This window comes from Cyprinus carpio, chromosome A1 (assembly GCF_018340385.1).
Source record: "Cyprinus carpio isolate SPL01 chromosome A1, ASM1834038v1, whole genome shotgun sequence".
NCBI lineage: Eukaryota > Metazoa > Chordata > Actinopteri > Cypriniformes > Cyprinidae > Cyprinus > Cyprinus carpio.
Genome location: NC_056572.1, coordinates 7,392,284 through 7,536,462, shown reverse-complemented (window position 1 = coordinate 7,536,462; position 144,179 = coordinate 7,392,284). Strand labels below are relative to the sequence as shown.

The 144,179-nt window shown below is 35.6% G+C and overlaps 11 protein-coding genes across 14 annotated transcripts in view; 9 read left to right on the top strand and 2 right to left on the bottom strand.

Moving 5' to 3' along the window:
• Window positions 1-2,852, top strand: part of LOC109085054 (tripartite motif-containing protein 2-like) — an 11,585-nt gene extending 8,733 nt beyond the window's left edge. Inside the window, exons 6-12 of the mRNA XM_042733096.1 lie at window positions 1-93; window positions 699-802; window positions 896-1,063; window positions 1,159-1,327; window positions 1,493-1,563; window positions 1,699-1,839; window positions 2,087-2,852. The exon at window positions 1-93 is cut by the window's left edge and continues 670 nt beyond it. Of these exons, the coding sequence (XP_042589030.1) occupies window positions 1-93; window positions 699-802; window positions 896-1,063; window positions 1,159-1,327; window positions 1,493-1,563; window positions 1,699-1,839; window positions 2,087-2,239 (899 nt within the window). The 3' untranslated portion in view covers window positions 2,240-2,852. The remainder of the gene's footprint in view (window positions 94-698; window positions 803-895; window positions 1,064-1,158; window positions 1,328-1,492; window positions 1,564-1,698; window positions 1,840-2,086) is intronic.
• A 2,101-nt stretch (window positions 2,853-4,953) lies between these two features.
• Window positions 4,954-13,401, bottom strand: LOC109085058 (RING finger protein 175-like). Its single transcript, XM_019099696.2, has 9 exons — window positions 13,250-13,401; window positions 11,538-11,575; window positions 10,966-11,107; window positions 10,710-10,864; window positions 9,464-9,571; window positions 8,736-8,856; window positions 8,065-8,198; window positions 6,332-6,433; window positions 4,954-5,557 (listed from the first exon to the last, which is right to left on the bottom strand). Exons 1-9 carry the CDS (start codon window positions 13,268-13,270, stop codon window positions 5,437-5,439), a joined length of 942 nt encoding a protein of 313 aa, XP_018955241.2. The 5' UTR covers window positions 13,271-13,401; the 3' UTR covers window positions 4,954-5,436.
• Window positions 13,402-16,834: 3,433 nt separating this feature from the next.
• LOC109085056 lies at window positions 16,835-32,080 on the top strand. Of its 2 annotated transcripts, XM_042732906.1 has the most exons (21): window positions 16,835-17,268; window positions 17,718-17,818; window positions 17,996-18,062; window positions 18,358-18,488; window positions 19,342-19,430; window positions 19,541-19,640; window positions 22,221-22,264; window positions 22,571-22,648; window positions 23,296-23,492; window positions 23,975-24,039; window positions 24,182-24,288; window positions 24,475-24,577; window positions 25,237-25,336; window positions 26,067-26,106; window positions 26,220-26,271; window positions 26,674-26,794; window positions 29,465-29,548; window positions 29,941-30,064; window positions 30,574-30,664; window positions 31,544-31,647; window positions 31,784-32,080. In XM_042732906.1, exons 1-20 carry the CDS (start codon window positions 17,019-17,021, stop codon window positions 31,616-31,618), a joined length of 2,019 nt encoding a protein of 672 aa, XP_042588840.1. In that variant the 5' UTR covers window positions 16,835-17,018; the 3' UTR covers window positions 31,619-31,647; window positions 31,784-32,080. The 2 variants fall into 2 exon arrangements, with proteins under 2 accessions (XP_042588840.1, XP_042588771.1); XM_042732837.1 differs by having other exon boundaries at window positions 16,836-17,268; window positions 31,544-32,080.
• Window positions 32,081-34,020: 1,940 nt separating this feature from the next.
• Window positions 34,021-37,401, top strand: LOC109085059 (lecithin retinol acyltransferase-like). The gene is made up of 2 exons (XM_042732732.1): window positions 34,021-34,556; window positions 35,580-37,401. The coding sequence occupies exons 1-2, from the start codon at window positions 34,029-34,031 to the stop codon at window positions 35,730-35,732; spliced, it is 681 nt and encodes a 226-aa protein (XP_042588666.1). The 5' UTR covers window positions 34,021-34,028; the 3' UTR covers window positions 35,733-37,401.
• Window positions 37,402-37,852: 451 nt separating this feature from the next.
• On the top strand, window positions 37,853-39,127 carry LOC122138707 (lecithin retinol acyltransferase-like). The gene has a single exon (XM_042732615.1). It carries the CDS (start codon window positions 37,961-37,963, stop codon window positions 38,474-38,476), a length of 516 nt encoding a protein of 171 aa, XP_042588549.1. The 5' UTR covers window positions 37,853-37,960; the 3' UTR covers window positions 38,477-39,127.
• Window positions 39,128-42,000: 2,873 nt separating this feature from the next.
• Window positions 42,001-48,982, top strand: LOC109111928 (probable RNA-binding protein 46). 2 transcript variants are annotated; one of them, XM_042732514.1, is made up of 7 exons: window positions 42,001-42,169; window positions 42,810-42,974; window positions 45,274-45,611; window positions 46,161-46,290; window positions 47,168-47,454; window positions 47,569-47,974; window positions 48,420-48,982. In XM_042732514.1, exons 2-7 carry the CDS (start codon window positions 42,830-42,832, stop codon window positions 48,611-48,613), a joined length of 1,500 nt encoding a protein of 499 aa, XP_042588448.1. In that variant the 5' UTR covers window positions 42,001-42,169; window positions 42,810-42,829; the 3' UTR covers window positions 48,614-48,982. The 2 variants fall into 2 exon arrangements, with proteins under 2 accessions (XP_042588448.1, XP_018980474.2); XM_019124929.2 differs by having other exon boundaries at window positions 47,168-47,974.
• Window positions 48,983-79,000: 30,018 nt separating this feature from the next.
• On the top strand, window positions 79,001-82,943 carry LOC109088135 (neuropeptide Y receptor type 2-like). 2 transcript variants are annotated; one of them, XM_042732358.1, is made up of 5 exons: window positions 79,001-79,218; window positions 80,096-80,794; window positions 81,253-81,409; window positions 82,283-82,613; window positions 82,704-82,943. In XM_042732358.1, exons 2-4 carry the CDS (start codon window positions 80,157-80,159, stop codon window positions 82,610-82,612), a joined length of 1,125 nt encoding a protein of 374 aa, XP_042588292.1. In that variant the 5' UTR covers window positions 79,001-79,218; window positions 80,096-80,156; the 3' UTR covers window position 82,613; window positions 82,704-82,943. The 2 variants fall into 2 exon arrangements, with proteins under 2 accessions (XP_042588292.1, XP_018948170.1); XM_019092625.2 differs by having other exon boundaries at window positions 82,283-82,622.
• Window positions 82,944-102,989: 20,046 nt separating this feature from the next.
• LOC109088130 (eukaryotic translation initiation factor 3 subunit F-like) lies at window positions 102,990-110,464 on the top strand. Its single transcript, XM_042732107.1, has 8 exons — window positions 102,990-103,150; window positions 103,309-103,379; window positions 103,628-103,707; window positions 108,358-108,495; window positions 108,590-108,681; window positions 108,828-108,964; window positions 109,799-109,912; window positions 110,351-110,464. The coding sequence occupies exons 1-8, from the start codon at window positions 103,039-103,041 to the stop codon at window positions 110,426-110,428; spliced, it is 822 nt and encodes a 273-aa protein (XP_042588041.1). The 5' UTR covers window positions 102,990-103,038; the 3' UTR covers window positions 110,429-110,464.
• A 146-nt stretch (window positions 110,465-110,610) lies between these two features.
• LOC109077144 (palmitoyltransferase ZDHHC3-like) lies at window positions 110,611-116,380 on the top strand. The gene is made up of 9 exons (XM_042732023.1): window positions 110,611-110,889; window positions 111,356-111,444; window positions 112,126-112,199; window positions 112,454-112,566; window positions 112,792-112,853; window positions 113,284-113,404; window positions 113,483-113,555; window positions 114,441-114,585; window positions 114,864-116,380. Exons 1-9 carry the CDS (start codon window positions 110,765-110,767, stop codon window positions 114,953-114,955), a joined length of 894 nt encoding a protein of 297 aa, XP_042587957.1. The 5' UTR covers window positions 110,611-110,764; the 3' UTR covers window positions 114,956-116,380.
• Window positions 116,381-116,762: 382 nt separating this feature from the next.
• LOC109088132 (type I phosphatidylinositol 4,5-bisphosphate 4-phosphatase-B) lies at window positions 116,763-124,806 on the top strand. The gene is made up of 7 exons (XM_019092874.2): window positions 116,763-117,005; window positions 118,106-118,287; window positions 118,424-118,530; window positions 121,786-121,891; window positions 122,011-122,063; window positions 122,171-122,261; window positions 122,361-124,806. Exons 1-7 carry the CDS (start codon window positions 116,903-116,905, stop codon window positions 122,502-122,504), a joined length of 786 nt encoding a protein of 261 aa, XP_018948419.1. The 5' UTR covers window positions 116,763-116,902; the 3' UTR covers window positions 122,505-124,806.
• Window positions 124,807-125,865: 1,059 nt separating this feature from the next.
• Window positions 125,866-140,699, bottom strand: LOC109064567 (FERM domain-containing protein 7-like). The gene is made up of 12 exons (XM_042731966.1): window positions 140,220-140,699; window positions 136,049-136,153; window positions 135,155-135,197; window positions 134,442-134,520; window positions 134,265-134,362; window positions 130,665-130,779; window positions 129,864-130,011; window positions 129,672-129,767; window positions 129,002-129,165; window positions 128,460-128,528; window positions 127,067-127,142; window positions 125,866-126,992 (listed from the first exon to the last, which is right to left on the bottom strand). Exons 1-12 carry the CDS (start codon window positions 140,346-140,348, stop codon window positions 125,946-125,948), a joined length of 2,169 nt encoding a protein of 722 aa, XP_042587900.1. The 5' UTR covers window positions 140,349-140,699; the 3' UTR covers window positions 125,866-125,945.
• Window positions 140,700-144,179: the final 3,480 nt, after the last annotated feature.

The following is a 144,179-nucleotide window of genomic DNA, read 5'->3' as shown; positions in this document are numbered from 1 at the left end:
GCCGGCAGAAGGGTGTCAGACGGGGAGGAAGCTTGTTCAGCACCCCAAAAAAGAAAGTGAACCCAATCGAGGATGACCTCATTTTTAGAATAGGTACATGCAGGAAAAGACTAACCCGCATGGTTGAATAAATCACTAACTGCTTTTTTCCAACACCCTCACTAGTTTTGCTGCCTCTCCCGTCTAGACTAGCACTAAACAAGGTCTCTGCAGTTCTTAATACATCTTAATTCTCATTTTCACAAATTAAGGCCTTAAAAAATATACTCTTATAGTCTTAAATAATAAAGTCAGGGCATTAAATGTTTCTCTGCCTCAGTATTTTTGTTTCGTTTTCCAATACAAATATCTAACAGTCCTTAAATGAAGATATATTTAACTGAGATGCAATTGAAGGTGTGAAGTTTTGTTTTCTGATAAATGGAACCAAATTAAATGAGTTTATACTTAAACAAGAACAGATATCTGTTAATTGGGTATTAAAACTTGTGTTTTCTTCGAATTAAGTGTATTTTTCTGAGCCCACTGGCAGATATTTGTTCTTGTTTAAACCATAAACTCAGTTAATTTTGATCAATTTAATGCATCTTTGCTGAATAAAAGTATTTATTTCTTAAAAAAAACAACCAATCAATCTTACTGACTCCAAATTTTTGAACAGTAATATAAAAGTCTTTTACACAACATCTGTTTTATAGGAACAAAAGGGAGGAATAAAGGAGAGTTCACTAACCTCCAGGGAGTAGCAGCTTGTTCAGAAGGAAAAATCTTAATTGCAGACAGTAACAATCAGTGCGTGCAGGTAAGAACGCCCTGTCATCATCCACTATTTACAAACATGGAAACTGTAGGTACAGTATATCTGAATAACTGACCTCAATCCTTTGTTGATCAGATATTTTCAAACACGGGAGAGTTTCATAGCCGGTTCGGGGTACGTGGCCGTTCACCGGGGCAACTGCAGCGGCCCACTGGAGTAGCTGTGCATCCAAATGGGGACATCATCATTGCTGACTATGACAATAAGTGGGTTAGCATCTTCTCCAGCGAGGGCAAATACAAGGTCAACTGCTTCATTACTAACTAGAATAAAATGCCTGCTTCTTGTCTCTGGAAATAAACTTTAGTTTTATTGACAATATTCTAATTTTTCTGCAGGCTAAGCTGGGCTCAGGAAGGCTGATGGGTCCAAAGGGTGTATCAGTGGATCAGAATGGTCATGTTATCGTTGTGGACAACAAGGCTTGTACTGTTTTCATCTTCCAGCCCAGTGGGAAACTCGTCACTAAGTTTGGCAGCAGGGGAAACGGCGACAGACAGTTTGCAGGTAGGTACAGGTCTACAGCATCTGATGAAGGGCTGCAGACTGCATTGTAACATACAGATACAAATGATATAAAATTTAGCTTTATGATTTGAGTTGATACAATAATGTAATGTAATCATTCAATGGTTCTGTATGAATTTAACCTAGACCTTCCTTTCCATGTAGGCCCACACTTTGCAGCTGTCAATAACAACAATGAAATAATCATCACAGACTTCCATAACCACTCTGTTAAGGTAAGCTTAGGCATGCTGCTTTCTAACAGTGTCAATAGTCAACACAAATTTTTCCATGGTGTTACATGAACAAGCAATAATATTCTGTCATCTATATAATATTCCTATATATTATTACTTCAAACTCTCTTATAGGTATTTAATGCAGATGGTGAATTCTTGCTAAAATTTGGCTCAAATGGTGAAGGGAACGGTCAGTTCAATGCTCCCACAGGGGTTGCTGTGGATGTCAATGGGAACATTATTGTGGCAGACTGGGGAAACAGTCGGATACAGGTAATGAATCCTTGTGAAGCCCTGTATTAACTTTGACAGACACAAGAGTTAGTCAATATGAACTCTAACTGCCCTCTGTCTAGACAATCTAGCCAGAAACATTTATCTGGCACCTTAAAATCTAGTGTATAGATATAAAAAATTACTTTTTGAACAGTACTGTATAGTTAAATTGGGTATTGTAACATGATATACATGAATTGAATAAACACAAACATCATTCAGAGATCATTCTCACATTTCTCAGGTGTTTGACGGGAGTGGATCGTTCCTGTCCTACATCAATACAGCGGCCGACCCTCTCTACGGGCCGCAGGGTCTCGCTCTGACCTCGGATGGCCATGTTGTGGTGGCTGATTCTGGGAACCACTGCTTTAAAGTGTACCGCTACCTGCAATGACTTCAGAGAGACTCTGATCTAAGATGGAAAGAGAATCAAGGTCATACTGTATGTGTCCAAATCTTGCACTTAATGTAATGTAATGGTATTCTATCTCCTTGGTTTTCACATCTTTTTGAATTTGTTACTACTGTTGGAAAACTCTCCTAAGAAGACTAAAGCTTGTTAACACTGTTTATGGGATGCCTTTGCCAAACCTCCACACTGTGGAAATACTGACACATCAGAATGCATTGGTGAGTGAACTACTACTCAAGCTGAAACTCTGCTCTTATGTGCTGCATGTGTGGACCATGCATGCGCTGCCAACTTTTGGACACATCCAAACCCCATCTGACTTCTAGGATGCTATTAGAACTTCAACACTTTTATGAACCTTTTGATGAGTTACTGGGATGCTCATAACTGATGCAGCCAAGAGAGAAGAATCGTTATCTGTCTTCAAGCTTTAGCATTCCTTCTTTGACCTGTTGGCTCCATTGTTCATGCATCTTACAGTTGACTAATAAACTATTGGTTAAAAGTTTGGAATAATTATTTTTTTAATGTAAAGAAGTCTCTATATGTTCACCAAGACTGCATTTATTTGATCAGAAATACAGTAAAAACAGTACTATTGTGAAATATTATTACAATTTAAAATAACTGTTTTCTATTTGCATATATTTTAAGATGTTATTTATTTATAGCAAAGCTGAGTCTTCAGCATCATTACTCCAGTCTTCAGCGTCACACAATCTTTCAGAACTCATTCAAATATGCTGAAACATTTATTATTATCATCAACGCTGTAAACAGTTTTTGCTCTTAAATATTTTTGTGGAAACCGTAATACACTTTTATTCAGCAAGGATGCATTAAATTAATCAGAAATGACAGTAAAGACATTTAAAATGTTACAAAAGATTTCTATTTCAAATAAATGCTTTTAAAATGGAATCCTGGTTGGAAAAAAAAAAAGTATCACATTTCCATAAAAATATGAAAAACGGTTTTCAAAATTAATAGTAAGAAGAACCATTATTAATAAGAATTTAGCATTAATAATAACTGAGCAGCAAATCAGCATATTAGAATGATTTCTGAAGGATCATGTGATACTGAAAACTGGAGTAATGATGCTGAAAATCCAGCTTTGCATCACAGAAATAAATTACATTTTAAAATATATTCAAAAAGAAAACTGTTCCTTTAAATTGTAATAATGTTTTACAATATTATTGTTTTACCGTATTTTTTTTATCAAATATATGCAGCCTTTGTGAGCATAAGAGTCTTATCAATAACATTAAAAAATCTAAATTATTCCAAACTTTTGACCAGTAGTGTATGCCTGATGATAGTTTCACAAACGCTGATCATATTCCACCCATTCCGGTTTAATTCATCAGTCCAATCAGTGCAATTGCAATAAGCAAAATGACAGTGTGGTATTGAAACATCACCAATAGCATTTGAATCATTGTTGTGTGTAATGACATACTGTGTGTATGTGTGTAAGAGACTAACAGTAGATTACATGATGCACTGTTACCTTGCATACTTATAGAATAAACTAGCAGCATTCAGGCTCTTTATTTATAAAAAATTAGGACTCTCTATTTTCCTTACAAATATTATTAAAAACTGGAAATATCTATATTTGTGTATTTATCGTAAAATAATGTTTCAAAGAAAGGATGTTTGGGTTTCAAGTACAAACGTAGTTAAAAGCCAAACATTTTCAAGGAATTGATTTTGATTTGTCGATCATGTATCCCAGGATTCTTAGAGGCATGATTCATATAGTGGAGTTGTAATGATTTCATACAGATTTCTTCATAACTGAATGGCACCTGTATTTCATCATCACAACGTAAAGGTAAATGTTTTTGTTTTGGTTTGGTACAGTGAGTCGGTACTGTAAATTGTTTTGCATATGCATAATGTGCTGATTTGCTTTATTGCTGATTGCAAGTAAAGAATGTTTTGTATGTTCATCAGAAAATAATTGGACTTGAATGTTACTGTTTCATGTCTGTACAAAAAAAAAATAGCCTTACCATTTACATCTTGCAACATTTAGAATTGTTTTTACTTTATTGATGAAAATGGTTTCAATAGAATATTTGATTTCATTTTGTTTATCTAGTTGATGTGTGCCTGTTTACGACTTAAAACAATAACCCTGCTGGGACTGTGTTGAGTTTTCTAATATTGCTATCGCTTCATATGATCATGCTTATCATGAGTAAATGTACAGTGCATTAAAAAGTGACTTTGGAAAAGCTTCTTGTCCTGTTTTGAATAGGATTATCAGTAAAAATCATAAGATAAGATTTCATTCATAAATTTTACTATATAAATATATTGGCACTTTAAAACGTCAATCATGAAAAACTACATCACAAAACAGGTCAAGAAAATAGCTGTTTTCTATTTGAATATATTTTAAAATGTAATTTATTTCTGATGCAGAGCTGAATTTTCAGCATCATTACTCCAGTCTTCTATGTCACATGATCCTTCAAAAATCATTTTAATATGTTGATTGGCTGATCAAGAAAGATTTTTTATTATTAGCAATGTGTTATGATGCTTTTTTTGTGGAAACAGTGATAGATTTCAATTTGCAATGAAGGCAAATCTAAATTCAGCCTAAAATTTTAGACTAAATTCCTAATTTTTGCAAACTCATTATGCTTTCTATTTAGCACAATCAGTAACCAAATCAGTAACCACATAAAACCGGTTTTATTTTCCACAGAGCGGGTCGCATCACGGGGTTTGACATCTTGACCAGCTTAATGTTAAACAAACCAAAAAAAACAATGATTTTGCGATTTGATCATTCCTCACCCCTCATCATTTTACCCTAATAAAAACATGACCACTCAATTTCCACAACTACATAAAATCCACCAATAAAATGCTAAACGTTTAGACAGACAAACAGACTATATGAGGCACAGTTCTGATTAGGTGTGATAGACAGCAGCTTTAGAGGGGCTTCTGTACGTCTCTGATGTATCAGCGTAGGTCACTTCTGAAGGAGTTGTGTGTGTCTGAATGAATGTTTCTATCTGTCTAATAAATTAAAAAGCAAAAGCAGCTGTTGGATTTATATTATAAAGTGTACAGTTTGTCCAATTTACAAATAAATATTCAAAAAGGTCAACACATGCACAGTTTTAAAGAGAATCAAATACTGTAGGTGTTTATTCAAGTCCAAGTGAAAAATTTATTCCGTGTACGATTCCAATTATGATGGGTTGCCAGGCTACCAGGTACCTCAACCAATCCAGAAGTTGTCCATATAGAACATGTGTTCTCTCCCAGCTGATGCTCAGATTTAAGGTGTAAATATTACAAATTGCAGCCTGAAAACATATTAACATTTCAGAAACATTCTCAGCTGTTTGCATTTAGATTATATACCCACATCAGACCACCAATCTTTTTCAAACCGGGGTCTGCAAGGGAGACTAGAGGGTCAAATGAAAATATTACATTATTTTACAGTATGTATTTTAAATCAAAGAAATGAAAACAAATTTTTATACAGTACAATGTTTTTCCCCAGATAATGTTTGTTTGTTTATATATACATATCAAATTTAGAAACGGGGTAACTTGCAAGTCAATCATTATATTATGGGGTCATTAACAATAAAATATTTGAAAACATTTTAAATAGTTTATTTTATTCAGCAAGGATGCATTTAATTGATCAAAAGTGACAGTAAAGGCTTTGCTTCTATTCTTCTGAAAATTATATTCACCAAAACATTTGATGATTTTTTTTTTACAACGGTTTCCATAAAAGTATTAACCAGCACAACCTTTTTTTTAACATTAATGTCATACTTTTTTTTTAAATATATTAAAATAGAAAAAAGTCATTTTAAATTCTAATAATATTTCACAATATTACTGTTTTACTGTATTTTTGATCAAATAAATGGAGACTTGGTAAGCATAAGAGGTGTATAAAAAATAACATTTTTAAAACATCTTACCAACCTTAAACTGGAATGGCAGTGTTAGTGCTCTAGGAACACTAATTATTTAACTGAATGTCATGCATGTAAATTATGATAAATTTAAGGATACGGGTTATTCATCATCCTTTTGAGGTCCACCTTCTCATTGCAGTATGGACATGTCTGCTTTTTTCCCACGATGCACCAGCCACGAATACAGAATTCATGAAAGCTGTTGATAATAGGCAGTTAAGGATAAACAGACTAAATGGACTGCTTTTAAAAACAAGCAAGTGTTTGCAGAAACTTCTATTTTATACTTCCTCATAGGGGTGTGCCATATCATACCTTCCACTATAACAATTTTTACATGAAAAAAAGTGTCATATCACAATATCAATGATATAGCGACGTAATAGGCTTGTTTGAGATGCGCCTCACCTGAAATGTAGGTGAGCCCAATGGCTGTAGTGAGGGGATGAGTGAAATAAGCGCAGTCAAGACGGACAGTTCTGACCTCTCGAAGTGGAGCAGATACCAACAAGATCAAAGGCAGATATCGCGTTATTTACACTCACGTGCTGTGTTGCTAATAAACATGAAATAATTTCAGTTCTGTTGCTTTTATATGAAAATAAATATGATGAACAAGACACTCAAAGTGCTTGCTATTTAATTCCATACGAAAGGCGTATTTATCATCCATTTTTTACTTTAATACAAACATGTATTTTAGATTTTTATAGAAGTACGACAACAGTCACATATCTCACACAGAGATTGCACTGTTAAAGTGTTTAGGAATATTCATGCATAATTTAAATACATAATCACATGGAACCAGATAAAAAAAGTAATAATTTTAGAAGAGAAAACATCACGGTTGTCTGAACCAATGAGCATTAAGCTGGGTCGTCAGCCAGTCATTTCCCATCATGCTTTTGGTCAGCGCAGTCGGTGGAGAGCAACTGCACTCGACTGCACATTCCGACACAGCCTCCTCGCCACCGCGAGAGTTTTTTGGCACATGCCGGTGATCAGTTCTGCACAGATTTTGCTCATCTCAAACAAACCTAATAACATATGGCGCATTTACGTTCCCTAGTGCGTTCGACTTAAAGCAGCGCTGCGCAGACTGATCGATGTATGAAATCAATGTATTGTGAGAGCGGTTTTAGAGCATATTCGAGCGCTCACATTTACCGTCAAAATTAGGAGAGGCGCCTATCTTTAGCGAAGCAACGTGGAGAACAGCTTCTGAAATGTGCTGCGGCGTGGCTGGTGTAAACACAAGCATTGACTAGTGGCGCCGCAATCAGTTCTGGTGGCCGTATCAAGAGCCGTAACACGCCGCAGACGCGTGCAATAAGGTGTAAATAAGGGGTAATAAGGTAATTTGACGTCATACACCGATCGGTCTGCTTCAAGTCAAACACACAGCTGCTGCTGCCACCTTATGACAATAGATTTACACTTCGAATTAGGAAGTCTGTCATCGATGACAGTAGCTCATTGGAAAAGGATGGAAAATGCCCTTTGTTTTGTTTGCACTAATACATGCTGCAGCCTGCCAACTGCAATCACCAATAAAACATTGTTCCATACTTTTCTTTTATATCGTCATAAATATCGTTATCGCAAATATTCTTCAAATAACATTATATAATTTTAAGGCTATATCGCCCACCTATACTTCCTCATATAATAAATAAAATGAAAAAAAAAAAAAAAAAGATAAATCCCTTCAAACACACATCAATTAAATGAGCCAAGCATGTACACAATTTTTTATGTAACAAAAAAACATCTTGTTTCCTGTTAAGAAAAACATAACAGTCGAGGTTTTGGGGAAATGAAGGATACATGTGGTTACAAGAGAGCTGGTAGGTGTCCTCAATGATGCCTTCTTCATCTACATCCACAAAAATCTTCTGACCACACACAGCACACACATCATCACTAAGGTTTCGGGATGGCATACCACCCATGTTATAGTACTGAAAGTGGCAGACAGAAAAGAAACAAAGAGCAAGCCCAAAAGAGAGTTACTGGGAGAAATTATGTAAATATATACTGGGTTTTGAATTTTTTTTTTTTTTTTTAACTGAACCATTTTTAAAGGAATAGTTCACTCAAAAATTTCTTGAAAACATTCTAACCCTCAGGTCATCCAAGATTTATACGAGTTTGTTTGTTCATTGTTCATTGGAACAGATTTGGAGAAATTTAGCATTACATCACTTGCTCACTAATGGATCCTCTGCGGTGTATGGGTGCCGTCAGAATAAGAGCTCAAAGGATGCTAAATTTTTCCAAATCTGTACCCATGAGCATACAAACTCATCTACATCTTGGATGGCCTGAAGGTGAGTAAATGTTCAAGAAATGTTCAATTTTGGCTGAACTATTTTTTTAAACATCACAAATAATATTGCAGCATATCTGAGAATAAATTTATTGAAAGTATAAGAATTACATATTAATAAGAGCATGTCTGGAAATTTTCATATAAATACTGCAGTACATATATTTACCCCTATAGTGGATGCCATATAGTCTGAGCAGATTTCAGCAAAGTCACGTCCCATTACCCCATAGTACAGACCGTAGAAAAGCATGATCACACCAACATCCATCGAGTCCTCGGCTTTAATCCTGAAAAAAGAAAAACCCAAGACATACATACATTGTATATATGCGTGTATAATATATATATATAGGCTTTATTTGAAAAATATGATTCCCAATGCACACAAACTTCCCAGAATACAGAGTGCCCTGTTGGTTACAGTGTTAACTTGCTTTTTAATTATATTTTTTTTAAATATTACTTTATTTGTGAAAAAGACTTTGTCATCTAAAGTATAAGTATGTTTATTTTACACATTTATTTTTTAATCCATTGTCAAATGATTTCAAATTACTTAAATATTAATTAAAAAAAATTTAAAATTATATCGGCCCCCCTGCTTTCCAAGATATCAGCATCAGCTGTCAAAAAACCAATATCGGTCGACCACTACCCAGAAGTATGCATTCATTTCTTTTCAAAGTCACCAAGGGAGTAATTCCTTCCAATTAGCATGCCATTTTGTCAGCACTGCCATGGAAACAATGAACGGGGGCTTACTACTGACTCATTAACTCAGACACAGCCAAAATCTGTGTTTAGGATTTTAGGGTCAGGATAAAGGCACTGTTTCACTTCTAAGCAAATATGTCAAGTAGCATCTTCCCACTGATAATGTTAAAGTTCACGCACCTGAAAAAAACGTTGAATCCAAACATGGTAAACATGATGGCGAGATATCCAATCACACCCACAACGTAGCTCAGCTTGTAAATCAGGAGGAACCACTTATAGACCATCCTGCAGAAGTGAAAGAGGCTTTATTTTAGTATGTATTCTATTTAACACTGCTAAGGCAACACATTCTGAAAAGGGGCTTACACATCTTATAACACACTCATAAAACTAACTTACATAGGTGCTGTTTTTTATATATGCTTCAGTTATATTTAAAGCCATCATTCTGTACCTTTCTGACTCAAAGGCCCCACTATATTGTCCAACACAAGACAGTACTTAAAGCCTACATACCTATAAAAGCCTATAAATTATTATTTGGGTTGTTTCTGTTGTAATAATGACAAAGCTGTTTGTTTTCAGACTTCTTATAGATATATTTAAATGGTTAATTCCAGAACTATTTTTTTCAGTAATAATAATAGTTATTGTGGGAAAAAATACAAATAAAAATAATAATAATAATATATATATATATATATATATATATATATATATATATATATATATATATAGATTTTGTTTTTATGTATTTAATTTAAATCAGAGTTAGATTATTTACAATAAGGTTCCATTTGTTAAGTATCTTTAACGCATTAACTAACTAACTAACAATGACCAACATATTTGATACAATATTTATTCATCTTTGTTAACGTTAGTTAATAAAAATTCAGATGTTCATTGTTATTCTATGTTAGCTCAGGTCCATTAAATAACATTAATAGATAAGACTTTTGATTTAATAATGTATTATTATTAAATGTTGAAAACAACAATAACTAAGATTAATAAATGCTTTATGTATGTTAACTAATGTATTAACCTAATGTTAACAAATGGAACCTTATTGTAAAGTGTTACCAAAAACTTTATTATTTAATTTATATTTAAATTATCCTGTGGTCCCCTTGGAAGTGTTCTGAGGCCCCCTGGTCAAGAACCACTGCTTTAAGGTAAAAGATCATCCAAAAATGTATCAAAATCAAAACTTCTTTTATGCTGTACAACACAAAAGATTATATTTTTAGGAATGTTACAGTAAACCAAAGATGATTTTTATGGTTTATAGCTTGATGACCTTTTTTGTGTCCAACACAAGATAAAAGTTATAGAACATTTTGGAACAATACACGGGGTAGTGAATTAAAACAGAACTTTCACTTTCTCTCAAAAAAAGCAAAGCATTTCCATGCATTACCGTGGCGTTCTGCCGGAGAGAGGTTTGCGCGTGGCTCTGAATATGACATAGCTGGTGATGACGGAGAACATGCCCCATGTAGACAGGAAACGCCACCAGTAAAGCTTAATGGTGAAGTACAGTGGAACCACCCACATCTGCAATAGTGTGACCATCTACAAAAGAAATAATTTTAACAATATTCATTAACTTATTTATATTAAAGCACAGTAAAGAGTTAATGTTAAGAGTCCTTAATTTATAACATGCCACTCACATTGTAGGATCTGCAATGTCTTTGTTTCCACTGAACCAGGACAATCTGAGCGACCACTAGCGTGGCGATGAGAATAAGAACCATCTCGGCATGCATGGCCTCATGACCTCTGTGCTTTACGTGCAACCTCTCGTGCTGCATCCTGAAGTTACACACACACAAGTGTTTGGACAGATCAGAAACAATCAGAGAATGTTTATTCTGTGAAACCTAAGCTAAAATAGAGACCAGCATTCCTAAATGCACTGATTTCACAACTAGAAGCTAATGATACAGAAAATTAGGTCAGGAGGTTGAGAAAAAGCTTTTGTTCATTTTGCAGGATAATACACGAGGACAGACCTACTGAGGCCACCTGCACAACCCTGCCGGTGTTCACTTATAATAATGACACATATATGCTCTAGAAACTATTTTTACACACAAGGTGACAATCATATGATTGTCTAAGACGAAAAAGACAGGTTGTGAAAGTTTAGAAATGCTGAACACTCATTTACAACAACTTTTGCCTTTGTCCATTCTTATTCTAAACAACAATGACATAAAAATTACTGATCATGAGTACTTACTTCCAAGTTTCTCCATGGGACATTTTCAAAAGATCATCCTGTGAAGAAAGAACTGGGCTTAGAAACTACAAAATTAACAATGCACATGAAATTTTGAATTGGGCAAAGGCAGGACTGCAGTTTTATATGCTTTATCAATGTTTAATTTAATCAGCATGTTTAAAATTATTGAGCTTGTAGATTTTATGACCATATAAGGTATCGCCCTTCAGGTTAGTAAAAGATCGCTGGTCTGAATTTATTTTGCCATGATTTATTGATTTCTCCCTGAACAATGGTTATTACTGACCACTACTGACCAATCAGAATCCAGTTTTCCACAGCGTCTCATAAAAGAGTGCAACAGTCAGGTCCCAGAAGTAAAAATGTAATGATTCATTTTCTCCATAAACAATTTGATTTTTAACTTTTAAACCTTAAAAAAAAAAAAAAACACCTTCTGTGGGACCTACGAGGTTGTTATCCAATTGTATATATGGTTTTGTTGAATACATCAACCAGCGTTAATTTAACTTTTTTATATATATAATCATCTTTTTATCCTGGTGAAAAACTAACCATGATCCTGCAGAGAAATCACCATAAAATCACACCAAAAGAACAATTTCATTGAATTTATACTTTCATCTTTTTGTCAGATTTTTATTTTTTTTCCTTAAAATTACATTTTGTTATAATGCTATCCACCTCGTAGCTTGTTGATATAAGAAGGACTTTTGTAAAATCCCTATGGTAGAAAAAAATGGGACAAATACTTCTGGAACCAAGGCAGCTACAAAAGTGGGCAGGCAATAATGCACTCCATGAACATAAAATAAACAGCAGAATGTAGCAAGTTGTCAATCTGAGTCAAGTATTTCAGAGATAAATAATAATATTTGAAAGACTACATGGAATAAAAAGAATTTTATTACAACAAGACTATTTAAATAAACTGCAAAAAGAAAAAGGTGATTAAACAAGGTGGAAATCTTTCCCTCACACATTTGAATCTATGTCTAACCATCTAAAGCACATGTTCTGATGCTGGCATCCTCTGTATGTCATATGAGCGCGAGATAAACATGGCCATGCCATCCAAACATCTACACCTCTCCAAGACGCTTTAGCTGACTAGAAGTGAGCTTGTGTGGCTCTAGCAGTCAGCTGGCCTTTTATACAAACTACATACATACATACATGAGTATCTTTCCAACCACAGTCTTTATATCACGGTATATATAATAAAAAAGGGGCAGTAGGCATGCATTTATTCATAAATCAGACGTGCATGTTGTGATTTTCCAGACTGCCCTATGATTCATATTTAATAAAACAGGCAGTGATATGCGTGATAGGCTATGCATTTTTTCATTACAGTACCACCGAGAAAATCGAAGTCATATGATATGACTATCGCAATATACAAATAAATACATGTATAGACAAACAGACGTTACTGCCACGTTTACAGGCGTTCTCCTCGAAGCCAGTTTGCACAACAAACGAACGAACGACAAACTAAACTATTATAATTTATTATAATCAACAAATCTATCTACAACACAAGCGAGTGTGTCGATTAAACAGAGATGTAAACAGACTAGTTCGTTTTAATGGCAGCGTACTAGCTAAATAGCTTAGCCAGTAGCGTAGACCACAAATTCAGGGCGAAACATCAAATGTTTTAGTTGTCTCGGGACTATCTATAGATAAAATACTGAATCGAGTACCTGGGGCTGTAGGCCAGCCATTATTAATATCGGTCTAGATTCCAGTCATCTATTAATGGCTCCGTATCTACCGGCAGACATCCTATTCGTGTTCCGTTCCGTAAACGAATCTTACTTCTTCCCTTTTTTGGCGGAGCGCACCAATTTCGCGCGTTACCGCCACCTACTGTGAACTCACTCCGAAGACGTGACATTTAAAATCTTTAATGACATTTACCCATCCAATTGCTTTTTACGCGAGAGATTTAATTGGGAGAACAACTCGTGTGTTTTTTGTAAAAAAGAAACTGAAACGATAGAACATATTTTCTTTCAATATGAATTTATACAGGAATTTTGGCTTTCATTTCAAAGTTGGATACAGTCTAAGTGTATTGCACTATTTGTATTGGTGTTTTTGAAAGATAAGAACTTAGAATTTTTTATAAACAACCTGATTGTTCTAGGTAAACACTTTATTCACAGATGTAAATATTTAAAGGTGAAACCCCATTTCAACCAATAGAAGAATGATTTGAAGTTATTTGTAGAAATCTATAGTAAATCTATGCATGACAGACAGCGGACATAAATGCCCTGAAACTTTTTTTGTTTTGTTTTGGACTTGTTTTCATTACTTGAATGAGACACTCACCATTCCCTATTTTTATTTATTTATTTTTATATACAATTACTATTGATTTATATATATATATTATTTGCTTTATTAAAATGCTTTATCAGCTGCAAAAACATATGCATTGTAGTTGACATATACCATAAATGATTGTATTGGAATTCTTTTGAGCATAAAAAGAAAAAAGAAAAAACGTCTTGGGTATTCTGTAGTCTGATTTCAGTGAGCATATGATGACGTAATCACGCCATAACATGAAAGAATCACTGGATGGTTTTACCCAGGTATTTGAAGTGCACTGTTCAAAAGAACCGACAGACTTCCTGTAATCCATAGGTCTTCAACCCTGTTCCTGGGGACCCACTGTCCTGCAAAGTTTATTTCCAACCTGCTTCAGTACACCTGGAGTCCTGGACTGTGATTTTACAAGTGATCCTGAAGACTTAGTGTTGGAGCTGATCTCTGCAGGACAGTGGGTCCCCAGGAGCAGGGTTGAAGACCTATGATGTAATGTGTTCATGACGAATCTGCGCAGAAGCAATCCTCACACACACGGCTAAGGGATTGACTCTACTATGGCTCAAGACATTAACTGATAAAAGGATCAGTTTGTTTAAAGTAGGGTGATTTATATAAATAATGCTCAGAGAAATCACATTTTATCAAACCTTTAGACAACATATATTTTTTAAAAAGCACTTGCACATTCAGAGGCCCAAACTGAGCAAAAATATGCAATTGGTGCACTTGCTAATGTTTATATGGCTAAAAAGTTAGATGAAATGAGTAAGTGTTCATCATGAAACACTAAAAATACAAATGTATTCTTACATTTACTTTTTTAAAAATATGTAAAGATTTAACAGCACAAATAGAGGCATACCACAACCTGATGCAATGTAGTCAGATGACAGGAGGTATGAAGTAGAACAGGTTTTTCAGAAAAAGTTTGACATTTTTAACATTTTGTGTATCAGATACCCTATGAGTTTAGGGTAAATACAAAGCTATCAATACTTTTACAATGATAGGTAAGAGTGATTGAGAGCATTATATGCAGATTTAACAGAACATACTGTACTTCTCAAACATAGATCCTTTCCTCTTTAATGTTAATAAATAACCTTGAAAAAGTAAAAACCATAATTTTTTCACAATTGGGTTGTCATTTTGCTAAAAATGTCATGTTTTTAATGCAGTTTGTACACAAATTATACTGGGACACTAGAATTCTTTATTCATACACATATTTTGTATAATGTATAGTGGCAGGCAACTCAGTTCAAATGCTGCCAGAAGTGAGGCTTTCATTCCAAAATCTGTCCTGCCATTGTACATATATATAATACAGTATATATTTACATTCTGTATTATCAGCCACAGAGTGTACCCGCTGTATTGTTTGTTTAATATATGCAGCTGCATACATTGATTGCTTCATGATTATTTATTATTGCTTTGTTCGTGTCATTTCTTCATTTCCCAAAAATGATGCCGCCCCTGAACCGATTACCAAATGTCACATCTCGAGAATTAAAGACAGCGCTGCAGTCCGTCCTGTTCCAGTGTAGAGGGGGCATCTGGTATTAATTCTGAGAGATCAGCACTGAATTATCTACAGCTGAAAACCTCACTTTTACTGGAACTGAAGTGTGAGCTACAAAAATGAAGCTTCACTTTTTACTTTGCCTGTGTGTTGTTGGAGCTTTTGCTTCAGAGTGACTATGATGACGATGATGGAATGGTAAATATAATTTATTATAATATTGTATGGAATTATAATGTTACATTTTGATAATATAGTGATTATTTTTTGCTTTCTATACTGCTTTTTTTTTTAGGAAGTCAAACAAGATGTAAGTCTTTTTTCAAACTCACTTCCAGAAAAGTAGTAAACAATCAATTAATATCATATACTGTATAAATCATAGAAAAATGATACACACACATATGTCATATGTGAATATATAGGACATAGGACCTCAAATCATGTGATTTTTTGCAAACATTTGCATTAAAAAAAAAATTGAACTGATTTTAGCCTAAAGAAATCCTAGATCCAAGGGGTCATCGTCCTGTCAGTAGAGGTCATGAGATGTACTCTGCAGGCCCAGCTGGGGGCGTTACTGTGGAAGACCAATTGCAGCACCGGTGGGAAAACTTCTGCAGGAGAAGGAAGAGCTGCTAGAGTCGGAGTAGGAGTAGGAAAACCCTCCAGAAGCAAGAACGTAACGTGAGGCCAACTGTAGATCAGCTCAAAAGATCTGTGGATCAGCTGACCCAGTCCACCAACTCTGTCTATGGCTAGGTCTTGGATATGACCGCAGATGTAGCACAAAGACAAAAAGTCAGCGAGGGTAACTATACTTCATAACAGAGCTTCGAAACTTTTATATCTGCAAGTAATAGTCTAGTGATCAGACAAGAACGATTCTTGATTAGCGTTCCTATAGCTCAACTGGTAATGCTGAGGACATGGGTTTGATACCCAGGGAACACAAAATCTGATCAAAAATAAAATATACATTAAGTCAGTAATAATAAAAGAATATCTGCCAAATGCATATTTGTTGTCTTTGTCAACCCATTTTTCATTTTTATTAGACATTCTCAATTATTAAACATCCCCCATAGGCAGTGTGTTCTCTCATAGGCAGTATTTTGGATACCAAACTTTTAAACTACAAACAGAATCTTTAAACATATACATATATATATATATATATATATATATATATATATATATATATATATATATATATATATATATATATATACATATACATATATGAACTATATATAGATAAATCTTAAGGTGACATGTTTAGTTGTCTCATATATTGTTTCATATAGGTCCTCAGACCTCTTTTATGAATACCTTAAGATTTTTTTTTTTTTTTTTTTTTGTTATGTTATGTTTTTGAATAAAAAATTTCAGATGTTTGAATAGAATAATCTGTAGTGCATTAAATGCTGGGATAGGGCTGTCCTTTGTAGGAACCACGATGACTTGATTTTGTCCTACACGGATGAGATTGTGTGTAGTACGAAATTGTACTTTTGACTGTCAAGTTTAGTAGTAAGTGTGTAACGAGTCTGTCCACGGAAAGCGGAAAAATTAAATAAATTCAACAAGAAACGCTTTTGCCGAGCATGACGAATCTCACGCGCACATCCGGGAGTTTGCGTCGGTTGACAGTGAGACTTTGGTCAACCTCACCGCTGCCTTCCTACAGAAATAATGTGTTATATTCACACAGTTTCAGTAAATATGCAACTACCGTCAGATGTTTTACAAGCGACTCACGTCACAGAAGCAGTAACAGACATTACGCCTCTTCAGCGCATAAAACTACACGTATCGGATGCGCGTCGGGGTTTTGGGGTGATACTGCAACGTCAGGTATTTGAATAAAATTATTTTGCATTAATTATAAGTTATTTATCCCTCTGCACAATAGTTCTTGACAAGGACGGAATTACACAGTACAAGCGAACTAAAATCCTGCCCGTGTGTAGTTCCTTCTATGACCACTAGATGTCACCAAAACATAACATCACGTCTTTTCACCCTTTCTAACCTCTCTGAAGCCACAAAACTCTTCAATTTTAAACATTTTCATCCAACTGATCCCAAGCTCATTTTAGTGGCTGCTCATAAAAGACGCTTTACTAACGTTTAACAACCGCAAAATTTCCATGCATTTTTGTTTTCATGTTAAACGGTCGTTTTACCATTTAAAGAAATTCCTACATTTTGTGGCTTACATGTCCAGCTGTTTGGGCTAGTATATGTCTTGATGAAGCTGTGTAAAAACAACCATCAAACCTTGAAAAATCTCTTCCATGCAGTTCCTCAGCTCATATATGGTGGGAAATTGGACTTCCTTGTGTTTGATTATCTATCTGAAATCACCATGTCACTGCTTTCAGCAGCCAAAGCTAAAGCACCTGTAAGTTATTCCTTCATCCTACAATTTACATTTACGGGTTATTTATACCTGATGTCACTCATAAAACTGCTTGTGTTGTTTATGATGATAAATTCAGGGTGCTTTATTCCCTTTTTTCTCCCTTTTTTTGTTATAAAACACACTTGGATTGACTCTAACAATGCTATTTTCTTTCAGAATATGGGATATGCTCCTGATTTTGTCCTTTCCCTTTCTCCATTTATTAAGGATATCAGCAAAAAAGGTAAAATTATGATGAGAATGTGACTTTTATGCAGACACATTTTATTGAGGTTAATTAATGTTTGTCTATGTTGTTTTATGTTCTGATCTTAATATAATATATTATTATATTATATAATTACACAAAAATGATAAATTAATGATTCTAATATTTTAAGTAGATACTTTTTAGATTTTGCATTTTTAGCACCATTGATAATGTTCATCTAAGCACTTTAGTCATTTTAAACCATCAGTTTAGTCATTTCAGACCCATTACAGATGTTTTTGGTGTCATACTTTGTTGTGTCCTGCAGGTATTCGTGTGGTCAGTAACGCTGGAGGGGTCAATCCTCTTGGCTGTGGAGCAGCTCTACAGGAAGTAGTTCAAAAGGCGGGGCTTGACTTGAAGGTAGCTGTGGTTACCGGTGATGACCTGATGCCACAGGTAATTGAGCTCCATTTATGCTTTTGTAATTCATCTCATGCAAGCTGACATGTTGACATCAGATGACCAGGCGAATACTACTGATTTCAGCTTAGTAACCACCCCATTATTGGACACTTTCACTTAATAAGATAATCATGTCTGACTGTAAATACCACAGTCTAGAATAGCATTATCAGATGGAAATTTTTGCGTTTGCATGATGAGCCACACCACTAGGTGTCAGTATAGTCCAAGAGGAAAATCATGTCAAAATCACATTGACTAATTATAATATTTATGTGCATATGAGTCCACCTTTAAAAGAGAAAGTGTTTATTGTCTTAGCATCTATCACATTGACTAATTATAATATTTATGTGCATATTTAGTGTCTAGAGTTCTACAAAATGTAAATGCTATAATAATTATTCTACCGTAAACTGATTAAAATTGTCAGTAAAAACATTTATGTCACACAAGATTTCTCTTTTAAATAAATGCTGTTCTTTCGCAGTTTCTATTTGTCAAAAAATCCTGAAAAAAAATGTATTACAGTTTCCACAAGAATATGTTTCTTGAGCAGGAAATCATCATAATAGAATGATTTCTGAAGGATCGTGTGCTACTGAAGACTGGAGTAATGATGCTGAAAATTCAGCTTGGCAAGTAGTGTATAGTTAATATTTTAATTCTACTTTTTGCAATAATTCTCAGGGGTTTGTTCAAATTCCTAGGCTAAGTATGTGTGGTCGTAGTAGTGATTTCTATATAGCCATATCACTCATTATATTACATCCTCTACCCTTACTGAGAAATGTTCAGACAGTATTGAAATCCTCCCTGTGATCTTCTGGATTGTTGTTTATCCTAGAAAGACTCTTTGACTGAACTCAGGATGGCTGATTCAGAGGGAAAGAAACCACTTCCAAAAACCGTCCACAGCATGAATGCATATTTGGGGTATGAAGTTAATTACAGCGTGTCATTGGTGCTGTCTGTTATTCGTGTCTGGAGCCGGACTGGTGGTTTGCTCATATGAGATTCAGCTTTCTTGTGTCTGTATCTCACAGTGCCCTCCCTATTAAACGGTGCTTGGACCTCGGGGCTGATATTGTAGTGACGGGACGCTGCGTGGACAGCGCTGTGGTTCTTGGACCGCTGATGCATTCGGTATGGTTTGTCACGCAAGAACATTCTTCAGATTTATTGCGCAACAGTTCTTGTGTCTCATTCCTCCTCTGTGACGATGTGTTGGTAATTTTAACCTCCTTCATCAGCACAAAACAAAAGCAGAAACAAGTATCACACCAGCAGTATGTCTTTTAAGAAAGAGACAAATTTACTTCTAAAGGAAGAGTTTGAGACTTAATTCACGAAGAAATTCACATTCAAATTCAAACCAGCTTCCTCCGTTTTCTTGTTAAACTTCTATTGTTGCAGTGGTTTTTAACAGTATTACTGTACGTATTTGTCATTCACAAAAAGTGCATATTTTGCATCCACAGGACCTCTTCTCAGTCTAGCATATTAATCTGAAACCCAAACTATTTCTTGACTTTATTTAACTTTATTTTAAATTTGAATATTTTGAAATCGGTCTCTTATAAATAAATGTTTACATCATTTATATAGTGCGTTTTCTATATAAATTCTGATTACAGTCATTTTAATGCTTCGCTAATATTTTTCATTCCCAGTTGCATTAGATTCTCATTATTTATACACAGTTATATTTGATATGTACAGGTGCTGGTCATATAATTTGAATATCAGCAAAATTGATTTATTTCTCTAATTCCATTCAAAAAGTGAAACTTGTATATTATATTCATTCATTACACACAGACTGATATATTTCAAATGTTTATTTCTTTTAATTTTGATGATTATAACTGACAACTAAGGAAAATCCCAAATTCAGTATCTCAGAAAATTAGAATATAAATTAAGACCAATACTAAGAAATGATTTTTAGAAATCTTGGCCAACTGAAAAGTATGAACATGAAAAGTATGAGCATGTACAGCACTCAATACTTAGTTGTGGCTCCTTTTGCCTGAATTACTGCAGCAATGCGGCGTGGCATGGAGTCGATCAGTCTACTCAGGCGAGTTTGCTGGCCAATTAAGAACAGGGATACCATGGTCCTTAAACCAGGTACGGGTAGCTTTGGCACTGTGTGCTGGGGCCAAGCCCTGTTGGAAAATGAAATCTGCATCTCCATAAAGTTGGTCAGCAGCAGGAAGCATGAAGTGCTCTAAAACTTCCTGGTATACGGCTGCGTTGACCTTGGACCTCAGAAAACACAGTGGACCAACACCAGCAGATGACATGGCACCCCAAACCACCACTGACTGTGGAAACTTTACACTAGACCTCAAACAACATGGATTGTGTGCCTCTCCTCTCTTCCTCCAGACCTTGGGACCCTGATTTCAAAAGGAAGTGCAAAATTTACTTTCATCAGAGAACATAACTTTGGATCACTCAGCATTAGTCCAGTCCTTTTTGTCTTTAGCCCAGGCGAGACGCTTCTGATGCTGTCTGTTGTTCAAGAGTGGCTTGACACAAGGAATGCGACAGCTGAAACCCATGTCTTGCATACGTCTGTGCGTAGTGGTTCTTGAAGCACTGACTCCAGCTGCGGTCCACTCTTTGTAAATCTCCCCCACATTTTTGAATGGGTTTTGTTTCACAATCCTCTCCAGGGTGCGGTTATCCCTATTGCTTGTACACTTTTTGCCACATCTTTTTTCTACCACATCTTTTCCTTCCCTTCGCCTCTCTATTAATGTGCTTGGACACAAAGCTCTTTGAACAGCCAGCCTCTTTTGCAATGACCTTTTGTGTCTTGCCCTCCTTGTGCAAGGTGTCAATGGTCGTCTTTTGGACAACTGTCAAGTCAGCAGTCTTCCTCATGATTGTATAGCCCAGTGGTTCCCAACCACGTTCCTGGAGGCCCCCCAACACTGCATGTTTTTCATGTCACCTTAATCAAACACCCCTTATTCAGATCATCAGCTCATTAGTAAAGACTCCAAGACCTGAATTGGGTGTGTCAGACAAAGGAGAGATGCAAAATTTGGATGCAAAAAAATGTTGGGGGGGGCCTCCAGGAACGTGGTTGGGAACCACTGGTGTAGCCTACAGAACTAGACTGAGAGACCATTTAAAGGCCTTTGCAGGTGTTTTGAGTTAATTAGCTGATTAGAGTGTGGCACCAGGTGTCTTCAATATTGAACCTTTTCACAATATTCTAATTTTCTGAGATACTGAATTTGGGATTTTTCTTAGTTGTCAGTTATAATCATCAAAATTAAAAGAAATAAACATTTGAAATATATCAGTCTGTGTGTAATGAATGAGTATAATATACAAGTTTCACTTTTTGAATGGAATTAGTGAAATAAATCAACTTTTTGATGATAATCTAATTATATGGCCAGCATCTGTATGTGTGTGTGTGTGTATGTGTGTGTATGTATATATATATATATATATATATATATATATATATATATATATATATATATAAAATATATAATCAAAAACATGAAAAATATCTGTTATATATGAAAATTATTTTTAAAAAATATATTTTAAAAAAATGATAAAAACTGTATTTATTATATACTCATTTTTAGTTTTCAGAAAATAGAACTCTTATGAATGTATAAATGATTTATATAACTTTATTCAGTGTGGAAAAAGGAATATTATAGCTCTTTGTTTGTTTGTTTGTTTTGACAGTTTGCATGGGACTGCAATAACTATGACCTGTTGGCTGCTGGAAGGTACTCTAAACTGTACTATGAGCTCTTGAAACGTATGCATCCACAAACACACACACACACACACACAAGTGCAATGAATCAGACAAGTTTGTCTGCTGAAAACACAGATTAGTTGACTTAGGACAAACATAAGGTGAACATAAGGGCAGACGGCCACACATGATTCATTTGTTTTTGTTGCGTGGTGTGAAGGATTATTCAGTGTAAGATTATTTGTGGTTAAAACCCACATATGTTATTTAAGTTCTGGTGTGGTTTTGGTTGCTGTGAAATTTCATGAGAAATTCAAATTTTTCTCTGTTGTAGCCTTGCTGGTCATCTGATTGAGTGTGGCGCACAGGCCACAGGAGGAATTTTCACGGACTGGCACACAGTTCCTGACTGGTAAGCACTCAAAATCTGATATATTCATGGCACATTTCACCTCAAAGTCAAAAGACAAAAAATACATTGAGACATTTTCATGACAGTTAAGCACATTTTCTTATTACAGTAATTTGTTTTGATGTTTCATTGATGTTTCACTTTTATGGGTTTTTTTTTATACATGTTTACAGTTGCATTAAATTCTCTTTATTGTAATGATATAAAAATACGAGTAATATATACACACACATATCAAAATATATTTTTTAAAATGTATATAAAAAATTATATTATAAATATGATTATATATATATTATTATAAATAATAATAATTTAATATAATCTTCAATGAAAAACAGTAATATTATGAAATATTACAATTTAAAATAGCTTTTTATTTTAATATATTTAAAAAAAAAAATGTCAGTGCAAAAATCCTAATGTTCCTGAAAAAGGCTTCCTTCTCTTTAAGCAAAATACAATTTCTTAATTCATTTGGTTTTATGGGTGAAATATGATACAGACATGTTCTTGACCCTTGACACTTCAGATGTCTTTTATCCTTTAGATCACTTCTTTTCTTTTACAGTAACTTTAACTTAAATGACTTCAAATAAACATACTTGATATATGTGCATTCTCACGTTCATTCTTTTCATTTTCAGGGATAACATGGGCTTCCCGGTGGTAGAATGTTCTGCTGATGGCTCATTTACACTGTCCAAACCTCCAAAAACCGGTGGGCTGGTTTCATTTGGTACAGTGGCAGAGCAGTTAGTGTATGAGATCGGAGACCCACAGCGTTACCTCCTGCCTGATGTCACATGTGACTTTTCCAATGTCACCATTACTGAGATATCAGGTCAGTCGACTTCTACTGGATCGTACACGCATGATTATTTATGATATCCATGCAGTGGCATATTTATAGATATAGTAGTAGTAATATCTTCAAACCAAAGCTGGCTGATGACAGGTACTTAGTCCAGTAAAATGTCCTCATGCAGTGATCAGATGGTTGCTTCTTTATTATCTCTAAATGTCTGACTCAGAGACGAAGCAAATTGACTTTACACCAATTGTCTAGACTGGCTACCTAAAAGCTGGTCCCAGCTATCTGCTATAACCTTTGCAACCTCTTTCATTTAACTAATTTTATTTTCTTGGTCACAAAACAAATATTTTCTTTGTCCCCTAAACTTCCATCTCATTGTCTGTGTAATCAATAAGCTAATGTATGTACACTAGCTTGATTTGATCTGAAGAAAAACTGCTGAACATTCAAACCTCCAGGGCAAATCTGATACCTCACAAATTCTCTGCCTGGGCTTTATATGTGTGTAGATGTGGATGGTGGAGCAGTGAAGGTAGGTGGTGCCAAAGGATCACCCCCATCAGGTGATTACAAGGTTGGTCACCATTTCTGATTTGGTTGGTTCAAGTCAGTCATTTCAGTTTAAGTTAAATTTTTCTTTTTACGCAATAATCAAAAATAAATAAATTAGCTACTTTTTTAAAAAATGGTTATGTTTTATATTTTGTCCTCTATAGGTTTGTGCCACATATATGGATGGGTTCAGGGCGACAGCAGTTTGTCCTGTTGGTGGTCCGAGAGCTGTAGAAAAAGCCAGAAGAACAGCAGAGAGCATTATCAAAAGGTTAATCACTTATTCTGAGTGATTTTATAGGTCAAATACTTTATATAATTTATTGTTGAAAAAAAATTTTTTTGCAAAAAGTTGGTCGATTGAGACAGCTAAGATTAAATATCCTAAATAAAGTTTGTTAAATACAGTGTTTATAAAGTGTAGGTAATATGAAATTGCATCATGAAATATGTATAGGACCCAGCAAATTTTCAAACAACTGGGTTTTGAGGACTATGCTGAAGTCAACATTCAAGTTCTGGGTGCTGAGGACACATATGGACCACATGCCTTCAGTGTGGTAGGCTGTCTGTTTCTGTTTTCTGTTAAAAATCTGAAGACCTGGCAGGCAAAACATCCATAAAACTGCAGCACAAGTCAGTCAATTTTCTATCTGTTCCAATCCAAAAATATTTAGATCACCTCTCAAAAGTATAAAACAAAGATATGTGAACAAAATGCAAGGCCATTAGTAATCCATATGAAGCACCCGCCACAATATTTAAATCACTCAAACCAGCAGTACATTCTAAAACGTTTAGACACTTAAAATGCCTTTAAAAGATCAAATTCAGAACAGACTTATTGATGATGCGTGCTCTGTACAGGCAAGCAAATGAGCCTGGAATATAATGGTTAAGTGTTTTCTTTATAATGGTTTGCTATGGGGAAACATTTAATTTTGAACTCTGTGCATTGCGTTTATATTTTGGGTTCATCTGCTTGCCTGTACAAAGTATGCATCATCAATAAGGTGTACACTGAATTTGGCCTTTAAATATCACTTTCTTACTACATTACTACTTAATGCCAACCTCGTAAAAATAACTGGCGTTCAGTGGAGGAAAGCCTTGTTTTACCCTCAATGTGGGCGTTCCTGTAAGCGTGTGACGTCACATGAAAACTATGAATTGTGTAACAATTGGTAAACTGTCCTTAAGGCTGTTCTTTATTGTCCAGAGTCCTCGTGAGGCTGTGGTTTGGATGGCTGTCCATCACAAGCAGAAGAAAGCACTAGAGTTTTTCTCCAGAGAGGTGGCACCAGCGGGTACAGGCATGGGTGAGTAAAAACCTCATCTTAATTTTATTCTGCGTTTCCAAATCACTTTAGTTAAGGTCACTATTCATTTAAAGGGATAGTTTAAATGAATAGTGAAAAAATGAAATGAAAACGCAAAAATGAAAATTACCACATTATTTACTCACCATCAAGCAATCCTAGGTGTATATGACTTTTTTCTTTCAGACGAATACAATCGGAATTATATTAAAACATGTACTGGCTCTTCCAAGCTTTATAATGGCAGTCAAGGGTGGTCAAGATTTTGAAGTAAAATAAAGTGCATCAATCCATCGTAAAAAGGATGTAGGTAGGATGTAGCGCAACCTCTGGTGAGAATATTCTATTCTCGCCAGAACCAAGTTTTATTTGTCTCCTCTTTGCTTATATTGAAATCCTCTGACATTTTTCTTTACAAAACCGGTGTTTTTGTTTTAAAGAGGGATTTTATTAACCACCATGTCGAGTACTTTTAAGATGGATGGATACACTTTATTTTGCTTCAAAATCTTGACCACCATTCACTGCCATTATAAAGCTTGGAAGAGCCCAGACATTTTTTAACATAACTCTGATTGTATTCGTCTGAAAGGAGAAAGTCATACACACCTAGAATGGCATGAGGGTGAGTAAATCATGGGATAATTTTCATATTTGGGTGAACTATCCCTTTAAAGTCAAAGTACATTTGTACAACTTAGGCCAATATGCAATTTCTTTCTCTCTTCAGCTCCAGGACTCACAGCTATTGTAGGAGGGCGACCCAGAATGTAAGTATTAGTAAGTAGTTCTTTAAGTACAGAAAAACTGTTTAGAACTTCACGTAAAAGTATCTCGCCAAATGTTGCATGTGTATTATTTAATGTCTGTTTTCTTTTTCTAGATCACCAGTGCTGAAGCCTTTCTTTTTCCTGCATCCCAAAGCAGATTTGGAGGTAGTAACATTATTTTTTATGACTTCCATGATAATACCATGTTTATTTATTTATTTGTTTTTATTTATTTTTAAAAAATTGTTTAAAATGTAACATGCTAATACTGTTATATTCCTTTGGAGAATCATTTAAATACTATATTGCATATTTTGAATATTGAAATACAGAACCATAGCAAATGGTGAAATCAGGTAAACTGGCTTAGATTTCTTGTTAAGATAAATGGGAAAAAAATGGCCTGATTATCCCGAATTCATGCTTTATCAAATTCCATCATTGTATACAACAAATCAAAAAGCTTATTAACATAAAAGGAGTATTGGACAGAATATGGAAATGGACCATTTGAATTATACATATGGATGATTGAGTGAATGAATTAATCTTAATTGGGGATTTCAGGTGCACATTTATGTGAATGGGGAGCTTGTGGAGACACACCGAGAGGCAGTATCAGACCCTTCATTAACTGAAGGACACGACCCCTTCCTCCCTTCAGAGGAACATAGCCCAGCACCCACAGGTACCCTGCTGATTATACAGTACAGTACCTGGACTACAAAATGTAAAGTGTTCATGAAATAGTTCACATTAATATGAAACTTACACTATTTTATACTTACTACTTCAAAATTAGGGGTATTTTTTTAAAGAAATTTAAAAAAGGGGACAGAATAGACATTAATAATGTTACAAAAGCTTTCTATTTTAAACAATGTCGTTTTTAAAAACTTTGTTTATCAGAGAATCCTGAAAAAAAATGTATCCTGGTTTTCACTGAATATAAAGCAGCAAAAACTCTTTTCAACATCATAATAAAAAATGTTTCTTGAGCACCAAATCTGCATATTAGAACATGTGACACTGCTGAAAATTCTGCTTTGCCATAGCAGGAAAAAATTACATTTGAAAATATATTAGCATAGAAAAGCTATTATAAATTATAATAATATTTCACAATATTGATGTTTTTACTGTATTTTTTTATCAAATAAATGTAGCCATCAAATGTTCACCTTACAATTGAAACCTATATAATGACAAAAAGGATTTTTTGTTAGATAATGTCCAAGCTGCTCTTTTCCACACATTGAAAAATGGTGCCAACCCTGACTGTCAAGTTCCACAACAACACACCACTTCTAAAGGACATACAATACACTTTTAATTAAATATCCATAACAATATTTAATTTAATAACAATTAAATTAGTTTATGATAATTTGTTCAAAATGAGTCTGAATATGACATGGTTAATATTGCATTTCTTCTTTTCACAGATGAGTTATTCTCTGTATATTTTTCTCAGAGAACATTTTTCATGCTTTGTAAACTTTTCAGCACTATTTTTCCCCTAAATTTTCCCAAATCAGCACATAATGTGATCTTACTAATGATAGACGCTGTTGTGTATCAAAACATTTGAGACAAGCAATTCAGTGTTTGATATGACCTACTTCAAGGCGGAGGTGGATAGAATGTTTAAGCAAAAAACTCAACTGAAAGAAGTAGGCTTAAGCCTTCTTTTAAGAGCCAGTGTGATTGTTCTACCGAGAGAAGGTTTTATAAGATCCCTTGCACCGTAATCCAGGGCTGCTTGTTTTCCCAGAGTCCTTTTGCTTTAGGTTCTCTGAAAGGCACAACCTTTGTGATGTCCTGGGAGTGTTTGCTTGAGTCTTTTTTTTATCTATCTGCCACTTCTCAGTTGCCCTAAACAAGCGGCTAAACCCTTTAAATAATCAGGGACATCCTTTCATTGGATCTAGTGTTTGAACACATGCAAGCGCAGACTCTCATTCAAACACTTGCATTCATTCACAAATACACAAGGGCCATGCACACAAACACAGAAGGTCTTAAATACAAATGAACACAATATTAAGCAACACAGTCTCTGCACTTTTTCTTTTCACTTTGTTTCACCTTCCTTCCCTCCCAAATATGCACAGACACAAACAGACAGAAGAACCTGGAGCCACGGTCATTAGAGCATCACAGAGGGCTGATTGTAAGAGAGGCTTCTAATGTTTCTGGAGCCCAGGGGCTTTTTCTGAGACTGAAAAACTGATTAAATGATGATAACCAGATAAAGCAATTAGACCGACAATGAGCTGTGTTGAACTCCAAAAATGAAAATGATTTCATCATTTACTCACTATCATGTTGTTCCAAACCTGTATGGCTTTCTTTCTTTTGTGGAACATGAAAGGACATTGTTTTGAAGAATGTTCATGCTGCTCTCTTTTCTGCATTGAAGGTACTTAACAAAAGCATCATAAAGCAGTCTATATAGCTCATGTACTGTCTCCTCAAAGCATAAAATAGCTTTGTATAAGAAATAGACAGAGTTTTATTGTTATTCATGAAAAATCTTGCTTAACAGTTGTGGCCACCATTCACTTACATTGTACGGAAAAGAGCATTTTGGACAGTCTACTTTAAATATTTGTTATTTCACAGAAAGAAAGTCGTACCAATTTGGAATGACATGAAGGTAAGTAAATAGATTTTTTATTTTTATATTTTGGGGTGAACTATTCTTTTAAGGCTATGTGTTTAAAAAAAAAAAAAAAAAAAAATCATATCTGTGAACATAGAGACTTTGCATTTGTTATTTTTTAGACTTGAGGCAATAAGCAGCTGCTCAAAACACCCTAAGAACTGCAACCCTGGTACTAGCATCATGGCAGCCTCTTAAAATCTTCAGTAAAATATACACTACTGTTCAAAAGTTTGAGGTCAGTACGATTTTGTAATGTTTTTGAAAGAAGAGTCGTACGCTGACCAAGGCTGCATTTATTTGGTCAAAAATACTGTAAAACAGCAAGATTTCGAAGTAATCACAATTTAAGATAACTGTTTCCTATTTTAATATATTTATTTAAAATTGTATTTATTCCTGTGATGCCAAAATAGAATTTTCAGCAGCCATTACTCTTCTTTATTATCAAAATAATAATGATGAAAAAACAAAAATCTTAATGACCCCTAATTTTTAAGTGAAAGTGTAAATTCTTATTTATTTTTTGTAAATGCTTTGTTTGCTTATACCAAATTTAAATGATCAATCAGATCAAGGAATCTGTTAGTTGACTGGGAGAAAAATGGTCTTTATAGGTTCAGATGCTCGCTGTTAGTTCAACCTGCAAACTGCTGAATCTAATTACGCTGAGAATAAAATTGTCTCTCTCAGATCTGCCCTCTGGCCCACATACCTTCAGACTGGAGGAGTTAGCGTACACGCGCAGTGGAGACAAAGGGGACTCCTCAAACATCGGTAAGTGTCTCCCCATGTGCTTTCACACGCAGTGAATAATATTTGAATGAGATAGTTTGCTCATTGTATGTCACTGTCATACCAAAAAAGCCATTCTGGCAATAAATGCTGGGAAAATGCTGGGTCAGACCATGTTCTCTGACCAGAAACCACAAATCACAGCTCACTGTCTGTAGCCCAAAAGGCAACACTCTCATGTGATGTGGCAGCCTGCCCTAGTCTTAACTTTATCTAGATGTGACAGGTGGTTATGTATTGTCCACAGTAGACTGGGGGTAGACATGGGAGTTTTCTCTCTCTCTCTCTCTCTCTCTCTCTCTCTCTCTCTCTCTCTCTCTCTCTTTGTTGATCCATAGATCTAAAAATCTAATATGTATAACTTCTGATTTTAGGGGTTATTGCAAGACACCCGATGTATTTCCCCTACCTGAAAAAGTTTTTAACTGCTGAAGTTGTGGAACAGTATTTCCAACATTTGATCCGAAAGGATCAGACTGACCTACCCTCTGTCATACGGTAAGAAGAAAAAAAAAAATTTGCTAGCAGACCATGTCTAGCGGTGAAAGACATGTATGGTGTTAGACTGTGTTAACATGTAGTGGTTTGATGAAGTAAAAAGCAAAGATGGACAATCTTTAAAATAAATTATCCTACAACACAATATATTACTTTGTTAGTGACCTACTTTTAAGGAAATCATTAAAGTCTGAAGCTGTAAGGAAGTTACAGTCACGCAAAATAAACATTGTAACACCTTTATATTGAGCTACTCCACATCTGTAGCCTGTGCAGCTTTTTTTAAAGACCTGTGTGTGAGGGAGAGTCCATGCATGCAAGCCTCTTGTTTTATGGGTTGGGGAAAACTCCTTTGGTGCCGCTAATGAGGACCACCTCATGCTGAGGACCGACATGTCTAGGTGCCTGTCTGTATGAGAGTGTGGTGTGAGCTAATGCACAGATGTGTGAAAACAGGGAGGTGATCTCAATTAAAATAATCTATTTCACATGTTTTCTGTGGCTTCCAGGTACGAACTGCCTGGCATTAATGGTCTGAACTTCATTCTTCAAAACTCACTCGGAGGGGGAGGGGTGGCGTCACTGCGCAGCGACCCTCAGGTAATACGGACATACGCAGACAGTGTGGCACACATTCATTCATTCAAACTCGCAAAATTGATGTAGACACCGTGACGTCAACCAATGTGGGTTTCACAGAAAGTTTAAAGAATGATAATTAAACTTTAAACTTTGTTGTAAGGAAGAAAACTATTTACTTGATTACTTGTAAATAAGATTTACTTGTGAGATTACTTGGATATCTAGATATTTACAACCTTAAAGAAATGGTTCTAAAAATTTTAATTATTTATTCACGCTTGTTTTGTTCTGAACCTGTATGTTAAGGTACAAAGGTTGGAGTCAATAAGTTTCTTTTTTGTAAGAAATTAGTACTTTTATTCAGCAACGATGCATTAAAATGATCAAAGGCATTTATAATGTTACAAAAGATTTCTCTTTAAATAAATGTTCTATTCATCAAAGAATCCTGGAAAAATTTAACGGTTTCCACAGAAATACTTAAGTACAACTGTTTTTAACATTTATAATAATAAGAATATTACATTTATAATAAATAGAATGATTTCTGAAGGATCATGTGACACTGAAGACTGGAGTACTGATGCTGAAAATTCAGCTTTGCTATCACTGGAATAAATTACATTTCAAAAGATTAAAATAGAAAGCAGTTATTTGAAATTGTAATAGTATTTCACTATATTATGTGTTTCTCTGTATTTTAATGAAATGAATGCATCCTTGGCGAGCAGAAGAGACTTCTTACAAAAAACATTTAACATTTTATCAACCCCAAGCTTTTGAATGATAGTGTTTATTATAACCAGCATTTAGATATTTACCAGTTATATAAATCCCTCACAACATAGTGTTACATCATGTGTTTAGTGTTACTAAAATTGTGTTGTTTTTCTGCAGGGAAAAGCTTATGGGCAAATGCTGCTTGACTACAAACTGAAAGGCCTTCCTAATTTGAAATCACTGGTCGGTTAATAAAGGACAAGGACTAAAAGATGTCAGGGGTGTGTTGAGATTTCACATTTGAAAACTGCTTTAAATGGATAATGTCAAAGAAATGTGATTTTATAATGTTTGAAAATGCCCAGATGGATTATATTATGAACTTTGTAGAATGTAAACAGTGTTTTCCATTTTTAGTTTGTGTCTACTAACAGTTCCCAAACACTGTTGTGTTGAGTTGATCACGTCTAACAGGCGATGGCAAAACAATAAACCCTTGAAGTCCAGAGCCACAACGTTCTCTCATTACCTCTGACCCCTAACGACACAGGAAGTGAGAGAGCAAAAGGTTTTTCCTCTTCTTATGACTGAATTTCTCTTTACCGTTGAGGAAATACGCATGTATTCTAAGAAAGAAGAGAATTTGTTTTAATGATGCTGGAAAAACAGTACTTATCATTAAAGAATGATTGTCAAAGATGTTGCAAACTCAAATACTTCATGCATTTTTATTCACTGTGACGTTAACACATTCCTTTGTCAGGTTTTATGGGAAATCGTTCAAACTGTGATGTTCTGACCCGCATTAGCATGCACTAACAGCATGACCTCAGCGGCGCAGAGTGATCAGTGGGAAGTGGACGGTGAGACGTGTGAAGAGTTCATTTGTCAACGGCTGACAGAAAGATCCAGCAGTTCTTCATTGTGCGCATGCAGAGCTCCTTGGCTTCATCTTAATGCAACAGTGTGTCATTCACAACACATACACGGTCACATAAACCGAAATCACTCTCATTCAAAACTCGCACATTTATCACAAGCGCATTCAGCTGTCACATACAGACATTGGGATGCTGGGGGACAAAACAGAGAAGGAAGATAAATGGCTTATCATTTATCACCCCGCTATCTTTCAGTGCTCCACTGCTGTTCAAGCAAGCAACAGCCCTGAGAGAGAACCGAATAATCACTAATCACTCAACATTCAGCTTTTGCCCTCACTGGGACACCTTTGTTACCACTGTGACACTGATTTCTCCTCCTGTCCATCATCGCTGTCCCACAAAAGTGAACCTCAGGGGGAGGGCGGCTTTTTGGGGCAGCTTTAATCCTTTTCTTTATCTCTGAGTTAAGACTGTTTTGCATCATTTTGCTAACACTTTACCACTTAATGTCCCGTTAAGCTCAGTGTGGGTTTTATAAACTTTGCATTAAGGATTGTATGGAGCTGGACTATTTACAAGACAATTAGTTGTTTTCATTCCATTGACACTCTTTGTTTAGACCATTAGTGCTATTGGTATTCACTACTATTCCTACTAAACTCAATAAAAATCCAACCCTCTCCTTCTTTACAAACGTGATGGCTGTATTTCTGAGGACTTTTAATACAGTGCTGACGTGCTCGGTCTGCACGTCCCGCAAACTGGTCTATTGGTAAAAGGAGCTCTTGTCTGGTGCGGTCTGGGTGAATGTATTGAGGACTTTAATTATTGCCATATGGCATGAACTAGCTCTCAACTTCAAACCACCGTTACCCAAACTTTCTGCTCTCACTTTTTCCACATTCATCTACCCTGTACATACCTACATCAGAGAAAGTCCAGACACTTCTGGAGCTCAGAGACCTTCTGTTTAACTAGTTTGTTTGTTCATTTTTGACCAATAGCTATAAGAACAAATTAAATAGATTTGCAGTACAAAGTTTGAGTTCAGAATGAAATTATTAAAACATAAATCAATAGACAAATTAAATATTTATATGTAAAAAAAAAAAAAAAAGTTCATGGTTACTTGCCATTTCTTTGTAATTATTTGCAAAATTTACTAACAATTTCTCAGTTATATAATCTCATATATATATACACACACACACAAACGCAGTACTCAAATTGGGATAATGTTTTGAGTGTATTCTTCATAAACATGTATTCTTCATACTTTACCAGAATTTTTGTGTCAAAAATAAAACCGTATAAGCATTACAGGATGGCATTTTACTTCTAAAATTAAAATTAATGAGTACTTTCATCATGATCAAGATTTTTATTCAGGTCCTCATAAATTCTAATAAATACAAAGTTATACATAAATACTATTTATACATAATTTCACATATCAACTGAAAAGGGTGTAGACTGGAGCCTACCTTTATTTCATTTTTTTTATATAATAAGCGCTACTTCCACTCATAAATTTAATCTATACAAAAATAAAAAACAAACACAAACTTAGTTAAGGCAACATTTCTTATATGTGTCCAAATTATAGGCTACATTTTACGATAAGGTAACGTACACTTACATTAAACCATTATTATATTATTTTTCTTCCCTGTTTACAGTCGTTTACATTTTTACAGCTCTTCCTCCAACGCAGTGACGCAATGACGGACCGCTGCTCCGAATAAAACGAAGCGGGGAAGTGAAGCCTGAGCAGCAAAATGTTAGATTGCCTTGCGTTGCTGTTGGAGAAAACCTTCTTTCTTGCACATTTGAACTTTTTCAGCACAACTTCATCTAAACAAGAAAAATGCCCAACACGCCGCGAGGAGAGCACTTATTTCCAGCGCGGGGATCTGCTGGAGGTTCCTCGCACTTTGTTCACTCATTTTGGGATTTATCTCGGTGACAACAGAGTTGCACACCTCATGCCTGACATTCTGCCGGTTCTGACGAGCAACACATCTCAAATCCAGAAAGTTGTGACTAATATGAGATTGCTGCTCGGTGTGATCTACAAGTATGCCTCAATACGGGTCGACACGGTGGAGGATTTTGCCTACGGATCTCCTATTTTGCTCAACACGATGGATACTACCCTGAGAAGACCGCCGCTGGCCGCCGAGGAGGTCGCCAGAAGAGCTGAAAAACTTATTGGTCATATTCCATACAGTCTTCTGTGGAATAACTGCGAACATTTTGTCACTTACTGCCGCTACGGGACAGCGGTCAGCCTGCAGACAGAGCAGGTAAACGCGCTTGGTTTCTTCTGCACACTTTCCTTGTGAATCGACGAGCGCATACTTCAGATCCACAGCCTGTAGAGAAACTTAATTTAATTTAATAATTAAATGTTACCGATTTTTTTTTTACTTTATTCTTTTGATGTTACGCACAGTTATACATTAGCAAGATTCTTTTAAAAATAGGTTTAGCAAGAATAAAATATAAAAATACAGATGAAATGCAAGTTTGCACACGGCCGATAAGAATTTTCTTTTTTTTATTATTACTTTAAATATTTTTAAAAGTAATATATGTAATATATTAATTACTTTATGTAGATTATATATCTCAAAGAAATTAACGTTAAAAAGAGTCTAAAGACATTCTCAGAAATGTAATATTATACACTTTTGAAAAACGTTTATGTACCAAAAAATATTTGAGCTTAAAATGTCAAAAACGTTAGAAAAATAGTGTAACAAAATAATTTCTTGTTTGTTTGTTTTTACAAATATGATTTTTTCTTACTTTTTTTTTTAAGTTTGCTTATTATTTTGCATTATTATTATTTTGCTTTTTTCCCCCTTAAATTAAAATTGTATTTATAACTTCGGCAGTCCGATCTTTCTTGTCACATGACAACAAAATGGCTTCCTGCATTTTGTTTTCGTCACCTGACTTTAAATTTGCAAACGAACGTTTTTAATAATGTTTAATAATAATATTTGTTTAAAATAGCTTCACTGTTATTTGTAATATTATCAGTATGAACATTTTTAGAAAATTCAAATAGCCTAATAAGTAAAGATATTGCCAACATTTCTTTTTTTTTCATTCACGTTTTTTTTTCAATGCCAAAACATTTACCACAGTTAGCTTTCTATATATTGTTTACTTTAAAAACAAAAATGTACACCTTAATTAATTTATTTAATTATTTATTAATTATTTATACATAGCAGCACGTCTGAGATGCAAATGACTGTGTTTAGGCTGTTTGTTTTAGCGCCTCGAATCTCATCTGTGCCATCTCTTTCCCTCAACAGTTCTGTGAAAGTTTAAAATCAGTAATCCGGGACCAGAGGAGTGTTCTTCTGACCACTGTCATCGGAATGCTTTCCATGTTTTTCCTTGGAATAGCGCCGTCCACCGCACTTCCAACTTTTATCATTCCTTTCATCTTGTGGATGGCTGGATGAGAGACACTTCAAATCTAAAAATACAAACTTTTGCTACGTTAAATTGTTCGTCCCTTACAAACAATGTAACGTAGCAAAAGTTTATATTTTTAGCTTTATTATAGAATGTCACTGCATTGTTGTCACTGACAGTTGTATTTTTTTGCTATTGATAACTTAATTTTTTCATTATTTTTACCTTCATATATTAACATTTTACTTTGGTGTATATATTTTATAACGCCCTTTTTTTAAAAAAACATACTGTACAGCGTTAACAAGTAAATAAATGCACATTCAAATGATAAAATGGTGTTTTATGTGCTCTTGCCTATTTCTAGCACAAATACAGGCTGATGTGCACCGCGGTGCACGCCCTTCAACGAAATTGGAATTGCTCAGTTGTTTATTATTGTTATTCAAAATTAATCGCATTTTTTAGGGCTTAAACATGCTCAAAATCTTTGCACACACACCTGAAGTGTCGAAAATGTATGTCTGATATGGGTTTCAGAAGGGGGGAGGCAAAATGGCTCGATAGCGCCACCAATACACTTCAATGAAGTGCCCCTTGAGCAACATTTTACATACAAGTATGACATTCAGTGGAAACATGTAACGTCCCAATACCTACAAAAAGTCTCTTGGAACAAAACCTGAGACCCAACAGGAAATTAGTTATCAAAAGCCCTTTGTAATGTTAAATTGTGAAGATCTTGAGTTTTTGTTAAAGGACGCCGCGTGTCCGTGGCAGCCTGATGAATGTCAATGTGTCACCATTTTTATAACTCAGGCCAAACTTCACATGTTTGATATGTTTGATAAAACTCCTGACCTGAAGAGTTCTACATGCCAATATTCAGCTACAGTCATAGTGGCACCTGTTGGCAACAGGAAGTGACATGTTTTACGCTGTAACAAACTCCTAGAGATTTAATGACAACAACATAATATTTGGTCAGTCTAATCTTAAGACCTTTATGATGTTAAATTGCGAAGATCTTACGTTTACGTTAAAGGGCATATCCGTTGCGGCCTGACGAAGTTCAGTGTTTTGGCATAGAAAAGGAAGTTTTTTTAATATGCCCTAAACTTCACACGTTTGATAAGTGTCCCGGCATGAAGACATCTACGTGACAATATCCAGTTATAGGGATAGCACCGCCTGTTGGCAACACGAAATGGAAACTAAAACATGCAATTTCCAATCTGCCCCAAATTTCTTGTTTGATAAGTCTCCTGGCCTGAAGACATCTAAAGGCCAACATTCAGTTATAGTCATAGCACCACCATCTGCAGCAGGAAGTTTGGCACATATATAAATGACTTTGACACATTCTTCCTATATTTACCACTTTAAATCCATATTTTCCATCATTCACTGTTTTCCTAAGGCCACTGAGTGAAGGTGGCTTTGGGTGCGAGGGCACTTTGCAACGCTGCTTAATATCTTTTTTTCATTTTGATACATTTTCATACGTGGAACCTCTTTTTATAAAGTGGAAAAATGTTCTTTAGATTATTAAAATGTTCTTCAGACTAAGAAATAATTATAAACTATTCACTGAAGAGTTCTTTGGGGAGCCCAAAAGGGTTCTTCTGTGGCACTGCTGTGCACCCCACCCCCCTTTGGAACCTTTATTTTTAAGGTTGTGCAGTAAAAATGAACATAAATTAGACTTTTTAATAAGATTAATTAATAATAATATTTTTTTTGCCTACCAAATAAAATAAACAACATTTTTACCAAAGAAAAAAAACAACATTTAAAATAAAATTCAATTTTTTAAAGTTCAGTTTACAACTGAACTTTTATTTTTACAATTTAACTGAATTTTTTTCAGTGGTTTTTGAAAATTGTTAATTTATGTTTGTCTGTTCAAGCATAAGAGTTGATTTTATTTAACCAAGGAGAATCTTGAAAAGTTCTATAATCAGTAATTCATATTAAGGAATTATATATCGTCATTGCCGCAACATTTGTTCATTATATAACGAGCATGGCTTTCTTTGTTACAGAAATAGAAAACCTTAGGTAATTTAATCCACAAAGTGTGAGAAAGTCACTGGGTAACTATGAATTGTTTGTTTCATTAGGCATGTAATGTGTTGTTTTTTTCTGAAAATAGCTCTGGGTTTGTAATCCTCAAGCCCCTCCCCAGTCTGCCTCAAGTGGGATAAAACCTGCAGGTGTCAGACCATCTACAATCTCACCATATCTTCAGTTCCTCAGCCTGATTTACATTGCTATGGCCACAGACTTTGAAAAAAAGAAAAAGCAGCAGCAAGTGGTCCAATATGACATCTCCATGTACAAAAGAGGAGATCTGCTAGAGGTCCCTCGCACTTTCTTTACACATTTCGGAATTTATCTGGGGAACAACTGTGTGGCTCACCTCATTCCTGATATCATGCCAGTCTTGACCACTGAGAAGAACGCCCTTGAGAAAATGGTGAATAACAACAGGCTGATGTTGGGTGTGATAGCAAAAAAAGCAGGTGTCCGTGTGGACTTAGTGGAGGACTTTGCGTATGGAGCAGAAATTCTGGTCAACCACATGGACAAGGTGTGCATTAGGTCTCCATTTGAGGGTGAGGAGGTCGTTAAGAGAGCCGAGAAGCTCTTGTCTGTGGTTTACAGTCTGCTGTGGTACAACTGCGAGCATTACGTCATGTACTGCAGATATGGCACAAGCATGAGCATTCAGACCTACCAGGTGAGATTTTTCAGGAGAGAAAAAGGGAGCAAAATCAGCAGTCTGTGATATTCTATCAGTCAGTAAATGTATAAATCAAAGAGGTTAATTTGCGTCATAAATTGTATCAGATATTATTGAAATAATTCATCTAAGCTCTGTGGTATTTGTAAATCTTTACATTTTATCAACAATTTCAGTACCAAGAACTTCAGTATTCAGTACCAGATTTGACTTTCTTATAGGTTGGGTTGCTAAATAAACATGTATTTTCTAATGTTAGACCATGTCAACATGAATTTATGTAATAAAAGTAATCCAAAGTAAGTAAGGAGTCTGAAAATTCATTAAGCATATAGTTCTTTGCCCCATTTGCTACTTTTGTATTGCTACTTTCAATCATTTCATGTGTGATGTGACTGAGGATACTTTTTCAGCCACATTGCATCGACTATTTACCTGAAACTCTTGGAATTAGGATGAAAATACATTAATTTGCATTGTAATGTTGACCAGCTGGTGAACTAGGTTAAGAATGTGGCAACAGCACTAATTCCATTTAAAAATTAGATTACATGGAAAAATCAGGTTGAGAAATTTACAGCAATTGAGAAATACACCTCTTTTGTAAGGTTGGTGAATGACTGGTGAAAGTGCAGGGCTGAAGTAAATGTGAATTGGAATAAATTAGTCAAATACATCTGTTTACATAGTATATATAAAGAGTCATTCAGGTCCACAAAACTTTCAGTTCACAAACAGGTAAAATTTATATATATATATATATATATATTCATGTGAGCTGGTTTCAGTATATTCAGTTAAAAATGTTTAAACAATGTTTAATGGTTCATTTAATGTTTTTTTAATAAATATCTGAATGTTTTTAAATAAATACCTGAAAATTCAATATGATAACCAAGATGTGGATGAGGGCAGACAGACATCATTCATGCATTTGAACTATCTGACCATTGACTTTTGTGGTACTTTTATTATATTTATTAATATTTTGATTGAGTTGCTCCAGCTGGTTTTGAGCAAGAATGTTAATCTGCAGATTCCAGGGAACAGGCTGTAATCTCTTTGAAACTCTTTCAATGGACACACACACACACACACACACACAAACACATCATCTCGATTCATATATATATATATATATTTTCTTTTTTTTTCAGTCTAAAGAAAGATGATGATATTCCAACAGCATGCATGAGAAAAACTAACCACTCTACAACTGTGGTGAAAGCATGACTTTTCCACAAAAATTTAAAACAGGGTCATCAAAGGAGAATTTTTTTTAGGCTGTGCAAATGATCTGTTTTCCATTAGATGAAAATTAACCATGGAAATCATGAAATCTGTGGTTGTACTTTTCAAAAATTCCACCCAAGCAGCACCAAAAAAATATTACTGTCATCTAGTAGGGCTGTGATCTTAGACAGCGAATCAGTTCGATTCATGATTCCTAGGTTTTCGATTAGATTCAAGAACGATTTTTGAAAACTAAGAACGATTCAATTCAAATCGATTTGATTCACAATTAAATTTGATTTGATTCAATTATTCAACCCTAATTAAACACACCTGATCTACCTAAGTCCTTCAGGCTTATTTGAAAACTACATGGTATGTGTGTTGGAGCAGGGTTGGAACAAAACTCTGCAGAGCTCTGGCCCTCCAGGAACTGAGTTTGGCACATCTGCTTTAAGTGCATTCACAGGATTATTTAAATGCTCTCCTTAATCAGGGGTGCTCAAACTTGGTCCTGGAGGGCCGGTGTCCTGCAGAGTTTAAGAGCTTGATTAGCTGGTTCAGGTGTGTTTAATTGGGGTTGGAGCTAAACTTTTCAGGACACCGGCCCTCCAGGACTGAGTTTGGACACCCCTGCCCTAAATTCTTTAAATGCTTAGTCAGGGGGCAAATTACACAGCAGCCTTTATGGTTAGAAAACCATAGGTTAGAGAGAAAACAAAACAAAAGACTTTTGTCCATTGTTAGATGCTAGTTTAATGATGGTATGGCATGGCATATGTAGAAATTTATGTAAGCCAATACTTTAAAAAGGAGTTTTTAAAAAGTATTATAGGCTAACATTTCGTCACAGGGGCATAGCCATCCCTTCAGAAGTGGGATTTGGAGAGACACTGATTTGGAGAGACACAGAGGAGAGGAATTGTTGAATTAAGTCATTATTTTTTATTTCTTTGTGTACAAAAAGTATTCTCATTGCTTCATAATGTTACGGTTGAATCACTGATGGCAGATGGACTATTCTGACGATGCTTTTCATACTTTCCTGGACCTTGACACTGTTATTTACTTGGCAGTCTATGGGACAGTCTCAAGCCTCCCTGTTTTCATCCAAAATATCTTAAATTGTGTTCTGAAGACGAACAAAACTTTTACAGGTTTGGAACGACATTTAGCAGAGTATCCCTTTAAGTTACTCAGCTGACATTTGTCATTTTAATTTTTTATTTTATTTAAATTTTTTAGATTCTTCTGAATGCAAATGCAAAAATTTTTAACTTTGGATTTCTTTGTTTTCTCCTCAACAGTTTAGCAAAGCCGTGTGCAAGATCATGTGCAGCAAGACAAGCTCTCTTCTAAGCTTTCTAGTGAAAGTGAAAGTGAAAGTCATGACATTTGTCAAGTATGGTAACCCATACTCGAAATTGGTGCTCTGCATTTAACCCATCCAAGATCACACACACACAGCAGTGAGAAGTGAACACACCGTGAACACACACCCGGAGCAGTGGGCAGCTATATCCAGCGCCCGGGGAGCAACTGGGGGTTCAGTGCCTTGCTCAAGGGCACTTCAGCCGTGGGTAATGAGGGTGGAAGAGAGCACTGTTCATTCATTCCCTCCCACCTACAACTCCTGCCAGCACCGAGACTCGAACCTGTGACCTTGCTGGTTACAAGTCCAAATCTCTAACCATTAGGCCACAGCTGCCCCTATTCTATTGTGCTCGTTCATCATGTTTTATATGGAGTCTGTGTCCATCTTTGGAATTTTACCAACTCTTATCATCCTTTTCATTATTTGCATCCTGAAGTGGACATTTTATTTTATTTTATTTTATTTTATTTTATTTTATTTTATTTTATTTTATTAATGAGTTCAAAATTGTGCCTTATTATCCTGGGGCACCTCTTGGGCCATTAAAAAAAAACAACAACAAGATAGTAACTAAATGAAAACTTATCAGGAAAAAGGAGAATTTTTGATTAAACCCATAAGGATGTGAACTTTCCAGTGCTGTCATGTTAAGGTACATCAGATAGATCATTTATTTTCTTACTGTTTGATGTGACTAAAAATAATGCCATATCAGTAGGCCTGTTAAAAAAATTAATAATTATTAAGAATTAAAGATGATCATGTACTGTACATGTTTATTTATATAATACTTGAAGGTACTTTAAAGAATTCCATAGTATATTTTGTAAAGCCATGGTATGTTAGTTAATGTAAATAAATAAAGACTAAAATAAATAAATGCCATATAGCCTATGACATTTTTGTTCAAAGTGAAAAAAATATCCCTGCTCTTCCTCAGTTTTGATGACCACTTTTCCTCTTGAATGTTGAAAAGTTAATAGCAAGTGTAAAGTGTAGATCAAATGAAGCCCTTCTACGGAAATACCCTAAATATCGTTTGACATAGTCAACAGCGTCGAACCGTCGAGCGTCACACGAAGTTATCCCCATATTTTTATACGTTTGTTAAATCATTGAGTGGCCAAAAGGTAAGAAAAGCGGTTTAATTACATAAATATGAGTTTGAAGATTAGTTCCAATGATTTTCACAAGAGCTTGGTAGATATCTGTCACACATTACTCGGATCATAATATTATTCCCATGCAGCTTGGCATATAAAATGTAATCGACTAAAAACACTTGTTTTGGTCGTTTTAACAGGTTCTCGCTCGTTTAAATGGTCTGGCTGTCCTGAATATGACGAACGTTGTTACCTCAAAATTTTGACTTTGATTTTTGTTACGAGTATCGAAGTTTTTATATATGATAGTGATGAATTAAAATAGGTTGTATTGTTATTATCATAAATAAATAGACATTAAATGAATATAAGAGCGTATATGTTGTTACGTTGCTTGACGTGTATAGTTATTATGCTAATTGTGTAATTATGCTAACGTAACTTAGCTGAGCTGCAAAGCTGCGTTCCTACGTGAGCCTTGAATCTCATAACTCATCACATTTTATCATTAAATAGAGACATTTGTATGTAACACCGTGAAGGTTTCCTTCAAAGTCCGCTTGTCTACAGAATATACGTAACGTTACGTCATTTGAAGTGTGATAATTGAAAGGCCTCGAATATGATAGATTTGAGAAAAAACTGACACAAAGATTTTATTTGGTAGCACTGTTTTCTGAAGTGGTCATGGATGAAGGCAGCACCAGTCAGCAGTCTTATAACAGTAAGATGGACAGCTCTAAAGAAGCTGCTCTTTTGGCCCTGATGGACAGGACAGGCTACAGCATGGTTCAGGAAAATGGTCAGAGAAAGTTTGGTGGTCCACCTCCAGGTACACTAAAAAATCTACCTGTACATTGCATTACATTACATTAGCTAGTTTTCTGTGTGCTGTTTCTATATGTTCATAGGTAAGTAAGTAGGGTAAATTTGTATCTATAAATCTGTATATATTGTATATATAGTCCACGTGAATACTGTATTAATAGGTCACATGGACAGGGAAAATAATGTTAAATGGATAGATATCCAAAAAAAATAAAAATTCTGTCATCATTTACTCACCCTCAAGTTGTTTCAGACTGTATAACTTTCTTTAATGGAAGTTACATTGAAGAATATTGGCAACCAAACAGTTTCCCATTGACCAAAAGGTTCCCATTGACTTCCATTGTATTTTTTTGTCCAATCAATTGATGTCAATGGGAACTGAAACTGTTTGGTTTCCAACATTCTTCAAAATATCTTCTTTTGCGTTGCACAGAAGAAAAAAAGTCAGCCAGGTTGAGACATGACAGTAAGTAAATGATGACAGCATTTTTATTTTTGGGTGGACTTTCCCGTTAACCAGTAGTTAAATAGTTATGAAGGCATTATTTTAGGCCAGGGGTTTTCAAACCTGTTCTGGAGCCCCCCCCAGCTTTGCACATTTTGTGTAACTCCCTCATCTAACACACTTGATTCAACTCAGCAGCTCATTAGTAGAAACCACAAGATCTGAATTTGGTGTGTCCAGTAAGGGAAATATACAAAATGTGCAGTGCTGGGGGGCCTCCATGACAGGTTTGAAAACCCCTGTTTTAGGCTACTATTGTAGTTACATTTGTCTTTCTAAATCTCTAAATCCTGGGACAAAGTATTCACAATTAACTGCAAATTCACAATAAGCTTAAAGGGATAGTTCACCCAAAAATGAAAATGTTTTCATCATTTACTCACCCTCATGTTGTTCCAAATGGTAAGAAATTCTTTCTTCTCACACAGTGAGATATTTTGGCAACCAAAGTTGTTGGTAATCATTGACTTCCATAGAATTTTTACCGTACCATGGAAATCAGTGGTTACCTGCAGCTGTTTGGTTACCACCTTTTTCAAAATCCAGTCAATTCAAAATAGATAGGTTCAAGCTCCAACACATGCTTTTTCTTGATTAATACCACTACATATCATATTATGGTCCTAAAATGACCTGGAAATGCCATTCCACGTTGACTTTAACAGTTTAGATTTAGATTGATTCATAAGTATATGATTTGCAAGTAGCCAAAGTTTAAAGATTCTTATCTTATCTTACAAAATTATATCGTATGTCTAGTTAGGAAATCTTAAACCGCTCGATCGAGTTAGATACTGACAGGTCTGTTACCAAGCAACCAGCTACGCGCAAGCGGCTGCTAAGGCAAGCATAAAATCAAAATGGAGAAACAACGGCCTGCTTTTAACTTGCAGAATGACTGGTAGTGCTCTGTGACAGCTCATGGGACTCTGTAATGTTTGTCACAATTTGTCAACTCTATATACTGTATATAGGCTCTATGTATATATATGTTTATAGGGTTATATCTATCTGTCTTTATGTAGCACTGTGGTCCTGTGAGGCACAACATTTGTTTGTCTGCACATATGGCGGATTGGCAATCACTTGATCTTGAACTAACTGGAAAATCATGGTGGTAGGAGTTTGTAATTATTTACAAGTATTTTATCATCAAAGAGCAACACATCTTTTGGGTCCTTCAAAAATATCTCCACCATCAAACTTCGCTTCTCTTCATCTTGTATGATTAATAAATGTTGTGCCATTCTCAAAAAGGGCTAATGTAACGTGTTGTTTTACAGTTGGTTTACAAAACGGGATTGAAGGTGTGAAAAAAAAATATTTCAATTTAACTTGCTTTCCATTTATTACCACAGCAAATACTACTAGATTAACTATGAAGGTTTAAACATGATTTAAGAGACAAGAGAACAGCCAGTAAAAATAAGAACAAATGCACAAATTACACGCATAGATGAATACAACAGAATATGTTACAAATAAAATAAGGTTGGTAGTATTCAAATACAGAAATGTAATAATTAGGGAAAATAACACTGCATAGTGTTCATTGTCTAAATTAAATATAGATCTTTATTACAGCTGTTTTGTTGTTTGAGGATCATTAACGGATCACGGATCAACTATGAACCGTTTAACCACTAGTTAAGATGCCTCTGTAATATCGTAGTCAAGATAAGATAATACACTTTGGAAATGGTGTTCTGTAATAGCTTTTGTCCTAACTAATATTGCCATGGTTACCTAACAGATAAGATTCTAAAGTTAAGATCTTTCTGTGATACGCCCCCAGGTTGGGAGGGCCCTCCTCCTCCAAGAGGTTGTGAGGTGTTTGTGGGTAAAATCCCAAGAGACATGTATGAGGACGAGCTGGTACCTGTTTTTGAGCGGGCTGGTCGCATCTATGAGTTCCGTCTGATGATGGAGTTCAGCGGGGAGAACCGTGGCTACGCCTTCGTCATGTACACCACACGCGAGGGAGCCCAACGAGCCATCCAGCTCCTAGACAACTATGAAATCCGGCCCGGAAAGTTCATAGGAGTATGTGTGAGTCTAGACAACTGTCGCCTTTTTATCGGCTCCATCCCGAAAGACAAGAAAAAGGAGGAGATCCAAGAAGAGATGATGAAGGTCAGTATATCACACAACTGTGCATATTAGAAACTAAACAGAACTTGTGGCCTAATGGTTAGAGAGTCAGACTTGTAATCCAAAGGTCACGGGTTCGAGTCTTGATACAGGCAGGGATTGTTGGTGGGGGGAGTGAACGACCAGCGCTCTCTTCCACCTTCAATACCATGACTGTGTTGAGACCCTTGAGCAAGGCATCGAACCCCCAACTGCCCACTGCTCAGGGTGTGTTTGTTTGTTCACTACTCACTGCTGTGCGTGTGCACTTGAATGGGTTAAATGCAGAGCACAAATTATGAGTATGAGACACCATACTTGGCCACAGGTCACTTCACTAAAACAATATGAAAGATATTGATACAATATGAAAGGAATAAAATAGGAAAGACATTGTGTTACACTATCTAGCACCGTCTAGTGGGGAAAAAAAACACACAAAAAACAAATTGACCTTGATTGAAATTGACTAATTACATCACGGAAACAATAATAAAACAGTTATTTATAAACTAATGTTTAATCATTTTTATATTGCAATCCTATGTCCAGGTGACTGAAGGGGTCGTGGATGTGATTGTGTATCCCAGTGCAATGGACAGGATGAAGAATCGTGGCTTTGCCTTTGTTGAGTATGAATCCCACAAAGCAGCTGCCATGGCTCGCAGGAAACTCATACCAGGTGCAAAAGCACAGTAGAAATATATATATATATAAATACTTTGTGTTTCTTTATATGACAAGCATCACTATTTCTATTGCTCATACTTTTGGGGTTGTATTCGTGGTATAAAATTTGTCGTATAAAATGTTGTATAAAAATATCAAGCAGCACAACTGTTTTCAACGTTGATAATAATAAGAAATTCTTCTTGAGCACTAAATCAACATATGATTTCTGAAGGATCATGGGACACTGAAGAATGGAGTAATGATGCTGAAAATTCAGCTTTGCCATCACAGGAAAAAAAATACATTTTAAAATATATTCAAATAGAAAAACTTTTTTTGTACAATAATTTCGCCCAATATCACTGTTTTGGATCCAATAAATGCAGCCTTGGTTAGCATAAGAGACTTCTTTAAAAACATGAAAAAATCTTAATTATACCACACTTCTGACCACTAGTGAATGTAATGACAACTTTTCACAATTCAGATTTCAGATTCCGCAGTCTGTCATTTTTATATTTCAATATATCTTAGTTGATTCAGGATACACCAGATTATGGAAGTAAAACAAGTGATCTTTGCTGTGAAATCCATGGAAAATTAATTGAAATAAATCATGTATGTGATATTTTGTAATCAGTTTTATTTCAGACAGATAGGTGGCTGGAGAAGCATGACAAGATACTATTCTGGGTGTATTCTGAGTTATTTTTAGTTTAATGGACAATTTTTACCCTTTTTCTTCTGAACAGGAAACACATTTACAGTAAACAAACTTAAAATGAAAACCTAGAAAGCAAACAAGCAGCACTTGAGGGCCTGACAATGACACTGTCTTTTCACCAACATGCAACTTGCTGTGTGTCATTGTCATCTTGATGTTTCAGGAACATTTCAGTTGTGGGGTCACACCATCCAGGTTGACTGGGCCGAACCAGAAAAGGAATTAGATGAGGAAACCATGCAGCGAGTGCGAGTCCTCTATGTTCGTAATCTCATGTTGAGCACCACGGAGGAGACGCTTCGCTCTGAGTTCTCACGCATGAAGCCTGGCTCTGTGGAACGGGTTAAGAAGCTGACAGATTATGCCTTCATCCACTTCTATAACCGCGAGGATACCCTGACAGCTCTCGAGTCCATGAATGGGAAAGTTATAGATGGTTCGCCTGTTGAGGTGACTCTTGCTAAGCCTGTCAGCAAAGACGGGACTAAAAGATCTGGGTTGCGGAATAGCTATGGTGGAGCGGCAGCTGCTGGAAATTACAGTGATTCCAACTTCTCGTTCCAGAGCAGAGATGACATGACCATCGGCTTGGGAACAGGAGCAGTAAGTGATGGGTTAACCGTGCGGCCTGTCAGCCTGCCGCCTCACTTGAGCAGCCCGTATGCAGTAGACTTAGATAGCTGTGTGTATCCGTTCCTACCCGGATCCACTTTGGTCCCAGTCAGCCTGAATTGCCTGAAGCCTAGCCAGCTGAGCTCAGCTGTATCATTGCTTGATTACTACTGCCACAAGAATGACTGGTCTCTGCCGGAGTATCATCTCTACTCCCTAGCCGGACAAGAGGGAAAAATGCTGCTCATCTACAAAGTGGTTATCAGCAGCACCAGGAGCAGCTTCATGCCTGATAAAGCCTGCACCATACTGGAGGACGCCAAGGAGCTTGCTGCCCAGAATGCACTCTGGAACCTGGGTTAGTTTATTTCAATTGTTTTCTGGTTTCTGTAGTTTTCGTTCCTGTGCAGCATTCTATACAGATTAGGAATGCACTGACATTAAAATTCTGGTTGATGCATACAGTATAAGATGATAATTACTTTAATGTTATAGGCTGATAAATGGATATTTATTTTAAGATTAATTATTAGTGCTTTTGAAGTTGTCAATTTTGTTGAAGCGGAATGAGCATGCACAATTATAAAACTTGGGGTCAGCAAGTTTTTAAGAAATTAATACTTTTATTTGGGAAAGACAATAAAATGGATCAAAAGTGACAGTAAAGACATTTACAGTGTTACAAAAGATTTTTATTTCAAATAAGTGCCATTCATCAAATTTCAGCTGATATATATCCAAAATTGATGTGTTGCAGATGCACATGCTAACAGTTGTTTTTTCTGTGTGTGTTTGTGTAACAGATTGCTCTGTCAGTTCCCCCGGCTCCCCCGTAAATGTTTCTCCTCCTGCACCTTCTGGCTCTGGTTTCCTGTCCTTTGGATGTAGGTCTGTGCCTTACCCAGCATACCCCATGGCCTCCATCTCACCTCCCCTATCCATCTCCTGCTCTTCTGCCCAAAGACTCTTCATTCCCAACCAGTCATCCTTCCTGTAGTCAAGCCATCCAGTATTTGTGAACTTACTTTTACTGTGTTTCTAAACGTTCATATGAGTCGTTTTTTTTTTTAATGTTTCACTGACTTTTTTGTTTAGTGCTGTTTCAGCAGGATGACTAGCAGCATTGGCAAGATTTTTTTCTCCATTCACATATTATTACATTCAAGCCACTTTTGTTGTTTCTTTACCTAAGTAAGTTATTTACTTGTGTTAAACAGTGTTTGAATAGAAACAAAATATATAACCTGTTATGCTATTAAAACGAAGAAAATGGATGCATATTCTTAATAATGCGACAGTGGGTTGGTAATGTTGCGCGTTCAACTTTGTGTTACATTTCCCTTGCAGATTAAATCTCATAATTCCATTTTGATTGTTTATTTTTTATGGACGTAAAAAGAATGTTAATGATAATGCTATAATGACCAAAAATGTTCAAACATCATAACCACTTAGGCAGACATTACATTAAGTTAATACACTTTTGATTTGTTTATTTTGCGCTTGGCCTGTTTGGCAGTCATCTTTGAGTTGTACAGATACATAACAACATGAATGCAGTATCATGCAGAAGCAAAACTCTTCATTATGATCTCAACATGTCTGCCTTCATGATGTGACCTGCTCCAAGATAAAACGGCTTTTTTTTAGGCTTTTATCATTTTAAATCTTTTCAAACAGTTCCTTATGTGTAATACTTTGAAGCACTTTTGAGATATTGTAAGTATTTCAAACTTAATTATTTATCCAAACAGTATAAAATAATACATCTTTTAAAATTTCCATTAAGTTTTGAGAATACAAAATTACATTTTGACACTAGGATACAGGCAACATTAATATATGGCTATGTTTGCATTAAAGTAAGAATATCCAATGACTAAGAAAAAAAAATATATATGTACAATACTGTAAATTGTCCAAATTCTATAAATAACTTAAAAGGTTGTGTACATTTTAGTATAACAAATTAGTGTAATTGTGGCAAGCTCTTGGCTTGACTCATTGCTGTCCTCTCCTTAATTGGATAGCCTTTGCTATGCTGCTATGCGACAATTGTAGACCACCTTAGTCAGAAATAGTTTAAATTAGTTATGGAAATGCTGTCTGTTGTGTGCTGTGCTGGGCCTTTCTTCCAGTCTTGCTGTTCACAGAATGGACCAATATTTAGTGGGGCCATTCCAGTAATTTTTTTTTGATGAGATAAGTATGATGAGTAAACAAGTACGGAGGATGAAATGAAGAAACACAGAAAGCTGTAATGATAGGAGCTGTAGAAGGTTTGTAAGATGTTTTAGAACACCATACAAGTTGTTTCTTAACAAAATATAGCCATTAGCGTACTGTTTGTGTATTTTTATGGTTTTTCTTTACACTGTCTCTACAGGACAGTGGAAAGAGACAGGAAAGTCATGAGATCTGGAAGTGCAGACTCAACCTGAACTTTCATTGTGTAAGTTGTGAATTGAGTTGAGTGTATATTTGGAATATTTAATTAGAAATGGATATTAATTTGGAGTCTTATTGAGAATGTATTGTACATATTCCTTTACCATTACATTTCAAATCCTCAGCCTCTGTTTTTAATGATGCCCATAAAGGACCAGAGGGACTGTTACACCAGAGAAGCAGATGTTTGAAGAAGCTTGGGGGATATCTGTGACTTCAAATCAGGCATGTGGTAGCAACTCTTCCAATTTTTTTTTTTTCAGTCCACTTGGGACATCATTGGTTTATTAGAGCATTTTTATTATTTGCCTTTTTGGAAAGACAGAACAGATTCATTGAATGGCCATCGTTGTCATCATCTGGTGTACAGTAACAGTAAAACAGGTGCTTTTTCCTCCTGGTGCCAGGTATTGGAACTATCGTGAAACTTCACATAGGTTGTGATTTAAACAGACCAACAGTACAGGCACTAAAACTGACAGTCATACCCCAGGTCTACTAGTGATTACTTTTTTTGCAGCTGTTGTAAATTAACCTGCCCATGCTGAGTGCTGATAAAAGTGCTTTCAGCCTAGAAGCTCTTTTTAGCATTTCAGACTGTGAGACAATTCACCTGTTTTGCATTACTCTGGCACTCATTTATGTCACATTTACTTCATTTGATTCAAAGGAAGTACTCCAGCTTTGACAGTTGTGAAGGGAACCGTGAAGGAGGCCTTTTTAACATGACATCTTCAGAAAGCCCACAGTAACCTAGGAAACCACAACCAAAAGCTGTGTTGCTAGAGAAACAAACCATTTCATCCCTTCTCAAAAGGTGAAGACAACCAGTTTATTGGAAGGAAAGCTTTGCCCACAACTTGAGAGGTAATATTAATTAAAACATAAAAAAAAAAAAATAATAATAACAATAAATTGTCAAATCCCAATATTAGCTTTAAAAACAAATTATGTTTGTCCCAAAGAATATGATTTCCATGGTAAAAATAAATAAATAAATAAATAATAATAACAATTGGTGGCTTAGAAAACAATTCAGTTCACATTGTTGGACTATAAAGGTCTTTAGTGTGTATCACTAGGGGGCAGTGCAACTCTTTGTGGCTCCAGAATGAATTTATGTTGAAGTGGTGGCTTGAGTGTTGTGCACTCTTTCCTTCATATTCACATCTCAGTTCAGTATGCATTATGCAGTTCACTTATATGGATGTATAATCATTACACTCCCCCTTCTTTAGTACTACACACACACACACACACACACACACACATTTATATATATAACGTGATCTTATATAACTTTGATTCCAATTACATAGTGCACCTTCAACATGATTAAGAATGAATGTTAAGGTTTGTAGTTGTTACTCTTGTTTAGTGAATGCATCATCTAGTTTCATCCTAAAGCGAGTTGCAGAGGTCACATTGTGGTAATAGTATTCTACAAAAGACTGTAGTGTCCTGCAAAATGACACGTGCAGGTCCTTAGCGCAAGAAGCAGATGAATATGCATTCACTTCATATTTCAGCAGCATCTTAGTGCTTACAATTTTAAGATTTTGTTTCTAGCTAGAGATTGAGAGTGCCCAAAGCAATGCCTCATTTTAACTGCCAATTGCCAAGCATTTTAAATTCAGAGTAAATCTTATTAATAAAGTCGAGGGCTTCAGTGCTTGGTTATGCGTTATAAATACAGTCCAATAAAACAAGCACACACAAACATGCAATCTCCTGCATGAAAAATGGATAAGTTAGACAGATGAGGTCAAGCATCAGTCTCAAGAACGGATTTAGGTGGCAGAGCCCGTATGTCAGAAGCAAGACTAGAGGAAAAATGAAATATATTCTCCTTTCTCTCAAGCAACCTCATAGACATTGTACACATGGGACAGATTGCTACCTATGAGGGTATCATAAGATGGTGGGCCCCACAGGATAAAATGATCCCAGCATGCCATTTCTTAGCCTTACTATAACTGCGCTTGGACTGTGACTGATGGCATGCAGAAAAACAGATTTTTAAAATCTGTCATGCTGTCAAATGATTTAGTTCAATCACACAATGATCGTTTTAAATCAACATCTTTTTCCCTTTGTTTTCATACTTGCAGAAGGTCATGACCAAAAAAAAGTAGTTTGTCAGGTATAGATATTGAACTAATCGTGGCAAATTTTTACTAATGCCTGCAAGTAAAACATCCAACCCTTTCTCTAATAGTTCACAATGCCATGATTAGTTTCGATTTTTCAGGTGTAGGCCATTACAACATTATCACAATGTGTTTCATTAACAATAGTCAGATGGGCAATATTTTGAAGAAATGCACACAGACCAGCCACAATCTGTATGAATAGAGAAATAATGTGGCTCTATTTCTTTCGCAATAAAAGGTTTTATATTAAAATATATGTTTTTAGATGCTATAACTGTTGCCACTATATTAGCCCTATACTAGTTCATTTACATAAATGGTGTTTTGACAAATTATTTTTTAAACAGGCCATGAAATGCAGATTCAGATTTTTATATTGTTTCTCAATGCTAGTTTATAAAGTTACAGAAGTAAACGCCCACTGCTGTGATTGGCTAACTTCATTGCATATTCATGCCCTCCTTTACAGCATGTTATGTGTTTTGATATTTGAGCTGGAAAGTGATGTGATCTGTATATGTATGAGTCCGAGTAAGATCCCAAGGCATAGGTTGCATATTCATATATATTGTTTTATAAGTACCATTTTTACTAATTTTTACTTTGACATATTATGAAATATATTGTTTTAAAAGTACCATTTTTACTCATTTTTACTTTGACATATTATGAACTGTTGAGTAGTTGATAACATAGCCAGTATAATTAAAGGTTGTTTTAAAATATTCAAATTTTTCTGTACGTATACTGATTTTATTACCAACACACAAGCAATGATATGCTTGGTCTCTTAATAGCATTAAATGCAGGTTTTATTATAAACACACTGTAAGATTAAAGTAAATATACTTAATTGGTTTCCCTCGGAGGACAAAATTCTTGTCATTTTATCTTTCAATAAATTATATTTAAAAACAATGGCAGCATCTTTAGAATAATTCACAAAATAATGTTGTGCAATGTGAAGAGCAAATGAAAATTTTATCTTTAATTTGCTCGGCACATCATTAAAATTCAAATTAAGCCATGTTTTTCTAATGCTAAAATCTTTAAGAAGGCATAGTTTTTGGAGGTACAGTTTCTTTACATCCACCGAGAGAACAGAAAGTCTGAGAATCTGAAAATTTTCAGAAAGTCTGAAAATCTTTATCCATCAAAACCTTTATCCAACAGCATTATCACTTTTATGATTGATGGACAGACATGTGTTGTTCAGAACACTCCATGCATTACATACGACAATGATGTATGCTAAAGGGCGTGTCAAGGACAATCGTGATGTCACAATTCTCCCAATTTCAAATCTGTGTGTTTCAGAAGGATATGAATGAATACCAGTACTTAGTATTTTAAACTTTAAAGTTAGTTTTGAGTTCTGAAACTTGCAGTATGTTTTTAATGTAAAGTAACCTCTCATATGTTTAAATATCAAGAACTTTTTTGATTCTCCCTTTCTTGACCCCTTTAAAAATATGCTTAAAAACAAAACACAATTTGAATGGGTTGTTATTTATATTATAAATATAAATAGTTTTATAGTGAGTGTAGCATTTTACACAGCAGGACACCTCACACTGCAGACCATTTCAAGCTTTTATGCTATTTAGAGAAATTGTTGCTAACGTTTATCCTTTCAGTGTCATGTCACAGGGCAATTTGCTTAAAAACAAAACACAATTGGAATGGGTTGTTATATTTTTATAGATAAAAATTCCAAAGAAAATTATCAAAATCATTAAGCTTAAAATAACACTCCAAATTTAAATGGCAAGTCAATTGCCCATACAGAAGTCTGCACAATTATAGAAGCCTCTAAAGAAACCTTGATAACCATTTGCCTTCCCAGGAATTTTATAAGCATTCCAGGAACGTACAAATATCTCACTGGCTTTATGTCCATGGCTCTGATTGGCACTTTGCACCTGCAGCTTGACTGTGAAATACTGTTCACCAAAGGTCAATGTGTACCCAGCTGTCAAATAGGCCACCCCCTGTGACAGATGATGACAAACTTTCCCAACCTCTGTGCTCATGCACAAGCCAATCATGGTGAACAGTGGGAGCTACAGTCACATATCTGCTGGTAGACCTTAATCATCTGGACAAGAGCACTGTAATCTAGCTGTCTAGCCTCAATGCAATGATATAGTTTGACCTTTGGTTATTGTGAGCTAGAATACTGACACAGGAGACACCTATTCTATGTATTAGATTTCCTGTGCTCTCTACACTCAGAGGGTCATTTTCAATTTATGTGCATTTGTGCTAGACTTTCATTATAAATATAATATAATGCACGACTACTTTACGGTTTGACATATTGCTTTATTGGACATGAACCAGGCGAAATGAGACTGGGTTATACCTGTTCTATATGAACATTGCTAACACAGCACATCCCTTCATTCTTTCTCCATTTCTCTATCAATCTTTCACTCTCCTTTTCTATAAAACTGTCTTGTATAGCACCATGATTCACCGCCTTGTCTTTTACACTTGATCGGAGCAACTGAATAAAATTAGATGTTATATAATGTGACGTTTTAGTCACAAAGGCAGTTTTATTAAGATAAAATGTGACCCTGTCTGTGAAATCCAGGCTAAAGTCACAAAATCTAATTATGAGATAACAAGCATCAAAGTTTGATTTCAACCATTAATTTCAATATGATTTCAGTCTTTGACATGGCCTTACTCGGTCAATATTAAAGATATAAAGGTGGTCTTCATCTTAATGAAGGATGAAAAAAAAGGTGTCCTATAATAAGATTTGTTTTATGTTTTAATTCTTTTAGATTTTTGCTTAAAATCAGACAAAACAAAACAATGTGCCAAAGAGAATAAGAAAAAAATTAAATAAATCACTGTTGGTGACTTGACCTGACATGAAGTCACATGGTGGTAACTTTACACAGCAATTTCTTCAGAAAATGAAAGAATCCAGTTTCTCTTTTATGTTGAAACACTGTCTAGTATTTGTAATCAAATACTGGAAACCAACAATAGAAACTAAAAATGCATTTCAAGAAACAGCTGGGTGAAGTGGGGTCATGAAACATTTACCACCCTCATGTGTAAAGCTTGGTGAGCCGTGCTGAAAGCAAAGAAAAAAACAAATAACTACAGGGGAGAGTAGGATGACTAAATCTGCCCTCATTTCAGTTTCAATCAAGCACTTTATTAGCAGGCCGGTGGAAATTAATAAATCTCAGCTTTTGGTCTGTAGCATGTTTTAATATTTCAGTACAACAAGCTATAAACCATTTAGCAACACAAAGAAACATGATTGACTTAATAGAGGCAGGGCTCACAAGGCTTGCGCAAGTAAAAGAAAGTAATTTTCACAAGAAATGCCTCTATGAGTTTTACCATTTAACACCCAAACGCTCCTGAGATTCATTCTCAGCTCAGACTCCCTGACATGTGCCGCTGACATTGAAGCCTAAATCAAATAATGGTTTTTTTTTGTATTGGTTTTTGTATTTTTGTAATAAATTCAATTTCCATAACAACTGCAACAATTTCCACTTGAATTGATTTGAGAATGATTTACACTGTTTGCTCCACTCGTGTTTATTATTAACTAATATTTCCACTCAGTCTTATTTTTGAACATTTTTAAATGTCAGAAAGCAGCTCTAAAGAAAGAATCAAAAAGCAAGGACATAAGTAACAAACATATTCAAACATAACCAGTGCAATGTTCATATTATAGATGTTGTCACGGTTTTGAAAATATATTTCAGTGGCTTTGTTGATTATTAGCCTGTTTCCTTTCATCTCTGTTGAATTTACAGGTCTCATATAGTTTGTTTTATGTATTGTAACACATTCTATTATATTAGTTTTGTTCCTCGGACACTTGTAAAGTGCAGCACTAATTAACAAACACCGTCTGGGACATTTAATACCTTGAAAGACCAGGAGAGTTCACTACAGTTTGTATTAAACCTGCAGGGCAATGTGAGCGAACACTTCCAGCACTCTGCTTATATGTGTGTATTTGTGTGCCTGGTTGCAGTTGTTTAAAACCTTATTTTTTTGTTTATTTATGGTAAGGAGGTGCTTGTGTGTGGGCTGTTTGTCTGTGGATTACATGGATCCATTGAAATGCTAGAAATTTTGATTTGATTCACGTAACATGATTTTTTAATTATAATGAGTCCTTTAGTATTGTCTGTTTCATAGCAATGGTTATGTTTTATCTCCTTTTGATGTTTCTGAAAGTTGAATTCTTTTTGTCTTTCTTTTCGTTTCTGCATTGAAAAGAGGAAAAATGCCTTAAGATGGTCATATTTTTTTTTAACACCCATTCTCGCCGCCTCAGCTGCAGGTGCCATTGTAATGAGGGTCTTTGAAATCCTGAACTCTTCCCCACACTAGTGAGAGGAGGCGTGATGCTCAGCTGGTTGCTATGGCTCTCCTCCTCTCAAGCCAGTGAGATCGCAGAGGCTAATGGAACAGATTTCCTAACATTAAGGGGTGAACATATCTGGGTCATCTCATCCCCCTCACTTCCTATAGGAAACAAGCTAACAAACAAGCCGAACATTATAAATGTGCATTAGCGTGTGTGTCATCTCTGCATTGACTGCAGCACCTTACAAATCAAGTGTGGCATACAGGGATAATTTCACGAATGTCAGAGAAATGAGAGGTCAGATCGCTGCATGTGGCACTTTACAGACAGCATTTGCCGGTTTGAGGTGTTTATCTGGGGCATGAACAAAAGATACACGTGCGCTTTTGTGAAAAACACTCATGATAAGCATGTACTCTGTAATAATTCTACATTATCCTCAAGATATATTCAGCTTGCTTCATGATGCATGTCGAAAAGGGCTTTGTGTGTGATAAATGAACTTAAACTAAGAGGTAAGGAGCATTTGTTGTCATTTTGTTCACAGGAAAACAAATCATTTTCCTTTTTCATTTAGCATCCCTAGATCTCACTGCACTTGGTTTGAAGGTGGTTTATTGAGTTCATAGCTCATTTTGCTGCAACATTTTCATCTGGTCCTTACAACCTTCATTAGTTCATCTTATAAATGGTACAAGCTTTGGTGCTGTGCCAGTTCTAAGTGATTTTTATGATGCTGTCATGACTTATGTTGTTGAAATGGATGTTTAAAGACTCACTGTTCAGAGGAAACCGATGTTTCAATGGGCATGGAACCAGGTTAGGCCTAAATCACAGACATCTTTTGATTTAAAACTACGGATGAGGTGGTGCGTGTGACTTTGTGACAGTGGAGTGATACATTTACATTACGTCATTTTGCAGATGCTTTTATCCAAAGCAACTTACAAATGAGGACAACAGAAGCAATTAAAACCAACAAAAGGGCAATAATATGTAAGTGCTGTGAGAAATCTCGGTTACCCTATCGCAGTACATGTAGCAAGTTTTTTTATATATATAATAAATTAAATGAAAACAAGTAGATAGAATAGAAAAAGAATAGAGGATGCTAGAGTTAGAGGCTTTTTATGAAGAAAACAAGTAGTAAGAATAGAAAAAGATTAGAGTGCAAGTGTTAGTTTAGGTTATATGAGCTAGTTTAAATGCTAAGGGAGAAACACCAGTGTGAAGGGATGTGTTTATAATGTGAGTGAGTGCAGGTACAACTGCAGGAGAAATGGCTTGAAGGAGATGAGATGGAATGATCAAGTAGTAGGATGATTGGAAAATATGATTTTGGAGACTTCTACCTTAGAGAGTGGAAAGAAGAAGTGTATGTTTGCTTGTAAGATGTGTTTGACAGTTTTTAGTGTGGAAAATTGTGCATTGATGGTTGTAATTTTATTAAATGTGGCAAAATCATCAGCTGTTAGAGTTGATGAAGGAGGGGGAGGAGGAGGACAAAGGAGGGAGGAAAATGTTTTAGCATTTTATGAATTGTTAATTCTGTTGTGATAGTATGTCCTTTTAGCAGTGGAGACATTAGCAGAGATGGAAGATAGGAGTGACTGATAAACATGAAGGTCAGTAGGATGTTTTGATTTGCACCATACCGTTTCTGCAGCACTGAGCTTAGAACGATGCTTGCGGAGAACATCAGATAGCCATGGGGCTGATGGGGTGGTACGGGCTGGCCTGGAAGATAGAAGGCAGACTGTGTCTAAACAAGATGCAAGAGTGGAGCAGAGTAGTACAAAATAAATACACTTACATGCAGCTTTTAACTTCCGCTGATTGACTGCTTCTCTTAAAGAGTATTTCTTTTCACTGTTCAAGTCTTTTGCTGGCACTTGAACACGCTTTACTGTTTATCAAAACTAAGGGCCAAGCAAGTTCATGAAACTGAAAAGGTACGCGATACAGCCCGAGACCAAACGTGACTATGATATGATCAGATTGAATTTTACCTGTAAGTATGTGTGTCGTCTCTGAAAGGATCATATCATGAAAAGTACACAGTATTACTAAGCTGTTAAAGTGGCTTAATCTGTTATATTTTACTGTCTGAAGGATGAAAACACATTTTTACATGGATAAGCTTTTATGGTTAGTTCAAAGATAAGCTTGATAATGGTCTTGAAAATCTCAATTGTGACTTTATGGTCCAAGAGAGCTTGACTAACATCATAAATCGACCTCAGGTGGAAAAAAATAAATAAATTTGTGATATGACCCCTTTGTGTTGCACCTGATTCCTCAACCTTGTTTTCCTTTCTCAGTTGTTTTTCCCCTTTTTCGGCTTCTTTCTTTCCACATTTTCTTGCTATCCAGGGATTTATTATCTCTTGTGTCTCGTTAGCACTGGAGCACAATCCCTCCTCGGCTCTGCTTGTCCACATTACTTTTCACAGCTTGTCATTTCCTTAACCTTCAGAGTAAATGCTCAGTGTTCAAACTTATACCTCCTCGGTCTCCCATTTTCCATCCTTTTCTTCATGTAATATTTAACTTCAACCTGTGTTTTGAGAATTAATGTCTCCTGTTGTTCTGTTTGTTTTGCGGCTGACTCTCTGTCCGTCTTATAGCAAACTGGATCATGCTCTCGCAGCATGTAAAGGCTTTATCATCAGTATCCATCGGACATCCATCCACATTCCCTGTTATTTCTTCTCATCTGTCTGTGAGTGAGAATGCATCACTGATCACTTGAGAAGTGCACAGACGGTTAACAGCTGGTATCATGTTTATTTTAGTCCTTTTTGTTGAGACTGTCCATCTAATGACAGTTAGAATGACTGTAATGGCTCCAAATTAGATCTGATAAGAGATGATGGGGTTGAGGGAACTGAGAAATTACCTCTGACAGCCTATGATGGTTGAAGGCTGTGTGAAACCTGTTTGAATAATTTTGGCTATTACTGGAATGTTATTTAACTGGAACAGAGAGGGAACATGGCTGTCTTTTAAAAGAAAGAGAACATCTTTAAGTTCCTTTGTGTTTCTGTGTTTCTTGCCCTGTCTTTCTAAATTGAAATGTGCTGCTAGTGCTTTTGAAGTATATATTTGAGCTTCTATTCCTCTTGAAAAACAGCAGAAGAGATCTTTTTCAGCAGATGGTGTGCAGTGATGTTATGGAAACCTTGAGTGCTGTCCTATTGTAGATCATATGTGAGGTGAATCGTAAAATAAAATAAAACATTTTTTTTTTCACTACAAAATTAAAAGAAAAATATATATATATTTGAATTCAGAAAATGAAAACTTTTTTCGGACCAATAAGATTTGTGCTTTGTAAAAAATAAAATTAATTCCCATTACTATAATAAACTAAAGTTATCCTGTCTGGACAACGTTTATTTTTTATTATTTTATTTAATTTTTTCATTAAAATTTAGGAAAATAAATACTACCATTATGCATTCTTACAATTATAGAACAAAATGTGAAAGTCTCTTCTGGGTTGGCCTACAAAAGTAATGACTGTAAAGTTCTGTTAGACATAAAGTTAAAGTTTCTGTTTTCACACAAAGCTATTGCAAAATATTGTAAATTGTGGGCTGCTTTTATTGTAGTTTTGATGTTACTTTTATGGTTCTTTTTCAGTGTTGTTATTGTTAAAAAAAAAAACTAAAACTATAAAAAATTGGTAATTGAAAAAACTGACTGAAATAAAATTCTTAAATTGATTCTAAAATTACTAATATTGAAATGAAAATAAAGTTAAATAGAAAAAATAGTTAAATAGATTTTTTTAAAAACAAAAGCTAATAAAAAGTACATAACCAAATGACTAAAACTTTAAAATGAAAATGAACATGAAAAATATAAAAATAAAATATATAAATAATACTATAATTTTTTTTGAGAGCTTCAGAGTCCATTTAATGTGACTGAATTGACAAAAGCAACCAGTTCATCCTTCAAAATTTCTCCTTTTGTGCTAATAAAGTCATACGGGTTTGCAGTGTCATGAAGGTGAATAAATGATGACTTTTTATTTTCTTTTTTTCATTTTTGGGTAAACCAATCCTTTAATGGTTTGAAGTCTTAATTTGCATATCAAAACATTTTTATCTTGCATAATGTGTTCTGTCACCCACAAAGCAGCATAGCTTAGAGTTTTTATTTTTCACATGAAGTCTTTAAAATTAAACATTTGTCCAGATCTTAAGATCAACATGAGGCTCATCATTTATAAATGTGACAACTAAATGTCCTGAAACAACCCCTGTCCTTTGAGTTCCATCTGTGTTGTGTGTCTACATCTGAATTTCTGTGCACTGTATGGGACAGTTTGACAGTAGGGCTCCTTGCACAATTCCTTTTGTATTCTTGGTAAGTTGTATAGTCTGTTGGTGCATGAATTGTGACTTGGGAAATTTATATATATATATAAGTGGTCTGTTCATTCTAGCTGATGTGTTGCCTGACAGTGTCAGTGATGTTCATTATGTTAATCATTTACAGGCACATGTAACCATTTACACCAAGAAATCAACAGCGTGTGATGGTAATTCTTTACCAAGAGTAATGTATTGTTAACAGTATACAATTTTTCACTTCAGTACATTCATTACAGTCTGCAACTGTGGTATTCATGCAAAAATTTAAACAACGACATTTAAACAACTTCAATACATGATAATTCAACTGTTTGTTAAATGTACTGAAACCATTTAGCACAATGTTCACATGCTTCAGAAACAAATTCTTGACTGTCATTGTAACAACAAAAAAAAAAAAACATTTTTCAAAATTTCTTTTGTTTTTCCACTGAAGAAAGAAACTCATACAGGGTTTGAATGACAAAATGATGAGTAAATGAGGATGACAGTGATGACAGAATCTTCATTTTTGGAGAGCAATAACCTTAAATGCGATTTGAAATCACCTGTATTTAATTCTGGCATACATTCAAAAAGAACAGAACAAACAGTCTTAAAAATAATATAATTTCTGAGGGTGAGTAGATCAAATCCAAATTATTTTTTGTGTTGACTATTCTTTTGAATACGGTATAAGAGCTTGCAATAATATATATAAGAATTTTCCCAAGTGTTGGGAAAAACTGGCCTTGTTGTAATTATGGACAGTTTTTTGCAGTATGAATAAGACCAGACACAGACATCTACAAGAAAATCGATTTTTGGCTTTATTTGAAAAGATTCTGCATTGCTATTGATTGCTTGAATTCGATGCAACTAAAGCGCAGGTTAATCAGCATACCTTCTGTGGATCTGCAATGTGCCCCATCTACCATTAGTATTCATACAGGCCAATGGCTGCTAATCTATAAGGCCTCCAATATCTACCCACTAGGAAGTTGTATAATTATATGTCATTAATATTCATAACACAATCCAAAGGAGATATATCTCGGAAAGCTGTGTTTTACAGAGGTTATCTCAGGTGCAGAAAAAAGTTGTATTTATAGAAAAACCTAGAAAAGCTTTATGGATTCTGTTGATTTAAACTGGGGTCAACGTGTTCAACTGCAAACCAAAGGCAAATAATAGAAAATTACTGTCATTCAAAGCAAAAAAGTTAAAAGAAAATAGGACTACTTTGATTGTATTTGGAGTTTTGCTAATGCAAACTGCAGTCCTTTGGGACTTGGTGATTCCGGTTATCGGCACTCTCTCATTTCCTCAAAGATATGTGGGCATCAGACAAATTGAATAAATAATGCTGGAATGAAATATAAAACACTGCTTGTCCCTTTCGGTCCAGCTTATTTCCTTTTACTAGGGATGCAAGGTGCGTCTTCACCTTAGTATTGTGCCCACCCCTGAGAAATCTCTCTAAAAAGACCAGACAGCATGCCAAAGTATCTTCGTCTCATAACACAAAAGCATATGCACAGTTATTTATCTAATGTTCAGCATTGTATTTTGACAGATTTAGCTACCAGACAGAAACAAATTTAATTATATTTAAAATAATCTGTGTAATTTATGTTTTAAAATGGAGATAATAATTAAATAAAAATAAATTATAAATATATATTTTTAAGATTTATAAAAAAAAAAAAAAAAAAAAAAACCATTAATGCTGTACACAATTTGCCTGTTGCAGTTTCATTCTGAGTAATTGGTTGCTGAGGAGTTAGTTAACTAGCATAGTACTGCATCACTCCACTGCTGAGTAACTGTTTTAGCAATTCATCCTAATTAGATTATATTAAATTAGATTCAGATTTATTGTTATGGCGCAGAGTACAATGCAGCACACTACTGTTCAAAGGTTTGGGGTCAGTAAGATTTGTACAGTTTTACTGAAAGGTGATAAAATACAGTAAATACAATAATATTGATGAATATTGTTGCCATTTAGATTTTTTTTATTTCTATTTTAATATATTTAATATTATTTATTTCTGTTCTGCAAAGCTAAATTATCAGCAGCCATTACTCCAGTCTTATTTTTTTTCACATCAATCTACAATCTATACACCATAATGATAAAGAAAAAAACAGGCTTGTGATAACTTTATTTTATTAAAAATAAAATATAAAAAATGTGCCACTTTTTTTCTGTGCCACTTGATATTTAGCTCAGGAGCATTCATATTAATGGTAGAGGTTACTTACTCTTTGAGTGGAGATAACCTTTGGCAAATTCAACTGGGTATGATTTGGAAAGGCACACACCTCTCAATAAAAGGTCTAACAGCTGAAAATGCATATCAGAGCAACAACCAAGACCTGAGGTCAAATGAACTGCCTGTAGTGCTCAGAGACAGGACAGGAAAAAATGACCTTTGTGGTGTGGTGACCAAGAAGATGATCACCTGCACAGTACCATCCCAACAGTAAAGTGTGGTGGGAGCAGGGGGACTCATCAGAGTAGAAGCAAAGCTCAACACAACAAAATATAGAGATAGCCTTAATGAAAACCTATAGTCTAGAGCATTCAGAACCTCAGGCTAGGCAGAAGGTTCACCCAACAGGACAATGACCCAAAGCACTCATCAAGAGTGGCTTATGGACAACTCTGAATGTCCTTGAGTGGCCCAGCCAGAGCCTGGGCTTGAACCCAGTCAAACATTTTTGGAGAATCCTGAAAATGTCTTTTGGCCCCCATTCAAACTGACAGAGCTTGAGAGCAAATGCAGAAGTTCAAAACTTGTTGTATCATATCCAAAAAGACTTGAGGTGGTAAAGGTGCTTCAACTACTGAGTTAAGGTTATGAATATTTATGCAAATTAAAGTTTTCACAAATCTGTTATGTTTTATGGAGTGTTGATTGATGTAAATAAAGCAGTAAATAAATAATAAAGCAGTTTAACATAAGCCAGCAACATACCAAGACATGAGAAAATGAAATACTTTTGCAAGGCACTGTATTGCAGCTAATGATTTCTGTCTGATCAAGGTTTGTGGTCAATCTAAATGCTTCTTCTCTTTGCAGTGATGGCAGTATGTTACCTTGGCAGATGTATCCCGAGAGGCTTGATTAAATTCACACCCCATTCTCCAGTCCCAGTGGAGTGTGCAGACCGAGCCCCAGTGCACATGTGTGCAGAAAACTTAAGCCTTTACCAGCTGCTCAGGGAACACAAGGCACTCTCATTTCACTGCAATTCTCATCTGGCTGTGATGCAGAAAGTAGGGCACACAGAAAAAGTACTGGCATTATCCCTGATGGAGAAAAGGCACTAGTGCTATACTTCCTCACATCAAGCTCTTTTATCTCAGTAAAATTTTTCACAATGAAAGAAGCTACACTGAATATTGTCAAACCAAAATGTGCAGTGTAAATGCATTTTAAAGGAATAGTTCTCCCAAAATGAGCATTTGCTGAATATGTACAGTACTCACCCTCAAGCCATCTAAGATCTAGATGAGATTGTTTCATCATCAGAACAGATTTGAAGAAATTTAGTATTACATCACTTGCTCACCAATGGATCCTCTGCAGTGAATGGGTGCCGTCAGAAGGAGAGGCCAAACAGCTGATAAAACATTACAGTAATCTACAAGTAATCCATACATCTCAAGTCCATCAGTTAATGTCTTGTGAATTGAAAAGCTGCCTGTTTGTAGTAAAGAAATTCATTATCAAGGCATTTTTAACTTCAAACCGAGTCTTCTATCTATAATATTGCTTTCTCCTGTGAAAAAGTTATCTTATCTGAATCAGGAGAGAAACATTCATGGATCCAGTACCGTTTACACATGATAATAGTACAAAACCATTATAAACAAATGTTGGTGGATTTTGATGTGAGAGGACAACAGGGGATGGACTTTTTCACTAGAGGAAGTGTTATTATGGATTATGGACTGGTATTTTTGCCAGAAGAAATGAATTGATGGACTGGAGTCGTTTGGATTACTTGTGGATTACTGTGATGTTTTTATCAGCTCTTTGGACGACTTCTAAATTTCTTCTAAATAAAACTCATCGATATCGTCACTCTCAGAAATACTTTTCAAAAGGTACACTTTTGTACCTATTAGCTAATGTGTAAAGTATTAATATGTACCTTTAAGGTTCCAACATGGATACAAACATGTACCTTTTGAAAAGGTACCGCCCCAGTGACAGCTTTTGTACATTTATTTCTGAGAGTGTTGGATGGCCTGAAGGTGAGCTGAGTGAATTTATTTTATGAAAAATGCATAGGCAAGTCAGGAATTCAAAACTTTCTGATACTCTTTACAAGGGAGCTTCTGTACGTGTTTGATGGACCAAGTAGAGCTTATAGATCTTGTTTTAAATATCATAAATCAAATTATTTATATACTGTCATATTAAAACATTTCCCGCTGACTAAGTTATTATTCTTTTCAAGACCTTAGCCTCAGGCTCATATTTCTCATATGCAGAGGCAAAGGATATGGAATTTAAATGATATAAACCTTTACATGCAGTGATCTGACTCCTCCAACTATAAGTCCCTGGTTCCCTGGTGTTGTTGGTAACATTTCCCTGTCACTTTGGAGCTGTATCTAAGGTCTGTTTGTTTAGTAGGAATATTGTTCCAGTACTAGCAAGGATGCATTTCCAGGAACATGTCTCACTTGGACATTTGTCTGGGGAATATGTTGGGTAGAAATGCGGAAAGAAGCATGTTTTTATATTTTGTACAAACAGCTTTATGAGGAACCCATTATTCATACTCTTGACAGCAAATCAATAGGAATCACATTTTAGAACGGCAGTAAGAAAAGTTTACTACAAAGAGCGAAAACAAAAATGTAAATGTTGCTCCGTGGCTTTATCATTTTGTCCCATTTTGTTCTCTTAAGTTTTTGTTTGATTGTCTGTTTGTTTGTTTGTTTGTTTTTTGTGGCAAAGTTTCTTTTCTTTGCCATAGGCATATTTGAAGCCATTCTTAATACTCACATTCTGTAATATATTAGGGCAGACAACAAAGTGACTCCTCAAGAAATGTCATTATAATTGTCATCATCTTTCTGTATTACTCCCTCTCACTCTCTTTTAATTCCCCCCATAATGAAAAAAGAATTGGAGTCTCAAGACAAATGCATCTCTGACAATATGCCAAAACCATTAGAGGGAAGAAATGTCCACTTAAGGATCACTTGATATAATACAGAAGCTAAAATCCGAGGAAGGTTGAGTACATGACTATAAGCACTTAATAAGATTCTCAGTACAATGAATAGACATTTTTAATGTCTCTCACAGACATCTTTTGGTTTGCATTGAATTTGAAATTTTTGCTATTAATATTTAGAGAAAGTAGGTAACTTTTACAATACGTAAATGGAAATTTCTTATGCAGTGTTCATAGTTTAGCTACATTCTTAGATCAAATGCATATGCTTGAACAGTTATGAAAATGTAAAATATGCAGCTAGTAGAAGTATTTTGGGTGCCCTTCTCACCTTGGTGATTTTTAAGACATCACACAAAACAGATGAATTCTTTAAATTAGAAATTAGAAAACAAAATGCAATCTGTACCACCTGACTATCTCAGATTCATTAGGCACCAGTGGCGCCCCCAGAAAATTTTAATAGGGGTGGCCAGATGAGGCCACAGTAAATCTTGGGGTGGCACATCAAAAAATAAATAAATAAATAAAGGGTTTGCAATATTGACAAAAAAATGATATCTCTGGGATTTCTGGGATTTTATCAATAACGAAAATTAGACAATATTTTGCTGTGTGTGTTATTGTGCTGATATCTTATTTCTAAGTGTGCTGACAGCTGAGGCTTTTTTTTTTCTTTTTTTTTAACCTTTACGCCATTTTTTTCTAAAAGTGTGCACCATCTTTTAAGTCAGACACTTGCATTTGGGCTGTTACCAAGCAAATGCAATCAGTATCAACAAAAGTGATCTTTGCAATGCAGAGAAAACAGAAACTGCATCTGAAGTGCCATTTAGATGTTTTTACACACTGTTTAATGGAGCTGAGGGACATGGAATACTTTAACCTGGAGTTACAAATTAATAAATAATGTTTTGATATTTTAAACATAAAACATTGAAAATTGATGTTTGAAACTGTTTAAAAAATGAAATGGTACCTTAAATGTGAAATTAAAACAGCCAGTAGATGGCAGGGATTCACTGTTAATAAGTGAGTCATTGAGATTGAATCGAATCATTTAAACGGTTGATTCATTCAGGAACGAAACACTATCATGTCGCTCAGAGACGCAAAACAGTGGCTGTGTTTGGAATGATTTTTGTTTTTAGAAATAGAGCGCAAAAACTGAATATGTTGTCTAAAACATAAAACTCTTGATATTAACTTCTTGTTTATTGAACTGTTGTATAAAATCAATGTCACATTTGCAATTATGCAGACTTCTGGAGAAAAACGACAGTCTTCGTGTGATAGTAACTATATTAAATGATATATAAATTATATAGATCTAAAATTAATAGATTTAAAATAGATTTAAATTAATAGTAGCCACTGCAAATCATCCTAGGGGTGGCCACAGGGGTGGCCAGAGTTTATACAGGGGTGGCCGTGGAATAGAATATGTAAGTGCTAGTAATTGGTCAGGTGCTGATGAAAAAGATGTCTTTAGATGTTCATTAGACTTTTCGCCCCTTTTTTTGTTGTTTAATGAATCCTATTGTGCTTAAAATACTGTTCCTGTTAAAACCTTGCTGAAATGCATACAATAGGCTATTTGATTACAGGTTCCCATCATGACATATATGGTTGTCAAAAGTAATAATACTTAGAAAACTTGGAATATAATTATACAGAATTTTAAATGGCTTTTTTTCTCAATATAAAAAAAAAATGTTATATTGGAGTTCAACATTGAAAATAACATTGTACGGGTTTGGAACATGAGACACATGGGTCTGGTATGACACAATCAGGTACACCAAGTTTTTTATGTAAGCAACCGTGGGCGCGAAGCTGAGATATTTTTGCTGTTCTGCTATCTTTCAAAAGAGACTGTTATGTACTGAATGATGTGAAGTTGCTTATATGCTGTATCTTTTTCTCCTGCTAATATGTGTGCTTTCTTATATAGCCACTTCCACATATGGAGGCTCATTGTTGAAAGCTGAAAGGTCTGTCAAAATGCCTTTTCTTGACTCTTACGATATGTGATCTAATAACTATTCTCCCTCAGCCTTTTGAACACTATGAATGCTTTCATGGCACCACTTTCTTTTGATGGCTTCAGAAATTTTGTCAGAAAGTAGGATGTCTCAGTTCATGTTTTTCAAATGTTTCACTTCAGTCGTGTCTCTGAATCCTCAGTTAGTTTTACCATTTCCTGTCCGCTTGTCCTATGTGCATTTTTTTTTCTTTATCAAACTGGTATTTTATAAGGTTTAGAATTTATTTGAAAGATGATAAAATGTAAAAAAAATATATATATATATTTTTTTTTTACTTTTTCTTGCACCTTGCATACATACTGTTCAAAAAGTAATGGATAATTTTAAGAAATTGATCATTTAATTCAACAAGGATGAATTCAATTGACCAAAAGTTACAGTAAAAGCCTTTTACATTGTTAGAAAAAGTTTTATTTAAAATAAATGCTCTTCTTTTGATCTTTCTATTAATCAAAAAAAAAAAAAAACTGAATAAAATAGTATCACGTTTTCCACAAAAATATTAAGCATCACAACTGTTGTCAACGTTGACAATAATATGAAATGATTCTTGACCACTAAATGTGCATATTATTATTATTATTATTATTATTATTATTATTAATAATTTGTCAAATAAATACAGCATTGGTGAATACAAATTTTACCATTTGACTGACCTAAACTTACCTTTGTCATAATGATTTATGAATTTTGTCTTCAGGGAAATGACTTTAGTATTAATTGACTGTGTTTGATGTACACGTCTTTTTGCAGCAACCTGAAGCTTTCCAAAACAAACAGTGTGAACAATGAATAAAGCTTCTCATTAGAAAAATAGGATATTAAATTAGAAGCTGTATCAGTGAAAATTTCTAATGTTCTCCTTCTCCCCATCATCTTGTATCATTTTCTCATCTAAATTTTGTCCAAAAAAACACAAACAAAGTTTTAAGACACTTAGTTGTCAGCCACCCAGACATAGATGCTTCTCAATAGCTGTAACATTTTAAGCATGTCTTTCCAGATCCCTCAGGGGTTTTAAGATTGTGTGACTCTGAGGTCTTTGGCAAGGCAGGGAACAGGGCTTGAGGTCTCTAGTTATTCTAAATCTGAAAACATATTAAAACATCTGCTGCAAAGAGAACTAATATCTCTTGCCTGTTAGGCATTTAAGAGGTCATGACATTATTATTATTTTTTTTTAATTATTATTATTATTATTTTAATATGGTCCTTGAGGTTCATTTATGATGTTCATAATGTTTTTTTTTTTTTTTTTGAAAATAAAAACAACAATCATTTATTTGCAATTATATGGTTATTTTCAGCCCTCATTCTGGACCTTTGTCTGAAATGATCTGTTTTAAGGGGTGTCTTCTTTAAGCCTTGCAGTAAACAGCACTGTTCAGATATAATAATGCAGTTGCATGGTAAAAATATCAATGCACAGGAGTGAGTGTTTTGAAAACTTTATCCATTTAAACCACCATTTACAGAAAGCATTATGAAATTGTGTTCTTGTTCATTCTAATGTAGCTGTTGTCCGATCCAATACAAGATTCCCTTTAGGATCACCTTCATATAAATTCCATCAGCAATATACACATTATTTAAACCAACTTAAGTCGAATAAAAAGTCTGAAAATGAAATATGGTGGTAAACACCTATTTATTGATAGAGCTTTAGAATTATCAATTTCAGTCGGTATGTACTAAAGAAAAAGAAGAAGAAAAAATAGAACTGATCCAGAGTAACTGAATAGATACAAAAATAAGTATGAGCTCTGATTGTTCTTTTCATTTGCCTCCCTGATCCTTATTCTTCATATCAGTCCCTCTCCTTTCACAAACACTCAGACAAATTGTATTTAATCAGTTTTCACTGATTAAGCTCTGAGAGATGTTCCCTCACTCAAAATCTGTTTACCAGCTCGCCAGCCCATAGCATTTATTTGCAATAGTCGATACTGCAACACCTACTGCAGAGCATTTTTTAAAGGCTACTTAGCAATCTATTGCTTTGAAATTCAACTGTCTTGTGTTTTGTGAGATCGGATTGATTTAACTTGTTTTATAGTGCTTATTTATTTGCTAAAAGGAGGTTAAATGGAGGTTATCAAGTGGGATGTGGCTGCTACTCTTAACAGCGAGATACTTCCAAGTCGATTACATGGAAACATTGGTGTAATGGGCTGGGAAATTCACTGCAGGAAATTCATCTGAAGCTCATATTCCTGGGTTTGCTACCCTAAACGTGTGTGTCTGAGGGTTAATGGCACACTAAAGAGGGAAAGACAGAGTGGCAGCCAAAACACTCGGACATTTGTATGCATCACTGGTTTTCTTTTACCATAAACCCATGCAAATGCACTCAAAATCTCACAAATACAGGCAACAGAAGCAGCTGAAATCCATCCTCTGCTGTTAGAATTTGCACCACCCATGTAGAAAAGCATTCAGTCATAATCCCATCAGAGCACTCAGTATTTGTGTGAGTGTGTGTATGTTTGCATGAAGTCTGTGGCAGAGAGTGTTTTGGATGTAATACGCAGTGCATGAAAGCGAGAAAGTATGCATCGGCCGCTCAATGTCATTTACGATATTCATGATATGATGTCTCGCAAAAGTGTGTTTGGTGTGTTGTCCAGATGTTTGTCCACAACAAATATGAACAGAGGACTTCAGTTTGCTTAACAACAACAAAAAGCATGAAAAGAAATGGATGAGATAGCAGCAGCTTGCCGGCTTAATAGTTTTCAGATAAAAGATAAAAGCTTGACATTTGTAAATGTGTTTTGCATTCTAAGCTGCTGCTCTGGACGCAGACCTTGCCAGCTGCACTGCACACAAACAGTGGATTATGTCTAACGGGAACATTTAGCCTGGAGCATTCTATTATTTAGATGATTTTAAGAGGGAGGTTGCTGATGAGCTGGCCAACATAAAATACTTTAAAGGTAATATGACGATGAACAGAAATTAAAATGTCACAGTGCAAATACGGCCATAAACTTTGTAGGCATCAGTATAATCTCTGCCTCAGACTGATGATGAGAGCTTTCTAATATTGAATTTTATGCCATGAAATTAGGGATGCTAGATAAATTCAAAAATAAAACTCCAAAAACTAAAATCAGTCATTTTATATGTTAAAAGTGAAATATGGCGTCACAGCAGTACAGTACCATTAAATACAAATGTTTGTTTATATTTTTGAAAGAAGTGTCTTATGCTTACCAATAAGGCTGCATTTATTTGAAAAAAAAAAAATTTAGTAAAAACAGTAGTATTGTTTAATGTTGTTACATTTTAAAGTAGTTATTTTCGAATCTAACATAATTTTCAAATGTAATTTATTCCTGTGATAGCAAAGCTGAATTTTCAGCAGTCAGTGTAACATGATCTTTCAGAAATCATTCTAATATGCTGATTTACTGCTCAAGATTTTTTTCAGGACTCTCTGGTGAATAAAAAGTTCAAAAGTACAGCATTTATCTGAAATCATTTTTAGACAGTGTAAATGTTTTACTGTAACTTTTGATCGATTTAATGCATCCTTGCTGAATAAAAGTATTAAATACTGATTGGCCAATCCTGTCGGTAACAATAAAAGAAGTCTCTAGATTTTTTTTTTCTATCTCTGTGTAAAACAATCTTCTGGTCAGATGAAATGTCTAACCTACTATCATTTCCAGTGATTTCTTCTGTGTTATCTGTACAAGTGTTCAAGCTGGACCGTTATTCCTTTGACCTACCACTTTGTTGTAGGATTTTCTATTATTATGGTATCATCTATTTCCCTCAAACAGCCCATAAAAAAGAACATTGGATAACATTCTGGAAAGGCAGCAGAAGACAACAGAGCTCAGAAAGCTGAAAGCAGCACTTCAACAGTGCATTTCAGAACCCAACACTAATTGTCTAGTTTTCACTTAGAATTGACTAGCTTTTACCGTTATGTCAGAATTAAACTGTTTCTCCATTAGATTTGCCATAGTGTTGTTATTCTGTTTAAGACTTTTCTGCACTTTCATTTTGACATTTGTTAGTTCCGATTCATGTTAATTGGAAGAAAAAGGCAAAAAGTGTTAATTCACGTCTAGTTTTCTACATGCGTTTGTCTATGAGTGACCTCTAGGGTTTCCACAACATCTATACTCTCCTCTGAAAAATAAAAGATACACAAAAAAAAAAAACCAAAATTATCTATCAAAAAAAATGACAACCAACAACCAGGACAACATAGAAGATGAAATCATGGAGACAAATTAAGAGCAGCAGCCTAAGAAAATATACAACACAAAATACAACACAAAAAATTTAAACAAAAATCAACACAACATTGATACTATATAATCTTATAATCAAAAACACAGAATAAACACTTCACACAGCTAAATTGCTCAGACTAAATATGTCATACCGCTAAATCCATAAACTCTCCACCAAAAATCTGAATTTCTTTATCTCCAATAATACCAAAAACTACCAAAAACTCTCCATCATCCTTTTATAGTTCGTCTGGTGCATTTTTATATGCACAACATTTATTTTCATCAGTTCACAGGAGAAAATTAAATAGGAGTGATGGTTTGGAAGAGACTGTGTATTTAGCTTTTAAATATAAATGTATTACCATTTAAAGAAAAACAAAGCAGTGGGAGAAATTCAGCTGAAAGGCAATGAAAAAAACTATGTTTGTGCAAATTTAGTATGTGTACTATGTGTGTAGATAGCTATGTATGCATATTTTAGTTAGAATGTGAACGGCTTTCTTTCTTCCCTAGAAATTAAAAGGAGATGTTTAGTAGAATGTCCAAGCTGCTCTCTTCCATTCAGTGAAAATGGAGAGGGACCAAGGATTGTCAAGCTTTAAATAATAAATAAATAAATAATAGCAGTAGTCCATACAACTTGTGCTCTGAATATGTTAGCTTTGTGAGAGGAACAAATGAAAAATGATTTATAGAAAATCTTGTTTTAACAGCTGTGGTCACTATTCACTTTTATTGTATACAAAAGAGCTTGAACATTCTGCTATAAATAATTATTTTGTGTTCCAGGGAAAAAAAAAGTCATTCAGGGTTCAAAAGGAAGTAAGGTAATTATGACAATTTTCCTTTTTGGGTAAACAATTTTTTCATTATGTGTGGCATAAATTACAGCATGACTGAATGTTACCTATGATTGACATTCAGTAACTAATTATGTTTTTGTGATGTTTTTGTTGATGTCAACTAAGCTGTTGGGCAGTGGCCAGTCTCATTACCTTCACCAACCAAGCGCATTAATCTCAATCCTTCTGATATAGCACTGCCTTTAGCACTCCCAGAGCTGTCTATCTGTTGGGTGAAGGCAATCCAGTTTGGAGCTTTGATTATTTTTTCCAGCTGTCTGGATACTAACAGACTCTTTCTCAGCACCAACTCTTTCCCTTCATCTGCTTCATTGTGTACTTAGACTTTAGAAAGGCTGCTACCACTCCGTAGGGGACTAAACGTGGAAAGCTTCCCTGATATTGATCTCAAAACTATTCATTTGTAAGCTGATGTACGCATCCAGTCTATAGGGATTGTAGAACTTTATTCTCGAGAGATATTAGCTAACTTTTTAAATGTTTTTCCTCATTTCTTAAAGATATATTTTTTTTTTTGGTTCAATGTACAATTTTAAAATCATAAAAAAAAATCACAACCCCAAACTTTTGAATGGTTGTGCACTAATTTTTTATCTTTTTTGTATCTCTTCATGCAACTCAAAAGGGCAAGATCTTTTTAAAATTTACATTTAATTAAAAATAATTTTGTTTTCCTGTTTATTTGTGCGTGCACACTCGTCCTATGTTCCTGTCACGCCTGTAAGTCTGTCTGTCATTTAGATGGAACAAACATAACTGCCAATGCTTTGATATGAATCCACAAGAGGTCTAGAGTAATCACACACACAATGGCATAAACACAGAGTGTCTCCCGACAGACAGGAATGCAGGAATGTCACTGCGTGTAGCTCATTTCGATTAAGTCAAAACATAATTTATTTCGCTTTTCTTTATTCAGCACAGCACACTTTGTTCTGTTGGTTAGACTGACTGAAACTATTAGCTGTCAGACGCAACTGCCAAGTGAATTACTGTTGCACTCTGAGACTTTTTAAATTATTTTTGAATACACTGTCCTAAACAATGATGGGGTTATGAAAGTATTAATTAGTGGTGCTTGCAAAGGTGAGAATCACTATTATTTCTCATAGTTGTAGGGATTTTTCAAAACCCTTAATATGAACACTGTTTCCTAACCAGGCACAATTCAATAAAGTGACAAGCTATGTTATTACAATGATGTTCACAATTATAATAAACTCAAACTAGGCTCATTGGAAAAACATGCCTGTGTGTTCTTTATTGGCATCTATTGTTCCATGAAGAACCTTTAACATTTGTGAAACCTTTCCATTTCACAAAAGGTTTAGTGGATAAAGTTTCTTTAGGTTTTTAAAATGTTCTTCACACTAAAAAAAAAAAAGGTCTTTTAAGAACTAAAAGGTTTTTAAGGAAACAAAATGGTTCTTTTAAGGCATCAATGCAAAAACTCCCTTTTGGATCCTTTGTTTTTAAGAGTGTTGTTATTGCACATTTCATGACACTTTCAAAGTGAAATGTACAGTGAGTGGCACTAAAACACAGTTTTGTGTAAAACAGATTAACATTAATCTGGCAATGTTGTTGTCCATATTGACAGGAGTTCAGAAATGATATATCTAGTAAATTCCACTAAAGCTTCAATGCTCTTTCGGGTTTGAAAATAACATTTCACCTACACTAAACCTAACCCTTACTGATCGTGTTAACAAAAGCAAATGTGAGATGAAAACACATTTGCTGATGCAATCATGTCATTTTAGCTTGTTCTAAAATCTTTTATTGTGACTCGTGTTTCACGAGACTTGCTCTGCACCGTAAATACAATGCTTTCGCATGTAAGTTACCAAGCAAGTTTATTACAACAGAAAAGCCATGCATCTATAACTAGTTGTGTGATGCATGTGTTTAAAAATTTACAAGTTTACAAATAAATACAAATAATGTTAATTTAAATTAAGAAAGTTGTTTAACTTTTTGCCAGTCAGCTGGATTCTCTCGGGTTCACAAACACATTTATGTTATCCTTCCAATGACACACACACACACACACACACACACACACACACACACACACACACACACACACACACACACACACACACACACACACACATATACACATACACACATGTACAGTTGCCAGTACGGGTCACATCAGATGTGTCAGTGCTCACACATGCTTGAACTACACACATACACACAGCCATGGTCATGTCAGAAGTGATTAAAATTAGTTTTCCAGTCAGCAAGGTTTGAATAGACAGAGTTGAAGGTGTTGTAAAGGAAAGAGTGCTCGGATAATACTTTTCATCAATTGACGTAAACAGGGTCAAAGACCTTTTCCATTTTATTTTCAACTGTTATAGCAACAGCAGTTGTGTGCGAAAGCTCAAGGATATTAAATCAGAAATTTCAACCCCAGTCTGAGTCATATTTGCCCCGTCCAGTGATACATGAGGACTTTTTTGCATGCATGTCAAAAATCATCTCTCTCTGTCATAATTCCCACCAAGTGAAACCTGTCATCTGTCAAATTTAGCCAAACTGCCTCCCTTGAAATTTTGCATCGAACACAATTTATCCATTGGTTCAAAGTCCTTCCATTGCAGGAATGTTCATATCTCCATCAAGATTTCATCACTCTGTGGGACTGGGCAATGCATCTTCTATATATCAGTATACATCATGATAGTGGACATGCTGTGCCAGCACATCTAATTGTCAAATGATGGATAGCTTCACAATATGCGAGTTTAGAGGATATACAGTGCATCCCTCCCAAATATAGTTGTATATTTATCTTGCACTCCTTCATCTGTACTTGCAATGGACAGAGAGAGGTGGGCTGGAAGTAACTGGGCTTCAAGGTTTTTTTTTTTTTTTGACTCGTACAAAGGGCAAATGAAGAGAAGCCGAGACAGTGGGACTAACACAGAGAGGTCAGATAAAAGGTCAAACTATAAAAGCACCATAAAAGTGGTCCATATGACTTGCGTACTATATTACAATGACAGCTTTTTGTGAGATGTGAGGAACGTGGAAGTTTTAAGTCGCTGTTCACTAATAATTGTCAGTACAACGTTTTCAAATACTTAGAATATAATATACATATGGTATATAATGGTCATATTGACTACTTTTAAAGGGCTTAACAGAAAAGACTATTTTGTGTGTTCCACAGAAAACAGTAACATTGGTTTGGAATGAAAAGAGGATGAGTCAATTTTTACTTAATATACTGTATGTAACATACTCGACATTCTATGTATGAGTTGTACTGATTGAACAAATATCACTACACATGAACAAAAATAAAAAAATAAGCCCAATGATATTGTTATATTATGCTAAATAATAAGGGCATTTTAAATTAGGTGGACCTGAACAGTTGACATCCACTTAAAATGATAATTGTGACAGACAATTTGCATAAATTAACATATAACAGAAGAGTTTGCATCTTCATGCACAGATGAGGGAGATGGTGGAGTTTGTATTTTCTATAAATTTATAAAAAATAAAAGTTTATAGAAATTTAAATAATAATTTATTTAAAATTAGCACAGAAAATCTTTTTTAGGCCGAACATAAAGGCTAAAAGCTCATTTTGAAGGGACTGCAATTACTAGAAAGTTTAAGATAAACAGAACAGCTTTTTCTAATTTCTCTTTATCACTATCTGATGGTACATCGATAAGAGGAATTGGAGAGTAGCTCAGTGTTGTGAAAGGCTGAGCAAAAGACCAGTCTAATCTCCATCATTAAACCCACATAATATATCAGCCAAACTCTTATAGACAGCTTTTACAATGCTGCTCAGTTAATATATTAAAAACACACATTTTCTAAGACTACAGCACAGAAACATGGCAGAACACACACACACACTATATATATCACATAGCCGTTTGCCTTCGGCCAACTGTGGTCTTGTTGCTGCATAAACATATTAAAATACCAACTCACAGAAGTATATATGGAAGCACACACATACTTGAGGCACAAACACACACACACACACTCTCTCTCTCTCTCACACACACACACACACACATGATATGATATGAAATGAAACAAAATTTATTTTAAACATAATTTAATGTAGGCTATAATCTGCCTGGTTTGTTTTTAGGAATATGGAAAAATACATTTGGGCAGAAAATTAACATGATTTCTCATGACAAAATAGTTCAGCATACATCATTAGTTAGCTACATTCAGCACAATTAGCATAATTAGTTCAAACACAGTGTGATGGACAGACTTTATTAGCAGTAACCACACCATTAGAGCCACTGTTTCTGACTTGAGGGCTTCATCTGTTAGTCACAACACACACACACAAAAGGCTCAGTCAAGTGAAAGCACACATTTTATTGTCTCTCTCACAGTGTTGTGTCTGTCCACAACTATGTACATAAATAAGTATTTGAATATGCATAATAATTTATGCAAATGCCATTGTATGTTGCTTGAACAGAGGGAGAATTACAAATGTGTCACACTGGGTTAAAAAATAGTTCACCTAAAATCACCACGTGATTTAAAAAAAATCATATCTATCTATCTATCTGTCTATCTGTCTGCCTGTCTGTCTGTCTGTCTGTCTGTCTATCTATCTATCTGTCTGTCTATCTGTCTGTCTGTCTGTCTGTCTGTCTGTCTATATCTGTCTATCTATATATATAGACTTGAGCAGTTTACAGCAGACTAATGTAGTTTGTTTTCAATGCAGTTATGAGAGAGAGATTAAGTGTGTGTGAATTACCTGAGTCTGGTCGTCTTTCAACAGTGTTTGTCAGCAGAAAGAGAGTAGTGCTTTCCGTAGCCTACATAATAAAACATATATTTTTGTCAGAAACATGGAAATAATTTGTCTTTTTTATCATATTGTTGTGTTTACTATATTCATTTTCTTGGTCAATGTCATTGTGGTTTTTGGTTCTTTTGCTGTTGTAGGACCTTTGAAATAACTGAAATAACTTGGTGAAGTGATATGGACATGGAACTTTAGCCGTGGGTTTTCCCGAAAAAAAAAAAAAAAAACTGCACATCTTAGAACGTTCTTTGGCCGATCAGATTCAAGCATCCAACAGCCCCGTAGTGTGTGTGTGTGAGTGTTTGTCTGTGTGTACACATATATCACAGACTGCATGACCTTGGTTTAGATCATTATTATTATTATTTATTAATTTTTTTTGTTTGTTTGTTTGTTTGTTGTTGCTGCTGCAATTCAGTAAATTCCACATGTTCCAGTTAACTATCTTTGTCCATTTATCCCAACAGCACTTTGATAACCAATCAACAAAATCAAACCATTAAAGCAATTATAAAAATATAAAATATTAAAGGTAACACAAAATATCTAACCACTGTTTTGACCTATAGGAAATGCTATTAATAAATTATGTGAAATTGCAACATATAGCCTAAAATATTGTTTTAATGGTGTTTTCACTAACCCAACATAAATTAAAAAATAATTACGATTTTTAAATGGTTCAGTGTATTAATAATAATAATAATAATAATAATAATAATAATAATAATAATAATAATAATAAAATTCTAAAGCATGCATTAAAACTGAACCTTACTATTGTGATTCATGTCTCTCTCTCTCTCTCTTCCCCGTCGAGAACTCTAAGCTTGTGGGTTTGGCTTGTGTGGACGGATGTAATTCAGTCGTGAGCGTTAGAGAGCTCCACAGCCCACATCACCTGGACCTCAACCATTCCTTCAGGAAAACAAGTTGATTGACATAGAAAACAGAACAACATGTACTTGTTTGTTTTGTGTCAATATATAGATATAGCTGCAGAAATATCTCTGTTTACCTGATGGTGATGTATCCTGAGGCGCACGACGTAATATTGGAGACGGTGAGGTGAACACGCAGCAGGTAAGTCATTCTAATATAGTTCATTGTAAGTTCAAACACGTATTTCTATAATTTTTCTGAAACTGGCATTAATAATACAGTCTAAGATCCTTTATACGCCTCTCAATGTCTTGGTTTATTTAGTGCGCCTCGTGCACTCCTTCACGGACCATTGCGCCGTCGGTGTCCGTGGACTGGGAAGTGTGCCATGAAGTTTCCACGGACTCCAGTGTATGTCTCTATAGTGATAATGGTTTTGCCATGTACCTATTATCTTTCAGATAAAGACGCTGAAGTGTGCTCGAGCGCAGGCAAGCCGTGCGTAATGAGCTCTTAACGCGCAAAATACATTTGACCTTAATGAAAGTGACCTGACAAGTTGCCTCGGAAAAAATCGATGCGCCTTCTTTCCCTGTAAGAAATAAAACAATATGGTCTGTACAAGATTTAATCTGACAGACTCTCTCTGATATAAAATATTCATACCCCGGAATGGAGATCCGTACTTTCCGGTAGTCACTTGTAATATATGCATGCGAATTTTAAATAGACTCGTTTTAATGTACCGGTATTTGTATTCATATATGGGGAGGTAAGACTGATTGGTTGCTTGATTGATTGACTGTTTCATCTGTGTAATACAAGTCCATTGGATAGTTCAATTAAGTTTTTGTGAGTTGTTGTATAATGTTTTTTTTTTTAATCTATCTATCTATCTATCTATCTATCTATCTATCTATCTATCTATCTATCTATCTGTCTGTCTGTCTGTCTGATCTATCTATCTATCTATCTATCTATCTATCTATCTATCTATCTGTCTGTCTGTCTGTCTGTCTGTCTGTCTGTGTTTCTACACTTAACAGATTTCTAATGTCAACTCGACCCTGTGTTTTAGGTTGTCAAACCTATAATGGCAGCTTGGTCTTTCTCCAAAATCTGACATGGCCATGTGATAAATGGATTCCCTCAGCTTAATCAATGGCTCCTCTGGGAGCAAAGAGCTGGATATCGGGGAGGATTCATCTGCTGACGTGACTCTGAATCATCCGCTGCTTGAGCTGGGAGACAGCACCAAGCTTCTTGGGGTCCAGGTGGTCCTGATTTTGGCATATTCTACCATCATCCTTTTGGGTGTTGTGGGGAACTCTCTGGTGATTTATGTGGTTTACAAATTTAAGACACTCCGTACTGTCACCAACTTCTTCATTGCAAATCTAGCCGTGGCTGATCTGCTCGTCAACACGTTGTGTCTCCCGTTCACGCTGGCTTACACTCTCCTCGGGGAATGGAAGTTTGGACACGTGCTTTGTTTCACTCTACCGTATGCTCAAGGTCTTGCCGTTCACGTCTCTACAATTACATTAAATGTAATTGCACTGGATCGCCATAGATGCATTGTTTATCACCTAGACACTCGAATGTCAAAAGACACCTGCTTTCTAGTCATTGCCATCACCTGGATAGTAAGCGCTGTTCTGGCTAGCCCACTGGCCATATTCAGAGAGTATGGGATTGTAGATCTTTCTCCAGGTGACTCCATTGAGGTTTGTGGAGAGAAGTGGCCTGACAGTAGTACAGACAGCACTCTATACTCGTGAGTACCAGACATGCATATTTTAATGAACAGAATTATTACAGTTTCCTCATGCCTTCAAGGGGCCTTAAATGTATGCTGTGTTCATTTATCAAATGTCACTGTCTTCCAATTGCACTGAAAGCACTTACATCTGTATATTTTTTATAGATAAATATACATATTTATGAAGATTAAACATTGATGTTTATGTAAACTGGCAACTTTTAGGTTTTTGATCTTACAAACTTCTGAAACATTGTCAGAGAGGTTGATTATTGTGAATTATTTAGATTCAACTCATAGTATAACAATCTATTTTCTTTTTTGAAAGCTTGTTTGTTCTGTAACAGATAAAATTAGTCATAGCTTGTTTAATTTCAGAAGAAGACTACATGTTTTATGATAACATCTTTAACAATAACATAACGACACTCTTCAGCTGCTCTTACGTGATGATGGCTGTTTTCTTTCTTCAGAATCTCCACGCTGCTGCTGCAGTATGTGTTGCCTCTGGCAATCATCTCTTTTGCCTACATTCGTATCTGGAGTAAACTTCGTAATCACGTCAGCCCAGTCGGTCGCAATCACAGGCACCAGCGCCGTCGTAAGACCACCAAGATGCTGGTTACCATGGTGTGTACAGTTCCCAGCTTTCCTGATCAAATATTATATCATAGTGTTTCTGCATTTTCATATTATTTTAGGCTTTCACGCGTAGTCAGCAAAAAGCCTGATAATGAAAACAATGAGTAATATCTAGTGGTTGACTGAAATGGGTTTTTATAATGGCTCTTCATACCAGTAATAACAGTAATATTGTGAAATATTATTATAATTTAACAGTTTTCTAATTAATATATTTTAAAATGTAATTTATTCATGTGATGGCAAAACTAAATGTTCAGCAGCCATTACTCCAGTCTTCAGTGTCACTTGATCCTTCAGAAATTGTTCTAATATGCTGATTTGCAGCTCAAGAAACATTTCTTATTATCAGTGTTGAAAACAGTTGTGCTGCTTAATATTATAGCATAATATGTTTTTCAGGATTCTTTGATTAAAAATAAAAATTCAAAAGAAGATAATTAACATAAAAGTCTTTACTGTCACTTTTTAAAATCAATTTAATTTATCATTACAGAATAAAAGTATTAATTTCTTTTAAGAAAAAAAAATATGTACATATATATATACATATACATATACACACACACACACTGTATATCTGGACTTCTACAGTTGATGAATTCTGATGTTCACGTCAAGGATTTTAGTCTTTTTTTTATGTACTTTCTCTTTTTATTGTTTAGAGCCAGGACTGTTAGAACAGCATGCATTTCCCAAGAGTCTTCTGTAACCCAAATATTTTAGAGCTATTTTCTCCACAGTGATTTTGAAAGATGTTATAGTTGCCAATAGTATAAACAGAGAACTAGAACAGGATGCAAATGGGGCTTTTTATTGCAGCTTGACCAGTACAGTAACATCTCACCTTGTGTGTTGCAGGTCGTGGTGTTTGCGGTCAGCTGGTTGCCTTTCCACGCTTTCCAGCTCGCCATTGACATTGACCACAGCGTGTTGGACATGAAGGACTTCAGGCTTCTTTACACTGTTTTCCACATTGTGGCCATGTGCTCGACGTTTGCCAACCCACTGCTATATGGTTGGATGAACCGGAACTACCGCAGCGCCTTTGTTTCAGTTTTCCGTTGCAAGGAACGACTTGATTTGCTGCATGCCGAGGGCCAGGCTGCCACAGCAGTTCGCAACAAACCCAAAAAAGCTTTAGAAGCCCAAGATATAGTGACGACACATCTCAATGCAACAGATGTCTGAGGTGACAAAGGTATATCTTTCTCATCTGTCTGTCTGTCTGTCTGTCTGTCTATCTATCTAAACTGCCCCTCTTCGTGTTTATATGGTTTAGGTGAGGGTACTGAAAGGACTCCTGATGTCAAATCGAATCTGTTGAGGATTCGTCATGGTGGGGAATGTCCTGGTGATTTATGTGGTTTCCAAATTAAGACACTTCATACTGTCACCAATTTCTTCATGGCACAACTTGCCATGGCCGATCTGCCTGTCATCATGGTGTGTCCCATCTATGCTGGCTTACACTCTTCTGTGGGAATGGAATTTGGAAGTGCTTTGTTTCACTAAACTCCATGCTCAAAATCAAACTGACCATGTCCCAGTGTTAAAACAAAATGACCTAGCTAAAACATAACAACAAAACTACCCAACAAAATACCACATTGACAACTCAGTGCAGTAAAAGAGCACAGACAAGTCTCGAAGATCTTCTCATCTTCATTAATGCATCTTCACCAAGATCCATTAGGTGGTTGAATATACTTATACTTGAAGCAAGAATATTTTCATGAATATTTCCGGATCTTGCAGTGCGGATGCCTCTCCATTGGTAGGAAAGATAACTATACGCAATTTTGTTCATCACAGAAGAAGGATGATCATCATTAAACAGTTTCAGATGTTATCATATGACAAATTTGTGCTCTCTAATTTTTAAGAAGTCATCTTTTCGTGTGAACTTACAGGCAGGTCATGCACTTAAATGGCTCTGGAAAGTGTTAACAGCAAATTGCTTCTCCTTTCATCTGAAAGTAATTTGCACAGAGGAACAGTATGGCAGCACTCCTTCAGACTAACAACAGCACGAAGACAGGGAAGTGTTTCTACCCCTGTGTTATGAATGTTTCAGCACAAAGATCTGCATTATCTCCTCTATTAAACCTCGAGGGATGTTCTGACATTTCAATACTTTTCACATGAAAATATTAAGAATGTGTTTCATCTAAAATACAGCACAAAGAATTATCATTGACAGTACTTGACAGATCAAAGTAGATTGTTCACTTGCTGGTTCACTTCTTAAAAACTTAACCCTGGTAATGGGTTTGAATGTGCAAATATGACAACATAGATGTGCAAGTTAAAAAAAGAAAATGGGGGGAAAAAGGATTGTACAGGTAATGGAAATGTGCTCTCTACTGTATATTATTCTCTTCTGTAAAGCTGTCACATTTGCAATCACCATGCCAGATGAATGTAATTAAAAAAAAAAAAAAAAACATCTGACACATTATATATACACTTGCGGATATGAAACATGAAAACATTCTGTTATTCCCTTGTGTTCTCCAATTTCCTGAAGGAAAATCGAACACAAAGCTGCTTTAAGCAAAAAGCGATGACTCAAACAAGTTATGGGATTGCTGCTGTATTTCTATTGACTTGGAAGGTATATGCCTGTTCAATGTAGAACTAAATGAATCCTTTAAACCTAAATCATCTGCAGGAAATGAGAATATCAAGTTTAATTATCACTATGGGCTTCTTTGTGGCTCCCACTTCAATTTGGTTTGAGAATTTTGACTCACAGTTTAATGCAGTTATATCTTATAAATAATTCTTATATATATATATATATATATAGATATAACTTAGATATAACTGCATTAAACTGTGGGTATTGTTCTTGTTAAAGTAATATTCTGGGTTTGATACTAGTTTTCTATTGACATATAAAATAATTTTGACCAGTTCTTTGGCAAATAAAAACAAACAATAATACATATACAATGGAAATCAAAGAGGCATTACATGGCATTAATGTTGAAAAACACCTATGTTTATTCATATGAAAGCCACTAAACATTTACATGATATGAACTAAAAAGGGACTGTTTACAAGAAGAGTCCACTCATAGAAATTACATCTGTAATGCATAACCAGAACCACATATTTTTGCACTGAAGTGCTTTAACGAAAATATTAAACTCACGTTTCTGTTTTTACACCCCTATGAAATTACTCCTCAGATTATATTTGCATTTACTTATTGCAATAAGTATTTTTTTTTGCCACACAGAATGCAAAATCACAGCCAAATAGAACTAATATGAGTGAGATTTTGGACCAATGAGAGTTCACAGTGGGCGGGGCTGACAGCATGACACCATGACACCAGCATGTCTACATTCTAAACTTCAAAATTATTGTCTGTGGCAACAGCCTGCAGATACTGAAACTTGTTTTGAAAGCAGAACTTTTCTTAACAATGGAAAGACGAGTCAGAATGCCAAATAGTCAAGTGATGCCTAATTATTTAGTTTACTTTTTCATTTTTGTTCCTAAAGCAACACAAACAGTCAGCAAAATCAATAGTTTAGTTTTTCTTTGGGGATCTTATTTCACACATCAAAATCTGTTTGTCTGCGTGAGGGAGTTACAAAAATCATATTTACATGAGCATGAATGCTTTTAACTGGCACATTTAGAGAAAAGACAAAAACAGACTTTCACTCTGCAAACACAATGTAACACAGTACTTATGAACATATATATTAGTGGATGTTTTTGTGAAATGTTATACTTGCAAACAGTGTTTGTATTAACAGATGTGTTTATATTTAAAAGACTTGCATATACATTATGTACCAAAACTTTGGTTGATACCGACCAAATTGTGCTGTGATACATTAAAACATTTTTTAATGTTGTGGTATTCACAATTTATTTGTGACAGAGGATGAAAGACGAAGATAATGGCTCAAACTCAAAAATTTTTCAAAATTTTTTTTTTTTTTTTTTTGATTGCTTGGTCTGAACCCAAATTCTACTCCCCTTTGGATCCAAATTCACAGTATGATTGCTTCATCAGTGTAAGCATCACAGTTAGTACTGACTGCAGATGTTTACTACTGTAACTAGACAACGACTGGAGATGTTTTAACTGTTTAAATTAAGCATTTGTCTGATTTATCACTAGAACTTTATACACACAGAACACCAGCTGCTTCTGGACACTGTATTTCAACAATGGTTTGCAAGAATGAAAAGAATGTGAGCCACTCTCCAAATGCAGTTTAGTGACAGAAAAGCAGCTATGCATAGAAATTAATTAAAGGTATAGTTTATAAAAATTTAAATTTACTGTTAATTTACTCACCCTCAGGCCATAAAGTTACTGTAAATTTTTAATAATTGTTCTAATTATATGAGAAAAGCGAAGTTTACACTACAACTATAACAATGCAGAAGAATGAAACAGGTGATGGATATCGGTGAAATACCTTTCAGAACTATTTTTTTTTCTAGCTGATGAATGATAAAATATTGATAGCCAATCATAATCCATTCTGCTTTAAAGAATTTAGAACTAAGCAAGAACTTAAAGCGACAGCCAACATCCTTATGATAAACAGAACTTTATTGTCCACCTATGTGATCGCTAATATTTTTATAGTCATCTTTATAGTTATCATTTAATACTGAAGTATACTTTGGGCTCCCCAGCTGGGGGAATTCACTGCTGGAGAGATGAGCTTTTATTAAAACTTGTAAAAATTCACTGTATGTTGATGTGTTTTGTGTCACCTGGTGGACTTTTGCTACAAATAAATGGGGATATCTGGTTGCAGGTAACAGAAAATGATTATACGATTAATTTACATATACCACTGACATTGCTCCACACTGCTTTTTCATTTCCTTTTTCATTTCAATTCCAAATGGTGACAAAAGTCAAATTTTTAAATAAACTATTCTATTATTGTTATGGAACTCTAGAGAAATAGCTGAATGTTGAAGGAAGTATTTCTGTCACTTTTCACTGTTGTTGTATGAGAAAGTGCAGTGTGAACTTTCTTTAGACTTTCTAATTTTGTGTTCCACAGAAGGAAGAAAGGGATTGGAATGACATAAATTGCAAGAGCAGATGCTTTACGGGTACCCAATTTTTGAAGACCTTGTAACAGAGAGAAATAGTTTTGTTCCCTGTCTGCTGCAAAGAGTTCAAATATAGAGTGATCATTCTCACATGGCTCAAAAATGTTCTCTGCAACAGACAATGGCCCTGAGAGGCAATGAATTAAAGATAACGGCGTACAAGTCCTGACCTCCTTGAACCATCTCTCTCTGTCTCATTTCACACACTTTCCACAGCTCTCCACAGCATGTTAGTTGCTCTTCAAATGAAATTGGCATTCAAATTTCATCAAAACAATTCTTGATATTGCTAAGCCTTGTAAGGAAGCACACATTCTTCAATCTCTAAACAGCTAAATCACAAACTGAAAATGATTGTACAGTGGACACATGGTTTGCTTCACAATGAAGTATGACGATTTCCTTGATTTTCATTGTTCAGTGGCGAGAACAAGAATCTGCCTGAACAAAATCCAAAACAAAACCATTTTTCCAAAACAGAGGTTTATTTATGTGCACAAAGGACATGGTGTACCTCCTTGTTTACAGCTGAAGATTCATCACCAGGAACAGATAAATCAGAGAGTTCGTTCCCATCAGACTGATAGAATGGAGGTCAGACAATCCAAAGGCTATTACGCACAGTTTTGTGTAATATACTGTATCCAGGCAAGGGAGGTGATCTACAACCACTGCAGAAGGTTCATAAAACAGCCTGCTGATAAAAATGACTACATAAACTGAAGCCTTGAATTCACCTACTGTTAAATGTGATTTACTCAAGAAGGACATGTTCCTGGATCAACATCCTTGTTGGTTGTGAAACAGCATTCCCATCGTCCAACTGGATCCAATACCAACATAACAAAAATTTCAAGTGTGGGTTATAGTTGCACACAAAACTCCAGTGCCAGCATCACAAACACAGTGGGTTAGTGGTTAGAGAGTTTGACTCCTAACCCTAAGGTTGTGTGTTCGAGTCTCGGGCCAGCAATACCATGACAGAGGTGCCCTTCAGCATAAATGGCTGCCCACTGCTCCGGGGGTGTGTGTGTGTGTTCACTGCTGTGTGTGTGCACTTTGGATGGGTTAAATGCAGAGCACGAATTCTGAGTATGGGTCACCATACTTGGCTGTATGTCACGTCACTTTCACTTCCACTATTTTCAGATACTCTCTGAGTATTGTAAGTAATTCTTTTGAAAAAGAAATTAAATCACAACTGTTAAAAAAATACATAAATATGAATGTGTGTAGTATGAATGGAATCCAGATGTACTACATTCGTTGTCGTCGATGTGACCTACTAGCTTCAGTTATGTTCACAAATTATTTCCTATATGGACTTGTAGAACATGCGCACTTTAGAATCTCACCAGAAGTCATCCAGCTACTTTTTGCTTTTTTATGAATACTATGAATTCAGACATAAAACAGTTTCCATATAACAGATTCGTTCAAACATCACAAAGGGAGGTATGCAATTTTGAATGCAGCAATTGAGTGATTAGATTAACAGATTCGTTCAAACATGCCAATTCATTGACAAACAAAACAAGTGACTGTTCTTTTGAGCGAGTCATTGAATCATTCTCTTAATCAAATTGTTCAACAACACAGATTCAGTTTGAAACAAAATTTTCCAAAAAATTTTCCAGTATAAGTTAAATAAAGGTTGATATCACATATAATTTGGTAGTAAAACATTTAAGTGGTGCAAACATGAGTATGTGTACTTTGTAAAACATTTGCAACCATTTTTTAGCACTTAATTAGAAGCATCACAATGATTAAATTGTCATCTTACACAGTAGCGTGTTTAGGCAACATGTACACCTTGCAATTGTGTGGGGCCGCCCCCAACAGGGCCCCCGAGCAGAGGCATCATGCCCATTCAAAGATTTTTGACCCACTTGGATTTTAAATGCAGCATCCAAAAGACAAAAAATAGCATAATAATATTTTTACATTTGATATGATCAAACTGGCAGGATTATCATCAGCTGCTCAATTCTGCACTCTCTTACCTCATTGCAAATTTTCTAATCTTAAACATCAGAGTGCAAATGTGCGTATGATGTAATTAAGAGATTTATTTCACATTGTAGACAGCTTCACTGATTATAGGCAAACAGGAGTCAAATGTTATTTGATAATGTAAATGTTCTTGGCTTACTTTCTGTACAATGAAAATGTTATAATTAGAAACTTGTGAAGTTTTTTTTTATTAAATTCACTTTAAATACAAAATCAGTGGTATTAAAAATATTCTATTACATGGCACCCATAAGTGAAGTACTTTAGTAAAAAGACAGGTTTTATGCATAGGTAATAGATTACATTACATTAGACTACATTCCACTGCCCTGTGTCTAACAAAAATGTGCTATTGTGCTATTGCTTTTATACATTTTTTTTTCAAATGGGCAGCTCTAGCCCAGAATAAGTTGCAAAACTGAGTCAAAAGTTTGGCTACCCTTACCAAAAAGAAGTATACTTCAAGTTTATTTTATTAAGTATACTTAAGTAAAGTTCAAGTATTTTTTAAGTATACTTTATGTAGTAGGTATACAAGTATCAGTGTACTAGTAGTATACTTATAAGTGTGCTATTCCAATACTCCTTGGGACTACATAATACTTTTATGTATACTTTAAGTATAACAGTAGTGAAGGTTGAGTACACAACTAGTTTACATCTGTTTTTAGTTTGTACTGCAACTATACTAAAAGTGAACTTACAGGTATACTGATAGTTTACTAATTAAATACTTGTAGCATTTTTAGTACACTTTGAAGTATAGTCTCAGTAAACTACCAGTTCAGTAGTTTTTTACTGCAAGAATACTCATAAGTTTTCTTTAAGTGAACTTTACATCATACTTTAAGTATACTACAATGTCCCTATTTAGTTATTAATTTGTATATATTTTATTATATGAATATCTGAACATGCAAACATCAAAAGAAAGAACAGGGTATCTGCTTGTAAACAAAAATATTTTATTTCATGCATTCTTGTTTTATATAAACACTTGAATGTGGGTAAGTTTCATATAAAAAAAGAAAGAAAGAAAGAAACAACATTTTCAACAAAAAGCTGAAAAAAGACTATAAATTTGATTCAGAATTATAATCAAAACATAGATGGAGTCAGTCAACACCCAAAAGCTTGATAGTCATTACCTCTTCATTGGTCAACATTTTATTCCATAATGTTACACAGTTTTGACCATTTTTCATACCTAAACAACGCCCTAAAATAATTTACTAAGCATCTGTTGTTTTGGTTTCTTCTTCACTTGTGCTTTGGAAATTCTGTACAGAAGATGTCTAATAGCGTCCTCTACCATATAACATTGAAAACATGGATCCCCGGAGCACAAGTATAGCTCAAATATATTTAGACTTTTTGTCAAGTATACTTAAATGTAGTAAGTATATTTCTAAGAATTACATAAAGCACATTTCTGAGAAGTACATAAAAAGTAGACTGAAAGTATACTTTCATATTTTAAAGTTTAAAAGAAGTATACTAATAGCACACTTCAATAAACTTCTTTTTAGTAAGGGTACTCAAGACTATTCCAACAAGGATAACAAAGAATGTTGGTACAGGAACATGTCCTATATGTCTAAATAAATTAATTAATTAAATAATTAACAACAGTTTACTTTTTTAAGTTATGACAACTTCTAATTAAATTAAATTCAACCAACAAACTGCACTAAGAAGAACTTAATAATTTGTAACATAAGCACATATTTCTAAGATGATTACTCAAAAAAAAAAAATTATAATAATCCACTACCCAAATTCCCCAAATAAGTTAACAATTTTATTGATTTCCTTCAACTTAATTTTTTTAAGAAATTCAATTAAAACCGAAATTTGAGTTTAAATTACACACAATAATAAGTTAATGTAATGAGCAACATTATTATTTCAACTGAATTCAACAAAATAATATTTGCAACTTATTAAATTAGAATTTTTAACTTGCAAACATGCATTTATTTATGTTGTGGTAACAGGTCCTCTAAATCATTTTTAGAGTGTATGTGATGCTAATGGTGTCCTATGATCTTGTCTATTATCCGAAAATTATGGTATTTTGCACAAAAATGCTGATCAGTAATCTAATTTGATACAGTAACAGCTCTTCTTTTACAGTGACTTTTTCAACTTCTGTTGAGGTAGTGTAGCCTATATATGACAATGCCACAGCATAATCATATAAATTCAAGAGGCCTTAACCACTCTTAAATAAGATATTTAAATGTTATTTATAAGCACTTTTAAAGAGTGGATTCATTACCATCTGAAGATATTCTTGAACTCGGCATGCCATATTAATCACACAAAAATGCTGATGCTGAAATTTTCCGTCTACAAGGTATTAGATGTTCATTCTTCATCTAGCATTTTTTCTTGGGCTATTTTGGTTAGTTGGGGTTCATTAGATCACATTTTGATGAGCATATCCTTTTGAAATCAGAGCAGGTTGGAGGATGCTGTCAGCATAACTCAAGCTCAGTATCTTTGGCTATTTGCCATCAAGATATAATTCACAATTTGAAATTACTCTGAAAACTAATATAAGGTGGCACACAATCAAGAATCAGTCTTTTTTTTTTATCTGTCTGTGCTGTAAGTGAAATTCATCTGATTTCAGCACTAATGTGATAAGTTTAAAGTGGAGCCATGCCAACTTCCTGCTACAAATATAATGCCCTGTGGTTGTGTTGTTACATTTCCCATAGAGAGAGAGGAAACCTTATCACAAAAACAAAAGGCTTAAGGGTCAATAAAATTACGGCCATTTTATATGTACACAATTCTAATATATCACTGAAAGTGTTTCCTAAAGCTGCTTTTTTTTTTTACTGCCACCAGGTCACTTTGAGCTGTCTCGCATCAAGAATTGCATTTCCCCTGAAAATGTAAATGCAAACCTCATTGATTCCATCAGAGAGGGTGAAAATGACTTGCTGCAAGAAATATGGCAATTTTTTTGATTGGTTTTCGTGAGTGATGAACCCTGTAAATGTTATAAATGACTGTGCACTGTAATGTTTGCCAAGCAGCCCCAGGCAAGCTGAAACTCTGCTGCAGTCATCAACGCTATTCTCCTCTCTTCAAGAGAATTATCCGTGATAACAGGAAAAATGGTGACAGTAAGCCACCGTGGACCTTACCGGTTCAGAACAAATGCATGTCATGTTTTTTTATTAGAATATTAGTATTAGAATCAGGAAGATAAAAAAAGTGAGAACTAGACACTTACATTTTTCAGAAGAGAATGAGAGTGGTACTTCTCCACACAGAACTCACTGCCATTTTGCATTTTGTAATTCTTAGATAGGCTGTGACGTTTAGAAAATGTCCAGTTGGTAATAAGGGGCCCAAAGTGTGTCAGAAAATATCCTCCACACCACTGCACCACCAGAAGCAGCCTTAACCACTGATACGAGGCAGAATGGATCCATTCTTTCATGTTGTTTATGCCAAATTCTGACCCTACATGTCTCAACAAAAATCGAAACTCATCAGACCAATCAACCTATTTCTAATCTTTATTTTAGTCCGTATCTGGTGAATGTGCTTTTTTTTTTTTTTTTTTTTTTTCCAGCCAAAATAATTGTCAACAAATAAAAATATTCATACCCCGTTGTAAGATTTTGATCATACCGCCCACCCCACATTAATGGGGACATGGCCCAGATTCCTTTTCCTGTGTAAAACTAAATCATCTGCTAAAAGAAAATAATAATAGTGCTGTTAAATAAATATTATAAATAGTGGATACAAAAGAAAAGGTCACTGGTGAAAAAGGTGAAAAATTTATGTTTTACTGCGAATATGTCAGACAAGCAATCTGCCCAGCCATTATTTTCACTTGAAGCAGCACAGATCATTAGATAACAAAGATACATCATTCTAATTGGGAGTGGATGCATGGGGGTGGGGGTGGGGGGGTACATGCATAAATGGAAATAAACACGTCCCAACGGAAGGACTTGATAAGGGAGCATCAAAACAAACAGAACTGCACAGACCATTAGCTGCCAGAATCTTCAAACCTGCATCCATCACTTATTTATTTTTATCCCACGTTTCCTGTCACTAGATCTGTTCATGTAATTCTCAAATGTCCTGAAGTTTCCTACAAATGGAAGTGTGTTTTATGCCACTCTCACAATGTTGAAAATTGCCCCACAGAGGCTGATCTCGATCAGGTGGCAACAAAGGCTCGTTCCACCCCAAAGCCACCCTAGAGATTAATTAATTCTGTATTTTAGTCTTCAAGTCAATTTGCTTTTCATCTAACTTTACACTCCCAGCAGAGCACAGTTTCCTCCCTTTGATTGTGTATCATATGTTATGATGATCTCAGCAGTCCCTTTCTCTTAAACAAGAGCAATTAAACAAACCCACCGCCACGCTTCCTCAGTGTGTCGATTTAAAAAGCATTCTCTCACCCATATTTACACACTGTATATTTAAGGACACACTGAAAAAAGTCTTACCACCCACCAAACTTTTGAACGTAGTGTATATATAATTTATATATCATAAACAGTGCAGGAAGTAAGTCAAGTTTAATGCTTGAAGTTGAAACTATGAGCAATTTAAGCAATATATCATGCATTGTAATGCACTTTGAGCCCAACGTTAATATGTGATGAGGAACAGGTTTGTTAAAGTGCTGTGAGTGTTCAGCAGGTGTTGGGTTGACAGTAGAGAAAGGGTTGTGTGTTCTGACATGGTTTGTCAGTGCTGGGTCAGTGAACGAGGACGAATGCAGCAGCCTGAAGGCAAACCTCCCTTAGTCACCCTGCAAGACACACACACACTCCCAATCACTCGTATGCAAACATGCTTGTGCTCAGACAGATATGGATTTACAACTGCACAAACATTCACACATGTATGTTACACACACAGTGCTTTCGCCTGGCAAGACATTCTAGTCACATAAAAAATACATAATGATCTGGTTTCATCCTGCTGACTTAGAGTTACAAGTGAGAAGATACATCTGGACTCATGTTCAATGCATCAGTGCATGCTCTCTGATTCAACACAACAGATACTCATACGCTAGAATAGAATAGAATAGAATAGAATAGAATAGAAGTTTTGCATAATTCCTTTAGTGAAACAGGTGCTAAACGTGCATGCAAATAAACAGTCCAATATTTTGATGTGTTTATGTATTTTTTGACATTATGCAAGAAATTTAACACATTTTAATTTAGTTTACAAGTTGGTACTGTGTGTCGTTCTGTTTTTTTCTGTCTTTCTTCATGAACTTTATTTTTTGTATTCATCCTGTCTGTATGATGGCAAAGCTGAATTTTCAGCAGACTTCAGTGTCACATGATCCTTCAGAAATGATTCTAATATGCTGATGTGCAAGAAACATTTCTTATTATTTTTTGTGCTGAAAACAGTTGTGCTGCTTAATACTTTTGTGCAAACCATGATGCATTTTACTTTCTTTGATAAATAAACAGTTCAAAAGAGCAGTATTAATTAGAAAAAGTTATGTAAAAATCTTGCTGTCACTTTTTATCAGTTTTTCATTGTCAATGTGTCACTGCTGAATAAAAGCATTAATTTCTTAAATAAATAAATAAATCTTACTGACCCTAAACTTTTCACTGGTAGTGTATATAAAAATATAATGTGTTAAATCTACCTTGGACAGACAAAATTCAATTACATAATGGATTGCTGTGGACTGTGCTTATAGCCTATATGTTCAGTGATGTGGAAAACAATATATTGAACAATAAAACAATTTCATGGAAAGCCACTTTTCTGAATGTTCAATTATTTACCTTCGAGCTATTGCAGAACTGAGCTTCGATGGCTGTATGTAAAATCCAATCCATAGATACAATACATAAAACAAAATTACCCAATGCATGTGTAAATTAATAATTGAGTCAACTCCTCTTTCAGCACAAAACAATGACCTTTGGCAGCCATCAACCCATTTGGCACTGCTTTTTGGCATCCACCATAATGAAATAATAAGACTCATCCTTTAGCACATACTGCTGTCTGCTGGGAATAGCATGTTGATAATTTACCTACTGTAATTCACTGCAGCAAGCAGTAATTGTTTACCTGTATCCTTATGAAGATCATCAACAGCAGACAGGATGTTGAGTCATAAAGCCATCCCTATAGGATCCAGCTTTGAAAACACATGACAATCATAATCATCTCAGGCACTCCACTGTCTTCCAGTCATTATGGAAATACAAAACACACACACACACACACACACACACACACACACACACACACACACACACACACACACACACAGACATATAAACAATATAATTAGTAATACTGTGACATATCTTTGCAGTGTAAATTTGGCAATAGTTTGTGAACAGCATTTCTTATTTTTTCAACCTGGTTTCATTGTGGTATGTAACACCCACATTTCACAATCATACCAATTACTGAATCATACCAATTAGTCTGTGACTCCTAAATGCCACTCCAGAAACACTTCTGTCTCAAAACTTTGCAGTGTAAATTTGGCAATAATTTGTGAACAGCATTACATGTTAACTTTTCTCATATAAGGACCAGCATTTCCCTTTTCCCAGAGTTTTAAAATGTAATATATAATACTGTATTTGTCTGACTTTCCTTTCATTGCATTTTTTATATTTGTACCCACAGCACTTTACGCTAACCCGCCTTGCGTGTACACCTGCTCTAGTCTATTTAACAGAGGGTGACTGTAGTGGACTGAAGTGTGCCATCTGTCCTCTGGAATAAATGCCTCCAGAGCCACTATCGTACAATCCCCATTGCTGGGTAGGGCAGCAAAGCAAAGCTTTTCTTGGAAACTTGTAAAACAGATTCTCCTGTGTAATGCTACATGATGGCAGATGGCTACTACCAAAGCAGCTGGCAAAAAAAAAAAAAAAAAAAAAAAAAAAAAACAGACTGAAGTGAAACCTTGGGAGGATGTGTTGCTTCACCTTGTGCTCCAAAGCTCCATTAAAACACTTCACTTTTATCAGGAAAGAAAAAAGAAACTACTGGGGAATGCGATCAAGAAATTACACAGTTCAACTTACCCTGAAGCATAAGCATCTATCACTACAGCTTCAACTCATATATTGAATTTTTAACATGAATCATCATAACATGTTTTTAATCTTGACATGGCTGCAAACTGAATGAACATTCATAAATTAGCCACACTTATGTGGACCCACACAAACGAAACCTTGTAGTCTCTGTGGTCTCTGCGACTCATACTGGTGATGTACATGTGATCACTGTCCTTTTCTCACAATCATATGATTTAGACAACTTTCAAAAAAACATTATATATATATATATATATATATATATATATATATATATATATATATATATATATATATATATATATATATATTCTTTTTTTAAACATTTAAAAAACCTGGATGCTTTGAATATTCAGAAAACATCCAGAAATAATGTTTTAATAAGTCAAAGGGAACAATAGCAAAATAACAAAACATATTTTTGTTATCTGGGAGTGCCCCAGCAATAACATATTCAGATCATTAGAGGTTCCTTCTCTCTTACTGTAATAACTTAGCAGACCAATAATGATAAAAAAAACAACTATACTATAGTACAACAAAATCTGCCTGCTCAAATATTCACATCTGTCATGACACAGGTAAAGCTGAAGATAAGCGTTCAGCTAATGAAGCAATGGAGCGTGATGAGAACATAAAACAAGATAACAGTAAAACTGTCTGATATGGATTTTGACCAGCTGGACATCTCATTATTCTATCTTATTATTCTATCATTTGTTTGGATGCTGGTCTCTGGAAAACACATCTTTGCATAATTTACTGTGATATTTTTCCTAGACACTTGGTGGATGTATCAGTAGGTGGTCTGCATTTGACTTATTATTATACTAATCAAAGCGGCAACTCTTCCCTGCTTAGTAAATTAGACTGTGCGATCACATTTGCTCACTCATCAGTGCTGTTCTTGATAGCAGGGGAAATTTATAGGTGGCTATGCATCCTTCAGTTGTTCTCTTGTGGAGAAAATGTATGTTTGTTGTGGCCTGAGAGAGAGACAATTTGTTCCACAGAATCAATGTGCCAATATGAGCTCAGGCACTGATCTAAAGCATGAATGAGACATCCAGTGCCATTAAAAATACATTAGGGCCAATCTGTGAACCAGCAGGGATTTGCTGGACTGTCTCTGGGCTGCCAATAGGAGCATGTATAGTAGAGGTAGCCAGGCACTTAACACACTAAACTGAAAATCGATTATTGGTGCTGTCGTGAGTGACAATGACACATCTTCTTTTTTTTTTTTTTGGCCTGGTGATTGGCGGATTGGCCTTTCCAGAGTCTGGTTACAGTGGTGATAGTGATAACGGTGCGATGCATGTTTACAGTGATATTTATTGTGTACATCAGAAGTGTTTCCTGCAGGGTACCCTTACGCAAAGAAAATATATTTCCTTATATATGAATGATCAGTATATTAAATGATTTAATGGTATATTGAAAAGATACAGAATAATGTATTGTGTTAATATATTTCAATTTATTGAATAATACATAAGGAATAGCCGTTTTCATATATTTAAAAATATGTGACATTATAACATATGTAATTTTATATTCAGTAATACACTTCATGACATATACTGCATACATGTGATAAGATATGGTACTGTGCATGTATAAATACAATGCACATATATTTACTCATGCAGTATATACACATATATAGACATATATAATATATTTCTTATATTTCATAATTATTTACATTATATGTGTTTCATATTTTCATATATAGTGAGTTAACAACAGCACAAGCACACCTGCATGTATTAAAACATTTAGCGAAGAGTCTATCAGCCATTACTTTTTCAATAAATTAATATATAGTTTTATTGGTGTTAGGCGAGTCGTCAACCTAACCGCAGGCTTTTCTCTTCAGCAGTGGTAACCCCACAAACCCTTTTAAATTCCAAAATAACAGAACATCAAACACTTACAGATCTTCTACTATATTAATATTGAGCAAAACACATGAAATAACACTTTATTTTAAGATTAACTCTCCTTTAACAGTCAGAAGCAAAGCATGCTGGGAACTAGAAATCTGCTGTAACTTATTCTGTGAATGTGTGTATAAATGTGTGTACATTCACATTTAAATGGGAACATGTATGTGCAATATATGTGTTCAGTAAAGAATAAAGCTTTATGAATATTACATGTAATGCTATTTTTGTCTTCATTTATAAATATTTTTATACTCTATGTATCAATATATAGCCATACATGATCAATACTTTCAACACACGTTTGCCACTATTATGGCTCTCAGAACAGACATTAAGAGGATGAGTCAACTAAATGAGAAAAGGAGGCGACAGTGTGCAGTGAATCACATTAACACAGCAACACTGTTTTGTGTGAAAAAACCAACAAACATATTTTTCAAAAGGCATTCTTTACTTTCTGTGTAAAACTTTACTAATTAGGAAAAACTACTGTAATGTGAAAATAAATAATTGGAAAAAGACTAGATTTTTAATATTGTTCCTTATACTGCATGCTTGAATAGACGTAGCAATATATTATAAAAATATATTATTGAACAAAAATAAGGAAAGAGATTTGTGCTGTGAACTGTTATATGAATAATAATATAATAATTGTTTCCAAGATAATGAATTATGTTAGAATTGTGCAGAAATTTCTTCACACTAGCAGAGAGATAACGATGGATTTTTTTTGTGTGTGTCTGCTACTTATATCTTTTTCTAGTTTTTAAGACCTTTTTGGAAATGAGCTGAGCTGTGATGTGTGAAATGGAGGCAGATAATTGGATCAGCAGTCATCAGACTGACATAACCCTGTGTGATTTATCAGATCCCACAAGACCACATCTTCCAAGATATGACATGAAAAAGTAGCTGAAATTGTAGAAGAACAAGCAGCTGGCAATGCAAAAAGACTGTCAAATGCAGGATACAGAGGCTGTGCCACCTTTAATGTGTTGTTGTCCAGCATAGAGAAATAAATGAGGTAGGGACCGTAGTTTGAACCAGTGACAATAAAATGAAAAGATCAACCATGAAATGGGATTTCAACACTGGAAAATGAAAAGATTAACCCTTATGGCACATAAATTTGGTTATTGTACTTTGTAAACATTAGCTCCAGTTAAAAAGTTAGTTACAAAGTTAAAAGGGCATTAACTGGTATTGTAAAACTGGAATAAATTGTCTAGATATTTTTGCATTTTTGATGGAGACCAAAGTTTAATTTCAATTATATTATTTATTATGGCATGTATAATGGAATACTGTGGACTGAATCATTTTAATAAGAACCAATGGACAAACAATGAATGCAGAAAATAATAGCCCTAGATTTAGGTCAAATGATTATAATAAATGTTTTTAAACATTTTATTTGAATTTAGGGCTACATCTTAAATGTAAATATGGAACTAAATATTTAAATAATATGCAAAATGATGTCAGCCAATGGTGAACTAACCATCAAATGAACCAATGTGACTGGCAGGTATTAACCAACGGCACAGCAAGCTAGATAGTTTTTATATTAAGCACTTTTCTGTATGAGTGATATGACACTGCTTTGGGGAATGTGCATATTTTGTTGAGAACCAAAAGGGCGATTTATAGCTCAGACTGCGATATCTCCGCTGCCTGTAGCATAATTTCAGTACATTGATCACTTCCCTTCACACAGTTGTCCGCCCAGTGGCGACAGTAAGTAGGCTATTTTGCATATTAGCTTCATGTTCAAAGCTGCTGTGAGCTATTTCTATCCCAGTGATGGCAAGAAACTGAACTCAATAAAAATGTTTACTGTTTACAGACAGGTAGGCTGAGCCAACGCTCCTCAAATTCTTCGGGCCCCAAACTAAAGCAACTGGCAGTTGTCACGCAACTGAGCTTCCTCCAGGCAGGGGCGTAAATTTCATCTAACAGTAGGGGGGACAATAAACATAAAATTTCTCAAGAGCAATTTTGGAAGGGGACACAAATAATACAGCTAAAATTGTACTTGTAAGGAAAAGATTACAAAGAAGAAAGCTTTACTACTATTAGTGTAGCAGGCAGACCATACCAATTTAGATAACTTCAAGCTGTGGTGGTCGCGCTGCGACAGCAGTCGTGTCTGTCGTAGACATTACTGTTTGTCAAGCAGGTAATGTTATTATTGCTAATATAGCGGACTCATCGAAAAATACATTGGCATCCTCTGTATTAAAGAGAAAATAATCACTTCATCCGATGTTTAAGTGAACCAAAAGGGCGTTGACAGCCTTATTACTAGAGTTCCAGAACTACTGACTTTGTTATGGTTCACCGGAATTGTATATGTAGGTGATGCAAGTTTTCCAGGTTTTCGCAACCAAACCCGCCCAGTTGCTACAAAACTAGTCTCGATGGAATCCATGGCAGCTTTTGGTCAAGGCCCTCCCATGATGCCATTTGTCTGACATGTCAAACAACCAATCACAGTTTGTTTCTTTCAACATCATGTTTCAGTGTGTGGAAATGTTGCCACAATAACAAACTCTCAGACGTATTCTAATTTCACATACTTTTGAGAATCCAGCATTCAGTTGATCCTGATAAGTGTTAGTTGTCACATCACGAGGCTTTCTTCTTTCATGAGGGGGTTTAAAAGAACGCGACACACACATCTCCCTGAAATCCTGTCTAATATTCAACCAATCCGATGACGACTTCGAAACTCCTGAAGTGTTTCAAATTTTGTGTGCAATATGCATCAGACGTTCAGCCAACGGTCCGTAGGCAAGACATCTGAGGTTGAGACTACTAGGGCCCTGTCCCAAATGGAACACTTCATGTGCACTTGCGGTCTTACGGACTGACGCCTGTTTCACACATACTCCTTCTGCAGTGCGTATGCAGTCCGTGTGCGTTACGTATGTGGTGCAGAAGCAGCACGGACTCATTGTGCTTTCACACAGGACGTGTTTGCAGTCTGTTACTGATCCGCGGCTGTTTAGTCCACAAACACAACATTTGTCCATTATTTTGATTTCAAATCATGTAAAAAAATAAAAAATAAAAAAAAAAAACATTAAAAAAGCTTTTTCAGCCTTGTGATACTCTTATCACAGTACAGTAACAATCTTCCATAGACAGTTTAAACTCAATAAATATAAACAACGTATTAATCATGCATTTGACTTTTAGGTTTGTATAATAAGTTGCTCAAGCAAGCGATAGCACATTTAAACAACATTTAGCCTATTTTTCTTGTTAGGCTATCACAAACATTTAAAATTAAAACTTACCATTGACAGAAACAGTCGACTCTCGTGCCTTTTATCTCTATTACATGCAATCCCACGGGTCTTAAAGAACTTTGTTTTTCTGCCTCCAGAAAAGTATTATGATTATGTTGCCTTGTTTATCTAAAAGTGCACTTTTTCTTGTTTTAAACCTAGTTAAACAGCCACGTGTTGACTGTGGAACACAGTTGACTTTAATTGTATCAATTTATTGTGAAATTACTGCATTTCCGTGTCAATCCATGTTCATTTTTACCACGAACAATGCGCTGTCACTGTAATTCAGCGCGTGCAGCACAGCAAAAATAGACTCGGTAAAATACACGTTTTTCGGCAGGGTTCCTTCAGTAAAATTCGCATGCATTATTGGGGTCGCTTAAAAACCGCGGACATGAAAAATAGCCTATCTCACGTCAACTGTGTTAAAGTTAGCCCAGTTCCGCTGGAAAACCGCGGACTTGGCAACACTGAGAGAAAAGCAGGCATTTGGACCAAAGCACTCTGAGGCAAGGGAGTGGGATACGCAAAAGATTTCTAAACTTCAAACCCATTTTTTGCCCCGTTTGTGTTGTTTTACTACTTACAAAGTTATTTAAAGTATAAAAGGTTATTTACAATACACAGCGTGGTTTTTAATCATATTTTAGGGAGGACAACCCACCCCCCGCACCCCGGGATTTCTATGCCTTCAGAGTTTTTGATTGGCAGCCTGTTTGTAATTTTTTGTTTTTTTTTTTTGTTTTTTTTTTGTTACCTCTGCAAAACTGTAAAATATTCACACAGAGTTAATTTACTGGCTGAAATGTCTATCTCATAAACGCAAATTGCAAACCACACCACAGTTAGAAAAACACCATTCAAAAAAATTATCAAACAATTGTATTGTATTTGCGTGTGTGTGTGGTATGTATATATATATATATATATATATATATATATATATATATATATATATATATATATATATATATATATATATTATATATATATATGTTGGGAAGTTTCCTTTTTAATTAGGGGGTCTGATCAAGTGAGGAAACTGGGCAGTAAAATTAATGACCTTTAATCGCCACCTGCTGGGCATTTGTACGATCAAACATCAACCACCATCACACAGCACCTTCAGATACACTAGACTAGCTGAATGTAAATACCCATTAAGCTTTGGGTTGTCAAGGATTGTAAAGAGATAATCATCTTTATTAGATTAATTTAATCTAAGCAAATAAAGTATAGTCAGTATAGTCAGTTCAGTTACATCAATAAAATGATAACAGACATATGTTGTTTTTACTGTAAAAGTAAACATAATAAATAAAATCACCTGTTACTTTTTGTCTTCATTTGGCCTTGTAGATTTTTCCTTGGATTTAGAGAGTAAACTTTTCAATAATGAATATGATTTAATTATGAATAATTTATTGCTATTCTGTGAATAATATGTAATCATGTAATCAATAAAAACAGTAACTGTAATATGATTACGAGTATTTTAAAATGTAATTCAATCTAACTACAAGTACTTATTTTTTGTAATCTGATCATGTAATCCAAATAACATGTCAGTTACTACCCAGCTCTGTGTTCAACACATGTGCCCAGGTTTGGGAGTGACTCACACAATCTTTTTTTAAAAGAGCATCCTTTGGGGATTTTTGAACATGTTGTTAAGGAACTAAGGACTATTTTTACACCGCAGGACTAAGCGAACAAGTTCAAGTTCAATTATGCCTCTGAATTCACTTGGGGAAAAAAATGGCAATCAGGAACATCATACAATATCTAATTATAATCTAAAAAACACTTTCCCTAGAACATAAAGTCCAAAAATCCAAAAACCAAGAGTAAAAATGCTTGTATGGTGCATTTTTCAAATTTATACCTTTTTCATTGCTAATTATATTTTCAGCATTCAAATTTTAGTGAAGAGCAGAATATTTATACATTCCCTCTTTTGCAATGACAGCAAAAAAAAATATTGTTTATTTCCAGGAATAAATTGCCAGTCTGGTTTATCAGGCCGATGTCAGATTTTTGTTCACAACTGTACATCCGCTAGGGGGCAACAGCACGAATCCCATGGAGACCCGCACTCTCTTCCTCTTCTTCTCCTTTTGTCATCACCCTCCACTTCCTCTACAAAATCATGGCGGTCCACGGTCCGGTAGTGAAGATCCACCCGGTGGTTTTGGCATCGATTGTGGACTCATACGAGCGTAGGAATGAGGGAGCAAGTCGCGTGATCGGAACGTTATTAGGTGGGTCATTTATTTTCACTGAGTGAAGTCCGAGACGCTCGCGTTTAAAAAAGATAACATAAGAGTCGTTTTGTCTTACGAAGCATGTGTTTAGTCGAGCAGGATGGCTGAAGTGGATGAGAAAGCGACATTTTTAACACGGTTTAATTTAATCACAGGAACCACAGACAAGCATTCAGTTGAAGTCACCAACTGCTTCTCTGTTCCTCACAATGAGTCTGAAGATGAGGTGAGACAAACAGCATCATTCACCTGCTACAAAGAAGTACCAGTGATGTATTTGTGGTATCTCAACAATACTAGAAATGGCTATGGTACCACCATATTTTTGAACATGTAGTATCAAATTATAGGATGTAATTTGGACTTCCACCATGTAAACATTATAGTACATGAATTTCAAGAACTTGATTCTTCAAACACAGAGAACTGCACACAATAATGACATCATCCTTATTTACTATGTCTGGGTCATAGGTGGCTGTTGACATGGAGTTCGCCAAGAACATGTACGAGCTTCATAAGAAGGTTTCGCCGAGTGAAGTCATTATTGGCTGGTAAGTGTCCACTCATGCTAATGCATTTGATTAACTTAGTTTGGCAGGATCTGTTGGTGACAGCAGAGATAATAAAGTTAGTGAACTAAAATCATAAAATACATCTTTGTTACTTGAAGTAAAATAAACATTAAAAAGTATATAGACATAAATATGAATAGACAAAAAAAAAAAATACTTTTTAAAACTTAAACTAAAATGAAAATAAATACTATTTTAAAATATTTATCAACACTACAATAGTGTTTTAATGATAGTAAAATAACACTTTCACAGTAGAAAGGCCTAGAGAATGTAGCCAGCCATTATGGCGATACAGTGGTCTTAAAGGAATTGTTCACCCAGCAATAAAAATTTACTCACCTTCTCCGTTAGAACAGAATTTTATCACTTCTTCACCAATGGATTCTCTGCAATGAATGGGTGCCGTCACTATGAGAGTCCAAACTGTTGATAGAAACATCAGTTATCCTCTCCAGTCCATCAGTTAACATCTTAAGCTAAAAAGCTGTGTGCTTATAATGCATAAATCCATCATGAAGACTTTTTTATCTTCAAACTGTTGCTTCCAGCTAATATAAAGATTCTATCCATAATATTTTCTTAAGTGAATTTTTTTGTCTGAATCATGAGAGAAATCTGGATCAAGCAATAAAAGCCCAGAACTTTTCTAATCAAAACACATTTCTAAACACACTGAACTAAGCCTTACTATTAAATTTAAATTAAAACTAAATAAAAATATAAATTTATCCAACTATTATGGACTATGGACTTGTATTTTGGCCAGAAGCAATGGTTTAAGTTAAAACGCATTAATGGTGGATTTGTTTCTTACAAACACTCAGCTTTTCACGTCACAAGACATTAATTGATGTTCTGGAGACATGTAGATTGTTTGTGGATTATTGTGATGTATTTATCCGCTGTGTGAATTCTCATTCTGATGGCACCCATTCACTGCAGAGGATCCAATTAAAAAACAAACTCATTTCCATTAAAAAACAAACTCATCACATTCCCCGTCTTTGTTTACGGTCTCGACGCCGACGCCGAGCACTTCCGGTCGGTGCGAGTGATCCACTTGTCCGCGGTGATCTCAGTAGCTCCGGCGGGAGTTCGCTGAAGTCGAAAGGATGGTCTAAAACTACGTTGGAACACCGTTTGTTGATGTCCAAAAGTGACTGTTTACTATAGCTGTAGTTCGCATAACTGAATCGCGCGAACACGAATGAAATAACCAGGTAAATTAACACTATTATTCGAAATCTGGTAAGACGCTGAGCCTCGCGATGTGTCCGCGCCGCCATCTTGATCTAAAAAAAGAGGCTAAATCCACATCGACCAGCTCTGCCCAGCATCTTCCTTGCCAATGTACGGTCTCTGATGAACAAGATGGACGAACTAAAGATCTGGACCCTCACACAGAAATGGCTTATGGACTGTAATGTTATGTTTTTCACTGAAACATGGCTCTGCAACGATGTCCCAAACAGCGTGGTGCATATGGATGGACGCTCTTTCTTCAGGGCTGACAGAGTAGCAGCAACCTCTGGTAAAAACAAGGGTGGTGGAGTATGCATCTATGTAAACAAATCATGGTGCACAGACTCTGTCATTGTTGATACCTACTGCTCTGCTGATCTGGAGTTCCTGATTATCAAGTGCAGGCCATTCTATCTACCACGTGAGTTTACTTGCATTATTGCTGCTGCAGTTTATGTACCTCCGGATGCTAATGCTAACGTGGCTATGAAAGAACTTTGTGCTGCTATTAGCAAGTTACAAACCCTGCACCCGGATGGAGCCTTTATTGTTGCTGGGGACTTTAATCACTGCACTTTAAGATCTGTTCTCCCTAAATTTCACCAAAATGTCTCCTGCACTACAAGGGGACATAAAACATTGGACCACGTTTATACTAATGTGACTGATGCCTACAAAGTCACACCCCTCCCCCACCTGGGTCAGTCTGACCACCTCTCTTTGTTCCTGCTCCCCATGTATACCCCAGTCATCAAATGTGTGAAACCTACAATAAGGACTGTTAAAATCTGGCTGGAAGGTGCTGACTCCACTCTTCAACATCAATTCCAGCACACAGACTGGAGTGAGTTTGCTGCCCAGGCCACCACAGACTCTCAAATTAACATTGACATTTACACCAACTCTGTCTTGGAGCACATCAACAGATGTGTGGGCAGAGTAACCACACACAAAAATATAAAAAATTTCCCCAATCAGAAACCCTGGATGAACAGAGAGGTTCGCCTCCTGCTCAAAGCAAGAGATGCAGTCTTCAGGTCTGGAGACCGGGAGGCTTACAGCTCAGCCAGAACCAACCTGAGGAAGGGTATCTGCCAGGCCAAACTCGCACATAAACAGAGGATTGAAGAACACTTCAATTCTTCAGACCCCCGGCGTATGTGGCAAGGCATACAATCTATCACAGACTACAAAACCACCCAACACTGTGCCCCCCTCCAGCACTGCCTCCCTCCCTGACGAGCTCAATCACTTTTATGCTCGTTTTGATAAAAATAATAAGGAGATCTCACTCAAAGCTGAGCATCAATCCAGTGAACTGCCCCTCACACTCTCCACCTCAGCTGTTTACTCCACTCTGTGTAAGGTGAATGCACGGAAGGCAGCTGGCCCTCACGGAATACCTGGTCGTGTGCTTAAAGCCTGTGCGGAGCAGCTGGCTGAGGTCTTCACGGACATTTTCAATCTGTCCCTGGCCCAAACAACTGTCCCCACTATCTTCAAAACCTCCACCATCGTACCAGTACCGAAACACTCCACTGCCTCGGTACCTAACGACTTCCGTCCCGTTGCACTCACCCCCATCATTGCTAAATGCTTTGAAAGGCTGATTGCATCCCACTTAAAATCCTGTCTCCCTGCTACACTAGACCCATTTCAATTTGCTTATCGCTGCAATAGATCAACAGAGGACGCCATCTCAACGGCACTTCACTCTGCCCTCACCCACCTGGACAGTCAAAACACACATGTGAGAATGCTGTTCATTGATTTCAGTTCTGCATTTAATACTGTAATCCCTCCCAAGCTGATCTCCAAGCTCAGCCAGCTTGGAATCAGCACATCCACCTGCAACTGGATTCTTGACTTTTTGACTAACAGACCTCAGTCTGTTAAATTAGATAATCTCTCCTCCTCCATCATCACCCTGAACACCGGCGTGCCACAGGGCTGCGTACTGAGCCCTCTCCTGTACTCCCTATTCACCCATGACTGCGTTCCTGTTTATGGCTCCAACACCATAATCAAATTTGCAGATGACACCACGGTGGTAGGTCTGATCAAGGACGACGATGAGTCAGCCTACAGGGATGAGGTGCAGCACCTAGCTGTGTGGTGTGCCACCAAAACAATCTGGAACTAAACACCCAGAAAACAAAGGAGATCATTGTGGACTTCAGGCGGACTAGGAGTCATGCACACACACCCATCTACATCAACGGAGCTGTAGTGGAGCGTGTGTCAAGTTTCAAAGTTCCTTGGCATCCACATCTCTGATGACCTCAACTGGTCCCATAACACCTCCACCCTGGTCAAAAAGGCACAGCAGCGCGCCTTTACTTCTTACGGAGCCTTAAGAAAGTTCACCTGAGTCCCAGGATCCTTGTGGAATTCTACCGCTGTACCATTGAGAGCATACTCACAAACTGCATCTCAGTGTGGTACAGCAATTGCTCCGCATCTGACCGCAAAGCACTCCAGCGAGTGGTGAAAACTGCTCAACGGATCACCGGCACCCAGTTAACTTCCATTGAGAACATCTATCAGAAGCGCTGTCTGGGCAGGGCAAGAAACATCATCAAGGATGCCTCTCACCCTAACCATGGACTTTTCACTCTCCTTCCATCCGGCAGACGTTACAGGAGCCTACGCTCTCGGACTAGCAGGCTCAGGAAGAGCTTCTTCCCCGAGGCCGTGACCCTTCTGAACGCCACACCACCAATCTAACCGGCACCTACTGTACTTTATTACTGCACTGGTCAAAGTACTTTACATACATGTATTTGCACTACTCATATTTTGCACATACTGCACACTGTTCTAGTTATCGCACTGTAAACTAGTTGTTACTGTACAAAGCACAGTAAACTTTTCTATAAAAATATAATTGCACTACTGTTTTTGCATAGAATTCATTTTAACAATACTTTTGCACACTCATCCAACTGTATTTATTACCACTGTTCTCACGATGCTGCTGTTCATAATGTGTATATATAATCCTACATTGCTCTGTTCATAATGTACATGCAATCCTACACTGCATTCCTATTTATATTCTGTATATACTCTGCTCAATACTTTATATAGCAACCCCACTGTACATTCTGTAAATCATAGCTTCACTTATTTTGCACTTTTTATGTATATAAAACACTATATTCTTGCACTTCTGGTTAGATGCTAACTGCATTTCATTAGCTCTGTACTTGTACTCTGCATAATGACAATCAGCAAATTTTCATTTTTGCTGAACTATTCTTAATATGTTCCATTAAAAAACAAACTCATCTACATCTTGAATGGAATGCAGGAGAGTAAATTTTCAGCAAATTTTCATTTTGGGTGAACAATTCTTTTAAAGTGTAATCTTTTGTCTTGCAGGTATGCCACAGGATATGACATCACAGAGCACTCCGTTCTGATCCATGAGTATTACAGCCGAGAGGCGCCAAACCCCATTCACCTGACCGTGGACACGGCACTGCAGAGCAACAAAATGAACATCCGTGCCTATGTCAGGTAAGATCATCTGGTCAAGGGTAGATTATTTCTTGCTGCTGACCAGCTCTCCTCTGCTGCAGTAACAGTATTTATTTGCTGTTTGTGCTGTTAGTTCACAGATGGGCGTTCCAGGCAAGACAGTTGGTGTCATGTTCACCCCCCTGACAGTCAAGTACATTTACTACGACACAGAGCGCATTGGAGGTCAGAATTTTTTTCACTTGTAAACATGTTTGTGTATTATTCATCAATACTGGTTTACACAGTATTTTGTTACAGTTGCATGTTTTAAGAATAGCGTATTTTCTTTTGAGCACATTCTCATAAAGGATTAAACGCCCTCTCTATAGTTGACCTTCTACAGAGGACACGTGAATCTCCCAGTCGTACAAACGGACTGACCACAGACCTGGCCCAGGTGGCCAGTGCAGCAGGACGCGTACAAGAAATGCTGTCCACAGTGCTCTCATATATAGAAGATGTACTGGTGAGTGTCTCTCTTGGACATAACTTTAATTGAAGTTTTATGTAACAAAGTTCAGGAGGAGCACGTTCAGGTAATCATCCAATCAGAGCAAGAGAAAGCCAGCATATATATAGCAGTCTATCAGCTTTGTTCCACGACAAGTTTCACAGCATCCCTCCACCACCCCATGGCCTCTCTTGGCAGGTTTCAATACCAGTCAAGGGGTGGGGGGGGTTGTGCATTGGGATCTGGCCAATTCCAGGCTTGGAGCCCTCCCCCCGGACAGCACGCCAAATATGCATAAATTATATATTTCGATTTCATGTATGTGTGAACTGGTGAATTCTTTTTGGTGACCTGTTTGTTTGAGGAAATTTGTCTAATGTTATTACAGCTTTAAGAGTCATTTAATTTCAAGGGCTGTTCTTACCAAGCATTAATCAATTGCTTTTCTGCACAGAATACTTTTTTTTTTTTTTTAATCAATAAATGATGAATGCATATTATAAAGTGTGTATAAATAAAATGTATAGTATAAATGTATATTTTATTAATATTAATTTATATATGACCATATATAGTGTAATTTAGACTAAAAATACTATATAACTTAAGTATTACAGTATTTAAATGCACATAGTGCATAGTGTAATGCGTAATAGAATTATGTAGAAATTAAATGTATAAGGAGTATAGTTTAATGTTTGAATGTGTATTTAATTGTCTTATGCATTTATAATAAATACTTATTTAATTTCTCAAGAAGCCACAAGTATAATCAGCATTTGTCTTGTAGGATAGTAACGCAAGATCTTACCAGTATTGTTTTTTTTTTTTTTTTTTTTTTTTTTCTAGTCTGGTAAAGTGATGGCAGATAACAGTGTTGGTCGTTACCTGATGGATCTTGTGAACAAAGTGCCGAAGATCACAGCAGAAGACTTTGAGAGCATGCTGAACTCCAACATTAATGTGAGTGGCGTTCAGTACAATATGATATTCTGTATGCTTGACATGCTTTAATATCAGGGTTTCCAAAAACCCGGAATTAATATATTTAATTGATATATCTTTTTGTTTTCCATGAAATTCCTTTTGTGAAAAAGTGAATTGTTTTAGTTGTGTTCTAAAGTATTTCATCTGTTAGTTATTGCAGAAGGAAATTATGTTTATAGTGATAGTCAGCGTGATGTTTTTAAGTGAATTTCAGTGATTTGATCCAACTGGTTCACAAATGGTTTTTAATGGTACATCAGCCAATCTCCCTGAATCCAAATGATTTTTAAGGAAGCTTTATCCAGGAAATCACAAAAATAGTAATCTTTGAACCATCTTTGAAACCTGTAAAGATTGAACTGTTGTTGTGTGCTGGTGTTTCTGAAGTGCTCAGTCTCTTCTGTTTCCTTGCAGGATCTGTTGATGGTGACCTACCTGGCGAACCTCACTCAAGCTCAGATCGCGCTTAATGAGAAGCTAGTTGTTCTGTGATCACAAATTAAAATAAATAAAAAATGTTCCTTCCGACAATATGTGTGATTTTTTTTTTATTTATTTTTTTCTCTCATTTAAAAAAACAAACAAAAAAAAAAAACATCTAAGAGTTTGTGAGAACATTACTTTAAATGATAAAGAAAAAAAGAAACTCCAAAGTTTGTGCTAGATTTTTAATTGTATCATTTTTTTTTAAATAAGTATAAGCAGACACCAGACAAAAATACACAAAAGTTCACAGGTGGTCAGAATTAATGAAGCGGTTGACGGACACCACGAGATACGTAACGCTCTTCCCTTTATGACGTCATCAGGAAGACCGCAGATGGAAAGATGGCTGCGTTTCGCTGTCGGCGAGACCCGTGCGGATTTATTTGTCTCATTTTAACTTATTTCAGCGTCTTTTACGCCGACTATGTTGTGATTCAGTATGTCTTGATCCCCGCGTATTCTGAAAGGTGAGTACCGTGTGAACGAAGCTCTAAAGAGACAGCGTTTGGTTAACGTAACATCAGCCGCCGCCGCTCACGAGATCCTCGCTTTATGATAGTTCCTTTTAGAATCACCCATAGCAACAGCCGTTCAAAACGGTGCGCGTGCCAAATGTTTTTAGCGTTCTGGCGTGCTTTCCCGCGAAATGTGTTTACAGTGCGTTTGAACTTCTTGCAACTAGTACTAGCGTCGTTGTCAGACCTTGCGGTATAGCGCATCATTCAACGTGTGTTTACTAACAGCTACACTTTCTTTTTGTCTCTGTTACAGTAACGTTATATGGTGTAGGTTTCAGGTTATCTCACCTGAAGTTAACAAGCCATCGTGCCTTATTATACTATAATGTTTTATTATATATCGCTGTCATTTTTTTTATGCTAAATATAATGGTTATGAGTATTTTAACGTGCTGTCTATTTTCTCTCTGTTTAGTGTATGGTGCACTCTCCATGGATCTGTGTTTAATATTATTCTATTACTATTGCTGGCTTGCCATTCAAAAGCAGTGTTCTCTGATCCTGGTGAGTGCTCTTACTTAATGGGTCAAACTCATTTTCTCTGTGTTTCATTTATTGTAGACTGAGTTTTAAAGCCAAGAAGTCTATTGTAGTATATTTGATGCATGAATTTCCAGGTGTTATACGTTATCAACGTGAACAAAACTTGGCTAAAAATATGTTGTATGCAATCTACTACATGCCTTCTGTCCTCTGCTTTAAAGAGGTAAAAGGCTTTTTAGTGTAATTGTAAGAATGTCCACTTTCAGGTCATGATAGACGACAAATTGGTAAATCTTCAGTAGTTTTTATAAAGTAAATATAAGTATACTTTTATATTGTAAGTAGTATTTCAAAATGAACATGAAGCAACTTAGGTTTACTTGATTATCCACGCAATCAGTTTGTAGAAATCACAATAAATCACAATGCTCAGTTTAGGCCTCTAAACAAAAGTGTAAATGTTTCTTTTCGTCAAGTATGAGTTCCATATTCTCACTATATCATACTATATGGACCATAATTTCCTGATGTAATAAATATGATACAAAACATAACACGCATATGCATACTTTTAATATTTTGTCTAAAGGTTCATAAACTGTTCTGATAAATAATAGATTTTTCTGACTCTAATTTCATATGTCAGGCTTTACAGGGTTAAGAAAAGCTATCAATGTAAACTTTAACTATTTATCATTACAGGTATGGTTCCTCTACCTGAGACAGCCATTGATTTCTCTGACTTGAGGTCCCAGTCCAGTCGTCTAAATGACAGAGTGAGTGTTGCTGATCTGTCTACTCCTGTAAAGGCATTGAAGTTATGTTCATGTCGTGTAGATGTATCAGCTATATTGCAAATGTTACTTTCTATTTTTACTTTTCTGTTTATGATGTATTTGATACATTGATTTAATAGTGGTCCTTCAGGCTTTTTCACATAGTGTGTATATTCTATTTACTTGCTTTGGATCTTATTTCACAGTGCATTTGCTCTATGACATGTCTTTAATTTTTGTATTGTTCTCATCAGGGCTGTGAGGGCTGGACAGTGTGCAGTCGCTGTGAGACGTATCGGCCTCCTCGTGCCCATCACTGCAGAGTGTGTCAGCGCTGCATCAGGAGAATGGACCATCACTGCCCGTGGTCAGTCTCTCATCAATCTCTAGTGGCCAATGTCATCAAATTGAATGAATATTCATATGTCATGTATTTCAGACTTTGTAGTGACTGAGTGTTTTTAAAGTAGAATACGTGTTTACAGTATACTTGTGCTATAAAATATATAATGTTTATTTGGATATAATGCACCGTCAGTATTTTTGCGTTGTTCTGCTGAATGCATTTGTTTATGTGTTTGCTCTTTTATAGGATCAATAACTGTGTTGGAGAGCTCAATCAAAAATACTTCATTCAGTTCCTCTTCTACACAGGTGAGTTTTAAAAGGATAGTTCATTCAAAAATCACTATACTGTCATCTTTTACTCTTCCTCGTGTCATTCAAAACCTGCATGACTTTTTATTTCCTGTGAAACATGAAGGATGATATATTTTGAAAAATACTGGTAACCAGACAGTTTATGGATCCCATTGACTTCCATTGTATTTTTATCCTTACTATGAAAGTCAATGGGACCCAAAACTGTTACAAGTGTGGAACGACATTAAATGACGGCAGACTTTTCATTTTCCTTTAAGAGCGTCGCGCATATTCTGTTTTACATTGCAAAAAAACAAAAACAAATGCTATGTTGGATGCAAATGTTAGTGCTGAGGTACATACACTATGTGGTATTGTTATATTTTGTATTATTTTCCATTTCTCTCATCTAATGCCATGTTGTTTCTTTGTGTCTCTTTAGGCATGGCCAGCTTGTATTCCATGGCGCTGGTGGTGTCAGCATGGGTGTGGAGAATAAGGAGTGAAAGAGAGAGAGATGGAGATGAAGAAGAAGAAGAAGCTCCTAGCAAACATCTCATTGTGTAAGTCACAAATACCTTCTGAGGTACTGTACATGTTAGTATAAAATATAACACTGTTCTTGGCCATTTGTTCCACAGGGCACATTATATCATTCTGCTGGTGGAGTCAATACTTTTTGGAGTTTTTGTCTTGGTGATATTTTATGATCAGGTATGCTTCAACATTATATAGCCTCTAATTTTGAACCATATGTTGACATTATAGTCTAACTTTAAAAAACTTTTTTCACACACAGTCACAGTATTGTACTTACATTCATTGTTACAGTGGCCTGTTTACACCTGGTCATTCATGCATTTTCTCTGATTGGATAGCTATCCGATCGTGAAAAGACCAGGTTTAAATGCCCTCCGAAACGCTTTCGAGACAGATTTGAATCTGATCACTCAAACCACTTCAGGAGGTGGTCTGGGACGCATTTACACAAAGTTGAAACCACATATGTAAATTTTGCTCCTTCCAAAATGTTAAAATAATAAACATGTGAGAGGATGTTATAGCCAGATATGACTGCTAATGCAAACACGCATCACCACAGTTGAGTAGCTTATTATTTCTTCAGCAAGCCTACGCGCAAACTGCTGCAAATGAAACTGAAAGTAAGTTGTCAACGCTTAGCACATAATCATCTTCATTGGAAGTAGTAAGACAAACAGGGAAAATTCACCCAGAATGAAACTCACCTTCTTGTTGCATTTCTTTTACTGTGGAACACAAAAGAAGATAGTTTGAAGAATGTTGATAAATTATGTTTAAATTATTTTTTTCTTAGCACAATACTTTTTAAGGAAATGTAGGAATATTCAGCAACAGCAAATACATAATTATAATATTTTATATTGGAATGCTACTGGGCGTCGTTTTAATTTTTTTTTTTTATTCTGAATTGTGATTTTCTTTGTTATATATCTTTAGCCACCTTTAAATTGCAATGATAATGTGTTGTGTGTTGATTTAAGAGCGTTATTGAATTGAAAATTTAAATGTTATTTGCATATGTTGATCTGTCATCTTCTGTCTCTGTTTTTGTCCCAACTGGTGTCCATTATAACAGATGAGACGCCCATTGAACAGATGAGGAACAGGTTAATGAAAGACAAACCCAACAACACCCACCCAACACATATTACACACACAAGAAAGCCAAAAATTGCATTGCTGAGGGAGGTTTTTGGACGTGGTGAGTTTAACTATTTGCAGCATCTGTTTTTATCCTGAAGTTTGTTAGAATTGTATCACTGTCACTGTTACAAAATTGAGAAATAATGTTTAATGTTATTTAAAACAAAACAAAAATGTGTATTTTTGTAAATGTTTTTCAGAGTCTCTTATATTCGTCAAGGCTGCATTTATTTGATAAAAATATATAGAATTATAATTGAACAGAATGATGTAGAATGTAATGAAAGTATAGAATGATGATTTTTATGTCTGCCTGTATTTCTCTTATATTTACAGGTTCTATAATATGTTGGTTGTTCCCGCTCCATTCCTCCCCTCCTTCTGTTGGCGGCATCAGTTATTCAGCACTTCCTGATTACAATGTGTAACACTAACCAGTTTTCCATCAGTCCATTTGAACGTTTCATCAGTATCGCATCGTGTTTAGAACACTGGATATTACGTTACTAAGGTGCAAATTTCAGCTATGATGATTAATGAAGGAAAAGTGCTGCTGTGTGAGTGTTTTTGTATACTGACTTCTGCTTACCGCTTCTCACACAATCTTGTAACTAGGGCTGGGTATCGTTCTAACATTATCAATACCGATACCTTGACTCCGATACGCGATTACGACAGTATAAGATTTGTATGTGATTTTCATTAGATTCTGCCTATTTTTATAACAATACAGTGTGTTTACATGAAAACTGCTAAGCAGGTGAGGCAATTAGCTTGATTTAAAAGGCTACAAATAAAATATTTCTGCCACATCATATGACCAAAACCCTCATTAGATCACAATCGGAAGTTATTAAAAACACTCGATGGTGGTTTAAATTGAGTTTTGAGTAAAAGCATAGTATACATTTTATAAATTGTCTTATGTGGCATGATGCTACATTGTGCACGAATGGTCAAATAAATGTGTTTTCCTTGATGCCTCGCTAGAGCCAATCACTGATTTAGGCACATAAAGCATGCTGCATGCTTTTTTCCTCAATGACTTAGATGAGATTAACCCTTAGGAATCGAAAATGACAAGACACCCAGCCCTACTTATAACAATACTCTGTTACAAGATACTTCTGAGTATGGGACACCATATTTGGCCACACGTCACGTCACTTTACAAGATACTTCTACAAACCGGAATCTTTTTCCTTTCTCTGTTAATCTAAAGGATTCTCTTCATACAGCTAGCTCAGGACATTTTGGATTTTTAAATTCAACGTTAACTCTGAGTATTAGTGGATTTTCTCTCAGAAGTATCTTGTATGAAATTGTTAAAGCAGTATCTTAACCTGTAACCAGTATACATTTTGTTACTTAACCCCTGATTGGCACACACAGTGATGTGAGCACACACTCACAAGGTCAGCTGTGTTGACTTTATTTCAGGTAAATGCAAAGGGACACATTCATTGTTTTCATTGTGTGTGTTTGAGTACATGGACTGTATTTTACATAAGGATTGTAAATACGTATTTTATCATTTTAATTTCTGACAAAAGTATTGCATTTTCAGGGTACTGGACTACTTTTGTTGAAGTCTATTGTTTTTGTTTTGTTTGAAATGTTAATGTTTTTGCCGTTTTATGGATGGCTTGAGGGATTTGTGTACATAACAGATTAACATGTATACTGATAATGTTTACATTGATATTTATTGTAATTTATCTGGGTTTATTTTTTATTTTTTGGTCTAAATGCTGCTCTGACTTATGTGAAGTAAAATACATCTTTTCATAATCGGGCTTTTTCGCTTGAAAATTAAAAGTTTGAGTGGAAATAAACCAGTAGTGTTAAATATAGATTGTTGTGTTTTATTATTCAAGAAATCTACTATAGATAGATAGATAGATAGATATATATATAGAGAGAGATAGATATATATAGTATATTTTTTTTTGTAATTTATCTCTTATTAAATTAATTTAATCTTGTGATAACACATTTATTAGAATAAAAAACAATAACGTGACTAAGCATGACATTCTCTTATACGGGCAGCTTTTAGAAAGGCGTGTATAGGGAGTTGTGAACATTAATATTTCACTCGAAGCCCAGCACACCTAAATGAGTGAGAACTTATTAAAAAGGGATCATATTCATTTTTTTAATCCTTACTTTTGAGCTCGTCGCTTACTGGCCCAATCCGTGCTCACGTGCTTGTGTTATTTTTGTTGTCGACTTCCTGGTAGCAAAAATCATGTGATCATGTGACGCTTCCTGGAGCTTTACTTTCGCATGACTTTTGCTCTCCGCAACATTTACCAGCAGCAAACCCTACGTCCACCGCGGGATTTTGTTGCGGACTTGCGCTCGTTTACAGCATGGCTGACGGTGAGCGATCGCCTTTGCTATCGGACAGTCGCGATGGAATGAACGGGCTGTTACCGGGAGATGAGACCTATCAACCTCCGAGCAAACCACAGAGTAAGCCAAACCTGATCCGGACTGACTGAAAGCCCTCACTGCATTTTGGGGCATCGTAGGCTAATTCGATTCGATTCAGTTCGATTGGAGCGTTCGAACGCGCCTGTGATGCACACACACAGACGCACGCTGTCTAGGTTGGCAGAGCACTATTTAGAATCGCCTTATGTATTACTTTCATTTGGATTCATTTAGAGCACAGTATGTCTGTGCATATATTGATCATATCATTGATCCTGAGCACACTACAAATAGATTAGTGGCAGATAGATTACACCTGAATCACATGACTGAAGGAATCGTGATTTTTGCCCTCACTCTTATCAGTTTATTATTTTAAGTACTTTTTACTCTGGCACATTGATACTGAGCATTAATACAAGTTAAAACTATTGACTACTTGTAAAAATGTTGACTGCTTAACTATCTACACACAATGTTGTTCTGGTTAACAAATTCATTTTCTTAATTTTGCAAATTAGTAAAAAAGTTAATATGATTAGTAATGAGGAGGTGATGTTGAGTAAACCTTTTATGTATGTGGAATTTTTTTAAAATAAGTATTTACTTATTATTTTGATGTTTATATTTAGCCTACATAATATTTTTGTAATGTTCGGAGGGCATTTATGTCAGATGTTAGCGTAAATCTATTTGCGTATTACACTAATGTAAAAAAAAGTGTAAATAAAAAGGTTTAATAGTACTGTTCATATCTATTTGAATGGAAGCTTGTTTCTGCCATAAATAAAAATAAAAAGGTAATTGTAAATTTTCATCTTACCATTCTGACTTTTAATTGCAAAAAGAATGTGTCTCTCTGATTTAATGCAAATATTTAAATTAAAAATTCATTAAAAAGTTTTATTTTATTGTCATTGTCACAGGCGACATACAGATATTTAGCTTAATATTATTAGTAATGAGGTCCATTTTATGTCCATTTTTTTTAAAACAATGATTTGATAATTCATGCAGTAGAGGGTTAATAATATTGGAAAGGAAACTGTTAAATGCAGTACGGTCATCCTTTTCTTTTTTTCCTCTCTTTCTCTCTCTGCCATGTGCTAACATCCTCTCTCCTGTTCTCTTGATCCCAGATTTCCCAGCGTTCCCGTCAGCTCCGATGCTGGGAGAGGCTCCTCCACCATACTCCCCACTGGGTTCTCCGGAGAGTGCCAGTGCTCCTGTCATCAGCTGCAGAGTGTGTCAGTCGCTTATTAGCGTGGAGGGCAAAATCCACCAACATGTGGTCAAATGCGGTGTCTGCAATGAAGCTACAGTGAGTTAACAAGCACATTCATGCAGGATTCCATTTATCAGACGTGTAATAATTTTGTGTTCGATTTTAGCGAGGTGCTGTAAACTGAAATTTAAGAGAAAGTTCAGACTGTGTCCTCACTTCCTGTTTTATCTAGCCCATAAAGAATGCTCCAGCAGGAAAGAAGTATGTGAGGTGTCCATGTAACTGTCTTCTCATCTGTAAAGTCACCTCGCAGAGGATCGCCTGCCCTCGACCTTACTGGTGAGAGACTTTACCGACCTTCATAAGCCTTACAACAAAGTATTAGGAACATGCCACTGATCATTGATGGTATCAGATATATATACTATGAAGCTAGTCTAAGATGAGTTATTACTACACAACCATTTAAAAGTTTGTGGTCAGTACACATGTAATGCTTTTATTCAGAGAGAATGCATTGAATTGACAGTTATGTGTATGTATATATATATTTATATATATATATATATATATATATATATATATATATATATATATATATATATATATATATATATATATATATATTATTTATGCTGTCAAATGATTAATCGCATCCAAAGTAAAAGTTGTTGTTTACATAATATATGTGTCTGTACTGTGTTTATTTATGTACATATAAATACACACACAGGCATGCATATATTTAAGAAAAATATGTTAGGTTTATATATTAAATATATTTATATATGATATAAATTATATTCATATAAATATATACATATAAATACAGGTAAATATTTTCAAAATATATGCCATATGTGTGTGTATTTATATATACATAATAAATATACACAATACCCACACATATATTATGTAAACTTTTATTTTGAAACCGATTAATTGTGAATAATCACAATTAATCGTTTGACAGTAATATATGTATATATGGTGAATGTGATTTCACCAAGTACAACGTTCCTGGATCAACATTCCTATCAACCAATCAGAATTGAGATATAACTTTTCAGGAAATATCTCTTTTAGGCTTAAAATCAGGGTTAGGTGCTTCTACACCCTTGTTAATCAGCTATCCTTTCACACTGATTTTAGGAATAAATTATGGGTAAGGTTAGGTTTAGAAGTAGGGATTGGGTTTAGAAGGGTTTAGAAGTCTATATTTTTGGGGCAGTTATGTTGATCCAGGAACATGTCTTACTTGGCAAAATCATGGCGACCATATACAGGTCCTTCTCAAAAAATTAGCATATTGTGATAAAAGTTCATTATTTTCCATAATGTAATGATAAAATTAAACTTTCATATATTTTAGATTCATTGCACACCAACTGAAATATTTAAGGTCTTTTATTGTTTTAATACTGATGATTTTGGCATACAGCTCATGAAAACCCCAAATTCCTATCTCAAAAAAATTAGCATATTTAATCCGACCAATAAAAGAAAAGTGTTTTTAATACAAAAAAGTCAACCTTCAAATAATAATGTTCAGTTATGCACTCAATACTTGGTCGGGAATCCTTTTGCAGAAATGACTGCTTCAATGCGGCGTGGCATGGAGGCAATCAGCCTGTGGCACTGCTGAGGTGTTATGGAGGCCCAGGATGCTTCGATAGCGGCCTTAAGCTCATCCAGAGTGTTGGGTCTTGCGTCTCTCAACTTTCTCTTCACAATATCCCACAGATTCTCTATGGGGTTCAGGTCAGGAGATTTGGCAGGCCAATTGAGCACAGTAATACCATGGTCAGTAAACCATTTACCAGTGGTTTTGGCACTGTGAGCAGGTGCCAGGTCGTGCTGAAAAAACGAAATCTTCATCTCCATAAAGCTTTTCAGCAGATTGAAGCATGAAGTGCTCCAAAATCTCCTGATAACTAGCTGCATTGACCCTGCCCTTGATAAAACACAGTGGACCAACACCAGCAGCTGACATGGCACCCCAGACCATCACTGACTGTTGGTACTTGACACTGGACTTCAGGCATTTTGGCATTTCCTTCTCCCCAGTCTTCCTCCAGACTCTGGCACCTTGATTTCCGAATGACATGCAAAATTTGCTTTCATCCAAAAAAAAGTACTTTGGACCACTGAGCAACAGTCCAGTGCTGCTTCTCTGTAGCCCAGGTCAGGCGCTTCTGCCGCTGTTTCTGGTTCAAAAGCACACGCCTGTGCACGGTGGCTCTGGATGTTTCTACTCCAGACTCAGTCCACTGCTTCCGCAGGTCCCCCAAGGTCTGGAATCGGTCTGGAATCGGTCCTTCTCCACAATCTTCCTCAGGGTCCGGTCACCTCTTCTCGTCGTGCAGCGTTTTTTGCCACACTTTTTCCTTCCCACAGACTTCCCACTGAGGTGCCTTGATACAGCACTCTGGGAACAGCCTATTCGTTCAGAAATTTCTTTCTGTGTCTTGAGGGTGTCAATGATGGCCTTCTGGACAGCAGTCAGGTCGGCAGTCTTACCCATGATTGCGGTTTTGAGTAATGAACCAGGCTGGGAGTTTTTAAAAGCCTCAGGAATCTTTTGCAGGTGTTTAGAGTTAATTAGTTGATTCAGATGATTAGGTTAATAGCTCGTTTAGAGAGAACCTTTTCATGATATGCTAATTTTTTGTGCATAACTGAACATAATTATTTGAAGGTTGACCTTTTTTTGTATTAAAAAACACTTTTCTTTTATTGGTCGGATGAAATATGCTAATTTTTTGAGATAGGAATTTGGGGTTTTCATGAGCTGTATGCCAAAATCATCAGTATTAAAACAATAAAAGACCTGAAATATTTCAGTTGGTGTGCAATGAATCTAAAATATATGAAAGTTTAATTTTATCATTACATTATGGAAAATAATGAACTTTTATCACAATATGCTAATTTTTTGAGAAGGACCTGTGTATATATATATATATATATATATATATATATATATATATATATATATATATATATATATATATATATATATACATACATACATACACACACACACACACACACACACACATATATATTAAATGATGAACTTCTGAGTATTTTATTCAAAGAATCCTGAAAAATGTATCCAGTTTCCACAAAAATAATAAGCAGCACAACTGTTTTCTTTAATAATAATAAGACTTTAGCACCAAATCAGCATATTAGAATTATTTCTGGAGTAAAAAAAGTATATATATTATAAACGGTTATTTTAAATTGTAATAATGGACATAGTTCAGCTACACAGAAATGAATTACATTTGAAAATATATTAAAATAGTAAATAAATGCAGCCTCGGTGGACTTAGACAAATAAAGTCTGAAGACAATTACAGTTTATACCAGAAGTAAGTGCCTTAATAGAATTTTATTGAAAAGATTTTTTTAAACAAGGTAATGAGAGATATGATTAGATGCTCAAAGGTTGTTATGCAATGATGTTGATAGGTTGTTTTCTTATTATGTTTCCAGAAATAGTGTTATTTAATGTTTTTGTGTGTGTTTTTTTTTTTCCAGTTCATGTGTGTGATTGAGTGATTAAAATTGAACACCTAAGATTAGTAAACGAATTATCAATTTAGGTCCAGTTCATCCTGGTGCTGGGAGTCCGAATCCTCAGCCTAGTGGTGCCAGAGTTTCCTGTGGCCACTGTGGAAACACTTTTCTAGTAAGATCGTCTCATATTCACGTACATTTACAATATTTCAGAGCTCTTTATCAATTCATTTGCCTTAATAATAGCCTTAATACTGTAGCTGTGACTTTGTCTCTCTGTTGTTGATTTAGTGGACAGAATTTACAGATCGGACGTTGGCTCGCTGTCCACACTGCAGAAAAGTGTATGTTAAATACTATCAATAGAACTTCCTCTATTTAGTACCAAAAAAACCTACATTCACTACAAGTAGAATTATAGCATGTTATTCCATTATTTTCATCCATATAGTTCATCGATTGGCCAGAGGTACCCTAGAAAGCGGAGTTTGATATGCTTCCTGTTGTGCTTGATCTTCATCATAACGACTGCAGGATTGATTGTAAGAATAAAAGAATATTAGAGTTCATTATTTCAAAGAGCATCATCATTTCAGAATACCAGCGATCCTCTTTACTCTGTTCTTGTTCTCTCTTTGTAGGCTGGCTCATGGTGGAAGGCACCAAAATATAAGGGCATTTATGCATCCTGGGCACTTTTCATTTTCCTGGTGCTGATCACTTTGGTCAGAGCTCTGAACTGGGCCTGCATGAAAATCAGTGAACCGCTGCACAGCTACTCGTAATGGGAGAGATGAATGAGGAGGAGGTAGAGATGAAGTGGAAGAGACAAGAATAAGGAGAAAGGATGTTAATAGAGTGATGCTCTGTCTAAATTGGTGAAGACCTGTCAGGAAACCCATCCAAGTCATATTTCACCCCAGAATCAATGCAAAATAAAAAATAGTAGTAACAATATTAACAATAATATAATAATAATAATAATAATTATTATTCATTTTGATTTGGAGGTGAAGTGTGACCTGGACATATATATACTCTTCTCTAAACTAAATTCAAACTTAATTTGCCTACATTCCTAATGGGTGTCTGCTTCCTAAATACTACACAAATAGAAAAGGCATAAAAAAATAAATATTTCACCATTGTCAGTAGGTTAGTTTAGTTGCACAATCAGTAATTGCTGAAACAGGCCATTTTTGCCTTATCACTCTGGTGTCACACAAATATGTTGAAGCATTAGAGTTTGAACGAGACTGTGGCTGAATTGCTGACGGAAAGTGTAAGTGCCTCACTTGACAGTGTGCTCTGTTGTCATAATTTATAAAGCATTTTTATTCATATATGAAGGAACTGCAACTTTTAGCTATGTTGATAATTGTACACTGACCTGGCACCTCAAATGAAGAGTATGAGAAAAAAAAAAAAAGGAAATGAAATGAAAACTCCACACTGAGGCATTTGGAAGGGTTCAAAGACAATGTAAAAGCAAAAACTGATCTTTTTTTTAGCCAGTGGATTTTAGTGCACTCTACTGTCACATGTTATTGGAGCGCGCAATAGACTGAATCATAGGCAACAATGAATTGATTGTTCTTTTAGTGAAGTTTATTGCTTTTCGATGGATATTAATCACTGGATGTTTTTTTTTTTTTTAAATAATGTCTGTGGTCCAGAGTTTGAACAAAACTTTTATCTTTCTTTTTTTTCCTCATATTGCATTCAGTATGTCTAACTGTGTATCTGCACCCTCAAATACAGCTTAGGCACCAAATTATGCTTTGCTTACTAACTAAAAATGTTCAAACATCTGACACAATGCAATATTACAGGTATTTTTGAGATTTCTAACAGTCCTTTTAAATTAGGTATCACTGCTCATTATTTGTACCTGTCTGTGTGGTTGTATAACTGCATTAAAATATTCTTCCTTGCTATAAAGACCTTCAACATTACAGAGTAGAGTAGTACAGTAGTGCACTCATCAAAGAGAATCACTGTGATTAACTTAATATTTATACTGTCAGAAAAAATGTGCAAAAAATGGTACATTTACAACATGTACAACAGCTTGTCACTGGGACAACATTATACCTTATCTAGCTGAAAAAATACACATTAGTACCTTAGAGTAGTAATATGTACCCTTAATGTAATATTAGAACCTTTAATAGGGGTAAGGGGTAAATAAGGCACAAAGTTGTCCATTTAAGGGTACTGCCCAGGTGACCAGCTGTTCTACTTTTAAAGGTACAACTTTTTTTCCACGTTTATTCAGAAAGTGTAATCAGATGTAAATATACCGGTTGACCAATTTTATAGGCTTGTTTCCAGCTGAAATGAACTTCTTGCACTGCACTCTTCATTAAGATACAGATATAATAGATATACTAGTACCTGTACCTATTCTATGAAATGCAGACGTTACCAGTAAGTTTTTATTTTTGCAGAGTTTATGATTTGTTTACATGAGTGTGCAGTTGTACTGTGCATTTACTCTTTAATTTTTGTTAAAAATGTTAAATATCTATATATAATGTTGCACTACATTTGAGTGATTTTACTGATTCTACTCTTGTCATTGTTGATTTTGTTGTTGATCATTTTTGTATGTTCCTTTTTGACTAAATTGTTTTAAAAATCTTTAAATATTTTTGTGACTGCTTGCACAATTATAATAACAGATTAATACTGTAATGAGGTGAAGCTCATCTGTTTGGTAAGTTTCCAAATTATAACAGATTCAGTGAGTCAAATGTTAACATTTGAAGGAATAGTTCACCCAAAAAATTAAAATTTTCATCATTTACTCACCCTGAGGTTGTTCCAAACCTGTATGAATTTCTTAAATCTGCTGATGACAAAATTTTTATTTGTGGGTAACTATCCCTTTAATGAGACAAACATGGATGCTTTTTTTGGCTAAAATGATTTATGCAACTTAAAGTGCATTCAAGGTAGGTCTATACATTTTATTAGGTCATGTACTTCTGTTTGTGCTACAAGAATGATACTCCAAAAAACAATACAATTATGAAATATGTGATGTGATATTTGGCAATAAAAAGTGTGCAAGTGATTATTTTAGTAGCCAGTTAGAAGTTGTGTGCTAAGGTTAAAGTATGCAAACATTCAACTGAACTTTGTAGTGCTAAGTGAGCATGACCTTGTAATAAATTACATACCTCAGTTATTGACAAATTCTTACATCTTTGCAAAAATGTTTTTAATACATATCACTACGGAAGCACAAATGTGAAAGAAATCATTTCTAATGTTTTCCAGCCATACAAACATATGAAAATCTGTTTCAATTTTCAGCTAACAGAGTAATTATTAGTTACATTATTATGGACTTTGCTTTACTTTTCCTGAAAATGCAGATTTACTTTGAACCACAACAGAATGATTATTCACTCAGTACATATTATGGAATAATAACTAATTAAAAGAATGACACCTTAGTCACTGTTTACACACCCCCATGTTTTCAAAATCCTTGGAACACAGTTTTGAAGGATATCCTATCCACTCTGTTCATGTCTGATTCATATGCTTAGTCTTTTCACTTGATCCATTTCACAAAGCTGTTCTCAATGATGCATTCTTCCTTTTTTTTCTTTTCTTTCTTTCTTTTTTTTTTTTGTTCCATAGAAGAAAGAAAGTCATATAGGTTTGGAATGACATTGGGGTGAGTAAATGATAATAGAATTTTCATTTCAGGGTAACCCATCCCTTTTAAAAAATTCAAAGCAGCTTACAACAAAATATAACTTTAGATCAGAGATGCAAATAGACACGAAATATTTCTCTTTTTTAAATTATTATTTACAGTAAATTACCTCATGTCACCGGATTAATTATGTGCCCTCTCTTTTTTTGTTACTACCCCACACTCTCAGAACAAAAAAAGAAAAAGAAAAAATAGTAAAAAAAAGCTGTCACTGGGACAGTACCCTATCAAAAAGTATATCATTTGGTCAGAGGTGTCCAATCCTGCTCCTGCATGGCCACCTTCCTGCAAAGTTTAGCTCCAACTCAGCTGCCTGAAAGTTTCTAATGATCCAAAAGATCTTGATTAGCTGGTTCATCTGATTAAACAAAAGGTTAAAATTATAAAAAAAACTCCATAAATAATATCAAAATTTCAGTCTGCAGGCCCTATTGGTTTAAATTATTTGTTGAGCTCCATCAATCACGGCCAAGGTTCAAGATTCTACACATAGCTACAACTTCATCACCTTAACAGTGGTGTAAGTTGTATTCTTCTCATCATTTGGGCAGTCCAAGTCCTCTTCCTCTCCATCCTCTTCATCAAGTTGGAGGCTTCCAGAAGAAAACCGCATACGTGCCATCGGACCAGAATGTACCACTTTACCCAGTGCAGGAAAGTAGGGGTAAAAGGTGTCTGAATCTGAATCACTATAGCTACCTGTGCCGAGTACACATAAAGAAGTGGGTCTTTCCGGGAGAGTGGCAGGACTCAGAGGAAGGTAGGTGGGCCTGGTAGGAATCTGATGTCGAGAAAGGTGTGGATAATATCCCAGCGGGCGGTACTCAGATGCGTAGGCAGCGGCATTTGAGGCAAGTGTCGGTCGCTGAAATTTGAAGTCTGATTGGCTTGAGGCTCGACGTGGCAAACCGGTCTGAAAGGTGGAGTCGTCACTATAATGGCCCGCTTCTACTCCACTAAGGTCCAGTTTCCTATTAAACCCGGCCCTTAGTCCTAGTCCTCCTCTGGGGTACAATCTCGATTCTCCCTGGCTGGTGGAACAGAGCCTTTCCTGCTGCTTTTGTAGTTGTGGTGACAAGCAAGAGGACGGCAAGGACGAGTGAGCAGTTTGTCTGGGCAGGTATTGCAGAGGCACATGGTTGTGATGGGTTTGAGGGAGGCGGTCTAGGGATGAGGATGTATGGTCTTGCAGTAGGTACGGGTAAGTGGTGAGTGGGAAAGTTGGCAGCACTGGGTGGAACTGGAGGTGGGGTGTGTTAGGATAGAGAAGCACAAGATGCTGGGTGCTAGGAGACAACTGTCTCTTTGCCTTTTGTCTCTGAGCTCCTCTACCGTGATGTTCTGCTCCTGATGTGGAAAGGGAACGAAGCTTGGGAGAGGCAGAGTTGCTTGAGAAGGCAGGATTTCTTGACAAGGGCCTGGATCGTTCCAGCTCATTAGCGAACATGACTTCCACAGCGGAAAGGCTGCGCTTTGCTACGCCTGTCTGTTCGCTGTGTTGCCCAGCAACGGTTGGGTTGGGAGGTAGCTGCTCATACAGCTTTAAGACAAATAAACAAATTTGAGAAACATGATCCAAAAACACATCCAAAATGTAAGTAACTAGTACAATACCTGCTTAGAGACATCATTCAGTATGTCAGGAGAGGATCTGCACTGTCGTGTGTCATATTCAGACTTGCAGTAACTTCTGAAAAAAGTGCAAAACAGTCAACTTTACACCATTTGTAGGTTGTCTTTCTCAAATGATGTCAAATCTGTGGTGTATTTGGCATTTGCTCTATTGGTTCCTGTCCCAAATTGTGCACTCGATGTGTACTTGGGGTTTTAAGGACTCTAAATGGTCATCCCTTGTCCGTTCATGAAATTGTAGTGTGTCCCATTTGAGGTTTTCAGATGGTGTGTTCATAAGGGCCTTTGTTTTGAGTGGCTCAACACAGTAATGTTGACTCAACTGTTGGTGTTAGTTCATGACTACCTAATTGTCTAATCCAACAGAAGACAGCTACAGTGTTTGAAAAACAATTATACTACCTGTCAAAAGTTTGGGATCAAAACAATTTTTAATGTTTTTTACAGGAGATTCTTATGCTCATAAAGGCTGCATTTATTTGATCAAAAACACAGAAAAAAAATAATATTGTGAAATATTATTATGATGTAAAATGTTTTTCTATTTTAATATACATTAAAATCTAATTTATTCCTGTGATGCAAAGTTGAATTTTCAGCATCATTACTCCAGTCTTCAGTGTCACATGATCCTTCAGAAATCATTCTAATATGCTGATTTATTATCAGTGCTGGAAACTGTTGTGCTGCTTAATGTGTGTGTATATATATATATATATATATATATATATATATATATATATATATATATATATATATATATATAATCTGTGATACTTTTTTTCAGGATTCTTTGATGAATAAAAAGTTAAAAAGAAGAGCATTTATATAAAATAGAAATCTTTTCTAACAATTTATAACTACAGTTCAAAAGTTTGGGGTCAGTCAATTGGGGTCAGTTTGGGGTCAGGATGTGTTAAATTGTTAAGAAGTGATTTATATTGTTAGAAAAGATTTATTTTCTTAATAAATTCTGTTCTTTTTAACTTTTTATTCATCAAAGAATTCTGAAAAAAGCATCGCAGTTTCCAAAAAAATATTTGGCAGCACAACTGTTGCCAACATTGTAAATTCTAAAAGGATATTAAAATAGAAACCATTATTTTATATTGTAATAATATTTTGCGAGATTAGTTTTTTTTTCTGTATTTTTGATCAAATAAATGCAGCCTTGATGAGCGTAAGAGACTTCTTTAAAAAACACTGCATGTCTTACTAATCCCAAACTTTTGACCGATATTTAATTTGTATTTAATTTGTATTTAATTTTTGCTATTACAATAATTCCCACTAGTGGCCCAGAAATTACAAACAGGCCTGCAATCTATGCACAAATGTACTCCCCCATCATACAACACCCAGCATAATATCTTACCTTTCAAAAGGCAAATGTTTCTTTTCTCCAGAGCCCACACACTCAAGAAGTTGCTTCTGTGTCCTGCCACTACAATACCATACAATCATAAGAATAAAAGGAGACTATTGTTACTAATATATAAGTATGAAACTTTTATATTGCTGTGAAAACAAGCTATCATTCTATTGTGAAAATCCATTTTCTTACTGCTAAAACTGAATATTAATGTTTGATATACAATCCAGATGTGTATGATGCATCATATCCTGAACATGATCAGTGATTGTCAAAAAATGAATTAAACTAACTCAAAATGCTGACAGTTTCTGACACGGTTTCCACTCATCATTTTTATTATACTGCTATTTCAAGTTCACACATATAAACCAATGACTAAAGTCTCTAGATGTATTTAGCAAAGGAGATTATAACTACTCTGTTTAATATCTTCATTTCAGTCTCTCAGAGGGTTTATGGAAGATGATTAGGAAGGATCATAGCATAAAGTGTTAGACAACTAGGGCTTCTCATTGCATTCCAGAAATCTCTCTGTCACATACCTGTATCTGAAACTGGATCCTTTGCTAGACAGAATGGACTTCTCATGTGACTTGGGCTCTTCGGCAAGTCTGAAGAAAGCATGATACTCCACACACATCTTCCAGAATGCCTTACACACATCTCTGCTGGCCATGGAAAACTCAACAGTGTCTCTCCTTGAAGGCTAACACAATAAGAGTTGAGTGAATGACATATGAGGATTTTAATAGACATTCCATGCAATATTCATTTTGTTGATTGTTAAGGCATTTTCTAGCCTCAAATCAAATGCTTTCAGCCTGAAGATATCTTAGAAATATAACCCAATATTAATGGCAATCATTAATATAAAATATCTAGAATTTTACCACTTCATTGTTGTTGATTATTTAGGATAATAAACAAAATTTGTGCATCTGGCTTCTTGCATTTTACTTTTAATGGTCTATCATACTATTGTCTCTCATGATGAATTGCTTGTGCTGCTCCTCATTTGTAAATCTGTCAGCTTTGTATAAATTGTCTGCTAAATGACTAAATGTAAATCTAGAAGTTAGCACAAACACTGCAGATATAATATATAAAGAGAAAGATTATTTTAAGTGTTGCTGAGGAACTATTTTATACTTTTCCCCACAGATTCCGATGTAAAAAACACCTCTTGCTATGGAGGGATTGTTCGTGTCTCACCCCAGTCTCAGTGTGGAGTTTGATCAGGAAATGTTTCCTCTTGAAGCTCAGCTTTCGGATCTTGGCCCAGCTGAAGGTATTGATCTTTGTGTTTCCCTGATAACGGTATATTTCTTAGCTGCATTTATATTTGTTTTTGTGTGTTTTTCTAAATATAAGGCTAAAGCGTAAGCATATATTTTTGTACAGTACCTGAAAAACAAGCACTCCCAGATGTGTGACAGCGAGGTTGATCCTCATGCCTTCTCCATCATGGGCAGGGTGGGGGCGGATCCCGTACATATCCATTTTCCGGGCAACCTCCAGCAAATGCACATCTGATTCAGCAGGAGTGTGACCTCTGACCCCAAAACCCATATTATTAGATGTTCAAGTACTCATATGGGGTTTGATTTTGGCGACTAAGTCTATCATGGCATATCATGTACATTCAGTGCTGGGTAGTATCTAAATTATTCGCAGTCTGGATTACGCAATCAGATTCCAAAAATCGCTTATCGCTTACATATGTTTGAAAAGTCCTCCAGTTTTATGGAATTGCACACACAGACCAGCCACTAGTCAGGTGACTATAATTACATGGAAACACAGTTTTTGACCACTGGATTTATTTTAACTTTAGATTTTTATGATTTAACTATTAGCCTTTCATTAACTTATGAACCCCTTGCAGTTGCTTCACAAAACCCAGTTTTGTAAACCACAATGTAACGCTTAATGCACTGCATGTTGTATTTTTATATCAATATAGTACAAAATTATCCTATTTAAATCAATGTGATAAAGTCAAAAGTTAGGTGAAAAGTAAGCAGAAATAATAATAAAAAAAAAGTCTGATTACATCACCTAACATTTTTTTTCATATAATAGATTACATTATAATTTGTAATCAGTAATGCATTACAATTTGTAAGTAATCTGTCATTCGCTGTGTACATTATAGGACCTGCAATATTGCTTGGTATGCTTATATGGTGTGTAGCTGTATGTTACCTGTGCTTCTTGTGAAAGCGAATGATTTTGTGGTCCAAGTACTCTTGGTTTGGCACATATTGCTTAATTTCAAGATGATGAGCATCCAACTCCTCGTCATAGTCCCCAATTTCTGCTACAAATGGGGACAGGGAGAGATGTATATAATGTGCATGTGATAATCAAACAAGATCATTCAATCAAGATTTGAAAGCTCTGAATTTTTATGGCATGTAAACTTTCAATTAGGGGTGTCGCGATATACCGGTATTGATGATAACTGTGATATTCAAAGCAACAATTATCGATATTGTGTTAATTTAGTGTGTGATGATATACCGGTATTAGCGAAAACCGCAATATTTAAAATGAACAGGTCTCCTATGATAACACCACATGTAAATACTCCATTGCCAGTACCTGGTTGAGCTCCTAGGTGGCAGTATTGTGCCTTAACGCTGGCACCTGTCACAGAAGAAGAAGACGCAGCACTCACAGCTAGTGGTGGGCGATACTGCAAAATTTGGTATCGATCCGATACCAAATACATATAGGGTCAGTATTGCCGATACCGATACCAATACGATACTTTTTACTTAAAAAAATAATACTTTTGTGTAGGGGAGAGCAGTATGTCATTATTTCTGAGGTGAATGGATGATCAATTCTTTAGGCAATATTTTAATGTATTGAAGTCCACAAAAATATTAGTTATTAGGCACTGTAGCATTTTCCTTGTCATGTGTTTTTAAGTGTTTGTATAGGTTTGTAGTGTTGCCACAGTATCGAATGCTCTTTTTACACGTATCACAAGTTGCAGTATTATCATTTAGTGCCGTAAAATAGCTCCACACAACGCTTCTCTTCCTCTCGGCCATCCTGATCTCTCACAATGTGCTATCAGCTTCGAAGTTCGCTCACTCAGTTCGCTGCTCCTCGGCGCGTTGTGTCAGTGAGTCACGTGACGACACAACAACGAATCACAGCAGAGCAGCAGGAGGGGGAGGAGTAACAAAGTGGGCCAGGATGTGAAAGCAGCGTTTGTAGAGGTAGAAGACACGAGCAAAGTATAATGAATGTAGAGGAGAGATATTTAAATTAAAATATCGATTCAATTACAATTGTATCAATCTGATACCAATACCAGTGTTGGCATCGATACTATCGATATTTAGATCGATCCGCCCACCCCTACTCACAGCTACCCAGCTACCCAGTGTTGCCAATTTGGGGATTTTGTCACTGTAGCTTTTTTTTTTTTTTTTTTTTTTTTTTTTTGCGACAAGGAGCTATTTTAGCTATATTTAAATAAAACTAGCGATTTTTTGGAGATTTTTTATTTTTTACTTGGCCACACCCTTCTGCACTCAATCAACCCAACACCTCTCAACCAAGTCATGCCAATGAGTCTGCACAGTGAACACACCAGTACGCCATGCCTGCCATGACGCAGACCACAATTTCATTTATTACATGAGGGCACCAACTAAATGCATGAACATCTTGTTTTAACCACGGACCCAAAAGTTATACCACAATTCATGCACAGTCATGTCAACCAGATACTGAGAGACACAGTGCATCATTGTGTCATGTGAGCTGGGATGCAGTATTTTGCACTTACTTTGTAGTAATAGAGTGTGTTGACTGAAATAAGTTTGTATGAATAAAGTTTGTGTGAATGTAATATCTATCTGTTGTATTTGAGCAGGACAGGGATGCACTTTGGTGACACACAAAACAAATTCCCAACAAATTCCATCATTTCCATCATGTTTGATGTGCTTGCAGATCACAAGCATTTCATAATTTCACTTCAGAATTTTTTGTTATACTTAATCTTTTGTTATATATTTATACTGTCATCATATGTAAAGTGTATATATATATATATATATAAATATATTTATATATATATATATATATATATACTTTCCTTGCCAAATTTACCTGTATTTACTTTGTTTTCATATTTAGCAATTGATTTGCAATCAATACGGCCTGTGCATAGTAACACTTTATTTCTTTGTTCAAATCTATTAACAGTTACACGATTAAAACTGATCTTGAAAAACTAGCGACCACATTGCTACATTAAACTCTGTAAAATGTTAAATTAGTCGCAGGGACATGCACTTAATGCCTCATCTGCTGTCATTCTTCAGTAAAGTTCATTAGTTAATATTAGTTAATTACATTAGTTAACATATATAAATAACATAAATAATAAAGAACAATATTTCCACAGCATTTATTAATCTTAGTTTATGTTAATTTCAGCATTTACTAATGCATTATTAAAATTTGTGTTTGCAAAAATTAATGCAATGTGAACTGACATAAACAATGAACTACTCTATTTTTATTAACATTAACAAAGATTAATAAATTGTTTAATAAATGTATTGTTCATTCATGTTAAAAAGTGAAAGTGATGTGACATACAGCCAAGTATGGTGACCCATACTCAGAATTCATGCTCTGCATTTAACCCATCCAAAGTGCACACACACAGCAGTGAACACACACACACAGCAGTGAACACACACCCGGAGCAGTGGGCAGCCATTTATGCTGTGGCGCCTGGGGAGCGAACAGATATGACGTCATTTCGAACAAAATCAGGCCAAAACGAAGTTCGTTTTGAGTTTGTGGTGTCGAAATGGCGACCCAAAAAACCTTCTGTGGGAGTTTGTATTGTTCGGCAAAACACCTTTGAGCAGATTGAACCGTCCGAGACAATCGTTCCAAAAGCCACCTTCTTTGAGGCGCAAGGAAAGAGGTTCGATATAATTCGTGAGCATTAGTAGAGCCAAATACATGTTTCAAATAGCTGAACTGCACAAATATATCCGCAGTTACGTTCACTCGCGGACAAACTTTAAAGGGTATACAGTAAATCAAATTCCTAGAAAGAAATAGCAATAAACCTTGGTGTTTTATCAAAAAGCAATTTATCCATTTTTTCCAAAAAAAGGAATGAAACTAATAAATATAAAGCAAGTACCAAATGTTTACGACACCATATTGCTGTTTCCCCATAATCAAATTTAAAGTTTATACAGTAAATAAATCCCAACACTATACAATAAAGGACTGCTAATCATTATTCTTTTGTCTATAATATTCTTATCATTGGGCCCCGTCTCACACCTAGATAATGCTGCTAATCATTATTCTTTTGTCTATAATATTCTTACCATTGGGCCCCGTCTCACACCTACATTGCCTACACTCTTCATTTCATCATTGTTTTGTTTAGGGGATACACGCGAGCGTCGTGACACATGTTTACATTAATCTACACCCCGCCTCCAGCAGTGCGGGGGTGTTGGAGATAAAATTAATACAAACTTACTAAATAAAAATACATAAAATACAACAAAAGTGAAACAAACAACAAAAACAAACTTCGTTTGAAGTATATCAGGCCTTAATGTTCTTTGGGTGAAAAAGAAAAACTCAATAAACAAAGTAAAAAATAATTTGACTGATACCCCCGCCCCCCCCCAAGGTTTCTATAGATATCACGATATATCGGTATCATATATTCTTATGGCCACAATAACCGTGATATGCAAAATCTAATATCGTGACAGCCCTACTTTCAATGGGACCTACCTTGCAGTATATGAGAGACCAGCAGGGCGGCGCTGTTATCGTTACAAGTAAGGCTGCCATTTGACAGATCCTGTTTGATCTGAAGGGCAAACAGATACCTGTATAAAAGAGGCAGCAGTCAGACTGAACGCATATCACCTATCACCATCTGCCTTTAATCATGTGTGTGTGGTGTACCTGGTTAAGCGTCTCTGCAGTTGTCCTGGATCAGGAGGGAAAAGCTTCACTATAAAATGGAACGCCACATCACTGATATCTGTCGGTGGGAAGCACACAATCTAATTTGACCCATAAAACTGGCATTAAGACTACTTTATTAATAAGCTTAATATTCACTAAAGGAAAAGGATAGTGAAAAGTGATGGTCTAATGGTTCAACATCTGTGATGGTAAAAAAAAAGGTTCAATTCAGGAAAGAACTGAATCAATAACTGCCAAATACTGACTTCTGAGAATACTTATTAGAGTCCACAGTAAGCATCTAGGGTAGGGAAAAGTGGGGTAAGATGCATCAGCTGCATTTTTAGCTGTTCATGTAGTTTTCTACATGGCCAGCATAACGAGTGTTATGTCAAAGTGTTTCGGTGTGAGTTTGATCACTAAATTGCTGAATCACTTTTTATGGAAACCTTATTTTATGGCTCACTGTTGTAAATGCTCTATTCTAATTTATAATGATAGAAGATACCCTTAAATATATTGAGTATATTAAATTAACATCTTAATCCTTTTTCCTTGCCAATAGTACACTTAAAAACCGGTACATCATTCCCCATTCACCACCTCTGTAAGTTAGCATAAGCATTTGCTGAACAATTAATAATAAGAAAATTAACCAAGTGGACCATGTCACAACAAATCAAAAACAAAAATGACACAAGAAAACTCACTTTTGATTTGCTTAGCCACTGGTTTGAGGAGTTCAAGCCAGACCTGTTGAAGAAACGTTAGCAAATACAAAGTTCTGTCATGAAACACTAGATGGCACAAGCCGATAGGTTCTAACTCAATCTGATATAACCACATTATTATTCACATAGCACAGCTGATTGGTTTCTTTTCGCATCAGCAGCCAATGAGCTTGCTGCAAAAAATTCAAAAACTCTTCCAGTACCAGCTCCAGCAGTTGCAGCGTGCTTTAGAAACCCTCCACCTTCCCTAGCTCCACCTGTATAGACCTGATAGGGGTAATTTTGTGTATGTTATACAGTATATGGAGTTTATTTCATTTATGTTATATGTGCAGCAGCAGTATTTTCAACATGCTCACAGCAGCATGCCTTTGGATGTATTGGCAGCAGCAAGTCTTGGTACTTGCTCTGCCGCAGCAACATAGCAGCAGATGTATTCGACCAAGACCAAATACTTTAACAAGGCCATAAATATTACCATGCTAACAAAATCTATTTTCAGGGACAGTTCATCCCAAAATAAAAAATTCTGTCATTTATTGTTCAACTGTTCCAAACATTACTTTCTTCAGAACAAATCTGAAGTCATTATTCACTGCAAATGTTGTCATGCTCAAGCTATTAACTCAAGAACAGCTGAGACAAGATCAACGAAGAGTTAATCAAATCAGTCCGAATTGTGAACAAATCATTCCGACTTCTTTTGTGTTCCACAGAAGGAAGAAAGTCAGTATTGGAGCAAAGTGAAGGTGTGTAAATTTTGACCAAATGTTAATTTTTCAAGGGTGAAATATTCTTTGAAGGGCTAGACTCTGCTGTTTATGATCAAATTCTGTTATTGACGTCATTGACAGGTCAAAGGTTTTGACTCACATAGCTGCCAGTATGGTGACGGAACTCCAGGCCAAAGTACTCTTTCTCCAGCAGCTTTAGATGACCACACACCTTATTGAAGAAATCAGAACCCAGAATCTTTCTCTGTGGGAAGATGAAGAAGAATAAATCACTAAACAGAGAATAAAATGCTTTATACATTTTACATGACATTTCAAAATTGATACTGGTCTCAGTGCTGCTTGCATCAATGTTCCTTTTGAGTGATGCGATTGCAGTGTCACTGTGAAATTACTCAGATTTTCTTCTTTCTTCCATCTCTATTACTTGATGTGGGTGGTAAGGAGATGGTGATGCGATTTGAGCAGAATGTGACTCTTAGAGCAACTTTCTCTGGTAATTGAATCTGCAGCAACTGAACTCCTCAAACAGATTAATGGGAAAGTCAGATGCTCACTGAGTCAGCCTCAAAATACAGGGTTGGTATCTGATGAATGTGTTTGTGGGCACATATGTGTGTGAGGATGTGTTCCTAAAGCCTGTATTTACTGTGACAGCGGGGCATAGAACCTTTCCATTATCCTGTCAAAGACAAGGAACATGAGAAGAAGATAGAGGGATAAAGTCTGGAACAACCATAGAGAGGTTGAAACATAGAGCACAGTACAAAGATAGATCCTTGAATCTTATGGCAGGGTAAATGTATGTCAGCACATACAGACTTTGTAAATACTTGCAAAGACAGAATGGATGCTTTCTTGCATTGTTTATTTGGAACAAATGGGATTTTTATCATGATTGATCATGCACTTTAACTTCAGTGCTAACTTTTTTTGTGTTTCCAGCAAACATAATCTATATCAGAACACTCAACACTTTACAGAAAATGTGAGTGGTACTTGTCTGTAAAAAATCTGACGCCATGATGCCAGGTAGAAGTGCCATTTTAATATTATTTATATACTGTTATTGTATTAATTATTATGTTGAATTTGTAGTAGTAGTAGTAGGGGCGGTTCTAGACCATGGTAACTTGGTCTAACATTTCCATCGCAGAAAATTTTAATGGTTTCCACAACAAATAGCAATACAAACATTACAAACCATCAACTTTTAACCATTAAAACCATAAAAAAAATGGTTTTCTGTAGTGTGTTTTGGGACATATTTCATTAGGATTTATTGGTTTTAACAAGCCACCGGTAGAAGGCAACCAATTACCAGAATAGACCAACAGGGTCCATTACATTCCAGTTTGATTTTTCCAATACAAGTTTAAACCAGTAAGAGAATTCAAATTATAACTAGACCTGTGTGTAGTAAAGGCTTTTGCTAAGTTGGGTTATTTGTTAACCAGTAGCCTGTTTAAGACTGGTTTTTTATTTAATTTGGTTTAGTGGTTGGAATATGGACTGCTACCATCTGGTGTCAACCATAAAATAGCCTAGTGAAGTGACTCGGCTCTATAATCCAGAATTTAAGACTGATGGTGAAGGTTCTGGACTCCATGGCAGGTTAACATTGGCCAGTGTCCTTCAAATTACATATTTGACCGCATGTCAAACACCCAATCAATGTTTTTTTTCATAGTGTATTTTCGGGGTGTGGAAATTTGTCGCCACAATAACAGCTCTTTTAAAGAATAGTGTGTAACTTTGGCAGTAGATGATATTTAAAGATTTCAATTGCCACAAACTTTACTATATTTCACATAACTTTGAAAAACCTAGCGTTTAACATGATCAACTGAAAATTCCAAAAATTTGTGCTTGTGTGGACTGCACTTGTTTCCAGGCCGGAACGTTTTTAAAGAATTAAATTCATTAAATGATTACGACTTTTTAACACTTCGAAAAGTGTTTTTCCACTTTATGTGTACTATGCATCAATGTTTTAGCCATCTTCCAGATCTTGAGAATGGAAAGTTAAACCATACCAGCTAATAGTCAAAGTAAATCCTGTAAGACCACTCGTAAAACCATATCTAACAAAATTTGGCATGCTTCAGCTGGGTTTTCGTGGATGGGGGTGCCTAGGCTTATAAACAATAACAGCTTTTCCACAAAAAACACACTCTGAGGTGTCGCTTTTCGATCGACTGAAACAACAAATCATTTCTCTATAACCTAAAACCCTAACCCTCAGTTTTAAAAAATAACAATAGCAAGCACCATTAAATATGCTGAAATTACATTCTCTTGACCAAGTATCGACTGAAACAACAAATCATTTCTCTATAACCTGCCATCTTACTCTCCAATTTTTTTTTTTTTTTATCCTTTACTAGATTGCCTGTTTTGTATTGAGTTCAGATAGTCTCTCGAAAGTGCTGGCCACATTATTACCCTGGGAATATGCATCAGGCCATACCTTAAGCTCACGTCCTGGGCATGTTTACTCTAAAGTGCCTAATGGCCCTAACACTCCCTGCGCAGTTCCCTCTAAGCTGAAGAGCTCTAATGGGCAAGCCGCGCAAACGCTAAAATGAGTTGGCTGGAAAGCCATTTTGAAAGCGAATGAACTTGCAATGCTCAACAAACCATATATCACGATAGAGTTAAGAACCGGTGAATTGTTTAGTTTCATAGAAAGGGAATGTGCGGCAAATTTAATCGCTGTAGAAACCGAATATTTTAATGGTTGTGTACGAAATCTCCAATCGTGCGGCCGACGCAAACACAATGACGTAAAACATTAAACGTCACAAACTTTAAAGAGAGCGCTTGGATTCGTGCTGGAAATCGCGGATGATGGGCACGAAACGTAACAAAACTCAGAGACATTTAAAGTCACACACAGGGGTAGTGTACATGCTATAGACATATGGACGTTCACGTTTTTTTTTTTAAGCAGATCTCAGTTAATTCAGTTGTCTATTCGTATTCTTATCAGTTTAAATGGTTTGTTATCTATGCAGTTCCATGTTTTCTGATCAGCGGAATGATCTATCAGTTTTTTTTAAATGCTTCAGTTTCTATTCATTCGCATTCTATTCTATTCTATTCTATCAGGTTAAAGGCTTCACAAGTATAGTTGGCAATAAATAATTGACTTGTTTTCAAATATAGTCTCTTGCTCATGGATGTATGTACATCCAGACATGTAATCTTGTGAAAACTTATTGCATTTCAATTAAATACTTTAAAATATATACTTTATTCCCGAGGAGCAAAGCTGAATTTTCACCAACATATTAGCCTTCAGAAATCATGCTAATCTGCTGACACTACACTTTGGACACAAAACACATGAAATAAAACAAACACAACACACACTTTATCTTTAACACTTTTAAAAGTATTAATTCAATCTTTAAACATTTACAGACTTTAAGTTAAAATATTATAAAAAACATATAATGTAAAATAATTGTAAAAAATGTAGAGTAAATAAAGTAAATGATGTGCTTCATAGGAATAAATTATATTTAATAAGTCATTAAAATAGAAAACTTTTATTTGAAATTGTTTCACAGTCAGTAAGTTGTCTTGTCACCATCTGAGCTACACATGGACATTAAAGAAATCTTGTACTTCATGTGCATTACAAATGTAATTACATTGTGTAGTTATTTGTTGTTTCACACTTATACTTCACTGAAATTTCACAGGGATAATGGGTTATTTCTTACAGAAAGTGGACTGTCAGCTAACCCAAAAAAAAGACAAGAAAAAAAACAGACACCATTTCCACAAAATAAGAGAAGAATCAGATAAACAAATTTTGTCCTTTTTACACCATACAGTAGTACTCCTTAATAGAGACACACAATTATAAAACATTAAATAAATAAAAAAAAAAATAAAAAACAAGACAAAAATGAAAAATTAAAAAATAAAAAACAACAAACCATTAAACAAACAAAAAATAATGAAAAAGAAAACATTCAAATATATCAAAGCATTATTTGGGCAACAAGTAAATATGTATGTTACAACTTGCCCCAATCTGCCATTTATGAAAACTACAGTTTATCTTTCATTTAAAATCTACCTTCATTATACAGTTGATCCAAGTCTGAACTGTGGCTTTACTGTGTTCACTTGTATCACAACAGATATAGCAAAAATATTATGCTATTAGTGAAGACAAAATTCTAATTTAGGACAGCAAACAAAACCACTGCTATAGAAACAAGCTTCTGGATTTTATAGTTACCATAGCCCCCTTGTGACAACTTGCCCCGGTCTGTATATATATGGTTTCTCACCTCAACCTCGAAAACTCTCTCGCTGTCGTCTAAAAAGATGACGCGTAGTCGCAGTTTCTCATTCTTGTTCTTCTTCCGCACAACTGTCCTATTGACAGGTGTCTTCAGCAACTCGAACTTATCCCCCATCTTCTGTGCATTTGTTTAGGGTTTAAGCACCACACTTTTCTTTTAAATAAAGGACAGAGGGTCCATAATATGTGATAGGCTATTATCCGTTTGATGCTGAAGTGAGGGAGTTGCGCGCGGCGGTCTCGTGACGAGTGTTCACGCATCGTGTTCTTAAACTGAGCAGCGTCAGCAGCACTACTGTATCCGATCTCAACCCAGATCATCACACGCCTCACAATCAACACAAACCGGTTGCGGTTTTTATGTTGTTAACAAAATTATAAGCGTAAAATATTTAGTTTCGTCGATTTATTCATCGTTGAATAAAGTCGTAGAAAAGCCAATGGGAAAACTACACCACACCGCAACCAAACACACGCACGCATGCACGCACACACGCATACACACACAAACATATATATCCACTGCTGTTCAAAATTTTGGGATCAGAATTTTTAATGTGTTTTAAAGCAGTCTTTTCTGCTCATCAAGGCTACATTTATTTGACCAAAACTACAGAAAAAAAGTGTAATATTGTAAAACCTTATTAATATTTAAAATAATGTTTCAGTATTTTAATATACTTTAAAATATAATTTATTTCTGTGATGCAAAGCTGAATTTTCATCAGCATCATCACTCAGTCTTCAGTATCACATGATCCTTCAGAAATCAATTCTAATGATTTATTATCAATGTTGTAAACATTGTGCTGCTTAGTATAGGCCTATTTGGAACCTGTGATATTTTGTTCAGGATTATTTGAGAATAAAGAAAAAGTTAAAAAGAACAGCATTTATTTCAAGTGGAAATTTTTCTAACAACATAAGCGTTTATGATCACTTTTTATCAATTTAGCACATCCTTCCTGAATAAATCATTTCTTTCAAACAAGAAATAAATAAATAAATAAATAAATACTGACCCCAAACTTTTGAATCGTAGTGCATATTGTTACAAAAGATTTCTATTGTTGAATAAATGCTGTTATTTTTAACTTTTTATTCATCAAAGAATCCTAAAAAAAGTATCACACTTTCCAAAACACACACACACACACACACACACACACACACACACACACACACACACATACATACTGTATAAAGCAGCAAAACTTTTTCCAGCATTGATAATAAATCACCATATTAGAATGATTTCTGAAGGGTCATGTGACACTGAAGACCGGTGTAATGATGCTGAAAATTCAGCATTTCCATCAGAGAAATGTAAATTTAAAATGATATTTTAAAGTATATTAAAATAGAAAACCATTCTTTTAAATTGCAATATATATATATATATATATATGCCAAATAATGGGCTGAAATTGTTTTGCGCTTCTGAAATGTTTGCAGTTTAATTTTTGCTTAAAATTTAAAGCTGAAACTTACCTAATAGTGGGTATGTTGTCACAAAAGGTCTACATGTGACCTGTTTTTTCCCCCTTGGATTTTTTCAGTGGCTTATTTATTTATTTATTAGCCTATTTTTTTTTAAGTCAAAACTTGCAGATATGTGCCTACTCGGAAACTAAAAAAAATATATCCTGAGAAATATTCAATGGAGTAAAAATGTGACAACTAGCCCCAGTCTTATGTATATTGTATTATAACCATAATATTTGTGGCATGACAAAAAAGAGTTAAACCGTATTTTACAGTTAACGACAGGTTACCATACAAGCATTTCTCTATGTATCTCTAACGACCATTGGTAGAAATTCTAGTTCAGAGAAATCACATCAGCTGCAACTCCTTATATTTTCCATGAGGTGGCAGTATTTCCTAATGAATTTCAAAGCAACGACCAAGGTGAAAACAAATAGGCCTACTGTAACTAGTTTCATGTCTGGAAAAAGTGTATACAAATGTAAGAGGACATGCAGATCAAACAACTAATTAAAACATGTCAACCTCACAAAAAACCTCACACAACTGATCTGTTTCTGTCTTCCTCACCTTTTGTGCTCTGTATTCCTCGGCAGGTGAATATAATCTCTTGTTTTGATACGGCAGAGCGGAACCTGTAAGGGGAGCTGAAGCCGGAGCTCTGCTGACCAGCTGCTACTGTTCCATCACACATCATCATCATCACCGGCCCTGTTTGATTTTCCGAGCACCTGCCGGTCTGTGTGTTTTCCACCGTGAATTCTGAGGCCCGTTTACGACGACTGAGAGGTAATCTGTCTCTAGGACCACCTTAACCTGTAAACCACAACATCTGGAGAAATTCTGATTTTTACACACATTTTTTTTTCTCCTTATGCACACATTTTGCCACAGAACTGCAGCCTTAAGTAATTAGGCCTAGAAATATCAGAAAGATGTTTATATGAAGATGTAGCCTAAGTTGTATTTTTACAACTTAATAAAATTAAAAGCTGAACATAATAACTAAACACAATACTGGGCCACTTCTTACCAACTGTCACTAAATTAAAAGCAAATCAGCTCTAGCCCAGCTAAAAGGAAACTCTCAAGGTTCTCTCAACGTCATGAACATTCTTCCAGTAACATTAATAGAATGATTGTCCAAAGATTTATGGAACATTTTTCTGAAATATTTTAGTTGGATGTTCTACTTATTAGTTTCAGATGGCTCAGAAAACATTCAAAAGTAATATTCCCATAATGTTCGCAAAATTATAAAATAGAACATTTACTTACTGTTGGCTCTAATGTTCACATAACCATAAAAAACTGGATGTTTTGAACGTCCAATTAACACTCAAAAATAATTAAAAAAAAAAGCTTAATGAGAACGCTAGCAAAACATTCTTTGAACAAATTTTATTAGGTTGGCAATTGACTCATATGACAATTATGCTGTTTCTCTTTAGTAGTTTTGTGTGTTAGTTTCAAACACTTACTTCTCATGCCCTGTCTCTGGGGCATGTTGTCACAAAAATTTTGTAGAATGGACTGTATTTTTTTCCTGGACAGTAATGGTAAAAATGTTAAATATCTGCAGTTAAGATTATGAAAGTGTAAGACTCCTCCTGTAATGACTCTCCAAGCCACTAGGGAGCGCTGTCTGCTACTACCTGCAATTACTCTCCCAACCATTGGTGGGCACCTCCTGCACCTTAATGAGAGAACTCTCCAGGCCACTAGGTGGCACTAACGGCCATGAACTCTTTAATTAAGACTGCTCATTAAGTTAATGTGTTCCACCTGTACTTTGACCTATTTAAGTTTGGCAGTTTCATTGTGCTGTGTTCAGTCTTGAGCCTACCCAGTATGTATACTGTGTTGTAGACCTGTTAAGTTTCATTTTCCAGTTGCCTATTGGATACCTTCTGTTTTGTGCTGTACAGCTGTAATGGATATTTTGTTTATATTTTACTACTGAGACCAAGTAAAGACTGCCTGCCTTTGAGTTACCTGAGCCTCTGAGTTTGCTGTTCCTTCTGCACATGGGTCTTCTAAGAAACTGTTCTTCCCAGTAGACCAGAGGTAGAGAACTAGCTTTCTCTGACTGGGAGCCCGGGGGTTCGAGACCCACCTCAGACACCTCATGCCAGTCCATCGGGACAGCAAGGACTGAACATGGAAGTAGACCCAGCAGAAGAACAGACTCCTCCCTCCAATGTGGAACGGATACTATCTGAGCTCTCTAGCCAAGCTGCGGCCATTCATAAGCATGAACAAATCCTGACTGAGATTCTGCAGCGTCCGAGACTTCAATCTATATCTCAGGCCTCTACAGACCCACAAACCCAGTCCATACCTCAAATTGCTCCAGTTCTGCCAGCCCAGTCCCAAGGTACTGCTTCACCACCTGGTCCCCTGCTCGAGCCTAGACTTCCAGCCCCTGAGAGGTATGATGGGAACCCAGAGAGGTGTC

Excerpts from the sequence above, each read along its gene's own strand:
- LOC109085058 (XM_019099696.2), bottom strand. The coding sequence starts at position 13,270 with ATGGCTGGCCTACAGCCCCAG. Across the intron at positions 11,108-11,537 it reads TCCCATGGAGAAACTTGGAA|GATGCAGCACGAGAGGTTGC; the intron begins GTAAGTACTCAT and ends GTGTAACTTCAG. Across the intron at positions 5,558-6,331 it reads AAAAGGATGATGAATAACCC|CTGGGAGAGAACACATGTTC; the intron begins GTATCCTTAAAT and ends TCTGAGCATCAG.
- LOC109085056 (XM_042732906.1), top strand. The coding sequence starts at position 17,019 with ATGACGAATCTCACGCGCACATCCGGGAGTTTGCGTCGGTTGACAGTG. Across the intron at positions 22,265-22,570 it reads GACCTGTTGGCTGCTGGAAG|CCTTGCTGGTCATCTGATTG; the intron begins GTACTCTAAACT and ends TCTCTGTTGTAG. Across the intron at positions 24,578-25,236 it reads GACCACATGCCTTCAGTGTG|AGTCCTCGTGAGGCTGTGGT; the intron begins GTAGGCTGTCTG and ends TTTATTGTCCAG.
- LOC109085059 (XM_042732732.1), top strand. The coding sequence starts at position 34,029 with ATGTTAGATTGCCTTGCGTTGCTGTTGGAGAAAACCTTCTTTCTTGCA. Across the intron at positions 34,557-35,579 it reads TCAGCCTGCAGACAGAGCAG|TTCTGTGAAAGTTTAAAATC; the intron begins GTAAACGCGCTT and ends TTCCCTCAACAG.
- LOC122138707 (XM_042732615.1), top strand. The coding sequence starts at position 37,961 with ATGGCCACAGACTTTGAAAAAAAGAAAAAGCAGCAGCAAGTGGTCCAA.
- LOC109111928 (XM_019124929.2), top strand. The coding sequence starts at position 42,830 with ATGGATGAAGGCAGCACCAGTCAGCAGTCTTATAACAGTAAGATGGAC. Across the intron at positions 45,612-46,160 it reads TCCAAGAAGAGATGATGAAG|GTGACTGAAGGGGTCGTGGA; the intron begins GTCAGTATATCA and ends TCCTATGTCCAG. Across the intron at positions 46,291-47,167 it reads TCGCAGGAAACTCATACCAG|GAACATTTCAGTTGTGGGGT; the intron begins GTGCAAAAGCAC and ends TTGATGTTTCAG.
- LOC109088135 (XM_042732358.1), top strand. The coding sequence starts at position 80,157 with ATGGATTCCCTCAGCTTAATCAATGGCTCCTCTGGGAGCAAAGAGCTG. Across the intron at positions 80,795-81,252 it reads ACAGACAGCACTCTATACTC|AATCTCCACGCTGCTGCTGC; the intron begins GTGAGTACCAGA and ends TTCTTTCTTCAG. Across the intron at positions 81,410-82,282 it reads CCAAGATGCTGGTTACCATG|GTCGTGGTGTTTGCGGTCAG; the intron begins GTGTGTACAGTT and ends TGTGTGTTGCAG.
- LOC109088130 (XM_042732107.1), top strand. The coding sequence starts at position 103,039 with ATGGCGGTCCACGGTCCGGTAGTGAAGATCCACCCGGTGGTTTTGGCA. Across the intron at positions 103,151-103,308 it reads CGTGATCGGAACGTTATTAG|GAACCACAGACAAGCATTCA; the intron begins GTGGGTCATTTA and ends ATTTAATCACAG. Across the intron at positions 108,496-108,589 it reads AACATCCGTGCCTATGTCAG|TTCACAGATGGGCGTTCCAG; the intron begins GTAAGATCATCT and ends TTGTGCTGTTAG.
- LOC109077144 (XM_042732023.1), top strand. The coding sequence starts at position 110,765 with ATGGCTGCGTTTCGCTGTCGGCGAGACCCGTGCGGATTTATTTGTCTC. Across the intron at positions 110,890-111,355 it reads ATCCCCGCGTATTCTGAAAG|TGTATGGTGCACTCTCCATG; the intron begins GTGAGTACCGTG and ends CTCTCTGTTTAG. Across the intron at positions 114,586-114,863 it reads GAGGGAGGTTTTTGGACGTG|GTTCTATAATATGTTGGTTG; the intron begins GTGAGTTTAACT and ends TTATATTTACAG.
- LOC109088132 (XM_019092874.2), top strand. The coding sequence starts at position 116,903 with ATGGCTGACGGTGAGCGATCGCCTTTGCTATCGGACAGTCGCGATGGA. Across the intron at positions 121,892-122,010 it reads ACTGTGGAAACACTTTTCTA|TGGACAGAATTTACAGATCG; the intron begins GTAAGATCGTCT and ends TTGTTGATTTAG. Across the intron at positions 122,064-122,170 it reads TGTCCACACTGCAGAAAAGT|TTCATCGATTGGCCAGAGGT; the intron begins GTATGTTAAATA and ends TCATCCATATAG.
- LOC109064567 (XM_042731966.1), bottom strand. The coding sequence starts at position 140,348 with ATGGGGGATAAGTTCGAGTTGCTGAAGACACCTGTCAATAGGACAGTT. Across the intron at positions 136,154-140,219 it reads AGAGAGTTTTCGAGGTTGAG|AGAAAGATTCTGGGTTCTGA; the intron begins GTGAGAAACCAT and ends ATCTTCCCACAG. Across the intron at positions 134,521-135,154 it reads AGTGGCTAAGCAAATCAAAA|ATATCAGTGATGTGGCGTTC; the intron begins GTGAGTTTTCTT and ends TCCCACCGACAG.